This window comes from Chiloscyllium plagiosum, unplaced genomic scaffold, assembly GCF_037043375.1.
Source record: "Chiloscyllium plagiosum isolate Xiang-an unplaced genomic scaffold, Cpla_swu_hap1 HiC_scaffold_40, whole genome shotgun sequence".
Taxonomy (NCBI): domain Eukaryota; kingdom Metazoa; phylum Chordata; class Chondrichthyes; order Orectolobiformes; family Hemiscylliidae; genus Chiloscyllium; species Chiloscyllium plagiosum.
This window is the reverse complement of record NW_028270178.1, coordinates 1,858,301-2,001,802: the sequence shown is the minus strand read 5'-3', so window position 1 is coordinate 2,001,802 and position 143,502 is coordinate 1,858,301. Positions and strand designations below refer to the sequence as shown.

The following is a 143,502-nucleotide window of genomic DNA, read 5'->3' as shown; positions in this document are numbered from 1 at the left end:
CGGCCCGGTGTAACTCCCTCCCTGCCCGGTGTAACTCCCTCTCGGCCCGGTGTAACTCCCTCCCTGCCCGGTGTAACTCCCTCCCTGCCCGGTGTAACTCCCTCCCTGCCCGGTGTAACTCCCTCCCTGCCCGGTGTAACTCCCTCCCGGCCCGGTGTAACTCCCTCCCGGCCCGGTGTAACTCCCTCCCTGCCCGGTGTAACTCCCTCCCGGCCCGGTGTAACTCCCTCCCGGCCCGGTGTAACTCCCTCCCGGCCCGGTGTAACACCCTCCCTGTCCGGTGTAACTCCCTCCCTGTCCGGTGTAACTCCCTCCCGGCCCGGTGTAACACCCTCCCTGTCCGGTGTAACTCCCTCCCTGTCCGGTGTAACTCCCTCCCGGCCCGGTGTAACTCCCTCCCTGCCCGGTGTAACACCCTCCCGGCCCGGTGTAACTCACTCCCTGCCCGGTGTAACTCCCTCCCTGCCCGGTGTAACTCCCTCCCGGCCCGGTGTAACTCCCTCCCTGCCCGGTGTAACTCCCTCCCTGTCCGGTGTAACTCCCTCCCGGCCCGGTGTAACTCCCTCCCTGCCCGGTGTAACTCCCTCCCGGCCCGGTGTAACTCCCTCCCGGCCCGGTGTAACTCCCTCCCGGCCCGGTGTAACTCCCTCCCTGCCCGGTGTAACTCACTCCCTGCCCGGTGTAACTCCCTCCCGGCCCGGTGTAACTCCCTCCCTGCCCGGTGTAACTCCCTCCCTGCCCGGTGTAACACCCTCCCTGCCCGGTGTAACACCCTCCCTGCCCGGTGTAACACCCTCCCTGCCCGGTGTAACACCCTCCCGGCCCGGTGTAACTCCCTCCCTGCCCGGTGTAACTCCCTCCCGGCCCGGTGTAACTCCCTCCCTGTCCGGTGTAACTCCCTCCCGGCCCGGTGTAACTCCCTCCCTGCCCGGTGTAACTCCCTCCCTGCCCGGTGTAACTCCCTCCCTGCCCGGTGTAACTCCCTCCCTGCCCGGTGTAACTCCCTCCCTGCCCGGTGTAACTCCCTCCCGGCCCAGTGTAACTCACTCCCGGCCCGGTGTAACACCCTCCCGGCCCGGTGTAACTCCCTCCCGGCCCGGTGTAACTCCCTCCCTGCCCGGTGTAACTCCCTCCCGGCCCGGTGTAACTCCCTCCCGGCCCGGTGTAACAACCTCCCTGCCCGGTGTAACTCCCTCCCTGCCCGGTGTAACTCCCTCCCGGCCCGGTGTAACTCCCTCCCTGTCCGGTGTAACTCCCTCCCTGCCCGGTGTAACTCCCTCCCTGCCCGGTGTAACTCCCTCCCGGCCCGGTGTAACTCCCTCCCGGCCCGGTGTAACTCCCTCCCGGCCCGGTGTAACTCCCTCCCTGTCCGGTGTAACTCCCTCCCTGCCCGGTGTAACTCCCTCCCTGCCCGGTGTAACTCCCTCCCGGCCCGGTGTAACTCCCTCCGGGCCCGGTGTAACTCCCTCCCTGCCCGGTGTAACTCCCTCCCTGCCCGGTGTAACTCCCTCCCTGCCCGGTGTAACTCCCTCCCTGTCCGGTGTAACTCCCTCCCTGCCCGGTGTAACTCCCTCCCTGCCCGGTGTAACTCTATCCCTGTCCGGTGTAACACCCTCCCGGCCCGGTGTAACTCCCTCCCGGCCCAGTGTAACACCCTCCCTGTCCGGTGTAACTCCCTCCCTGCCCGGTGTAACTCCCTCCCGGCCCGGTGTAACTCCCTCCCTGCCCGGTGTAACACCCTCCCTGCCCGGTGTAACTCTATCCCTGTCCGGTGTAACACCCTCCCTGTCCGGTGTAACACCCTCCCGGCCCGGTGTAACTCCCTCCCTGCCCGGTGTAACTCCCTCCCTGCCCGGTGTAACACCCTCCCTGTCCAGTGTAACTCCCTCCCGGCCCGGTGTAACTCCCTCCCTGCCCGGTGTAACTCCCTCCCTGCCCGGTGTAACTCTATCCCTGTCCGGTGTAACTCCCTCCCTGTCCGGTGTAACTCCCTCCCTGTCCGGTGTAACACCCTCCCTGCCCGGTGTAACTCCCTCCCTGCCCGGTGTAACTCCCTCCCTGTCCGGTGTAACTCCCTCCCTGCCCGGTGTAACTCCCTCCCTGTCCGGTGTAACTCCCTCCCTGCCCGGTGTAACTCCCTCCCTGCCCGGTGTAACTCCCTCCCTGCCCGGTGTAACTCCCTCCCGGCCCGGTGAAACTCCCTCCCGGCCCGGTGTAACTCCCTCCCTGCCCGGTGTAACACCCTCCCTGCCCGGTGTAACTCCCTCCCTGCCCGGTGTAACACCCTCCCTGTCCGGTGTAACTCCCTCCCTGCCCGGTGTAACTCCCTCCCGGCCCGGTGTAACTCCCTCCCGGCCCGGTGTAACTCCCTCCCGGCCCGGTGTAACACCCTCCCTGCCCGGTGTAACTCCCTCCCGGCCCGGTGTAACTCCCTCCCGGCCCGGTGTAACACCCTCCCGGCCCGGTGTAACTCCCTCCCGGCCCGGTGTAACTCCCTCCCGACCCGGTGTAACTCCCTCCCGGCCCGGTGTAACTCCCTCCCTGCCCGGTGTAACACCCTCCCGGCCCGGTGTAACTCCCTCCCTGTCCGGTGTAACTCCCTCCCTGCCCGGTGTAACAACCTCCCGGCCCGGTGTAACTCCCTCCCTGCCCGGTGTAACTCCCTCCCTGCCCGGTGTAACTCCCTCCCGGCCCGGTGTAACTCCCTCCCTGTCCGGTGTAACTCCCTCCCTGCCCGGTGTAACACCCTCCCGGCCCGGTGTAACTCCCTCCCTGCCCGGTGTAACTCCCTCCCTGCCCGGTGTAACACCCTCCCGGCCCGGTGTAACTCCCTCCCTGCCCGGTGTAACTCCCTCCCTGTCCGGTGTAACTCCCTCCCTGCCCGGTGTAACTCCCTCCCGGCCCGGTGTAAGTCACTCCCTGCCCGGTGTAACTCCCTCCCTGCCCGGTGTAACACCCTCCCAACCCGGTGTAACTCCCTCCCTGCCCGGTGTAACTCCCTCCCTGCCCGGTGTATCTCCCTCCCGGCCCGGTGTAAGTCCCTCCCGACCCGGTGTAACTCCCTCCCTGCCCGGTGTTACTCCCTCCCGGCCCGGTGTAACTCCCTCCCGGCCCGGTGTAACTCCCTCCCTGCCCGGTGTAACTCCCTCCCTGTCCGGTGTAACTCCCTCCCGGCCCGGTGTAACTCCCTCCCTGCCCGGTGTAACTCCCTCCCTGTCCGGTGTAACTCCCTCCCTGTCCGGTGTAACTGCCTCCCGGCCCGGTGTAACTGCCTCCCTGCCCGGTGTAACTCCCTCCCTGCCCGGTGTAACTCCCTCCCTGTCCGGTGTAACTCCCTCCCGGCCCGGTGTAACTCCCTCCCGGCCCGGTGTAACTCCCTCCCGGCCCGGTGTAACTCCCTCCCTGTCCGGTGTAACTCCCTCCCGTCCCGGTGTAACACCCTCCCTGCCCGGTGTAACTCCCTCCCTGTCCGGTGTAACTCCCTCCCGGCCCGGTGTAACTCCCTCCCTGCCCGGTGTAACTCCCTCTCTGTCCGGTGTAACTCCCTCCCTGCCCGGTGTAACTCCCTCCCTGCCCGGTGTAACACCCTCCCGGCCCGGTGTAACTCCCTCTCGGCCCGGTGTAACTCCCTCCCTGCCCGGTGTAACTCCCTCCCTGTCCGGTGTAACTCCCTCCCTGCCCGGTGTAACACCCTCCCTGTCCGGTGTAACTCCCTCCCTGCCCGGTGTAACTCCCTCCCTGCCCGGTGTAACTCCCTCTCTGTCCGGTGTAACTCCCTCCCTGCCCGGTGTAACTCCCTCCCTGCCCGGTGTAACACCCTCCCGGCCCGGTGTAACTCCCTCTCGGCCCGGTGTAACTCCCTCCCTGCCCGGTGTAACTCCCTCCCTGTCCGGTGTAACTCCCTCCCTGCCCGGTGTAACACCCTCCCTGTCCGGTGTAACTCCCTCCCTGCCCGGTGTAACTCCCTCCCTGCCCGGTGTAACACCCTCCCTGCCCGGTGTAACTCCCTCCCTGCCCGGTGTAACTCCCTCTCTGTCCGGTGTAACTCCCTCCCTGCCCGGTGTAACTCCCTCTCTGTCCGGTGTAACTCCCTCCCTGCCCGGTGTAACTCCCTCCCTGCCCGGTGTAACTCCCTCCCTGCCCGGTGTAACTCCCTCCCTGCCCGGTGTAACTCCCTCTCGGCCCGGTGTAACTCCCTCCCTGCCCGGTGTAACTCCCTCCCTGTCCGGTGTAACTCCCTCCCTGCCCGGTGTAACATCCTCCCTGCCCGGTGTAACTCCCTCCCGGCCCGGTGTAACTCCCTCCCGGCCCGGTGTAACTCCCTCCCTGTCCGGTGTAACTCCCTCCCGTCCCGGTGTAACACCCTCCCTGCCCGGTGTAACTCCCTCCCTGCCCGGTGTAACTCCCTCCCGGCCCGGTGTAACTCCCTCCCTGCCCGGTGTAACACCCTCCCTGCCCGGTGTAACTCCCTCCCTGTCCGGTGTAACTCCCTCCCTGTCCGGTGTAACTCCCTCTCGGCCCGGTGTAACTCCCTCCCTGCCCGGTGTAACTCCCTCCCGGCCCGGTGTAACTCCCTCCCTGTCCGGTGTAACTCCCTCCCTGCCCGGTGTAACTCCCTCCCTGCCCGGTGTAACACCCTCCCTGCCCGGTGTAACTCCCTCCCTGTCCGGTGTAACTCCCTCCCGGCCCGGTGTAACTCCCTCCCTGCCCGGTGTAACTCCCTCTCTGTCCGGTGTAACTCCCTCCCTGCCCGGTGTAACTACCTCCCTGCCCGGTGTAACTCCCTCCCTGCCCGGTGTAACTCCCTCCCTGCCCGGTGTAACTCCCTCCCTGCCCGGTGTAACTCCCTCCCGGCCCGGTGTAACTCCCTCTCGGCCCGGTGTAACTCCCTCCCGGCCCGGTGTAACACCCTCCCGGCCCGGTGTAACTCCCTCCCTGCCCGGTGTAACTCCCTCCCTGCCCGGTGTAACTCCCTCCCTGTCCGGTGTAACTCCCTCCCTGCCCGGTGTAACACCCTCCCTGTCCGGTGTAACTCCCTCCCTGCCCGGTGTAACACCCTCCCTGCCCGGTGTAACTCCCTCCCTGCCCGGTGTAACTCCCTCCCTGTCCGGTGTAACTCCCTCCCTGCCCGGTGTAACACCCTCCCTGTCCGGTGTAACTCCCTCCCTGCCCGGTGTAACACCCTCACTGCCCGGTGTAACTCCCTCTCGGCCCGGTGTAACTCCCTCCCGGCCCGGTGTAACTCCCTCCCTGTCCGGTGTAACTCCCTCCCTGCCCGGTGTAACTCCCTCCCGGCCCGGTGTAACTCCCTCCCGGCCCGGTGTAACTCCCTCCCTGTCCGGTGTAACTCCCTCCCTGCCCGGTGTAACTCCCTCCCTGCCCGGTGTAACACCCTCCCTGTCCGGTGTAACACCCTCCCGGCCCGGTGTAACTCCCTCCCTGTCCGGTGTAACTCCCTCCCTGCCCGGTGTAACACCCTCCCGGCCCGGTGTAACTCCCTCCCTGTCCGGTGTAACTCCCTCCCTGCCCGGTGTAACTCCCTCCCTGCCCGGTGTAACACCCTCCCTGTCCGGTGTAACACCCTCCCGGCCCGGTGTAACTCCCTCCCTGCCCGGTGTAACTCCCTCCCTGTCCGGTGTAACTCCCTCCCTGTCCGGTGTAACTCCCTCCCTGTCCGGTGTAACTCCCTCCCTGCCCGGTGTAACACCCTCCCGGCCCGGTGTAACTCCCTCCCTGCCCGGTGTAACTCCCTCCCTGTCCGGTGTAACTCCCTCCCTGCCCGGTGTAACACCCTCCCGGCCCGGTGTAACTCCCTCCCTGCCCGTTGTAACTCCCTCCCGGCCCGGTGTAACCCCCTCCCTGCCCGGTGTAACTCCCTCCCTGCCCGGTGTAACTCCCTCCCTGCCCGGTGTAACTCCCTCCCTGTCCGGTGTAACTCCCTCCCTGTCCGGTGTAACTCCCTCCCTGCCCGGTGTAACTCCCTCCCGGCCCGGTGTAACTCCCTCCCTGCCCGGTGTAACTCCCTCCCGGCCCGGTGTAACTCCCTCCCGGCCCGGTGTAACCCCCTCCCTGCCCGGTGTAACTCCCTCCCTGTCCGGTGTAACTCCCTCCCTGCCCGGTGTAACTCCCTCCCTGTCCGGTGTAACTCCCTCCCGGCCCGGTGTAACTCCCTCCCTGTCCGGTGTAACTCCCTCCCTGTCCGGTGTAACTCCCTCCCGGCCCGGTGTAACTCCCTCCCGGCCCGGTGTAACTCCCTCCCGGCCCGGTGTAACTCCCTCCCGGCCCGGTGTAACTCCCTCCCTGCCCGGTGTAACTCCCTCCCGACCCGGTGTAACTCCCTCCCTGCCCGGTGTAACTCCCTCCCTGCCCGGTGTAACTCCCTCCCTGTCCGGTGTAACTCTCTCCCGGCCCGGTGTAACTCCCTCCCGGCCCGGTGTAACACCCTCCCTGCCCGGTGTAACTCCCTCCCTGCCCGGTGTAACTCCCTCCCTGCCCGGTGTAACTCCCTCCCTGCCCGGTGTAACATCCTCCCTGCCTGGTGTAACTCCCTCCCTGTCCGGTATAACACCCTCCCGGCCCGGTGTAACTCCCTCCCGGCCCGGTGTATCTCCCTCCCGGCCCGGTGTAACTCCCTCCCTGCCCGGTATAACACCCTCCCTGCCCGGTGTAACTCCCTCCCTGTCCCAGTGTAACACCCTCCCTGTCCGGTGTAACACCCTCCCTGCCCGGTGTAACTCCCTCCCTGCCCGGTGTAACTCCCTCCCTGCCCGGTGTAACTCCCTCCCGGCCCGGTGTAACTCCCTCCCTGTCCGGTGTAACTCCCTCCCTGCCCGGTGTAACTCCCTCCCGGCCCGGTGTAACTCCCTCCCGGCCCGGTGTAACTCCCTCCCGGCCCGGTGTAACACCCTCCCTGCCCGGTGTAACTCCCTCCCGGCCCGGTGTAACTCCCTCCCTGCCCGGTGTAACTCCCTCCCTGCCCGGTGTAACTCCCTCCATGCCCGGTGTAACTCCCTCCCTGTCCGGTGTAACTCCCTCCCTGCCCGGTGTAACTCCCTCCCTGCCCGGTGTATCTCCCTCCCGGCCCGGTGTAACTCCCTCCTGTCTCGGCCTCACCGTCTGGCGTGGCATCAGCCCGGTGTCCCTGCCTTGAGGCGATACTGGAGTGATCTCTCGGCCTCGCTCTCCTCAGGGTGGTGCCCACTGGGGCCTGGACTGGAGGCCATCTTGACGTGTGTTGACGCCCTTCGATTCTGGACGTTTGATTTCACTATTTTTTTTTAACGTCATGGAACCGAAGAACGTGATGAAACCGACTTTGTGTCCCCTGCCACTCACCACCTTCCCAGCCGAGTCAGTAACCTGCCCGGAGTTCCGCGTGCTTCTGCCTTAGTTTATCCTCCTGTCGCCAATCCGGGCTGGCTCTCTGAGAAATTGCAAGGTTTTCAGCCACCCAGTCCTTGGTAACAGACTCCAACGATCCCCCCCCAACAGATGTGAGGCTGACTGGTCTGTAATTCATTGGTTTCCCCCTCTTGCCCCTCTCAAACAGAGCGACCTGTGCAATTTTCCAATCCAGAGAGACAGCTCCTGTACCTCAGCAATGCAAAGATGACAGTTAAAGTGCCTATGTCCTTTAACACCCTCGGGTAGGAACGGTCAGAACCCAGAGATTGGTCATTCTTTAATTCCATTACTTTCCTCAGTAATAATTTTTTACTGACACCATTTCATTCCGTCCCCATCCCCAATCCACTAATTTCCTTGAGACCTCTGACAAGTTAATCGTCCTTTCCGGCTGACAGGGAAATAATTGTGTGACATGTCTACTATTTGCCCCTAGACATTGATAATACCCCCACTTTCAGTCTTTACTGAGCCAACACTGCTCCTGCCTGTCTCCTGCCCCTTTATGGATCTATAAATATTGTTGCTCTCGAAAACCGCCTTCCAGCTGGTCATTCAGCTGGCTCTGTGCTGGTCTTTGGAAACCTCTCCTTTTCAATTTACATTCTTTTTAATTTCCCACGGCTGTGTTCTCTGAGGTGAAGATTGTCCCCCCTCAGGGGTAGAAAGCGCTTTTGTATTGTGTTAAACGTATCTTCATTTGCTTTACCCATTAACGGATTTTTTATCTTGTTCAAGCTGTCCTTACCTAAATCTAAAACTCTCGGAATGGATTTGTTTACAAACGCTACATCGAACACGATCTCGTTATGATCACTATTTGAGAAATGCTCACACACAATGAGATTACAAATTTAATCCAGCTCCTGCCTAAATCCAGTATGCTTGTCCCCCTGTAACACCCTGGGAACCACTCCAGAAATTCCCTATCTTTCTGACAGGTGCCCCTCTGCCTCTCCCAATCTACATTCAAGTTAAAAAGCCCCCATTAACACTCATCTGGTTATACCCTCACACGTGTGTAATTTCTGCATTTATATGACCCTAGCAGCTCAGAGCTGCTAACGGGGAGGTCAGTACACAACAGTTCTAGACCCTTAGCTGTTCCACAGTTCCATCCACACGGCCTCCAGTGAATCCTTTCCCCCTATTATACCCTCCCTCACTGTTGAAGTCAGCACCACTGCTGGTGTTTTCCCCACTCTGGCCTGTAAACCCGATAACGTGGTACATTTAATTCCCAATCCCAACCATCCTACAGCTGTAACGGCCATATTTCACATTCAAATCTCCAATCTGAAGTGGTGCCTGCAGCTGATTTAATGTCTCCCCTTCCACTCTATACAGACCTCACTCTGACCTGTCCCACAGCCAATGAAGTATCATTCATCATTGCACATCTCTCTCCATGTTTGACTAATACCCATCTTATCGCTGTAACGATCTGCCTCACCTGAAATGGAATTCCTGCTGGTTTCTTCACTGGGTTAGTTCCTGATGAAATTGTACTGACTTTTCCCAAGACCTCCCTAACATTTACTGGTTTAAAGTCCCAGGAATGATCCTGTTGAGCCATCCGAGACTGAAACAGTCCCAGACCACTTTCAGGTGCGGCTGATCTTGGTTCAATACAGAGAGGTAGGTCGGAGGGAAAATGGCTTCAATCTGATCTTTGACCCTTTTTAATCTGTCACTCCTCATCACTGAAAGCAATCTGCTGTGACTCTCTTTACAACTGAACAACTGACCAAGACAAACCGCATTTAGCACAGTGTGTAACAGCTGGAACTGCAGTTCAGAGACTGTGACAAGGGAGCCTTACTCTGTATCTCACCCCGCGCTGTCCCTGTCCTGGGAGGGTTTGATGGGGGACAGTGTAGAGGGAGCCTTACTCTGTATCTAACCCCGCGCTGTCCCTGTCCTGGGAGTGTGTGATGGGGGGACAGTGTAGAGGGAGCTTTACTCTGTATCTAACCCCATGCTGTCCCTGTCCTGGGAGGGTTTGATGGGGGACAGTGTAGAGTGAGCTTTACTCTGTATCTAACCCCATGCTGTCCCTGTCCGGGGAGTGTTTGATGGGGGACAGTGTAGAGGGAGCTTTACTCTGTATCTAACCCCGTGCTGTCCCTGTCCTGGGAATGTTTGATGGGGGACAGTGTAGAGGGAGCTTTACTCTGTATCTAACCCCGTGCTGTCCCTGTCCTGGGAGTGATTGATGGGGGGACAGTGTAGAGGGGGCTTTACTCTGTATCTAACCCCGCGCTGTCCCTGTCCTGGGAGGGTTTGATGGGGGACAGTGTAGAGGGAGCTTTACTCTGTATCTAACCCCGCGCTGTCCCCGTCCTGGGAGTGTTTGATGGGGGGACAGTGTAGAGGGAGCTTTACTCTGTATCTAACCCCGCGCTGTCCCTGTCCTGGGAGTGTTTGATGGGGGACAGTGTAGAGGGATCTTTACTCTGTATCTAACCCCGCGCTGTCCCTGTCCTGGGAGGGTTTGATGGGGGACAGTGTAGAGGGAGCTTTACTCTGTATCTAACACCGTGCTGTCCCTGTCCTGGGAGTGTTTGATGGGGAAAGTGTAGAGGGAGCTTTACTCTGTATCTAACCCTGTGCCGTCCCTCTCCTGGGAGTGTTTGATGGGGGACAGTGTAGAGGGAGCTTTACTCTGTATCTAACCCCGTGCTGTCCCTGTCCTGGGAGTGTTTGATGGGGGACAGTGTAGAGGGAGCTTTACTCTGTATCTAACCCCGTGCTGTCCCTGTCCTGGGAGTGTTTGATGGGGGACAGTGTAGAGGGAGCTTTACTCTGTATCTAACCCCGTGCTGTCCCTGTCCTGGGAATGTGTGATGGGGGGACAGTGTAGAGGGAGCTTTACTCTCTATCTAACCCCGTGCTGTCCCTGTCCTGGGAGTGTTTGATGGGGGACAGTGTAGAGGGAGCTTTCCTCTGTATCTAACGCCGTGCTGTCCCTGTCCTGGGACTGTTTGATGGGGGGACAGTGTAGAGGGAGCTTTACTCTGTATCTCACCCCGCGCTGTCCCTGTCCTGGGAGGGTTTGATGGGGGACAGTGTAGAGGGAGCTTTACTCTGTATCTAACCCCATGCTGTCCCTGTCCTGGGCGTGTTTGATGGGGGACAGTGTAGAGTGAGCTTTACTCTGTATCTAACCCCATGCTGTCCCTGTCCTGGGAGTGTTTGATGGGGGACAGTGTAGAGGGAGCTTTACTCTGTATCTAACCCCATGCTGTCCCTGTCCTGGGAGTGTTTGATGGGGGACAGTGTAGAGGGAGCTTTACTCTGTATCTAACCCCGTGCTGTCCCTGTCCTGGGAGTGTTTGATGGGGGACTGTGTGCAGGGAGCTTTACTCTGTATCTAACCCTGTGCTATCCCTGTCCTGGGAGTGTTTGATGAGGGACAGTGTAGAGGGAGCTTTACTCTGTATCTAACCCCGTGCTTTCCCTGTCCCTGGGAGTGTTTGATTGGGGACAGTGTAGAGGGAGCTTTCCTCTGTATCTAACCCCGTGCTGTCCCTGTCCCTGGGAGTGTTTGATGGGGGACAGTGTAGAGGGAGCTTTCCTCTGTATCTAACCCCGTGCTGTCCCAGTCCTGGGAGTGTTTGATGGGGGGACAGTGTAGAGGGAGCTTTCCTCTGTATCTAACCCCGTGCTGTCCCAGTCCTGGGAGTGTTTGATGGGGGGGACAGTGTAGAGGGAGCTTTGCTCTGTATCTAACTCCGTGCTGTCCCAGTCCTGGGAGTGTTTAATGGGGGACAGTGTAGAGGGAGCTTTACTCTGTATCTAACCCCGTGCTGTCCCTGTCCCTGGGAGTGTTTGATGGGGGACAGTGTAGAGGGAGCTTTACTCTGTATCTAACCCCGTGCTGTCCCTGTCCCTGTCCCTGTCAGATGCTGAGGTGACGATTATGGGGATGAAGTTGGTTTCTATTCTGGGGCCTGTTGCCGGAGGCTGTCTCCTGGTTTTGCTCAGTCTCTTCTGTTGCATGATCTCCCTTCAAAGACGAAAGACACCAGCCCAGGGTGAGTCACATCGCGGTCTGATATCTGATTTCAAACGCACAGCTCTCGCTGTGACACCTCGGTGTTAGATTCAGAGTAACGTGTGCTGCTGGAGTTGACCGTTATCTGCTCAGTAAGATATTGGGTGGAGAGTGATCTGATTGGTTTGTGTCTGTTTACCCTCTAGATGCTGAGCTTCAGAGTCAGTCAATGACCCTTTATGCTGCCATTAGCCCCAGAATCCCACGGCCACAGGTAAAAACCCACTCAATCTCTGCATCTCCCCCCCCCCCCCGCCCCCCGTCCGACTCACAGCTCCATTCTCGAGAGTATTACCCTCTCATTCCCCTCACTCTCCCTCCATCCCTCTCTCCCTCCATCCCTACCTCCCTCAATCTCTCCCTCTCTGTCCATTGCGCTCAATTTATCCCTCTCTCTTTGCAGTAACACGCTCCCAGGTTTTGTCTTTGCCTCTCTCTCTCCTTCTTTTATCTCTTTCACTCTGTCCCCCTCCCTCTCTCTCCCTCGCTCTCACTCTCTCTCTTGCTCTCTCTGTCTCCCTCTCTGTCTCCCTCTCTCTCCCTCGCTCTCTCTCTCTTGCTCTCTCTCTCTCATGTCTCACTCACTTTTTGTCTCTCTCTCTCCCTCTCTCACACGCTCCCTCTCTCTTTCACTCCCTCTCTCTCCCTCGCTTTCTCTCCCTCTCTATCTCTCTCTCTCGCTCTCTCTCTTTCACTCTCTCCCCCTCCCTCTCTCTCCCTCGCTCACTCTCCCTCGCTCTCACTCTCTCTCTTGCTCTCTCTGTCTCCCTCTCTCTATCCTTCTCTCTCTCCCTCTCTGTCTCTCCCTCGCTCTCTCCCCCACTCTCTCTCACTCCCACCCCATCGCTCTCTTTTACACTGTCTGACACTGTCTCTCTGTCTCATTCTCTCTCTTCCCTCAACTCTCTCAATTTGTCTAATGCTCAATCTCTATCACAATCTCTCTTCAGCTCTCGATCCCTCTCTCTGGGATCTGTCTCTCTCTGTCTCTCTCTCTCTCTCTCTGTCTCTCTCTCTCTCTCTCCCCCGTCTCTCTCTCTCTGTCTATCTATCACTCTCTCTCCCTCTCACTCTCTCTCTCTCACTTTCTCTCCTTCTGCCCCACACTGTTTCCCTCTCTCTCTCTCTCTCTCCCCGTCCCTCTCTATCCCGTTCTGTTTCCCTCTGTCTCTATCTCTCTACGTCCCTCTCTCTCCCGTTCGGTTTCCCTCTCTCCCCCTCCCTCCCTCACTATCTCTCCCCATCCCTCTCTCTCCCGCTCGGTTTCCCTCTCTCACCCTCCCTCCCTCTCTATCTCTCCCCATCCCTCTCTCTCCTGTTCTGTTTCCCTCTCTCCCTCTCGATCTCTCCCCATCCCTCTCTCTCCCGTTCTGTTTCCCTCTCTCCCTCTCTCTCCCTCTCTATCTCTCCCCATCCCTCTCTCTCCCGTTCTGTTTCCCTCTCTCCCTCTCTCTCCCTCTCTATCTCTCCCCATCCCTCTCTCTCCCATTTTGTTTCCCTCTCTCCCTCTCTCTCCCTCTCTATCTCTCCCCATCCCTCTCTCTCCCGATCTGCTTCCCTCTCTCCCTCTCCCACTCTCTCTATCTCTCCCGTCCCTTTCTCTCCCATTCTGTTTCCCTCTCTCCCTCTCCCTCCCTCTCTATCTCTCCCCGTCCCTCTCTCTCCCATTCTGTTTCCCTCTCTCCCTCTCCCTCTCTCTCTATCTCTCCCTATCCCTCTCTCTCCTGTTATGTTTCCCTCTCTCCCTCTCCCTCTCTCTCTATCTCTCCCTGTCCCCCTCTCTCCCGTTTTGTTTCCCTCTCTCCCTCTCTCTATCTCTCCCTATCCCTCTCTCGCCCGTTTTGTTTCCCTCTCTCCCTCTCCCTCTCTCTCCATCTCTCCCTCTCCCTCTCTCTCCCGTTCTGTTTCCCTCTCTCCCTTTCCCACTCTCTCTATCTCTCCCCATCCCTTTCTCTCCCATTCTGTTTCCCTCTCTCCCTCTCCCTCTCTCTCTATCTCTCCCCATCCCTCTCTCTCCCATTTTGTTTCCCTCCCTCCCTCTCCCTCTCTCTCCATCTCTCCCTATCCCTCTCTCTCCCATTCTGTTTCCCTCTCTCCCTCTCCCTCTCTCTATCTCTCCCCGTCCCTCTCTCTCCCATTCTGTTTCCCTCTCTCCCTCTCCCTCTCTCTCTATCTCTCCCTGTCCCCCTCTCTCCCGTTTTGTTTCCCTCTCTCTCTCTCCCTCTCTCTCTATCTCTCCCCGTCCCTCTCTCTCTTGTTCTGTTTCCCTCTCTCCCTCTCCCTCTCCCACTCTCTCTATCTCTCCCCGTCCCTTTCTCTCCCATTTTGTTTCCCTCCCTCCCTCTCCCTCTCTCTCTATCTCTCCCCATCCCTCTCTCTCCCATTCTGTTTCCCTCTCTCCCTCTCCCTCACTCTCTTTACAACTGAAAGCTTTACTCTGTATCTAACCCCGTGCTGTCCCTGTCCTGGGAGTGTTTGATGGGGGACAGTATAGAGGGAGCTTTACTCTGTATCTAACCCCGTGCTGTCCCTGTCCTGGGAGTGTTTGATGGGGGACAGTGTAGAGGGAGCCTTACTCTGTATCTCACCCCGTGCTGTCCCTGTCCTGGGAGTGTTTGATGAGGGACAGTGTAGAGGGAGCTTTACTCTGTATCTAACCCCGTGCTGTCCCTGTCCTGGGAGTGTTTGATGAGGGACAGTGTAGAGGGAGCTTTACTCTGTATCTAACCCCGTGCTGTCCCTGTCCTGGGCGTGTTTGATGGGGGACAGTGTAGAGTGAGCTTTACTCTGTATCTAACCCCATGCTGTCCCTGTCCTGGGAGTGTTTGATGAGGGACAGTGTAGAGGGAGCTTTACTCTGTATCTAACCCCGTGCTGTCCCTGTCCTGGGAGTGTTTGATGAGGGACAGTGTAGAGGGAGCTTTACTCTGTATCTAACCCTGTGCTGTCCCTGTCCTGGGCGTGTTTGATGGGGGACAGTGTAGAGTGAGCTTTACTCTGTATCTAACCCCATGCTGTCCCTGTCCTGGGAGTGTTTGATGGGGGACAGTGTAGAGGGAGCTTTACTCTGTATCTAACCCCATGCTGTCCCTGTCCTGGGAGGGTTTGATGGGGGACAGTGTAGAGTGAGCTTTACTCTGTATCTAACCCCATGCTGTCCCTGTCCTGGGAGTGATTGATGGGGGGACAGTGTAGAGGGGGCTTTACTCTGTATCTAACCCCGCGCTGTCCCTGTCCTGGGCGTGTTTGATGGGGGACAGTGTAGAGGGAGCTTTACTCTGTATCTAACCCCGCGCTGTCCCCGTCCTGGGAGTGTTTGATGGGGGGACAGTGTAGAGGGAGCTTTACTCTGTATCTAACCCCGTGCTGTCCCTGTCCCTGTCAGATGCTGAGGTGACGATTATGGGGATGAAGTTGGTTTCTATTCTGGGGCCTGTTGCCGGAGGCTGTCTCCTGGTTTTGCTCAGTCTCTTCTGTTGCATGATCTCCCTTCAAAGACGAAAGACACCAGCCCAGGGTGAGTCACATCGCGGTCTGATATCTGATTTCAAACGCACAGCTCTCGCTGTGACACCTCGGTGTGAGATTCAGAGTAACGTGTGCTGCTGGAGTTGACCGTTATCTGCTCAGTAAGATATTGGGTGGAGATTGATCTGATTGGTTTGTGTCTGTTTACCCTCTAGATGCTGAGCTTCAGAGTCAGTCAATGACCCTTTATGCTGCCATTAGCCCCAGAATCCCACGGCCACAGGTAAAAACCCACTCAATCTCTGCATCTCCCCCCCCGTCCGACTCACAGCTCCATTCTCGAGAGTATTACCCTCTCATTCCCCTCACTCCCCCTCCATCCCTCTCTCCCTCCATCCCTACCTCCCTCAATCTCTCCCTCTCTGTCCATTGCGCTCAATTTATCCCTCTCTCTTTGCAGTAACACGCTCCCAGGTTTTGTCTTTGCCTCTCTCTCTCCTTCTTTTATCTCTTTCACTCTGTCCCCCTACCTCTCTCTCTCTCTCCTTCTTTTATCTCTTTCACTCTGTCCCCCTCCCTCTCTCTCCCTCGCTCTCACTCTCTCTCTTGCTCTCTCTGTCTCCCTCTCTGTCTCCCTCTCTCTCCCTCGCTCTCTCTCTCTTGCTCTCTCTCTCTCATGTCTCACTCACTTTTTGTCTCTCTCTCTCCCTCTGTCTCTCTCCCTCTCTCTCACGCTCCCTCTCTCTCTCACTCCCTCTCTCTCTCCCTCGCTTTCTCTCCCTCTCTATCTCTCTCTCGCTCTCTCTCTTTCACTCTCTCCCCCTCCCTCTCTCTCCCTCGCTCACTCTCCCTCGCTCTCACTCTCTCTCTTGCTCTCTCTGTCTCCCTCTCTCTATCCTTCTCTCTCTCCCTCTCTGTCTCTCCCTCGCTCTCTCCCCCACTCTCTCTCACTCCCACCCCATCGCTCTCTTTTACATCCTGCTAGTCTGTTTCTCTGTCTGACACTGTCTCTCTGTCTCATTCTCTCTCTTCCCTCAACTCTCTCAATTTGTCTAATGCTCAATCTCTATCACAATCTCTCTTCAGCTCTCGATCCCTCTCTCTGGGATCTGTCTCTCTCTGTCTCTCTCTCTCTCTCTCACTCTCTCTCTCTCTCTCCCCCATCTCTCTCTCTCTGTCTATCTATCACTCTCTCTCCCTCTCACTCTCTCTCTCACTTTCTCTCCTTCTGCCCCACACTGTTTCCCTCTCTCTCTCTCTCTCTCTCTCTCCCCGTCCCTCTCTATCCCGTTCTGTTTCCCTCTGTCTCTATCTCTCTACGTCCCTCTCTCTCCCGTTCGGTTTCCCTCTCTCCCCCTCCCTCCCTCACTATCTCTCCCCATCCCTCTCTCTCCCGCTCGGTTTCCCTCTCTCACCCTCCCTCCCTCTCTATCTCTCCCCATCCCTCTCTCTCCTGTTCTGTTTCCCTCTCTCCCTCTCGATCTCTCCCCATCCCTCTCTCTCCCGATCTGCTTCCCTCTCTCCCTCTCCCACTCTCTCTATCCCTCCCGTCCCTTTCTCTCCCATTCTGTTTCCCTCTCTCCCTCTCCCTCCCTCTCTATCTCTCCCCGTCCCTCTCTCTCCCATTCTGTTTCCCTCTCTCCCTCTCCCTCTCTCTCTATCTCTCCCTATCCCTCTCTCTCCTGTTATGTTTCCCTCTCTCCCTCTCCCTCTCTCTCTATCTCTCCCTGTCCCCCTCTCTCCCGTTTTGTTTCCCTCTCTCCCTCTCTCTATCTCTCCCTATCCCTCTCTCTCCCGTTTTGTTTCCCTCTCTCCCTCTCCCTCTCTCTCCATCTCTCCCTCTCCCTCTCTCTCCCGTTCTGTTTCCCTCTCTCCCTTTCCCACTCTCTCTATCTCTCCCCATCCCTTTCTCTCCCATTCTGTTTCCCTCTCTCCCTCTCCCTCTCTCTCTATCTCTCCCCATCCCTCTCTCTCCCATTTTGTTTCCCTCCCTCCCTCTCCCTCTCTCTCCATCTCTCCCTATCCCTCTCTCTCCCATTCTGTTTCCCTCTCTCCCTCTCCCTCTCTCTATCTCTCCCCGTCCCTCTCTCTCCCATTCTGTTTCCCTCTCTCCCTCTCCCTCTCTCTCTATCTCTCCCTGTCCCCCTCTCTCCCGTTTTGTTTCCCTCTCTCTCTCTCCCTCTCTCTCTATCTCTCCCCGTCGCTCTCTCTCTTGTTCTGTTTCCCTCTCTCCCTCTCCCTCTCCCACTCTCTCTATCTCTCCCCGTCCCTTTCTCTCCCATTTTGTTTCCCTCCCTCCCTCTCCCTCTCTCTCTATCTCTCCCCATCCCTCTCTCTCCCATTCTGTTTCCCTCTCTCCCTCTCCCTCTCTCTCTATCTCTCCCCGTCCCTCTCTCTCCCATTCTGTTTCCCTCTCTCCCTCTCCCTCACTCTATCTCTCCCTGTCCCCCTCTCTCCCGTTTTGTTTCCCTCTCTCTCTCTCCCTCTCTCTCTATCTCTCCCCGTCCCTCTCTCTCCCGTTCTGTTTCCCTCTCTCCCTCTCCCTCTCCCACTCTCTCTATCTCTCCCCGTCCCTTTCTCTCCCATTTTGTTTCCCTCCCTCCCTCTCCCTCTCTCTCCATCTCTCCCTCTCCCTCTCTCTCTATCTCTCCCCATCCCTCTCTCTCCCATTCCGTTTCCCTCTCTCCCTCTCCCTCTCTCTCTATCTCTCCCAGTCCCCCTCTCTCTCATTTTGTTTCCCTCTCTCCCTCTCCCTCTCTCTCCATCTCTCCCTATCCCTCTCTCTCCCGTTCTGTTTCCCTCTCTCTCTCTCCCTCTCTCTCTATCTCTCCCGTCCCTCTCTCTCCCATTCTGTTTCCCTCTCTCCCTCTCCCTCTCTCTATCTCTCTCCATCCCTCTCTCTCCCGTTCTGTTTCCATCTCTCTCCATCTCTCCCTATTCCTCTCTCTCCCGTTCTGTATGTGTATCCGTGTATGTGTGTGTGTCTATGTGTACGTGTGTCTGTGTGTGTGTATCCGTGTATGTGTGTGTGTGTGTCTATGTGTATGTGTGTCTGTGTGTGTGTGTCTGTGTGTGTGTGTCCGTGTATGTGTGTGTGTGTCTGTGCCTGTGTGTGTATGTCCATGTGTATGTGTGTCTGTGTGTGTATGTCTGTGTGTGTGTCCGTGTGTGTGTGTGTGTCTGTGTGTGTATCCATGTGTGTGTCTGTGCGTGTGCGCACACATGTGTGTGTCTATGTGTGTGTCTGTGTGTGTGTGCCTGTATGTGTGTGTATGTGTGTGTGTGTGTATGTGTGTGTGTCCATGTGTGTGAGTGGCTGTATGTGTGTGTATGTGTGTGTGTGTGTATGTGTGTGTGTCCATGTGTGTGAGTGGCTGTATGTGTGTGTCCATGTGTCTGTCTTTATGTGTTCGTGTGTCTATGTGTATGTGTGTGTGTCTGTGTATGTGTGTGTCCGTGTGTGTGTATCTGTGTGTGTGTGTGACTGTGTGTCTGTGTGTGTGTCTATGTGTGTGTGTGTGTCTGTGTCCGTGTGTGTGTGTGCCTGTGTATGTGTCCATGTGTGTGTCTGTGCATGCGTGTTCTTGTGTGTGTCTGTGTGTGTGTCCATGTGTGTGTCTGTATGTGTGTGTATGTCTGTGTGTGTGTATGTATGTGTGTGTGTCCATGTGTGTGTGTGTGTGTGGCTGTATTTGTGTGTCCATGCGTGGGTGTGTTGTGTGTCTGTGTGTGTGTCTATATGTGTGTGCCTGTGTGTGTCTGTATGTGTGTGTCCATGTGTCTGTCTGTATGTTGTGTGTGTGTGTGTGTGTGTGTGGCTGTATGTGTGTGTCTGTGTGTGTCTGTGTGTATGGCTGTGCGTGAGTGTCCGTGTGCGTGTGTGTTTGTGTGTGTGTGTGTATGTGTGTGTGTGTATGTCTATGTGTCTGTGTGTATGTCTGTATGTGTGTCTGTGTGTGTGTCCATGTGTGTGTCTCTGTGTGTGTGTGTGTGTGTCTGTGTGTGTCTGTGTGTGTGTGTCTGTGTCTGTGTGTGTGTGTGTGTGTCTGTGTGTGTGTGTCTGTGTCTGTCTGTGTGTGTCTGTGTGTGTCTGTGTGTGTGTGGCTGTATGTGCGTGTCCATGTGTCTTTCTGTATGTGTGTCTCTGTGTGTGTGCATGTATGTATGTGTGTCTGTGTGTGTGTGTGTGTCCGTGTCCGTGTGTGTCTGTGTGTCTGTGTGTGTGCATGTGTGTGTATTCGTGTGTCTGTATGTGTGTGAGTGTGTCAGAACGTGTCTGTGTGTGTGAATGTGTCTGTAAGTGTTTGTCTTTGTGTGTGTGTGTGAGTGTGCGTCTGTGTGTGTCTGTATGTGTGTGAATGTGTGAATATGTGTGTGAGTGTGTGTGAGTGTGTGTCTGTGTGTGTGTGTGTGTGTGTGAAATTGTGTGTGCGCGCACGTGTGTGTATCTGTGTGTCTATGAGTATATGTCTGTGTATCTGTGTGCGTGTGAGTGTGTTTGAATATATCAATGGGTGTGATGCCTGAGTGTGTGTGTGTCTGTGCGTGTGTCTCAGTGTGAGTGTGTGTCTGTGTGTCCGTGAGATCTTGTGTGTCTGTATTAATGTGTGTATATCTGAGTGTGTGTCTGTGTTAGTGTGTGTGTGTTTGTGTGTGAGTGTGTGTCTGTAAGTATATCGATGTTTGTGTGAATACGAGTGTGTGTGCGTATATGAGTGGGGGGACAGCAAGGTGGGGAGAGAGAGAGGCAGTGGGATTAGTTTGGGGATTGATACAGGGATAAGGGGAGAGAGCGGGGAACAGTGGGATTAGTTTGGGGATTGATACAGGGATATGGGGAGAGAGCGGGGCAGTGGGATTAGTTTGTGGATTGATACAGGGATATGGGGAGAGAGCAGGGCAGTGGGATTAGTTTGTGGATTGATACAGGGATATGGGGAGAGAGCGGGGCAGTGGGATTAGTTTGTGGATTGATACAGGGATACAGGGAGAGAGAGGGGCAGTGGGATTAGTTTGTGGATTGATACAGGGATACGGGGAGAGAGCGGGGCAGTGGGATTAGTTTGGGGATTGATACAGGGATACGGGGAGAGAGCGGGGCAGTGGGATTAGTTTGGGGATTGATACAGGGATATGGGGAGAGAGTGGGGCAGTGGGATTAGTTTGGGGATTGATACAGGGATACGGGGAGAGAGTGGGGCAGTGGGATTAGTTTGGGGATTGATACAGGAATATGGGGAGAGACCGGGGCAGTGGGATTAGTTTGGGGATTGATACAGGGATATGGGGAGAGAGTGGGGCAGTGGGATTAGTTTGGGGATTGATACAGGGATACAGGGGAAGGGTGGGGCAGTGGGATTAGTTTGGGGATTGATACAGGGACACGGGGAGAGAGTGGGGGAGTGGGATTAGTCTGGGGATTGATACAGGGATACGGGGAGAGAGCGGGGCAGTGGGATTAGTTTGGGGATTGATACAGGGATACGGAGACAGAGCGGCTGAGGGATTAGTTTGGGGATTGATACAGGGATACGGGGAGAGAGTGGGGCAGTGGGATTAGTTTGTGGATTGATACAGGGATACGGGGAGAGAGCGGGGCAGTGGGATTAGTTTGGGGATTGATACGGGGAAACGGGGAGAGCGCGGGGCAGTGGGATTAGTTTGGTGATTGATACAGGGATACGGGGAGAGAGCGGGGCAGTGGGATTAGTTTGGGGATTGATACAGGGATACGGGGAGAGAGTGGGGCAGTGGGATTAGTTTGGTGATTGATACAGGGATACGGGGAGAGAGCGGGGCAGTGGGATTAGTTTGGTGATTGATACAGGGATACGGGGAGAGAGCGGGGCAGTGGGATTAGTTTGGGGATTGATACAGGGATACGGGGAGAGAGTGGGGCAGTGGGATTAGTTTGGTGATTGATACAGGGATACGGGGAGAGAGCGGGGCAGTGGGATTAGTTTGGGGATTGATACAGGGATACGGGGAGAGAGTGGGGCAGTGGGATTACTTTGGGGATTGATACAGGGATATGGGGAGATAGTGGGGCAGTGGGATTAGTTTGGGGATTGATACAGGAATACGGGGAGAGAGCGGGGCAGTGGGATTAGTTTGTGGATTGATACAGGGATATGGGGAGATAGTGGGGCAGTGGGATTAGTTTGGGGATTGATACAGGGATACGGGGAGAGAGCGGGGCAGTGGGATTAGTTTGGGGATTGATACAGGGATACGGGGAGAGAGTGGGGCAGTGGGATTAGTTTGGGGATTGATACAGGGATATGGGGAGAGTGCGGGGCAGTGGGATTAGTTTGGGGATTGATACAGGGATACGGGGGGAGAGTGGGGCAGTGGGATTAGTTTGGGGATTGATACAGGGATATGGGGAGATAGTGGGGCAGTGGGATTAGTTTGGGGATTGATACAGGGATACGGGGAGAGAGCGGGGCAGTGGGATTAGTTTGTGGATTGATACAGGGATATGGGGAGATAGTGGGGCAGTGGGATTAGTTTGGGGATTGATACAGGGATACGGGGAGAGAGCGGGGCAGTGGGATTAGTTTGGGGATTGATACAATGATAAGGGGAGAGAGCGGGGAACAGTGGGATTAGTTTGGGGATTGATACAGGGATACGGGGAGAGAGCGGGGCAGTGGGATTAGTTTGGGGATTGATACAGGGATACGGGGAGAGAGCGGGGCAGTGGGATTAGTTTGGGGATTGATACAGGGATACGGGGAGAGAGCGGGGCAGTGGGATTAGTTTGGGGATTGATACAGGGATACGGGGAGAGAGCGGGGCAGTGGGATTAGTTTGGGGATTGATACAGGGATATGGGGAGAGAGCGGGGCAATGGGATTAGTTTGGGGATTGATACAGGGATACGGGGAGAGAGCGGGGCAGTGGGATTAGTTTGGGGATTGATACAGGGATACGGGGAGAGAGCGGGGCAGTGGGATTAGTTTGGGGATTGATACAGGGATACGGGGAGAGAGCGGGCCAGTGGGATTAGTTTGGGGATTGATACAGGGATACGGGGAGAGAGTGGGGAAGTGGGATTAGTTTGTGGATTGATACAGGGATACGGGGAGAGAGTGGGGCAGTGGGATTAGTTTGGGGATTGATACAGGGATATGGGGAGAGCGCGGGGCTGTGGGATTAGTTTGGGGATTGATACAGGGATACGGGGAGAGAGCGGGGCAGTGGGATTAGTTTGGGGATTGATACAGGGATACGGGGAGAGAGCAGCTGAGGGATTAGTTTGGGGATTGATACAGGGATATGGGGAGTGTGCGGGGCAGTGGGATTAGTTTGGGGATTGATACAGGGATATGGGGAGAGAGCAGGGCAGTGGGATTAGTTTGCGGATTGATACAGGGATATGGGGGGAGAGCGGGGCAGTGGGATTAGTTTGGGGATTGATACAGGGATACGGGGAGAGAGAGGGGCAGTGGGATTAGTTTGGGGATTGATACAGGGATATGGGGAGAGAGCGGGTCAGTGGGATTAGTTTGGGGATTGATACAGGGATATGGGGAGAGAGTGGGGCAGTGGGATTAGATTGGGGATTGATACAGGGATACAGGGAGAGAGTGGGGCAGTGGGATTAGTTTGGGGATTGATACAGGGATACGGAGAGAGAGAGGGGCAGTGGGATTAGTTTGGGGATTGATACAGGGATATGGGGAGAGAGCGGGTCAGTGGGATTAGTTTGGGGATTGATACAGGGATACGGGTAGAGAGCGGGGCAGTGGGATTAGTTTGGGGATTGATTCAGGGATATGGGGAGAGAGTGGGGCAGTGGGATTAGTTTGGGGATTGATACAGGGATACAGGGAGAGAGCGGGGCAGTGGGATTAGTTTGGGGATTGATACAGGGATACGGGGAGAGAGCGGGGCAGTGGGATTAGTTTGGGGATTGATACAGGGATATGGGGAGAGAGCGGGGCAGTGGGATTAGTTTGGGGATTGATACAGGGATATGGGGAGAGAGTGGGGCAGTGGGATTAGTTTGGGGATTGATACAGGGATACGGGGAAAGAGCAGGTCAGTGGGATTAGTTTGGGGATTGAGACAGGGATGTGGGGAGATAGTGGGGCAGTGGGATTAGTTTGGGGATTGATACAGGGATACGGGGAAAGAGCAGGTCAGTGGGATTAGTTTGGGGATTGATACAGGGATATGGGGAGATAGTGGGGCAGTGGGATTAGTTTGAAATTGATACAGGGATATGGGGAGATAGTGGGGCAGTGGGATTAGTTTGGGGATTGATACAGGGATACGGGGAGAGAACGGGGCAGTGGGATTGGTTTGGGGATTGATACATGGATATGGGGAGATAGTGGGGCAGTGGGAATAGTTTGGGGATTGTTACAGGGATACGAGGAGAGAGTGGGGCAGTGGGATTAGTTTGGGGATTGATACAGGGATATGGGGAGAGAGCGGGGAAGTGGGAATAGTTTGGGGATTGATACAGGGATATGGGGAGAGAGCGGGGCAGTGGGATTAGTTTGGGGATTGATACAGGGATAAGGGGAGAGAGCGGGGCAGTGGGATTAGTTTGGGGATTGATACAGGGATATGGGGAGAGAGTGGGGCAGTGGGATTAGTTTGGGGATTGATACAGGGATACGGGGAGAGAGCGGGGCAGTGGGATTAGTTTGGGGATTGACACAAGGATATGGGGACATAGTGGGGCAGTGGGATTAGTTTGGGGATAGATACAGGGATACGGGGAGAGAGCAGGTCAGTGGGATTAGTTTGGGGATTGATACAGGGATACGGGGAGAGAGTGGGGCAGTGGGATTAGTTTGGGGATTGATACAGCGTTACGGGGAGAGAGCAGGGCAGTGGAATTAGTTTGGGGATTGATACAGGGATACAGGGAGAGAGTGGGGCAGTGGGATTAGTTTGGGGATTGATACAGGGATATGGGGAGAGAGCGGGTCAGTGGGATTAGTTTGGGGATTGATACAGGGATACGGGGAGAGAGTGGGGCAGTGGGATTAGTTTGGGGATTGATACAGGGATATGGGGAGAGAGCAGGTCAGTGGGATTAGTTTGGGGATTGATACAGGGATACGGGGAGAGAGTGGGGCAGTGGGATTAGTTTGGGGATTGATACAGCGTTACGGGGAGAGAGCAGGGCAGTGGAATTAGTTTGGGGATTGATACAGGGATACAGGGAGAGAGTGGGGCAGTGGGATTAGTTTGGGGATTGATACAGGGATATGGGGAGAGAGCGGGTCAGTGGGATTAGTTTGGGGATTGATACAGGAGTACGGGGAGGGAGCGGGGCAGTGGGATTAGTTTGGGGATTGATACAGGGATATGGGGAGAGAGCGGGGCAGTGGGATTAGTTTAGGGATTGATATAGGAATACGGGGAGGGAGCGGGGCAGTGGGATTAGTTTGTGGATTGATACAGGGATACGGGGAAAGACTGGGGCAGTGGGATTAGTTTGGGGATTGATGCAGGAATACGGGGAGAGAGCGGGGCACTGGGATTAGTTTGTGGATGGATACAGGGATATGGGGAGAGAGTGTGGCATTGGGATTAGTTTGTGGATGGATACAGGGATATGGGGAGAGAGCAGGGCAGTGGGATTAGTTTGGGAATTGATACAGGGATACGGGGAGAGAGCGGGGCAGTGGGATTAGTTTGGGGATTGATACAGAGATACGGGGAGAGAGTGGGGCAGTGGGATTAGTTTGTGGATGGATACAGGGATATGGGGAGAGAGTGTGGCATTGGGATTAGTTTGTGGATGGATACAGGGATATGGGGAGAGAGCAGGGCAGTGGGATTAGTTTGGGAATTGATACAGGGATACGGGGAGAGAGCGGGGCAGTGGGATTAGTTTGGGGATTGATACAGAGATACGGGGAGAGAGTGGGGCAGTGGGATTAGTTTGGGGATAGATACAGGGATATGCGGAGAGAGCGTGGCATTGGGATTAGTTTGTGGATGGATACAGGTATATGGGGAGAGAGCAGGGCAGTGGGATTAGTTTGGGAATTGATACAGGGATATGGGGAGATAGTGGGGCAGTGGGATTAGTTTGGGGATTGATACAGGGATACGGGGAGAGAGCGGGGTGCAGTGGAATTAGTTTGGGGATTGATACAGGGATACGGGGGGAGAGCGGGGCTGAGGGATTAGTTTGGGGATTGATACGGGGAGAGAGCGAGGCAGTGGGATTAGCTTGGGGATTGATACAGGGATACGGGGAGAGAGTGGGGCAGTGGGATTAGTGTGGGGTTTGATACAGGGATATGGGGATAGTGCGGAGCAGTGGGATTAGTTTCGGGATTGATACGGGGATATGGGGTGAGAGCGGGGCAATGGGATTAGTTTGGGAATTGATACAGGGATATGGGGAGAGAGTGGGGCAGTGGGATTAGTTTGTGAATTGATACAGGGATACGGGGAGAGAGAGCGGGGCATTGGAATTGGTTTGGGGATTGAGACAGAGATATCGGGAGAGAGAGGGACAGTGGGATTAGTTTGGGGATTGATACAGTGATATGGGGAGATAGTGGGGCAGTGGGATTAGTTTGGGGATTGATACAGGGATATGGGGAGAGCGCGGGGCAGTGGGATTAGTTTGGGAATTGATACAGGGATATGGGGAGAGAGCGGGGCAGTGGGATTAGTTTGGGGATTGATACAGGGATATGGTGAGAGTGCGGGGCAGTGGGATTAGTTTGTGGATTGATACAGGTATACGGGGAGAGAGTGGGGCAGTGGGATTAGTTTGTGGATTGATACAGGGATATGGGGAGAGACTGGAGCAGTGGGATTAGTTTGGGAATTGATATAGGGATATGGGGAGAGAGCGGGGCAGTGGGATTAGTTTGGGGATTGATACAGGGATACGGGGAGAGAGCGAGGGGCAGTGGGATTAGTTTGGGGATTGATACAGGGATACGGGGAGAGAGTGGGGCAGTGGGATTAGTTTGTGGATTGATACAGGGATATGGGGAGAGAGTGGGGCAGTGGGATTAGTTTGGGGATTGATACAGGGATACAGGGAGAGAGTGGGGCAGTGGGATTAGTTTGGGGATTGATACAGGGATACAGGGAGAGAGTGGGGCAGTGGGATTAGTTTTTGGATTGATACAGGGATACGGGGAGAGTGCGGGGCAGTGGGATTAGTTTGGGGATTGATACAGGGATATGGGGAGAGAGCGGGGCAGTTCGATTAGTTTGGGGATTGATACAGGGCTATGGGGAGAGAGAGTGGGGCAGTGGGATTAGTTTGGGGATTGATACAGGGATATGGGGAGAGAGCGGGGCAGTGGGATTAGTTTGGGGATTGATACAGGGATACGGGGTGAGAGCGGGGGGCAGTTCGATTAGTTTGGGGATTGATACAGGGCTATGGGGAGAGAGAGTGGGGCAGTGGGATTAGTTTGGGGATTGATACAGGGATACGGGGAGAGAGCGGGGGACAGTGGGATTAATTTCGGGATTGATACAGGGATATGGGGAGAGCGCGGGGCAGTGGCATTAGTTTGGGGATTGATACAGGGCTATGGGGAGAGAGAGTGGGGCAGTTGGATTAGTTTGGGGATTGATACAGGGATATGGGGAGAGAGCGGGGGACAGTGGGATTAATTTGGGGATTGATACAGGGATATGGGGAGAGCGCGGGGCTGTGGGATTAGTTTGGGGATTGATACAGGGATACGGGGAGAGAGCAGGGAACAGTGGGATTAGATTGGGGATTGATACAGGGATATGGTGAGAGAGGGCGGGGCAGTTGGATTAGTTTGGGGATTGATACAGGGATACGGGGAGAGAGACCGGGGCAGTGGGATTAGTTTGGGGATTGATACAGGGATACAGGGAGAGAGTGGGGCAGTGGGATTAGTTTGGGGATTGATACAGGGATACAGGGAGAGAGTGGGGCAGTGGGATTAGTTTGTGGATTGATACAGGGATACGGGGAGAGAGCGGGGCAGTGGGATTAGTTTGTGGATTGATACAGGGATATGGGGAGAGAGTGGGGCAGTGGGATTAGTTTGTGGATTGATACAGGGATATGGGGAGAGAGTGGGGGAGTGGGATTAGTTAGAGTATTGATACAGGACTATGGGGAGAGAGTGGGGCAGTGGGATTAGATTGGGGATTGATACAGGGATATGGGGAGAGCGCGGGGCAGTGGGATTAGTTTGGGGATTGATACAGGGATATGGGGAGAGAGCGGGGCAGTGGGATTAGTTTGGGGATTGATACAGGGATATGGGGAGAGAGAGCGGGGCAGTTGGATTTGTTTGGGGTTTGATACAGGGATACGGGGAGAGACTGGGGCAGTGGGATTAGTTTGTGGATTGATACAGGTATACGGGGAGAGAGCGGGGCAGTGGGATTAGTTTGGGGATTGATACAGTGAGACGGGGAGAGAGCGGGGCAGTGGGATTAGTTTGGGGATTGATACAGGACTATGGGGAGAGAGCGGGGCAGTGGGATTAGTTTGGGGATTGATACAGGGATACGGGGAGAGAGTGGGGCAGTGGGATTACTTTGGGGATTGATACAGGGATACGGGAATAGAGTGGGGCAGTGGGATTAGTTTGGGGATTGATACAGTGAGACGGGGAGAGAGCGGGGCAGTGGGATTAGTTTGGGGATTGATACAGGGATATGGGGAGAGAGAGTGGGGCAGTGGGATTAGTTTGGGGATTGATACAGGGATACGGGGAGAGAGCGGGGCAGTGGGATTAGTTTGGGGATTGATACAGGGATACGGGGAGAGAGCGGGGCAGTGGGATTAGTTTGGGGATTGATACAGGGATATGGGGAGAGAGCGGGGCAGTGGGATTAGTTTGGGGATTGATACAGGGATACGGGGAGAGAGCGGGGGGCAGTTCGATTAGTTTGGGGATTGATACAGGGCTATGGGGAGAGAGAGTGGGGCAGTGGGATTAGTTTGGGGATTGATACAGGGATACGGGGAGAGAGCGGGGGACAGTGGGATTAATTTGGGGATTGATACAGGGATATGGGGAGAGCGCGGGGCAATGGGATTAGTTTGGGGATTGATACAGGGCTATGGGGAGAGAGAGTGGGGAGGTTGGATTAGTTTGGGGATTGATACAGGGATATGGGGAGAGAGCGGGGGACAGTGGGATTAATTTGGGGATTGATACAGGGATATGGGGAGAGCGCGGGGCAGTGGGATTAGTTTGGGGATTGATACAGGGATATAGGGAGAGCGCGGGGCAGTGGGATTAGTTTGGGGATTGATTCAGGGATACGGGGAGAGAGCAGGGAACAGTGGGATTAGATTGGGGATTGATACAGGGATATGGTGAGAGAGGGCGGGGCAGTTGGATTAGTTTGGGGATTGATACAGGGATACGGGTAGAGAGCGGGGAACAGTGGGATTAGTTTGGGGATTGATACAGGGATACGGGGAGAGAGACCGGGGCAGTTGGATTAGTTTGGGGATTGATACAGGGATATAGGGAGAGAGCGGGGCAGTGGGATTTGTTTGGGGATTGATACAGGGATACGGGGAGAGACTGGGGCAGGGGGATTAGTTTGGGGATTGATACAGGGATACGGGGAGAGAGCAGGGCAGTGGGATTAGTTTGGGGATTGATACAGGGATACGGGGAGAGAACGGGGCAGTGGGATTGGTTTGGGGATTGATACAGGGATACGGGGGGAGAGCGGGGCAGTGGGAATAGTTTGAGGATTGATACAGGGATATGGGGAGAGAGCGGGGAAGTGGGATTAGTTTGGGGATTGATACAGGGATATGGGGAGAGAGCGGGGCAGTGGGATTAGTTTGGGGATTGATACAGGGATAAGGGGAGAGAGCGGGGCAGTGGGATTAGTTTGGGGATTGATACAGGGATATGGGGAGAGAGCGGGGCAGTGGGAATAGTTTGGGGTTTGATACAGGGATATGGGGAGAGAGCGGGGAAGTGGGATTAGTTTGGGGATTGATACAGGGATATGGGGAGAGAGCGGGGCAGTGGGAATAGTTTGGGGATTGATACAGGGATATGGGGAGAGAGCGGGGCAGTGGGATTAGTTTGTGGATTGATACAGGGATTTGGGGAGAGAGCGGGGCATTGGGAATAGTTTGGGGATTGATACAGGGCTATGGGGAGAGAGCGGGGAAGTGGGATTAGTTTGGGGATTGATACAGGGATAAGGGGAGAGAGCGGGGCAGTGGGATTAGTTTGTGGATTGATACAGGGATTTGGGGAGAGAGTGGGGCAGTGGGATTAGTTTGTGGATTGATACAGGGATATGGGGAGAGAGTGGGGGAGTGGGATTAGTTAGAGTATTGATACAGGGATATGGGGAGAGAGCGGGGCAGTGGGATTAGATTGGGGAATGATACAGGGATACGGGGAGAGTGCGGGGCAGTGGGATTAGTTTGCGGATTGATACAGGGATACGGGGAGAGAGCGGGGCAGTGGGATTAGTTTGGGGATTGATACAGGGATACGGGGAGAGAGCGGGGCAGTGGGATTAGTTTGGGGATTGATACAAGGCTATGGGGAGAGATCGGGGGTCAGTGGGACTAGTTTGGGAATTGATACAGGGATACGGGGAGAGAGCGGGGCAGTGGGATTAGTTTGGGGATTGATACAGGGATACGGGGAGAGAGCGGGGCAGTGGGATTAGTTTGGGGATTGATACAGGGATACGGGGAGAGAGCGGGGCAGTGGGATTAGTTTGGGGATTGATACAGGGATACGGGGAGAGAGCGGGGCAGTGTGATTAGTTTGGGGATTGATACAGGACTATGGGGAGAGAGCGGGGCAGTGGGATTAGTTTGGGGATTGACACAGGGATACGGGGAGAGAGCGGGGCAGTGGGATTAGTTTGGGGATTGATACAGGGATACGGGGAGAGTGCGGGGCAGTGGGATTAGTTTGGGGATTGATACAGGGATACGGGGAGAGAGCGGGGCAGTGGGATTAGTTTGGGGATTGATACAGGGATACGGGGAGAGAGCGGGGCAGTGGGATTAGTTTGGGGATTGATACAGGGCTATGGGGAGAGAGTGGGGGAGTGGGAATAGTTTGGGGATTGACACAGGGATACGGGGAGAGAGCGGGGCAGTGGGATTAGTTTGGGGATTGATACAGGGATACGGGGAGAGTGCGGGGCAGTGGGATTAGTTTGGGGATTGATACAGGGATACGGGGAGAGTGCGGGGCAGTGGGATTAGTTTGGAGATTGATTCAGGGATACGGGGAGAGAGCAGGGAACAGTGGGATTAGATTGGGGATTGATACAGGGATACGGGGAGAGAGCGGGGAACAGTGGGATTAGTTTGGGGATTGATACAGGGATACGGGGAGAGAGAGGGGCAGTGGGATTAGTTTGGGGATTGATACAGGGACACGGGGAGAGAGAGCGGGGGACAGTGGGATTAATTTGGGGATTGATACAGGGATATGGGGAGAGCGCGGGGCAGTGGGATTAGTTTGGGGATTGATACAGGGATATAGGGAGAGAGCGGGGCAGTGGGATTAGTTTGGGGATTGATACAGGGATACGGGGAGAGACTGGGGCAGGGGGATTAGTTTGGGGATTGATACAGGGATACGGGGAGAGAGCAGGGCAGTGGGATTAGTTTGGGGATTGATACAGGGATATGGGGAGATAGTGGGGCAGTGGGATTAGTTTGGGGATTGATACAGGGATACGGGGAGAGAACGGGGCAGTGGGATTGGTTTGGGGATTGATACAGGGATACGGGGGGAGAGCGGGGCAGTGGGAATAGTTTGAGGATTGATACAGGGATATGGGGAGAGAGCGGGGAAGTGGGATTAGTTTGGGGATTGATACAGGGATATGGGGAGAGAGCGGGGCAGTGGGATTAGTTTGGGGATTGATACAGGGATAAGGGGAGAGAGCGGGGCAGTGGGATTAGTTTGGGGATTGATACAGGGATATGGGGAGAGTGCGGGGCAGTGGGATTAGTTTGGGGATTGATACTGGGATATGGGGAGAGAGCGGGGCAGTGGGAATAGTTTGGGGATTGATACAGGGATATGGGGAGAGAGCGGGGAAGTGGGATTAGTTTGGGGATTGATACAGGGATATGGGGAGAGAGCGGGGCAGTGGGATTAGTTTGGGGATTGATACAGGGATAAGGGGAGAGAGCGGGGCAGTGGGATTAGTTTGTGGATTGATACAGGGATTTGGGGAGAGAGTGGGGCAGTGGGATTAGTTTGTGGATTGATACAGGGATATGGGGAGAGAGTGGGGGAGTGGGATTAGTTAGAGTATTGATACAGGGATACGGGGAGAGAGCGGGGCAGTGGGATTAGATTGGGGATTGATACAGGGATATGGGGAGAGCGCGGGGCAGTGGGATTAGTTTGGTGATTGATGCAAGGCTATGGGGAGAGATCGGGGGTCAGTGGGACTAGTTTGGGAATTGATAAAGGGATACGGGGAGAGAGTGGGGCAGTGGGATTAGTTTGGGGATTGATACAGGGATACGGGGAGAGTGCGGGGCAGTGGGATTAGTTTGGGGATTGATACAGGGATACGGGGAGAGAGCGGGGCAGTGGGATTAGTTTGGGGATTGATACAGGGATACGGGGAGAGAGCGGGGCAGTGGGATTAGTTTGGGGATTGATACAAGGCTATGGGGAGAGATCGGGGGTCAGTGGGACTAGTTTGGGAATTGATAAAGGGATACGGGGAGAGAGTGGGGCAGTGGGATTAGTTTGGGGATTGATACAGGACTATGGGGAGAGAGCGGGGCAGTGGGATTAGTTTGGGGATTGATACAGGGATACGGGGAGAGAGCGGGGCAGTGGGATTAGTTTGGGGGTTGATACAGGGATACGGGGAGAGAGCGGGGCAGTTGGATTAGTTTGGGGATTGATACAGGGATACGGGGAGAGAGTGGGGCAGTGGGATTAGTTTGGGGATTGATACAGGTATACCGGGAGAGAGTGGGGCAGTGGGATTAGTTTGGGGATTGATACAAGGCTATGGGGAGAGATCGGAGGTCAGTGGGACTAGTTTGGGAATTGATAAAGGGATACGGGGAGAGAGTGGGGCAGTGGGATTAGTTTGGGGATTGATACAGGACTATGGGGAGAGAGCGGGGCAGTGGGATTAGTTTGGGGATTGACACAGGGATACGGGGAGAGTGCGGGGCAGTGGGATTAGTTTGGGGATTGATACAGGGATACGGGGAGAGTGCGGGGCAGTGGGATTAGTTTGGGAATTGATACAGGGATACGGGGAGAGAGCGGGGCAGTAGGATTAGTTTGGGGATTGATACAGGGATACGGGGAGAGAGCGGGGCAGTGGGATTAGTTTGGGGATTGATACAGGGATACGGGGGGAGAGCGGGGCAGTGGGAATAGTTTGAGGATTGATACAGGGATATGGGGAGAGAGCGGGGAAGTGGGATTAGTTTGGGGATTGATACAGGGATATGGGGAGAGAGCGGGGCAGTGGGATTAGTTTGGGGATTGATACAGGGATAAGGGGAGAGAGCGGGGCAGTGGGATTAGTTTGGGGATTGATACAGGGATATGGGGAGAGAGTGGGGCAGTGTGAATAGTTTGGGGATTGATACAGGGATATGGGGAGAGAGCGGGGAAGTGGGATTAGTTTGGGGATTGATACAGGGATATGGGGAGAGAGCGGGGCAGTGGGATTAGTTTGGGGATTGATACAGGGATAAGGGGAGAGAGAGGGGCAGTGGGATTAGTTTGGGGACTGATACAGGGATATGGGGAGAGAGCGGGGAAGTGGGATTAGTTTGGGGATTGATACAGGGATACGGGGAGAGAGCGGGGCAGTGGGATTAGTTTGGGGATTGATACAGGGATATGGGGAGAGAGCGGGGAAGTGGGATTAGTTTGGGGATTGATACAGGGATATGGGGAGAGAGCGGGGCAGTGGGATTAGTTTGGGGATTGATACAGGGATACGGGGAGAGAGCGGGGCAGTGGGATTAGTTTGGGGATTGATACAGGGATATGGGGAGAGAGTGGAGGGCAGTGGGATTAGTTTGGGGATTGATACAGGGATAAGGGGAGAGAGCGGGGCAGTGGGATTAGTTTGGGGATTGATACAGGGATATGGGGAGAGAGTGGAGGGCAGTGGGATTAGTTTGGGGATTGATACAGGGATACGGGGAGAGAGTGGGGCAGTGGGATTAGTTTGGGGATTGATACAGGGATATGGGGAGAACGCGGGGCAGTGGGATTAGTTTGGGGATAGATACAGGGATACGGGGAGAGAGCGGGGCAGTGGGATTAGTTTGTGGATTGATACAGGGATATGGGGAGATAGTTGGGCAGTGGGATTAGTTTGGGGATTGATACAGGGATACGGGGAGAGAGCGGGGCAGTGGGATTAGTTTGGGGATTGATACAGGGATATGGGGAGAGTGCGGGGCAGTGGGATTAGTTTGGGGATTGATACAGGGATATGGGGAGAGAGAGCGGGGCAGTGGGATTAGTTTGGGGATTGATACAGGGATATGGGGAGAGAGAGCGGGGCGGTGGGATTAGTTTGGGGATTGATACAGGGATATGGGGAGGGAGCGGGGCAGTGGGATTAGTTTGGGGATTGATACAGGGATATGGGGAGAGAGAGCGGGGCAGTGGGATTAGTTTGGGGATTGATACAGGGATATGGGGAGAGAGAGCGGGGCGGTGGGATTAGTTTGGGGATTGATACAGGGATATGGGGAGGCAGCGGGGCAGTGGGATTAGTTTGGGGATTGATACAGGGATACGGGGAGAGAGCGGGGTAGTGGGATTAGTTTGGGGATTGATACAGGGATACGGGGAGAGAGCGGGGCAGTGGGATTAGTTTGGGGATTGATACAGGGATATGGGGAGAGAGAGCGGGGCGGTGGGATTAGTTTGGGGATTGATACAGGGATATGGGGAGGGAGCGGGGCAGTGGGATTAGTTTGGGGATTGATACAGGGATATGGGGAGAGAGAGCGGGGCGGTGGGATTAGTTTGGGGATTGATACAGCGATACGGGGAGAGAGCGGGGCAGTGGGATTAGTTTGGGGATTGATACAGGGATACGGGGAGAGCGCGGGGCAGTGGGATTAGTTTGGGGATTGATACAGGGATACGGGGAGAGAGTGGGGCAGTGGGATTAGTTTGGGGATTGAGACAGGGATATGGGGAGGGAGCGGGGCAGTGGGATTAGTTTGGGGATTGATACAGGGATATGGGGAGAGAGCAGGGCAGTGGGATTAGTTTGCGGATTGATACAGGGATATGGGGGGAGAGTGGGGCAGTGGGATTAGTGTGGGGATTGATACAGGGATATGGGGAGAGAGTGGGGCTGTGGGATTAGTTTGGGGATAGATACAGGGATACGGGGAGAGAGCGGGGCAGTGGGATTAGTTTGTGGATTGATACAGGGATATGGGGAGATAGTGGGGCAGTGGGATTAGTTTGGGGATTGATACAGGGATACGGGGAGAGAGCGGGGCAGTGGGATTAGTTTGGGGATTGATACAGGGATACGGGGAGAGAGCGGGGCAGTGGGATTAGTTTGGGGATTGATACTGGGATATGGGGAGAGAGCGGGCAGTGGGATTAGTTTGGGGATTGATACAGGGATACGGGGAGAGAGCGGGGCAGTGGGATTAGTTTGGGGATTGATACAGGAATACGGGGAGAGAGCGGGGCAGTGGGATTAGTTTGGGGATTGATACAGGGATATGGGGAGTGTGCGGGGCAGTGGGATTAGTTTGGGGATTGATACAGGGATATGGGGAGAGAGCGGGGCAGTGGGATTAGTTTGGGGATTGATACAGGGATACGGGGAGAGAGCGGGGCAGTGGGATTAGTTTGCGGATTGATACAGGGATACGGGGAGAGAGTGGGGCAGTGGGATTAGTTTGGGGATTGATACAGGGATATGGGGAGAGAGAGCGGGGCGGTGGGATTAGTTTGGGGATTGATACAGGGATATGGGGAGGGAGCGGGGCAGTGGGATTAGTTTGGGGATTGATACAGGGATATGGGGAGAGAGAGCGGGGCGGTGGGATTAGTTTGGGGATTGATACAGGGATATGGGGAGAGAGAGCGGGGCAGTGGGATTAGTTTGGGGATTGATACAGGGATATGGGGAGAGAGAGCGGGGCGGTGGGATTAGTTTGGGGATTGATACAGGGATACGGGGAGAGAGCGGGGCAGCGGGATTAGTTTGGGGATTGATACAGGGATACGGGGAGAGAGCGGGGCAGTGGGATTAGTTTGGGGATTGATACAGGGATATGGGGAAATAGTGGGGCAGTGGGATTAGTTTGGGGATTGATACAGGGATATGGGGAGGGAGCGGGGCAGTGGGATTAGTTTGGGGATTGATACAGGGATATGGGGAGGGAGCGGGGCAGTGGGATTAGTTTGGGGATTGATACAGGGATACGGGGAGAGAGCGGGGCAGTGGGATTAGTTTGGGGATTGATACAGCGATACGGGGAGAGAGCGGGGCAGTGGGATTAGTTTGAGGATTGATACAGGGATAGGGGGAGAGAGCGGGGCAGTGGGATTAGTTTGGGGATTGGTACAGGGATACCGGGAGAGAGTGGGGCAGTGGGATTAGTTTGGGGATTGATACAGGGATACGGGGAGAGAGCGGGGCAGTGGGATTAGTTTGGGGATTGATACAGGGATACGGGGAGAGAGCGGGGCAGCGGGATTAGTTTGGGGATTGATACAGGGATACGGGGAGAGAGCGGGGCAGTGGGATTAGTTTGGGGATTGATACAGGGATATGGGGAAATAGTGGGGCAGTGGGATTAGTTTGTGGATTGAGACAGGGATATGGGGAGGGAGCGGGGCAGTGGGATTAGTTTGGGGATTGATACAGGGATATGGGGAGTGTGCGGGGCAGTGGGATTAGTTTGGGGATTGAGACAGGGATATGGGGAGGGAGCGGGGCAGTGGGATTAGTTTGGGGATTGATACAGGGATATGGGGAGAGAGCAGGGCAGTGGGATTAGTTTGCGGATTGATACAGGGATATGGGGAGTGTGCGGGGCAGTGGGATTAGTTTGGGGATTGAGACAGGGATATGGGGAGAGAGCGGGGCAGTGGGATTAGTTTGGGGATTGATACAGGGATACGGGGAGAGAGTGGGGCAGTGGGATTAGTCTGGGGATTGATACAGGGATATGGGGAGAGAGTGCGGGGCAGTGGGATTGGTTTGGGGATTGATACAGGGATATGGGGAGAGAGTGGGGCAGTGGGATTAGTTTGGGGATAGATACAGGGTTATGGGGAGAGAGCGGGGGACAGTGGGATTAGTTTGGGGATTGATACAGGGATATGGGGAGAGAGTGGGGCAGTGGGATTAGTTTGGGGATAGATACAGGGATACGGGGAGAGAGCGGGGCAGTGGGATTAGTTTGTGGATTGATACAGGGATATGGGGAGATAGTGGGGTAGTGGGATTAGTTTGGGGATTGATACAGGGATACGGGGAGAGAGCGGGGCAGTGGGATTAGTTTGGGGATTGATACTGGGATATGGGGAGAGAGCGGGCAGTGGGATTAGTTTGGGGATTGATACAGGGATACGGGGAGAGAGCGGGGCAGTGGGATTAGTTTGGGGATTGATACAGGAATACGGGGAGAGAGCGGGGCAGTGGGATTAGTTTGGGGATTGATACAGGGATACGGGGGGAGAGTGGGGCAGTGGGATTAGTTTGGGGATTGATACAGGGATACGGGGAGAGAGCGGGGCAGTGGGATTAGTTTGGGGATTGATACAGGGATACGGGGAGAGAGCGGGGCAGTGGGATTAGTTTGGGGATTGATACAGGGATACGGGGAGAGAGCGGGGCAGTGGGATTAGTTTGCGGATTGATACAGGGATATGGGGGGAGCGGGGCAGTGGGATTAGTTTGGGGATTGATACAGGGATATGGGGAGAGAGTGGGGCAGTGGGATTAGTTTGGGGATTGATACAGGGATACGGGGAGAGAGAGGGGCAGTGGGATTAGTTTGGGGATTGATACAGGGATATGGGGAGAGAGCAGGGCAGTGGGATTAGTTTGGGGATTGATACAGGGATATGGGGAGAGAGTGGGGCAGTGGGATTAGTTTGGGGATTGATACAGGGATACGGGGAGAGAGAGGGGCAGTGGGATTAGTTTGGGGATTGATACAGGGATACGGGGAGAGAGCGGGGCAGTGGGATTAGTTTGGGGATTGATACAGGGATACGGGGAGAGAGCGGGGCAGTGGGATTAGTTTGGGGATTGATACAGGGATATGGGGAGAGAGTGGGGCAGTGGGATTAGTTTGGGGATTGATACAGGGCTATGGGGAGAGAGCGGGGCAGTGGGATTAGTTTGGGGATTGATACAGGGATATGGGGAGAGAGCAGGGCAGTGGGATTAGTTTGGGGATTGATACAGGGATACGGGGAGAGAGAGGGGCAGTGGGATTAGTTTGGGGATTGATACAGGGATATGGGGAGAGAGCGGGTCAGTGGGATTAGTTTGCGGATTGATACAGGGATACGGGGAGAGAGAGGGCCAGTGGGATTAGTTTGTGGATTGATACAGGTATACGGGGAGAGAGCGGGGCAGTGGGATTAGTTTGTGGATTGATACAGGGATACGGGGAGAGAGTGGGGCAGTGGGATTAGTTTGGGGATTGATACAGGGCTACGGGGAGAGAGTGGGGCAGTGGGATTAGTTTGGGGATTGATACAGGGATATGGGGAGATAGTGGGGCAGTGGGATTAGTTTGGGGATTGATACAGGGATACGGGGAGAGAGCGGGGCAGTGGGATTGGTTTGGGGATTGATACATGGATATGGGGAGATAGTGGGGCAGTGGGATTAGTTTGGGGATTGATACGGCGATACGGGGAGAGAACGGGGCAGTGGGATTGGTTTGGGGATTGATACATGGATATGGGGAGATAGTGGGGCAGTGGGATTAGTTTGGGGATTGGTACAGGGATATGGGGAGAGAGCGGGTCAGTGGGATTAGTTTGGGGATTGATACAGGGATATGGGGAGAGCGGGGCAGTGGGATTAGTTTAGGGATTGATACAGGAATTTGGGGAGGGAGCGGGGCAGTGGGATTAGTTTGTGGATTGATACAGGGATACGGGGAAAGACTGGGGCAGTGGGATTAGTTTGGGGGTTGATACAGGGATACGGGGAGAGAGCGGGGCACTGGGATTAGTTTGTGAATGGATACAGGGATATGGGGAGAGAGCGTGGCATTGGGATTAGTTTTTGGATGGATACAGGGATATGGGGAGAGATCGGGGCAGTGGGATTAGTTTGGGGATTGATACAGAGATACGGGGAGAGAGTGGGGCAGTGGGATTAGTTTGGGGATTGATACAGGGATATGGGGAGAGAGCGTGGCATTGGGATTAGTTTGTGGATGGATACAGGGATATGGGGAGAGAGCGGGGCATTGGGATTAGTTTGGGGATTGATACAGGGATACGGGGAGAGAGCGAGGCAGTGGGATTAGTTTGGGGATTGATACAGGGATATGTGGAGAGAGTGAGGCAGTGGGATTAGTTTAGGGATTGATACAGGGATATGGGGAGCGAGCGGGGCAGTGGGATTAGTTTGGGGATTGATACAGGGATATGGGGAGCGAGCGGGGCAGTGGGATTAGATTGGGGATTGATACAGGGATACGGGGAGAGAGCGGGGCAGTGGGATTAGTTTGGGGATTGATACAGGGATATGGGGAGAGAGCGGGGCAGTGGGATTAGTTTGGGGATTGATTCAGGGATACGGGGGGAGAGCGGTTCTGAGGGATTAGTTTGGGGATTGATACAGGGATATAGGGAGAGAGCGGGGCTGAGGGATTAGTTTGGGGATTGATACGGGGAGAGAGCGGGGTGCAGTGGGATTGGTTTGGGAATTGATAGAGGGATATGGGGAGCGAGCGGGGCAGTGGAATTAGTGTGGGGTTTGATACAGGGATATGGGGAGAGTGCGGAGCAGTGGGATTAGTTTCGGGATTGATACAGGGATACGGGGAGAGAGCGAGGGGCAGTGGGATTAGTTTGGGGATTGATACAGGGATACGACGAGAGAGTGGGGCAGTGGGATTAGTTTGGGGATTGATACAGGGATACGGGGAGAGAGTGGGGCAGTGGGATTAGTTTGTGGATTGATACAGGGATATGGGGAGAGAGTGGGGCAGTGGGATTAGTTTGTGGATTGATACAGGGATAGGGGGAGATAGCAGGGCAGTGGGATTAGTTTGGGGATTGATACAGGGATACGGGGAGAGAGTGGGGCAGTGGGATTAGTTTGTGGATTGATACAGGGATACGGGGAGAGAACGGGGCATTGGAATTGGTTTGGGGATTGATACAGGGATACGGGGAGAGAGTGGGGCAGTGGGATTAGTTTGGGGATTGATACAGGGATATGGGGAGAGAGCGGGGCAGTGGGATTAGTTTGGGGATTGATACAGGGATACGACGAGAGAGTGGGGCAGTGGGATTAGTTTCGGGATTGATACAGGGATACGGGGAGAGAGTGGGGCAGTGGGATTAGTTTGTGGATTGATACAGGGATATGGGGAGAGAGTGGGGCAGTGGGATTAGTTTGTGGATTGATACAGGGATAGGGGGAGATAGCAGGGCAGTGGGATTAGTTTGGGGATTGATACAGGGATACGGGGAGAGAGTGGGGCAGTGGGATTAGTTTGTGGATTGATACAGGGATATGGGGAGAGAGTGGGGCAGTGGGATTAGTTTGTGGATTGATACAGGGATATGGGGAGAGAGTGGGGCAGTGGGATTAGTTTGTGGATTGATACAGGGATACGGGGAGAGAGCGGGGCAGTGGGATTAGTTTGGGGATTGGTACAGGGATACGGGGAGAGAGTGGGGCAGTGGGATTAGTTTGGGGATTGATACAGGGATACGGGGAGAGAGCGGGGCAGTGGGATTAGTTTGTGGATTGATACAGGGATACGGGGAGAGAGCGGGGCAGTGGGATTAGTTTGTGGATTGATACAGGGATATGGGGAGAGAGCGGGGCAGTGGGATTAGTTTGGGGATTGATACAGGGATATGGTGAGACTGCGGGTCAGTGGGATTAGTTTGTGGATTGATACTGGGATTTGGGGAGAGAGTGGGGCATTGGGATTAGTTTGTGGATTGATACAGGGTTATGGGGAGAGACTGGGGCAGTGGGATTAGTTTGGGAATTGATATAGGGATATGGGGAGAGAGCGGGGCAGTGGGATTAGTTTGGGGATTGATACAGGGATACAGGGAGAGAGCGAGGGGCAGTGGGATTAGTTTGGGGATTGATACAGGGATACGGGGAGAGAGTGGGGCAGTGGGATTAGTTTGGGGATTGATACAGGGATACGGGGAGAGAGCGGGGCAGTGGGATTAGTTTGGGGATTGATACAGGGATACGGGGGGAGAGCGGGGCAGTGGGAATAGTTTGAGGATTGATACAGGGATATGGGGAGAGAGCGGGGAAGTGGGAATAGTTTGAGGATTGATACAGGGATATGGGGAGAGAGTGGGGCAGTGTGAATAGTTTGGGGATTGATACAGGGATATGGGGAGAGAGCGGGGAAGTGGGATTAGTTTGGGGATTGATACAGGGATATGGGGAGAGAGCGGGGCAGTGGGATTAGTTTGGGGATTGATACAGGGATAAGGGGAGAGAGCCGGGCAGTGGGATTAGTTTGGGGACTGATACAGGGATATGGGGAGAGAGCGGGGAAGTGGGATTAGTTTGGGGATTGATACAGGGATACGGGGAGAGAGCGGGGCAGTGGGATTAGTTTGGGGATTGATACAGGGATATGGGGAGAGAGCGGGGAAGTGGGATTAGTCTGGGGATTGATACAGGGATATGGGGAGAGAGCGGGGCAGTGGGATTAGTTTGGGGATTGATACAGGGATACGGGGAGAGAGCGGGGCAGTGGGATTAGTTTGGGGATTGATACAGGGATATGGGGAGAGAGTGGAGGGCAGTGGGATTAGTTTGGGGATTGATACAGGGATACGGGGAGAGAGTGGGGCAGTGGGATTAGTTTGGGGATTGATACAGGGATACGGGGAGAGAGCGGGGCAGTGGGATTAGTTTGGGGATTGATACAGGGATACGGGGAGAGAGCGGGGCAGTGGGATTAGTTTGGGGATTGATACAGGGATACGGGGAGAGAGCGGGGCAGTGGGATTAGTTTGGGGATTGATACAGGGATATGGGGAGAGAGCGGGGCAGTGGGATTAGTTTGGGGATTGATACAGGGATATGGGGAGAGAGAGCGGGGCAGTGGGATTAGTTTGGGGATTGATACAGGGATATGGGGAGAGAGAGGGGCGGTGGGATTAGTTTGGGGATTGATACAGGGATATGGGGAGAGAGAGCGGGGCGGTGGGATTAGTTTGGGGATTGATACAGGGATATGGGGAGAGAGAGCGGGGCAGTGGGATTAGTTTGGGGATTGATACAGGGATACGGGGAGAGAGCGGGGCAGTGGGATTAGTTTGGGGATTGATACAGGGATACGGGGAGAGAGCGGGGCAGTGGGATTAGTTTGGGGATTGATACAGGGATATGGGGAGAGAGCGGGGCAGTGGGATTAGTTTGGGGATTGATACAGGGATATGGGGAGAGAGAGCGGGGCAGTGGGATTAGTTTGGGGATTGATACAGGGATACGGGGAGAGAGCGGGGCGGTGGGATTAGTTTGGGGATTGATACAGGGATATGGGGAGGGAGCGGGGCAGTGGGATTAGTTTGGGGATTGATACAGGGATATGGGGAGAGAGAGCGGGGCAGTGGGATTAGTTTGAGGATTGATACAGGGATATGGGGAGAGAGAGCGGGGCGGTGGGATTAGTTTGGGGATTGATACAGGGATATGGGGAGGGAGCGGGGCAGTGGGATTAGTTTGGGGATTGATACAGCGATACGGGGAGAGAGCGGGGCAGTGGGATTAGTTTGGGGATTGATACAGGGATGTGGGGAGAGAGCGGGGCAGTGGGATTAGTTTGGGGATTGATACAGGGATATGGGGAGGGAGCGGGGCAGTGGGATTAGTTTGGGGATTGATACAGGGATACGGGGAGAGAGCGGGGCAGTGGGATTAGTTTGGGGATTGATACAGCGATACGGGGAGAGAGCGGGGCAGTGGGATTAGTTTGGGGACTGATACAGGGATACGGGGAGAGAGCGGGGCAGCGGGATTAGTTTGGGGATTGATACAGGGATACGGGGAGAGAGCGGGGCAGTGGGATTAGTTTGGGGATTGATACAGGGATATGGGGAAATAGTGGGGCAGTGGGATTAGTTTGTGGATTGAGACAGGGATATGGGGAGGGAGCGGGGCAGTGGGATTAGTTTGGGGATTGATACAGGGATACGAGGAGAGAGCGGGGCAGTGGGATTAGTTTGGGGATTGATACAGGGATATGGGGAGTGTGCGGGGCAGTGGGATTAGTTTGGGGATTGAGACAGGGATATGGGGAGGGAGCGGGGCAGTGGGATTAGTTTGGGGATTGATACAGGGATATGGGGGGAGAGTGGGGCAGTGGGATTAGTTTGGGGATAGATACAGGGATACGGGGAGAGAGCGGGGCAGTGGGATTAGTTTGGGGATTGATAGAGGAATACGGGGAGAGAGCGGGGCAGTGGGATTAGTTTGCGGATTGATACAGGGATATGGGGAGAGAGCGGGGCAGTGGGATTAGTTTGGGGATTGATACAGGGATATGGGGAGAGAGTGGGGCAGTGGGATTAGTTTGGGGATTGATGCAGGGATATGGGGAGAGAGAGCGGGGCGGTGGGATTAGTTTGGGGATTGATACAGGGATATGGGGAGGGAGCGGGGCAGTGGGATTAGTTTGGGGATTGATACAGGGATATGGGGAGAGAGAGCGGGGCAGTGGGATTAGTTTGGGGATTGATACAGGGATATGGGGAGAGAGAGCGGGGCGGTGGGATTAGTTTGGGGATTGATACAGGGATATGGGGAGGGAGCGGGGCAGTGGGATTAGTTTGGGGATTGATACAGGGATATGGGGAGGGAGCGGGGCAGTGGGATTAGTTTGGGGATTGATACAGGGATACGGGGAGAGAGCGGGGCAGTGGGATTAGTTTGGGGATTGATACAGCGATACGGGGAGAGAGCGGGGCAGTGGGATTTGTTTGAGGATTGATACAGGGATAGGGGGAGAGAGCGGGGCAGTGGGATTAGTTTGGGGATTGATACAGGGATACGGGGAGAGAGCGGGGCAGCGGGATTAGTTTGGGGATTGATACAGGGATACGGGGAGAGAGCGGGGCAGTGGGATTAGTTTGGGGATTGATACAGGGATATGGGGAGAGAGTGGGGCAGTGGGATTAGTTTGGGGATTGATACAGGGAAACGGGGAGAGAGCGGGGCAGTGGGATTAGTTTGTGGATTGAGACAGGGATATGGGGAGGGAGCGGGGCAGTGGGATTAGTTTGGGGATTGATACAGGGATATGGGGAGTGTGCGGGGCAGTGGGATTAGTTTGGGGATTGAGACAGGGATATGGGGAGGGAGCGGGGCAGTGGGATTAGTTTGGGGATTGATACAGGGATATGGGGAGAGAGAGTGGGGCAGTGGGATTAGTTTGGGGATTGATACAGGGATACGGGGAGAGAGTGGGGCAGTGGGATTAGTGTGGGGATTGATACAGGGATATGGGGAGAGAGTGGGGCAGTGGGATTAGTTTGGGGATAGATACAGGGATACGGGGAGAGAGCGGGGCAGTGGGATTAGTTTGTGGATTGATACAGGGATATGGGGAGATAGTGGGGTAGTGGGATTAGTTTGGGGATTGATACAGGGATACGGGGAGAGAGCGGGGCAGTGGGATTAGTTTGGGGATTGATACTGGGATATGGGGAGAGAGCGGGCAGTGGGATTAGTTTGGGGATTGATACAGGGATACGGGGAGAGAGCGGGGCAGTGGGATTAGTTTGGGGATTGATACAGGGATACGGGGAGAGAGCGGGGCAGCGGGATTAGTTTGGGGATTGATACAGGGATACGGGGAGAGAGCGGGGCAGTGGGATTAGTTTGGGGATTGATACAGGGATACGGGGAGAGAGCGGGGCAGTGGGATTAGTTTGGGGATTGATACAGGGATACGGGGAGAGAGCGGGGCAGTGGGATTAGTTTGGGGATTGATACAGGGATACGGGGAGAGAGCGGGGCAGTGGGATTAGTTTGCGGATTGATACAGGGATATGGGGGGAGCGGGGCAGTGGGATTAGTTTGGGGATTGATACAGGGATATGGGGAGAGAGTGGGGCAGTGGGATTAGTTTGGGGATTGATACAGGGATACGGGGAGAGAGAGGGGCAGTGGGATTAGTTTGGGGATTGATACAGGGATACGGGGAGAGAGAGGGGCAGTGGGATTAGTTTGGGGATTGATACAGGGATATGGGGAGAGAGCGGGTCAGTGGGATTAGTTTGCGGATTGATACAGGGATACGGGGAGAGAGAGGGCCTGTGGGATTAGTTTGTGGATTGATACAGGTATACGGGGAGAGAGCGGGGCAGTGGGATTAGTTTGTGGATTGATACAGGGATACGGGGAGAGAGTGGGGCAGTGGGATTAGTTTGGGGATTGATACAGGGCTACGGGGAGAGAGTGGGGCAGTGGGATTAGTTTGGGGATTGATACAGGGATATGGGGAGATAGTGGGGCAGTGGGATTAGTTTGGGGATTGATACAGGGATACGGGGAGAGAGCGGGGCAGTGGGATTGGTTTGGGGATTGATACATGGATATGGGGAGATAGTGGGGCAGTGGGATTAGTTTGGGGATTGATACGGCGATACGGGGAGAGAACGGGGCAGTGGGATTGGTTTGGGGATTGATACATGGATATGGGGAGATAGTGGGGCAGTGGGATTAGTTTGGGGATTGGTACAGGGATATGGGGAGAGAGCGGGTCAGTGGGATTAGTTTGGGGATTGATACAGGGATATGGGGAGAGCGGGGCAGTGGGATTAGTTTAGGGATTGATACAGGAATTTGGGGAGGGAGCGGGGCAGTGGGATTAGTTTGTGGATTGATACAGGGATACGGGGAAAGACTGGGGCAGTGGGATTAGTTTGGGGGTTGATACAGGGATATGGGGAGAGAGCGGGGCATTGGGATTAGTTTTTGGATGGATACAGGGATATGGGGAGAGATCGGGGCAGTGGGATTAGTTTGGGGATTGATACAGAGATACGGGGAGAGAGTGGGGCAGTGGGATTAGTTTGGGGATTGATACAGGGATATGGGGAGAGAGCGTGGCATTGGGATTAGTTTGTGGATGGATACAGGGATATGGGGAGAGAGCGGGGCATTGGGATTAGTTTGGGGATTGATACAGGGATACGGGGAGAGAGCGAGGCAGTGGGATTAGTTTGGGGATTGATACAGGGATATGTGGAGAGAGTGAGGCAGTGGGATTAGTTTAGGGATTGATACAGGGATATGGGGAGCGAGCGGGGCAGTGGGATTAGTTTGGGGATTGATACAGGGATATGGGGAGCGAGCGGGGCAGTGGGATTAGATTGGGGATTGATACAGGGATATGGGGAGAGAGCGGGGCAGTGGGATTAGTTTGGGGATTGATACAGGGATACGGGGAGAGAGCGGGGCAGTGGGATTTGTTTGGGGATTGATACAGGGATATGGGGAGAGAGCGGGGCAGTGGGATTAGTTTGGGGATTGATACAGGGATATGGGGAGAGAGCGGGGCAGTGGGATTAGTTTGGGGATTGATTCAGGGATACGGGGGGAGAGCAGGGCAGTGGGATTAGTTTGGTGATTGATTCAGGGATACGGGGGGAGAGCGGTTCTGAGGGATTAGTTTGGGGATTGATACAGGGATATAGGGAGAGAGCGGGGCTGAGGGATTAGTTTGGGGATTGATACGGGGAGAGAGCGGGGTGCAGTGGGATTGGTTTGGGAATTGATAGAGGGATATGGGGAGCGAGCGGAGCAGTGGGATTAGTTTTGGGATTGATACAGGGATACGGGGAGAGAGCGAGGGGCAGTGGGATTAGTTTGGGGATTGATACAGGGATACGACGAGAGAGTGGGGCAGTGGGATTAGTTTGGGGATTGATACAGGGATACGGGGAGAGGGCGGGGCAGTGGGATTAGTTTGGGGATTGATACAGGGATACGGGGAGAGAGTGGGGCAGTGGGATTAGTTTGTGGATTGATACAGGGATAGTGGGAGATAGCAGGGCAGTGGGATTAGTTTGGGGATTGATACAGGGATACGGGGAGAGAGTGGGGCAGTGGGATTAGTTTGTGGATTGATACAGGGATATGGGGAGAGAGTGGGGCAGTGGGATTAGTTTGTGGATTGATACAGGGATAGGGGGAGATAGCAGGGCAGTGGGATTAGTTTGGGGATTGGTACAGGGATACGGGGAGAGAACGGGGCATTGGAATTGGTTTGGGGATTGATACAGGGATACGGGGAGAGAGCGGGGCAGTGGGATTAGTTTGTGGATTGATACAGGGATATGGGGAGAGAGCGGGGCAGTGGGATTAGTTTGGGGATCGATACAGGGATATGGTGAGAGTGCGGGTCAGTGGGATTAGTTTGTGGATTGATACTGGGATTTGGGGAGAGAGTGGGGCATTGGGATTAGTTTGTGGATTGATACAGGGATATGGGGAGAGACTGGGGCAGTGGGATTAGTTTGGGAATTGATATAGGGATATGGGGAGAGAGCGGGGCAGTGGGATTAGTTTGGGGATTGATACAGGGATACAGGGAGAGAGCGAGGGGCAGTGGGATTAGTTTGGGGATTGATACAGGGATACGGGGAGAGAGTGGGGCAGTGGGATTAGTTTGTGGATTGATACAGGGATTTGGGGAGAGAGCGGGGCAGTGGGATTAGTTTGTGGATTGATACAGGGATATGGGGAGAGAGCGGGGCAGTGGGATTAGTTTGGGGATTGATACAGGGATACGGGGAGAGAGCGGGGGGCAGTGGGATTAGTTTGGGGATTGATACAGGGATACGGGGAGAGAGCGGGGCAGTGGGATTAGTTTGGGGATTGATACAGGGATACGGGGAGAGAGTGGGGCAGTGGGATTAGTTTGGGGATTGATACAGGACTATGGGGAGAGAGTGGGGCAGTTCGATTAGTTTGGGGATTGATACAGGGCTATGGGGAGAGAGAGTGGGGCAGTGGGATTAGTTTGGGGATAGATACAGGGAGATGGGGAGAGAGCGGGGCAGTGGGATTAGTTTGGGGATTGATACAGGACTATGGGGAGAGAGCGGGGCAGTTCGATTAGTTTGGGGATTGATACAGGGATATGGGGAGAGAGCGGGGCAGTGGGATTAGTTTGGGGATTGATACAGGACTATGGGGAGAGAGCGGGGCAGTTCGATTAGTTTGGGGATTGATACAGGGCTATGGGGAGAGAGAGTGGGGCAGTGGGATTAGTTTGGGGATTGATACAGGGATACAGGGAGAGAGCGGGGCAGTGGGATTAGTTTGTGGATTGATACAGGGATACGGGGAGAGAGAGCGGGGCAGTGGGATTAGTTTGGGGATTGATACAGGGATATGGGGAGAGAGCGGGGCAGTGGGATTAGTTTGGGGATTGATACAGGGATACGGGGAGAGAGTGGAGCAGTGGGATTAGTTTGGGGATTGATACAGGGATATGGGGAGAGTGCGGGACAGTGGGATTAGTTTGGGGATTGATACAGGGATACGGGGAGAGAGCGGGGCAGTGGGATTAGTTTGTGGATTGATACAGGGATACGGGGAGAGAGAGCGGGGCAGTGGGATTAGTTTGGGGATTGATACAGGGATACGGGGAGAGAGTGGAGCAGTGGGATTAGTTTGGGGATTGATACAGGGATACGGGGTGAGAGCGGGGCAGTGGGATTAGTTTGGGGATTGATACAGGGATGTGGGGAGAGAGAGTGGGGCAGTGGGATTAGTTTGGGGATTGATACAGGGATGTGGGGAGAGAGAGTGGGGCAGTGGGATTAGTTTGGGGATTGATACAGGGATACGGGGAGGGAGCGGGGCAGTGGGATTAGTTTGGGGATTGATACATGGATATGGGGAGAGCGCGGGGCAGTGGGATTAGTTTGTGGATTGATACAGGGATACGGGGAGAGAGAGCGGGGCAGTGGGATTAGTTTGGGGATTGATACAGGGATATGGGGAGAGAGCGGGGCAGTGGGATTAGTTTGGGGATTGATACAGGGATACGGGGAGAGAGTGGAGCAGTGGGATTAGTTTGGGGATTGATACAGGGATATGGGGAGAGTGCGGGACAGTGGGATTAGTTTGGGGATTGATACAGGGATACGGGGAGAGAGCGGGGCAGTGGGATTAGTTTGTGGATTGATACAGGGATACGGGGAGAGAGAGCGGGGCAGTGGGATTAGTTTGGGGATTGATACAGGGATACGGGGAGAGAGTGGAGCAGTGGGATTAGTTTGGGGATTGATACAGGGATACGGGGTGAGAGCGGGGCAGTGGGATTAGTTTGGGGATTGATACAGGGATGTGGGGAGAGAGAGTGGGGCAGTGGGATTAGTTTGGGGATTGATACAGGGATGTGGGGAGAGAGAGTGGGGCAGTGGGATTAGTTTGGGGATTGATACAGGGATACGGGGAGGGAGCGGGGCAGTGGGATTAGTTTGGGGATTGATACATGGATATGGGGAGAGCGCGGGGCAGTGGGATTAGTTTGGGGATTGATACAGGGATATGGGGAGAGAGAGCGGGGCAATGGGATTAGTTTGGGGATTGATACAGTGATACGGGGAGAGAGTGGGGCAGTGGGATTAGTTTGGGGATTGATACAGGGATACGGGGAGAGAGCGGGGCAGTGGGATTAGTTTGGGGATTGATACAGGGATATGGTGAGAGAGCGGGGGAGAGTGGGATTAGTTTGGGGATTGATACTGGGATATGGGGAGAGAGCGGGGCAGTGGGATTAGTTTGGGGATTGATACATGGATATGGGGAGAGCGGGGCAGTGGGATTAGTTTGGGGATTGATACAGGGATATGGGGAGAGTGCGGGACAGTGGGATTGGTTTGGGGATTGATACAGGGATATGGGGAGAGAGCGGGGCAATGGGATTAGTTTGGGGATTGATACAGGGATATGTGGAGATAATGGGGCAGTGGGATTAGTTTGGGGATTGATACAGGGACATGGGGAGAGAGCGGGGCAGTGGGATTAGTTTGGGGATTGATACAGGGATATGGGGAGAGAGTGGGGCAGTGGGATTAGTTTGGGGATTGATACAGGGATACGGGGAGAGAGCGGGGCAGTGGGATTAGTTTGGGGATTGATACATGGATATGGGGAGAGAGCGGGGCAGTGGGATTAGTTTGGGGATTGATACAGGGATATGGGGAGAGAGCGGGGCAGTGGGATTAGTTTGGGGATTGATACAGGGACACGGGGAGAGAGTGGGGCAGTGGGATTAGTTTGGGGATTGATACAGGGATACGGGGAGAGAGAGGGGCAGTGGGATTAGTTTGGGGATTGATACAGGGATACGGGGAGAGAGAGCGGGGCAGTGGGATTAGTTTGGGGATTGATACAGGGATACGGGGAGAGAGAGCGGGGCAGTGGGATTAGTTTGGGGATTGATACAGGGATACGGGGAGAGAGAGGGGCAGTGGGATTAGTTTGGGTATTGATACAGGGATATAGGGAGAGAGCGGGGCAGTGGGATTAGTTTGGGGATTGATACAGGGATAGGGGGAGAGAGCGGGGCAGTGGGATTAGCTTGGGGATTGATACAGGGATAGGGGGAGAGAGCGGGGCAGTGGGATTAGTTTGGGGATTGATACAGGGATATGGGGAGAGAGCGGGGCAGTGGGATTAGTTTGGGGATTGATACAGGGATACGGGGAGAGAGTGGGGCAGTGGGATTAGTTTGGGGATTGATACAGGGACACGGGGAGAGAGTGGCGCAGTGGGATTAGTTTGGGGATTGATACAGGGATACGGGGAGAGAGCAGGTCAGTGGAATTAGTTTGGGGATTGATACAGGGATATGGGGAGAGAGCGGGACAGTGGGATTAGTTTGGGGATTGATACAGGGATATGGGGAGAGAGCGGGGCAGTGGGATTAGTTTGGGGATTGAAATACAGCTGCAATATCATGAAGACAATTTCAGTCCGACATTAATCACCGTATTTTACTTGAATTCGTGTCTTCCATCCACTCTCCGTCCCCTCCCATCCTCCTTCCCCCCCTCAAACTGGGGGTGCTTTGCCGAACTGTATCCGGAGCGTTATTGCAGATTCCCAGTTTGAGGTGGAGGTGGATCCGTACCATCGGCATTCCCGGTTCCCGCGGGTTTCGGAAGGAGGGTGGGTCACTCCGCCCACTGCTCGCCTTGCTGTATCCCTTCACCCAACCACCAGCTCCGCTCCCCTCCTGCGTTACCAGCCTCGTCCCATCTGCCCGCTACACCTCGGTCTCGATTGCGCTGGTCGGAGCGGGAGCAGAGACCTGGATTTCGCAGTATTCCGTTGTCACGTCGTCGCGGGGAGAGGGAGAGTCCGGAGGAACCGTAGGGTCAGTCCCTCGAGTCACCACCTGAAATTTCAGGCAGAATCGAAATGAGCGTTTGAAGAGAGAATGGGTGGCAGCTCTGACACACCAAGCAGAGAGAGATGGTACTGAATAATCCCCTGTGTTCACTCAAGGAAATGGGGTTGAACTTGAGATAGAGAGTTCCAGACTGCAATCTAATCGAGGGGTTCAGGGTGGGTTATATACAGAATAGCAGATACCCGGGAGTGAGTTACAGACTGGAATCTAATCGAGGGGTTCAGGGTGGGTTATATACAGAATAATAGATACCCCAGGAGTGAGTTACAGACTGGAATCTAATCGAAGGGTTCAGGGTGGGTTATATACAGAATAACAGATACCCCGGGAGGGAGTTACAGACTGGAATCTAATCGAGGGGTTCAGGGTGGGTTATATACAGAATAACAGATACCCCGGGAGTGAGTTACAGACTGGAATCTAATCGAGGGGTTCAGGGTGGGTTATATACAGAATAACAGATGCTCAGGAGTGAGTTACAGAGTGGAATCTAATCGAGGGTTTCAGGGTGGGTTATATACAGAATAACAGATACTCCGGGAGGGAGTTGCAGAGTGGAATCTCATCGAGGGGTTCAGGGTGGGTTATATACAGAATAACAGATACCTGGGAGTGAGTTACAGACTGGAATCTAATCGAGGGGTTCAGGGTGCGTTATATACAGAATAACAGATACCTGGGAGTGAGTTACAGACTGGAATCTAATTGAGGGGTTCAGGGTGGGTTATACACAGAATAACAGATACCCCGGGAGGGAGTTACAGACTGGAATCTAATCGAGGGGTTCAGGGTGGGATATATACAGAATAAAAGATACCCCGGGAGTGAGTTACAGACTGGAATCTAATCGAGTGGTTCAGGGTGGGTTATATACAGAATAACAGATACCCCGGGAGTGAGTTACAGACTGGAATCTAATCGAGGGGTTCAGGGTGGGTTATATGCAGAATAACAGATACCCCGGGAGTGAGTTACAGACTGGAATCAAATCGAGGTGTTCAGGGTGGGTTATATACAGAATAACAGATACCCCGGGAGTGAGTTACAGACTGGAATCTAATCGAGGGGTTCAGGGTGTGGTTTATATACAGAATAACAGATACCCCGGGAGTGATATACAGACTGGAATCTAATCGAGGGGTTCAGCGTGGGTTATATACAGAATTGCAGATATCCGGGAGGGAGTTACAGACTGGAATCTAGTCAAGGGGTTCAGGGTGAGTTATATACAGAATAACAGATACCTGGGAGTGAGTTACAGACTGGAATCTAATCGAGGGGTTCAGGGTGGGTTATATACAGAATAACAGATACCCCGGGAGTCAGTTACAGACTGGAATCTAATCGAGGGGTTCAGGGTGGGTTATATACAGAATAACAGATACGCCGGGAGTGAGTTACAGACTGGAATCTAATCGAGGTGTTCAGGGTGGGTTATATACAGAATAACAGATACCCCGGGAGTGAGTTACAGACTGGAATCTAATCGAGGGGTTCAGGGTGGTTTATATACAGAATAACAGATACCCCGGGAGTGAGTTACAGACTGGAATCTAATCGAGGGGTTCAGGGTGGGTTATATACAGAATAACAGATACCCCGGGAGTGAGTTACAGACTGGAATCTAATCGAGGGGTTCAGGGTGGGTTATGTACAGAATAACAGATACCCCGGGAGTGAGATACAGACTGGAATCTAATCGAGGGGTTCAGGGTGGGTTATGTACAGAATAACAGATACCCCGGGAGTGAGTTACAGACTGGAATCGAATCGAGGGGTTCAGGGTGGGTTATATACAGAATAACAGATACCCCGGGAGTGAGTTACAGACTGGAATCTAATCGAGGGGTTCAGGGCGGGTTATATACAGAATAACAGATCCCCGGGAGTGAGTTACAGACTGGAATCTAATCGAGGGGTTCAGGGTGGGTTATATACAGAATAACAGATACTCTGGGAGTGAGTTACAGACTGGAATCGAATCGAGGGGTTCAGGGTGGGTTACATACAGAATAGCAGATATCCGGGAGTGAGTTACAGACTGGAATCTAATCGAGGGGTTCAGGGTGGGTTATATACAGAATAAAAGATACCCCGGGAGTGAGTTACAGACTGGAATCTAATCGAGGGGTTCAGGGTGGGTTATATGCAGAATAACAGATACTCAGGAGTGATTTACAGACTGGAATCTAATCGAGGGGTTCAGGGTGGGTTATATACAGAATAACAGATACCCCGGGAGTGAGTCACCGACTGGAATCAAATCGAGGGGTTCAGGGTGGGTTATATACAGAATAACAGATACCCCGGGAGTGAGTTACAGACTGGAATCTAATCGGGGAGTTCAGTGTGGGTTATGTACAGACAAACAGAGACACCGGTAGTGAGTTACAGGCTGGAATCTAATCGAGGTGTTCAGGGTGGGTTATATACAGAATAACAGATACCCCGGGAGTGAGTTACAGACTGGAATCGAATCGAGGGGTTCAGGGTGCGTTATATACAGAATAACAGATACCCTGGGAGTAAGTTTCAGACTGGAATCTAATCGAGGGGTTCAGGGTGGGTTATATACAGAATAACAGATACCCTGGGAGTGAGTTACAGACTGGAATCTAATCGAGGGGTTCAGGGTGGGTTATATACAGAATAACATCTACCCCGGGAGTGAGTTACAGACTGGAATCTAATCGAGGGGTTCAGGGTGGGTTATATAACAGAATAACAGATACCCCGGGAGTGAGGAACAGACTGGAATCTAATTGAGGGGTTCAGGGTGGGTTATATACAGAATAACAGATACCCCGGGAGTGAGTTACAGACTGGAATCTAATGTAGGGGTTCAGGGTGGGTTATATACAGAATTGCAGATATCCGGGAGTGAGTTACAGACTGGAATCTAATCAAGGGGTTCAGGGTGGGTAAGATACAGAATAAAAGATACCCGGGAGTGAGTTACAGACTGGAATCTAATCGAGGGATTCAGGGTGTGTTAAATACAGAATAACAGACACCACGGGAGTGTGTTACAGACTGGAATCTAATCGAGGGGTTCAGGGTGGGTTATATACAGAATAACAGATACCCCGGGAGTGAGTTACAGACTGGAAGCTAATCGAGGGGTTCAGGGTGGGTTATATACAGAATAACAGAGACACCGAGAGTGAGTTACAGACTGGAATCTAATCGAGGGATTCAGGGTGGGTTATATACAGAATACCAGATATCCGGGAGTGAGTTACAGACTGGAATCTAATCGTGGGATTCAGGGTGGGTTATATACAGAATAACAGATACCCGGGAGTGAGTTACAGACTGGAATCTAATCGAGGGGTTCAGGGTGGGTTATATACAGAATAACAGATACCCAGGAGTGAGTTACAGACTGGAATCTAATCGAGGGGTTCAGGGTGGGTTATATACAGAATTGCAGGTATCCGGGAGTGAGTTACAGACTGGAATCTAATCGAGGGGTTCAGGGTGGGTTATATACAGAATAACAGATACTCTGGGAGTGAGTTACAGACTGGAATCGAATCGAGGGGTTCAGCGTGGGTTATATACAGAATAACAGATACCCCGGGAGTGAGTTACAGACTGGAATCTAATTGAGGGGTTCAGGGTGGGTTATATACAGAATAACAGATACCCCGGGAGTCAGTTACATACTGGAATCTAATCGAGGGGTTCAGGGTGGGTTATATACAGAATAACAGATACCCCGGGAGTGAGTTACAGACTGGAATTCAATCGAGGGGTTGAGGGTGGGTTATATACAGAATAACAGATACCCCGGGAGTGAGTTACAGACTGGAATCTAATCGAGGGGTTCAGGGTGGGTTATATACAGAATAACAGATACCCCGGGAGTGAGTTACAGACTGGAATCTAATCGAGGGGTTCAGGGTGGGTTTTCTACAGAATAACAGATAACCCGGGAGTGAGTTACAGACTGGAATCTAATCGAGGGGTTGAGGGTGGGTTATATACAGAATAACAGATACCTCGGGAGTGAGTTACAGACTGGAATCTAATCAAGGGGTTCAGGGTGGGTATTATACAGAATAACAGAGACACCGAGAGTGAGTTACAGACTGGAATCTAATCGAGGGGTTCAGGGTGGGTTATATACAGAATAACAGATATCCGGGAGTGAGTTGCAGACTGGAATCTAATCGAGGGGTTCAGGGTGGGTTATATACAGAATAACAGATACCCCAGGAGTGAGTTACAGACTGGAATCTAATCGAGGGGTTCAGGGTGGGTTATATACAGAATAACAGATACCCGGGAGTGAGTTACAGACTGGAATCTAATCGAGGGGTTCAGGGTGGGTTATATACAGAATAACAGATACCCGGGAGTGAGTTACAGACTGGAATCTAATCGAGGGGTTCAGGGTGGGTTATATACAGAATTGCAGATATCCAGGAGTGAGTTACAGACTGGAATCTAATCTAGGGGTTTAGGGTGGGTTATATACAGAATAACAGATACCCCGGGAGTGAGTTACAGACTGGAATCTAATTGAGGGGTTCAGGGTGGGTTATATACAGAATAACAGATACCCCGGGAGTGAGTCACAGACTGGAATCTAATCGAGGGGTTCAGGGTGGGTTATGTACAGACAAACAGAGACACCGGAAGTGAGTTACAGACTGGAATCTAATCGAGGGCTTCATGGTGGGTTATATACAGAATAACAGATACCCCAGAGTGAGTTACAGACTGGAATCTAATCGAGGGGTTCAGGGTGGGTTATGTACAGAATAACAGATACCCGGGAGGTAGTTACAGACTGGAATATAATCAAGGGACTCAGGGTGGGTTATATACAGAATAACAGATACCCCGGGAGTGAGTTACAGACTGGAATCTAATCGAGGGGTTCAGGGTGGGTTATATACAGAATAACAGATACCCCGGGAGTGAGTTACAGACTGGAATCTAATCGAGGGGTTCAGCGTGGGTTATATACAGAATAACAGATACCCCGGGAGTGAGTTACAGACTGGAATCTAATCGAGGGGTTCAGGGTGGGTTATATACAGAATAACAGATATCCGGGAGTGAGTTACAGACTGGAATCTAATCGAGGGGTTCAGGGTGGGTTATATACAGAATTGCAGATATCCGGGAGTGAATAACAGACTGGAATCTAATCTAGGGGTTTAGGGTGGGTTATATACAGAATAACAGATACCCAGGAGTGAGTTACAGACTGGAATCTAATCGAGGGGTTCAGGGTGGGTTATATACAGAATAGCAGATACCCCGGGAGTGAGTTACAGACTGGAATCTAATCGAGGGGTTCAGGGTGGGTTATATGCAGAATAACAGATACTCAGGAGTGATTTACAGACTGGAATCTAATCGAGGGGTTCAGGGTGGGTTATATACAGAATAACAGATACCCCGGGAGTGAGTTACAGACTGGAATCGAATCGAGGGGTTCAGGGTGGGTTATATACAGAATAACAGATTCCCCGGGAGTGAGTTCCAGACTGGAATCTAATCGAGGGGTTCAGGGTGTGTTATATACAGAATAACAGATACCCCGGGAGTGAGACACAGACTGGAATCTAATCGAGGGGTTCAGGGTGGGTTATATACAGAATAACAGATACCCGGGAGGTAGTTACAGACTGGAATCTAATAAAGGGGTTCAGGGTGAGTTATATACAGAATAACAGATACCCGGGACTGAGTTACAGACTGGAATCTAATCGAGGGGTTCAGGGTGGGTTATATACAGAATAACAGATACCCCGGGAGTGAGTTACAGACTGGAATCTAATCGAGGGGTTCAGGGTGGGTTATATACAGAATAACAGATACCCCGGGAGTGAGTTACAGACTGGAATCTAATCGTGGGGTTCACGGTGGGTTATATACAGAATAACAGATACCCCGGGAGTGAGTTACAGACTGGAATCTAATCGAGGGGTTCAGGGTGGGTTATATACAGAATAACAGATACCCTGGGAGAGAGTTACAGACTGGAATCTAATCGAGGGGTTCAGGGTGGGTTATATACAGAATAACAGATACCCCGGGAGTGAGTTACAGACTGGAATCTAATCGTGGGGTTCACGGTGGGTTATATACAGAATAACAGATACCCCGGGAGTGAGTTACAGACTGGAATCTAATCAAGGGGTTCAGGGTGGGTTATATACAGAATAACAGATACTCCGGGAGTGAGTTACAGACTGGAATCGAATCGACGGGTTCAGGGTGGGTTATATACAGAATAGCAGATACCCCGGGAGTCAGTTACAGACTGGAATCTAATCGAGGGGTTCAGGGTGGGTTATATACAGAATAACAGATACCCCGGAAGTGAGTTACAGACTGGAATCTAATCGAGGGGTTCAGGGTGGGTTATATACAGAATAACAGATACCCCGGGAGTGAGTTACAGACTGGAATCTAATCAAAAGGTTCAGGGTGGGTTATATACAGAATAACAGATACCCCAGGAGTGAGTTACAGACTGGAATCTAATCGAGGGGTTCAGGGTGGGTTATATACAGAATAACAGATGCCCCAGGAGTGAGTTACAGACTGGAATCTAATCGAGGGGTTCAGGGTGGGTTATATACAGAATAACAGATACCCGGGAGTGAGTTACAGTCTGGAATATAATCGAGGGGTTCAGGATGGGTTATATACAGAATAACAGATACCCCGGGAGTGAGTTACAGACTGGAATCTAATCGAGGGGTTCATGGTGGGTTATATACAGAATAACAGATACCCGGGAGGGAGTTACAGATTGGAATCTAATCGAGGGGTTCATGGTGGGTTATATACAGAATAACAGATACCCCGGGAGTGAATCACAGATTGGAATCTAATCGAGGGATTCAGGGTGGGTTATATACAGAATAACAGATACCCCGGGAGTGAGTTACAGACTGGAATCTAATCGAGGGGTTCATGGTGGGTTATATACAGAATAACAGATACCCCGGGAGTGAGTTACAGATTGAAATCTAATCGAGGGGTTCATGGTGGGTTATATACAGAATAACAGATACCCCGGGAGTGAGTTACAGACTGGAATCTAATCGAGGGGTTCAGGGTGGGTTATATACAGAATAACAGAGACACCGAGAGTGAGTTACAGACTGGAATCTAATCGAGGGTTTCAAGGTGGGTTATATACAGAATAACAGATACCCCGGGAGTGAGTTACAGACTGGAATCTAATCGAGGGGTTCAGGGTGGGTTATACACAGAATAACAGATACCCCGGGAGTGAGTTACAGACTGGAATCTAATTGAGGGGTTCAGGGTGGGTTATATACAGAATAACAGATACCTCCGGAGGGAGTTACAGACTGGAATCTAATCGAGGGGATCAGGGTGGGTTATATACAGAATAACAGATACCCCAGGAGTGAGTTACAGAGTGGAATCTAATCGAGGGGTTCAGGGTGGGTTATATACAGAATAACAGATACCCCGGGAGTGAGTTACAGACTGGAATCGAATCGACGGGTTCAGGGTGGGTTATATACAGAATAGCAGATACCCCGGGAGTCAGTTACAGACTGGAATCTAATCGAGGGGTTCAGGGTGGGTTATATACAGAATAACAGATACCCCGGAAGTGAGTTACAGACTGGAATCTAATCGAGGGGTTCAGGGTGGGTTATATACAGAATAACAGATACCCCGGGAGTGAGTTACAGACTGGAATCTAATCAAAAGGTTCAGGGTGCGTTATATACAGAATAACAGATACCCCAGGAGTGAATTACAGACTGGAATCTAATCGAGGGGTTCAGGGTGGGTTATATACAGAATAACAGATACCCCAGGAGTGAGTTACAGACTGGAATCTAATCGAGGGGTTCAGGGTGGGTTATATACAGAATAACAGATGCCCCAGGAGTGAGTTACAGACTGGAATCTAATCGAGGGGTTCAGGGTGGGTTATATACAGAATAACAGATACCCGGGAGGGAGTTACAGACTGGAATATAATCGAGGGGTTCAGGATGGGTTATATACAGAATAACAGATACCCCGGGAGTGAGTTACAGACTGGAATCTAATCGAGGGGTTCATGGTGGGTTATATACAGAATAACAGATACCCGGGAGGGAGTTACAGATTGGAATCTAATCGAGGGGTTCATGGTGGGTTATATACAGAATAACAGATACCCCGGGAGTGAATCACAGATTGGAATCTAATCGAGGGATTCAGGGTGGGTTATATACAGAATAACAGATACCCCGGGAGTGAGTTACAGACTGGAATCTAATCGAGGGGTTCATGGTGGGTTATATACAGAATAACAGATACCCCGGGAGTGAGTTACAGATTGAAATCTAATCGAGGGGTTCAGGGTGGGTTATATACAGAATAACAGATACCCCGGGAGTGAGTTACAGACTGGAATCTAATCGAGGGGTTCAGGGTGGGTTATATACAGAATAACAGAGACACCGAGAGTGAGTTACAGACTGGAATCTAATCGAGGGGTTCAGGGTGGGTTATACACAGAATAACAGATACCCCGGGAGTGAGTTACAGACTGGAATCTAATTGAGGGGTTCAGGGTGGGTTATATACAGAATAACAGATACCTCCGGAGGGAGTTACAGACTGGAATCTAATCGAGGGGTTCAGGGTCGGTTATATACAGAATAACAGATACCCGGGAGTGAGTTACAGACTGGAATCTAATCGAGTGGTTCAGGGTGTGTTATATACAGAATAGCAGATACCCGGGAGTGAGTTACAGACTGGAATCTAATCGAGGGGTTCAGGGTGGGTTATATACAGAATAACAGATACCTCCGGAGGGAGTTACAGACTGGAATCTAATCGAGGGGTTCAGGGTGGGTTATATACAGAATAACAGATACCCCGGGAGTGAGTTACAGACTGGAATCTAATCGAGGGGTTCAGGGTGGGTTATATACAGAATAACAGATACCCCGGGAGGGAGTTACAGACTGGAATCTAATCGAGGGGTTCAGGGTGGGTTATATCCAGAATAGCAGATACCCGGGAGTGAGTTACAGACTGGAATCTAATCGGGGGGTTCAGGGTGGGTTATATACAGAATAACAGATACCCCAGGAGTGAGTTACAGAGTGGAATCTAATCGAGGGGTTCACGGTGGGTTATATACAGAATAACAGATACCCCGGGAGTGAGTTACAGACTGGAATCTAATCGAGGGGTTCAGGGTGGGTTATATACAGAATAGCAGATATCCGGGAGTGAGTTACAGACTGGAATCTAATCGTGGGATTCAGGGTGGGTTATATACAGAATAACAGATACCCGGGAGTGAGTTACAGACTGGAATCTAATCGAGGGGTTCAGGGTGGGTTATATACAGAATAACAGATACCCAGGAGTGAGTTACAGACTGGAATCTAATCGAGGGGTTCAGGGTGGGTTATATACAGAATTGCAGGTATCCGGGAGTGAGTTACAGACTGGAATCTAATCGAGGGGTTCAGGGTGGGTTATATACAGAATAACAGATACTCTGGGAGTGAGTTACAGACTGGAATCGAATCGAGGGGTTCAGCGTGGGTTATATACAGAATAACAGATACCCCGGGAGTGAGTTACAGACTGGAATCTAATTGAGGGGTTCAGGGTGGGTTATATACAGAATAACAGATACCCCGGGAGTCAGTTACATACTGGAATCTAATCGAGGGGTTCAGGGTGGGTTATATACAGAATAACAGATACCCCGGGAGTGAGTTACAGACTGGAATTCAATCGAGGGGTTGAGGGTGGGTTATATACAGAATAACAGATACCCCGGGAGTGAGTTACAGACTGGAATCTAATCGAGGGGTTCAGGGTGGGTTATATACAGAATAACAGATACCCCGGGAGTGAGTTACAGACTGGAATCTAATCGAGGGGTTCAGGGTGGGTTTTCTACAGAATAACAGATAACCCGGGAGTGAGTTACAGACTGGAATCTAATCGAGGGGTTGAGGGTGGGTTATATACAGAATAACAGATACCTCGGGAGTGAGTTACAGACTGGAATCTAATCAAGGGGTTCAGGGTGGGTATTATACAGAATAACAGAGACACCGAGAGTGAGTTACAGACTGGAATCTAATCGAGGGGTTCAGGGTGGGTTATATACAGAATAACAGATATCCGGGAGTGAGTTGCAGACTGGAATCTAATCGAGGGGTTCAGGGTGGGTTATATACAGAATAACAGATACCCCAGGAGTGAGTTACAGACTGGAATCTAATCGAGGGGTTCAGGGTGGGTTATATACAGAATAACAGATACCCGGGAGTGAGTTACAGACTGGAATCTAATCGAGGGGTTCAGGGTGGGTTATATACAGAATAACAGATACCCGGGAGTGAGTTACAGACTGGAATCTAATCGAGGGGTTCAGGGTGGGTTATATGCAGAATTGCAGATATCCAGGAGTGAGTTACAGACTGGAATCTAATCTAGGGGTTTAGGGTGGGTTATATACAGAATAACAGATACCCCGGGAGTGAGTTACAGACTGGAATCTAATTGAGGGGTTCAGGGTGGGTTATATACAGAATAACAGATACCCCGGGAGTGAGTCACAGACTGGAATCTAATCGAGGGGTTCAGGGTGGGTTATGTACAGACAAACAGAGACACCGGAAGTGAGTTACAGACTGGAATCTAATCGAGGGCTTCATGGTGGGTTATATACAGAATAACAGATACCCCAGAGTGAGTTACAGACTGGAATCTAATCGAGGGGTTCAGGGTGGGTTATGTACAGAATAACAGATACCCGGGAGGTAGTTACAGACTGGAATATAATCAAGGGACTCAGGGTGGGTTATATACAGAATAACAGATACCCCGGGAGTGAGTTACAGACTGGAATCTAATCGAGGGGTTCAGGGTGGGTTATATACAGAATAACAGATACCCCGGGAGTGAGTTACAGACTGGAATCTAATCGAGGGGTTCAGCGTGGGTTATATACAGAATAACAGATACCCCGGGAGTGAGTTACAGACTGGAATCTAATCGAGGGGTTCAGGGTGGGTTATATACAGAATAACAGATATCCGGGAGTGAGTTACAGACTGGAATCTAATCGAGGGGTTCAGGGTGGGTTATATACAGAATTGCAGATATCCGGGAGTGAGTAACAGACTGGAATCTAATCTAGGGGTTTAGGGTGGGTTATATACAGAATAACAGATACCCAGGAGTGAGTTACAGACTGGAATCTAATCGAGGGGCTCAGGGTGGGTTATATACAGAATAGCAGATACCCCGGGAGTGAGTTACAGACTGGAATCTAATCGAGGGGTTCAGGGTGGGTTATATGCAGAATAACAGATACTCAGGAGTGATTTACAGACTGGAATCTAATCGAGGGGTTCAGGGTGGGTTATATACAGAATAACAGATACCCCGGGAGTGAGTTACAGACTGGAATCGAATCGAGGGGTTCAGGGTGGGTTATATACAGAATAACAGATTCCCCGGGAGTGAGTTCCAGACTGGAATCTAATCGAGGGGTTCAGGGTGTGTTATATACAGAATAACAGATACCCCGGGAGTGAGACACAGACTGGAATCTAATCGAGGGGTTCAGGGTGGGTTATATACAGAATAACAGATACCCGGGAGGTAGTTACAGACTGGAATCTAATAAAGGGGTTCAGGGTGAGTTATATACAGAATAACAGATACCCGGGACTGAGTTACAGACTGGAATCTAATCGAGGGGTTCAGGGTGGGTTATATACAGAATAACAGATACCTCGGGAGTGAGTTACAGACTGGAATCTAATCGAGGGGTTCAGGGTGGGTTATATACAGAATAGCAGATACCCCGGGAGTGAGTTACAGACTGGAATCTAATCGAGGGGTTCAGGGTGGGTTATATACAGAATAACAGATACCCGGGAGTGAGTTACAGACTGGAATCTAATCGAGGGGTTCAGGGTGGGTTATATACAGAATAACAGATACCCCGGGAGTGAGTTACAGACTGGAATCTAATCGGGGGATTCAGGGTTGGTTATATACAGAATAACAGATACCCCGGGAGTGAGTTACAGACTGGAATCTAATCGTGGGGTTCAGGGTGGGTTATATACAGAATAACAGATACCCCGGGAGTGAGTTACAGACTGGAATCTAATCAAGGGGTTCAGGGTGGGTTATATACAGAATAACAGATACTCCGGGAGTGAGTTACAGACTGGAATCGAATCGACGGGTTCAGGGTGGGTTATATACAGAATAACAGATACCCAGGAGGTAGTTCCAGACTGGAATCTAATTGAGGGGTTCAGGGTGCGTTATATACAGAATAGCAGATATCCGGGAATGAGTTACAGACTGGAATCTAATCGGGGGGTTCAGGGTGGGTTATATACAGAATAACAGATACCCCGGGAGTGAGTTACAGACTGGAATCTAATCGAGGGGTTCAGGGTGGGTTATATACAGAATAACAGAGACACCGAGAGTGAGTTACAGACTGGAATCTAATCGAGGGATTCAGGGTGGGTTATATACAGAATAACAGATACCCGGGAGTGAGTTACAGACGGGAATCTAATCGAGGGGTTCAGGGTGGGTTATATACAGAATAACAGATACCCCGGGAGTGAGTTACAGACGGGAATCTAATCGAGGTGTTCAGGATGGGTTATATACAGAATAACAGATACCCGGGAGTGAGTTACAGACTGGAATCTAATCGAGGGGTTCAGGGTGGGTTATATACAGAATAACAGATACCCGGGAGTGAGTTACAGACTGGAATCTAATCAAGGGGTTCAGGGTGGTTTATATCCAGAATAGCAGATACCCCGGGAGTCTGTTACAGACTGGAATCTAATCGAGGGGTTCAGGGTGGGCTATATACAGCATAACAGATACCCAGGAGTGAGTTACAGAATCGAATCTAATCGAGGGGTTCAGGGTGGGTTATATACAGAATTACAGATACCCGGGAGTGAGTTACAGACTGGAATCTAATCGAGGGCTTCATGGTGGGTTATATACAGAATAACAGATACCCCAGAGTGAGTTACAGACTGGAATCTAATCCAGGGGTTCAGGGTGGGTTATATACAGAATAACAGATACCCCGGGAGGTAGTTCCAGACTGGAATCTAATTGAGGGGTTCAGGGTGCGTTATATACAGAATAACAGATACCCCGGGAGTGAGTTACAGACTGGAATCTAATCGAGGGGTTCAGGGTGAGTTATATACAGCATAACAGATACCCCGGGAGTGAGTTACAGACTGGAATCTAATCGAGGGGTTGAGGGTGGGTTATATACAGAATAACAGATACCCCGGGAGTGAGTTACAGACTGGAATCTAATCGAGGGGTTGAGGGTGGGTTATATACAGAATAACAGATACCCCGGGACTGAGTTACAGACTGGAATCGAATCAAGGGGTTCAGGGTGCATTATATACAGAATAACAGATACCCTGGGAGTGAGTTACAGACTGGAATCTAATCGAGGGGTTCAGGGTGCGTTATATACAGAATAACAGATACCCTGGGAGTGAGTTACAGACTGGAATCTAATCGAGGGGTTCAGGGTGGGTTATATACAGAATAACAGGTACCCCGGGAGTGAGTTACAGACTGGAATCTAATCGAGGGGTTCAGGGTGGGTTATATACAGAATAACAGATAACACGGGAGTGAGTTACAGACTGGAATCTAATTGAGGGGTTCAGGGTGGGTTATATACAGAATAACAGATATCCCGGGAATGAGATACAGACTGGAATCTAATCTACGGGTTCAGGGTGGGTTATATACAGAATTGCAGATATCTGGGAGTGAGTTACAGACTGGAATCTAATCAAGGGGTTCAGGGTGGGTTATATACAGAATAACAGGTACCCCGGGAGTGAGTTACAGACTGGAATCTAATCGAGGGGTTCAGGGTGGGTTATATACAGAATAACAGACACCACGGGAGTGTGTTACAGACTGGAATCTAATCGAGGGGTTCAGGGTGGGTTATATACAGAGTAACAGATACCCCGGGAGTGAGTTACAGACTGGAATCTAATCGAGGGGTTCAGGGTGGGTTATATACAGAATAACAGACACCCCGGGAGTGAGTTACAGACTGGAATCTAATCGAGGGGTTCAGGGTGGGTTATATACAGAGTAACAGATACTCCGGGAGTGAGTTACAGACTGGAATCTAATCAAGGCGTTCAGGGTGGGTTATATACAGAATAACAGATACTCCGGGAGTGCGTTACAGACTGGAATCTAATCGAGGGGTTCAGGGTGGGTTATATACAGAATAACAGATACTCCGGGAGTGCGTTACAGACTGGAATCTAATCGAGGGGTTCAGGGTGGGTTATATACAGAATAGCAGATACCCCGGGAGTGAGTTACAGACTGGAATCTAATCGAGGGGTTCAGGGTGGGTTATATACAGAATAACAGATACCCCGGGAGTGAGTTACAGACTGGAATCGAATCAAGGGGTTCAGGGTGCATTATATACAGAATAACAGATACCCTGGGAGTGAGTTACAGACTGGAATCTAATCGAGGGGTTCAGGGTGCGTTATATACAGAATAACAGATACCCTGGGAGTGAGTTACAGACTGGAATCTAATCGAGGGGTTCAGGGTGGGTTATATACAGAATAACAGATACCCCGGGAGTGAGTTACAGACTGGAATCTAATCGAGGGGTTCAGGGTGGGTTATATACAGAATAACAGATAACACGGGAGTGAGTTACAGACTGGAATCTAATTGAGGGGTTCAGGGTGGGTTATATACAGAATAACAGATATCCCGGGAATGAGATACAGACTGGAATCTAATCGAGGGGTTCAGGGTGGGTTATATACAGAATTGCAGATATCTGGGAGTGAGTTACAGACTGGAATCTAATCAAGGGGTTCAGGGTGGGTTATATACAGAATAACAGATACCCCGGGAGTGAGTTACAGACTGGAATCTAATCGAGGGGTTCAGGGTGGGTTATATACAGAATAACAGACACCACGGGAGTGTGTTACAGACTGGAATCTAATCGAGGGGTTCAGGGTGGGTTATATACAGAGTAACAGATACCCCGGGAGTGAGTTACAGACTGGAATCTAATCGAGGGGTTCAGGGTGGGTTATATACAGAATAACAGATATCCCGGGAGTGAGTTACAGACTGGAATCTAATCGAGGGGTTCAGGGTGGGTTATACAGAATAGCAGATACCCCGGGAGTGAGTTACAGACTGGAATCTAATCGAGGGGCTCAGGGTGGGTTATATACAGAATAACAGAGACACCGTGAGTGAGTTACAGACTAGAATCTAATCGAGGGATTCAGGGTGGGTTATATACAGAATAACAGATACCCGGGAGTGAGTTACAGACGGGAATCTAATCGAGGGGTTCAGGGTGGGTTATATACAGAATAACAGATACCCCGGGAGTGAGTAACAGACGGGAATCTAATCGAGGTGTTCAGGATGGGTTATATACAGAATAACAGATACCCGGGAGTGAGTTACAGACTGGAATCTAATCGAGGGGTTCAGGGTGGGTTATATACAGAATAACAGATACCCCGGGAGTGAGTTACAGACTGGAATCTAATCAAGGGGTTCAGGGTGGGTTATATACAGCATAACAGGTACCCAGGAGTGAGTTACAGACTCGAATCTAATCGAGGGGTTCAGGGTGGGTTATATACAGAATAGCAGATACCCCGGGAGTCTGTAACAGACTGGAATCTAATCGAGGGGTTCAGCGTGGGTTATATACACATTAACAGAGCAGCAGGTCAGGCAGCATCCAGGGAACAGGAGAATCGACGTTTCGGGCACAGGCCCTTCTTCATTCCTGAATAAGGGCCTGTGCCCGAAACGTCGAATCTCCTGTTCCCTGGATGCTGCCTGACCTGCTGCGCTGTTCCAGCAATAAAGTTTCAACTTTGATCTCCAGCATCTGCAGACCTCACTTTCTCCTTATATACACAATAACAATTACCCCGGGAGTGAGTTACAGACTGGAATCTAATCGAGGGGTTCAGCGTGGGTTATATACAGAATAACAGATACCCGGGAGTGAGTTACAGACTGGAATCTAATCGAGGGGGTTCAGGGTGTGTTATATACAGAATAACAGATACCCCGGGAGTGAGTTACAGACTGGAATCTAATCGAGGGGTTCAGGGTGGGTTATATACAGAATAACAGATACCCCGGGAGTGAGTTACAGACTGGAATCTAATCGAGGGGTTCAGGGTGGGTTATATACAGAATAACAGATACCCCGGGAGTGAGTTACAGACTGGAATCTAATCGAGGGGTTCAGGGTGGGTTATATACAGAAAAACAGCTACTCCGGGCGTGAGTTACAGACTGGAATCGAATCGAGGGGTTCAGGGTGGGTTATATACAGAATAGCAGATACCCCGGGAGTGAGTTACAGACTGGAATCTAATCGAGTGGTTCAGGGTGGGTTATATACAGAATAACAGATACCCCGGGAGTGAGTTACAGACTGGAATCTAATCGAGGGGTTCAGGGTGGGTTATATACAGAATAACAGATACCCCGGGAGTCAGTTACAGACTGGAATCTAATCGAGGGGTTCAGTATGATTTAAATTTAGAATAACAGATACCCCGGGAGTCAGTTACAGACTGGAATCTAATCGAGGGGTTCAGGGTGGGTTATATACAGAATTACAGATACCCCGGGAGTGAGTTACAGACTGGAATCTAATCGAGGGGTTCAGGGTGGGTTATATACAAAATAACAGATACCCCGAGAGTGAGTTACAGACTGGAATCTAATTGAGGGGTTCAGGGTGGGTTATATCCAGAATAACAGATACCCCGGGAGTGAGTTACAGACTGGAATCTAATCGAGGGGTTCAGGGTGGGTTATATACAGAATAACAGATACCCCGGGAGTGAGTTACAGACTGGAATCGAATCGAGGGGTTCAGGGTGGGTTATATACAGAATAACAGATACCCCGGGAGTGAGTTACAGACTGGAATCTAATCGAGGGGTTCAGGGTGGGTTATATACAGAATAACAGATACCCCGGGAGTGAGTAACTGACTGGAATCTAATCGAGGGGTTCAGGGTGGTTTATATACAGAATAACAGATACCCCGGGAGTGAGTTACAGACTGGAATCTAATCGAGGGGTTCAGGGTGGGTTATATACAGAATAACAGATACCCCGGGAGTGAGTTACAGACTGGAATCTAATCGAGGGGTTCAGGGTGGTTTATGTACAGAATAACAGATACCGCGGGAGTGAGTTACAGACTGGAATCTAATCGAGGGGTTCAGGGTGTGTTATATACAGAATAACAGATACCCCGGGAGTGAGATACAGACTGGAATCTAATCGAGGGGTTCAGCGTGGGTTATATACAGAATTGCAGATATCCGGGAGGGAGTTACAGACTGGAATCTAATCAAGGGGTTCAGGGTGAGTTATATACAGAATAACAGATACCCGGGAGTGAGTTACAGACTGGAATCTAATCGAGGGGGTTCAGGGTGGGTTATATACAGAATAACAGATACCCCGGGAGTCAGTTACAGACTGGAATCTAATCGAGGGGTTCAGGGTGGGTTATATACAGAATAACAGATACCCCGGGAGTGAGTTACAGACTGGAATCTAATCGAGGGGTTCAGGGTGGGTTATATACAGAATAACAGATACACCGGGAGTGAGTTACAGACTGGAATCGAATCGAGGGGTTCAGGGTGTGTTATATACAGAATAACAGATACCCCGGGAGTGAGATACAGACTGGAATCTAATCGAGGGGTTCAGCGTGGGTTATATACAGAATAACAGATATCCGGGAGGGAGTTACAGATTGGAATCTAATCGAGGGGTTCAGGGTGGGTTATATACAGAATAACAGATACCCCGGGAGTGAGTTACAGACTGGAATCTAATCGAGGGGTTCAGGGTGGGTTATATACAGAATAACAGAGACACCGAGAGTGAGTTACAGACTGGAATCTAATCGAGGGTTTCAAGGTGGGCTATATACAGAATAACAGATACCCGGGAGTGAGTTACAGACTGGAATCTAATCGAGGGGATCAGGGTGGGTTATATACAGAATAACAGATACCCCGGGAGTGAGTTACAGACTGGAATCTAATCGAGGGGTTCAGGGTGGGTTATATACAGAATAATAGATACCCCGGGAGGGAGTTACAGACTGGAATCTAATCGAGGGGTTCAGGGTGGGTTATATACAGAATAGCAGATACCTCCGGAGGGAGTTACAGACTGGAATCTAATCGAGGGGTTCAGGGTGGGTTATATACAGAATAACAGATACCCCGGGAGTGAGTTACAGACTGGAATCTAATCGAGGGGTTCAGGGTGGGTTATATACAGAATAACAGATACCTCCGGAGGGAGTTACAGACTGGAATCTAATCGAGGGGTTCAGGGTGGGTTATATACAGAATAACAGATACCCCGGGAGTGAGTTACAGACTGGAATCTAATCGGGGGGTTCAGGGTGGGTTATATACAGAATAACAGATACCCCAGGAGTGAGTTACAGAGTGGAATCTAATCGAGGGGTTCACGGTGGGTTATATACAGAATAACAGATACCCCGGGAGTGAGTTACAGACTGGAATCTAATCGAGGGGTTCAGGGTGGGTTATATACAGAATAACAGATACCCCAGGAGTGAGTTACAGAGTGGAATCTAATCGAGGGGTTCAGGGTGGGTTATATACAGAATATCAGATACCCCGGGAGTGAGTTACAGACTGGAATCTAATCGAGGGGTTCAGGGTGCGTTATATACAGAATAACAGATACCCCGGGAGTGAGTTACAGACTGGAATCTAATCGAGGTGTTCAGGGTGGGTTATATACAGAATAACAGATACCCCGGGAGTGAGTTACAGACTGGAATCTAATCGAGGGGTTCAGGGTGGGTTATATACAGAATAATAGATACCCCGGGAGTGAGTTACAGACTGGAATCTAATCGAGGTGTTCAGGGTGGGTTATATACAGAATAACAGATACCTCCGGAGGGAGTTACAGACTGGAATCTAATCGAGGGGATCTGGGTGGGTTATATACAGAATAACAGATACCCGGGAGTGAGTTACAGACTGGAATCTAATCGAGGGGTTCAGGGTGGGTTATATACATAATAACAGATACCCCGGGAGTGAGTTACAGACTGGAATCTAATCGAGGTGTTCAGGGTGGGTTATATACAGAATAACAGATACCCCGGGAGTGAGTTACAGACTGGAATCTAATCGAGGGGTTCAGGGTGGGTTATATACAGAATAATAGATACCCCGGGAGTGAGTTACAGACTGGAATCTAATCGAGGTGTTCAGGGTGGGTTATATACAGAATAACAGATACCTCCGGAGGGAGTTACAGACTGGAATCTAATCGAGGGGATCTGGGTGGGTTATATACAGAATAACAGATACCCGGGAGTGAGTTACAGAGTGGAATCTAATCGAGGGGTTCACGGTGGGTTATATACATAATAACAGATACCCCGGGAGTGAGTTACAGACTGGAATCTAATCGAGGGGTTCAGGGTGGGTTATATACAGAATAACAGATACCCCAGGAGTGAGTTACAGAGTGGAATCTAATCGAGGGGTTCAGGGTGGGTTATATACAGAATATCAGATACCCCGGGAGTGAGTTACAGACTGGAATCTAATCGAGGGGTTCAGGGTGGGTTACATACAGAATAACAGATACCCCGGGAGTGAGTTACAGACTGGAATCGAATCGAGGGGTTCAGGGTGGGTTACATACAGAATAGCAGATATCCGGGAATGAGTTACAGACTGGAATCGAATCGAGGGGTTCAGGGTGGGTTACATACAGAATAACAGATACCCTGGGAGTGAGTTACAGACTGGAATCTAATCGAGGGGTTCAGGGTGGGTTATATACAGAATAACAGATACCCCCGGAGTGAGTTACAGACTGGAACCTAATCGAGGTGTTCAGGGTGGGTTATATACAGAATAACAGATACCCCGGGAGTGAGTTACAGACTGGAATCTAATCGAGGGGTTCAGGGTGGGTTATATACAGAATAACAGATACCCCGGGAGTGAGTTACAGACTGGAATCTAATCGAGGGGTTCAGGGTGGGTTATATACAGAATAACAGATACCCGGGAGTGAGTTACAGACTGGAATCTAATCGGGGGGTTCAGGGTGGTTTATATACAGAATAACAGATACCCCGGGAGTGAGTTACAGACTGGAATCTAACCGAGGGGTTCAGGGTGGGTTATATACAGGATAACAGATACCCGGGAGGGAGTTACAGACTGGAATCTAATCGAGGGGTTCAGGGTGGGTTATATACAGAATAACAGATACCCGGGAGTGAGTTACAGACTGGAATCTAATTGAGGGGTTCAGGGTGTGTTATATACAGAATAACAGATACCCCGGGAGTGAGTGACAGACTGGAATCTAATCGAGGGGTTCAGGGTGGGTTATATACAGAATAACAGATACCCGGGAGTGATTTACAGACTGGAATCTAATCGTGGGGTTCAGGGTGGGTTATATACAGAATAACAGATACCCCGGGAGTGAGTTACAGACTGGAATCTGATCGAGGGGTTCAGGGTGGGTTATATACAGGATAACAGATACCCTGGGAGTGAGTTACAGACTGGAATCTGATCGAGGGGTTCAGGGTGTGTTATATACAGAATAACAGATACCCCGGGAGTGAGTTACAGACTGGAATCTAATCGAGGGGTTCAGGGTGGGTTATATACAGAATAACAGATACCCCGGGAGTGAGTTACAGACTGGAATCTAATCGGGGGTTTCGGGGTGGGTTATATACAGAATAACAGATACACCGGGAGTGAGTTACAGACTGGAATCTAATCGAGGGGTTCAGGCTGGGTTATATACAGAATAACAGATACCCCGGGAGTGAGTTACAGACTGGAATCTAATCGAGGGGTTCAGGGTGGGTTATATGCAGAATAACAGATACCCCGGGAGTGTGTTACAGACTGGAATCTAATCGAGGGGTTCAGGGTGGGTTATATACAGAATAACAGATACCCCGGGAGTGAGTTACAGACTGGAATCTAATCGAGGGGCTCAGGGTGGGTTATATACAGAATAACAGATACCCCGGGAGTGAGTTACAGACTGGAATCTAATCGAGGGGTTCAGGCTGGGTTATATACAGAATAACAGATACCCCGGGAGTGAGTTACAGACTGGAATCTAATCGAGGGGTTCAGGGTGGGTTATATACAGAATAACAGATACCCCGGGAGTGTGTTACAGACTGGAATCTAATCGAGGGGTTCAGGGTGGGTTATATACAGAATAACAGATACCCCGGGAGTGAGTTACAGACTGGAATCTAATCGAGGGGCTCAGGGTGGGTTATATACAGAATAACAGATACCCCGGGAGTGAGTTACAGACTGGAATCTAATCGAGGGGTTCAGGGTGGGTTATATACAGAATAACAGATATCCGGGAGTGAGTTACAGACTGGAATCTAATCGAGGGGTTCAGGGTGGGTTATATACAGAATAACAGATACCCCGGGAGTGAGTTACAGACTGGAATCTAATCGGGGGGTTCGGGCAGCACTGACAGTCGTTCTGAAAATCACATTTCCGCGGAATGGAGCAGGTCGGGAGGACTTATTCTGCGACAGTGAACAACAGCACAACAGCGAGAAGTGCAGAGATTTAAAGTGATGTGATCGCAGGGTGTATGAATACAATGTCTGATGAAGACTGTGAATCCGATCTCAAATTGTCAGTGACCCCCCGTCTGGAAAGCTCCCTGTGCGGTAACAGGTCATTCGGCCCACACTGCCTCTCCCACGCAGTGGTACTCATGGCTAACCCTCCTGTTGTGAACACAGTGGGGCAGTTTGGGGTGGCCGATCCAGCCTCACCTGCGCCGCTCTCGTCTCTGGGAGGACACGGGCCCACCAGCATCTGAGACAAGGTTCCTCCGTGCAGACGGTCGCCCGAGGGTGAGATCGAACCCAGGTCCCTGGCGCTGGGATGCAGCAGTTGTAGTTTGCGCAAGGACGTCAGGGAAAGTAAACCTGACCCCTAACCCGGTCTGGACTACACATCCGTCCAGGCCCACAGCAATGTAGGGTGACTCTTAACTACACCCGCACACCGTGGGCAATTCTGGATGGTGCAAGAGAAGGTGGATTGGCCATGCTAAATTACCCATAGTGCTCAGGGATGTGTAGGTTAGGGTGGATTGGCCATGCTAAATTACCCATAGTGTTCAGGGATGTGCAGGTTAGGGTGGATTGGCCATGCTAAATTACCCCATAGTGTTCAGGGATGTGTAGGTGAGGGTGGATTGGCCATGCTAAATTACCCATAATGTTCAGTGATGTGTAGGTTAGGGTGGATTGGCCATGCTAAATTACCCCATAGTGTTCAGGGATGTGTAGGTTAGGGTGGATTGGCCATGCTAAATTACCCCATAGTGTTCAGTGATGTGCAGGTTAGGGTGGATTGGCCATGCTAAATTACCCCATAGTGTTCAGGGATGTGTAGGTTAGGGTGGAGTGGCCATGCTAAATTACCCCATCGTGTTCAGGGATGTGCAGGTTAGGGTGGATTGGCCATGCTAAATTACCCCATAGTGTTCAGGGTTGTGTAGGTCAGGGTGGATTGGCCATGCTAAATTACCCCATAGTGTTCAGGGATGTGCAGGTTAGGGTGGATTGGCCATGCTAAATTACCCCATAGTGTTCAGGGATGTGCAGGTTAGAGTGGTTTGGCCATGCTAAATTACCCCATAGAGTTCAGGGATGTGTAGGTTAGGGTGGATTGGCCATGCTAAATTACCCCATAGTGTTCAGGGATGTGTAGGTTAGGGTGGATTGGCCATGCTAAATTACCCCATAGTGTTCAGGGATATGCAGGTTAGGGTGGATTGGCCATGCTAAATTACCCATAGTGCTCAGGGATGTGCGGGTTAGGGTGGATTGGCTATGCTAAATTACCCCATAGTGTTCAGGGATGTGCAGGTTAGGGTGGATTGGCCATGCTAAATTACCCCATAGTGTTCAGGGATGTGTAGGTTAGGGTGGATTGGCCATGCTAAATTACCCATAGTGTTCAGGGGTGTGTAGGTTAGGGTGGATTGGCTATGCTAAATTACCCCATAGTGTTCAGGGATGTGTAGGTTAGGGTGGATTGGCCATGCTAAATTACCCCATAGTGCCCAGGGATGTGTAGGTTAGGGTGGATAGGCCATGCTAAATTACCCATAGTGTTCAAGGATGTGCAGGTTAGGGTGGATTGGCCATGCAAAATTACCCCATAGTGCCCAGGGATGTGTAGGTTAGGGTGGATAGGCCATGCTAAATTACCCATAGTGTTCAGGGATGTGCAGGTTAGGGTGGATTGGCCATGCAAAATTACCCCATAGTGCTCAGGGATGTGTAGGTTAGGGTGGATTGGCCATGCTAAATTACCCATAGTGCCCAGGGATGTGCAGGTTAGGGTGGATTGGCCATGCTAAATTACCCATAGTGTTCAGGGGTGTGTAGGTTAGGGTGGATTGGCTATGCTAAATTACCCACAGTGTTCAGGGTTGTGCAGGTTAGGGTGGATTGGCCATGCTAAATTATCCCATAGTGCCCAGGGATGTGTAGGTTAGGGTGGATAGGCCATGCTAAATTACCCATAGTGTTCAGGGATGTGCAGGTTAGGGTGGATTGGCCATGCTAAATTACCCCATAGTGCTCAGGGATGTGTAGGTTAGGGTGGATTGGCCATGCTAAATTACCCATAGTGCCCAGGGATGTGCAGGTTAGGGTGGATTGGCCATGCTAAATTACCCATAGTGTTCAGGGATGTGCAGGTTCAGGTGGATTGGCCATGCTAAATTACCCCATAGTGCTCAGGGATGTGTAGGTTAGGGTGGATTGGCCATGCTAAATTACCCATAGTGCCCAGGGATGTGCAGGTTAGGGTGGATTGGCCATGCTAAATTACCCATAGTGCTCAGGGATGTGTAGGTTAGGGTGGATTGGCCATGCTAAATTACCCTGTAGTGTTCAGGGATGTGTAGGTTAGGGTGGATTGGCCATGCTAAATTACCCCATAGTGCTCAGGGATGTGCAGGTTAGGGTGGATTGGCCAGGCTAAATTACCCCATAGTGTTCAGGGATGTGTAGGTTAGGGTGGATTGGCCATGCTAAATTACCCCATAGTGTTCAGGGATGTGTAGGTTAGGGTGGATTGGCCAGGCTAAATTACCCCATAGTGTTCAGGGATGTGCAGGTTAGGGTGGATTGGCCATGCTAAATTACCCCATAGTGCTCAGGGATGTGCAGGTTAGGGTGGATTGGCCAGGCTAAATTACCCCATAGTGTTCAGGGATGTGTAGGTTAGGGTGGATTGGCCATGCTAAATTACCCCGTAGTGTTCAGGGATGTGCTAGTTAGGGTGGATTGACCATGCTAAATTACCCATAGTGCTCAGGGATGTGCAGGTTAGGGTGGATTGGCCATGTTAAATTACCCATAGTGTTCAGGGATGTGTAGGTTAGGGTGGATTGGCCATGCTAAATTACCCATCGTGCTCAGGGATGTGTAGGTTAGGGTGGATTGGCCATGCTAAATTACCCATAGTGCTCAGGGATGTGTAGGTTAGGGTGGATTGGCCATGCTAAAGTACCCATCGTGCTCAGGGATGTGCAGGTTATGGTGGATTGGCCAAGCTAAATTACCCCATAGTGTTCAGGGATGTGTAGGTTAGCGTGGATTGGCCATGCTAAATTACCCATAGTGTTCAGGGATGTGCAGGTTAGGGTGGATTGACCATGCTAAATTACCCATAGTGCTCAGGGATGTGCAGGTTAGGGTGGATTGACCATGCTAAATTACCCCATAGTGTTCAGGGATGTGCAGGTTAGGGTGGATTGGCCATGCTAAATTACCCCATAGTGTTCAGGGATGTGCAGGTTAGGGTGGATTGGCCATGCTAAATTACCATAGTGTTCACGGATGTGCAAGGTAGGGTGGATTGGCCATGCTAAATTACCCATAGTGTTCAGGGATGTGCAGGTTAGGGTGGATTGGCCATGCCAAATTACCCCATAGTGTTCAGGGATGTGTAGGTTAGGGTGGATTGGCCATGCTAAATTACCCCATAGTGTTCAGCCATGTGTGGGTTAGGGTGGGTTGGCCATGCTAAATTACCCATAGTGTTCAGGGATGTGCAGGTTAGGGTGGATTGGCCATGCTAAATTACCCATAGTGTTCAGGGTGGGTTATATACAGAATAACAGATACCCCGGGAGTGAGTTACAGACTGGAATCTAATCGAGGGGTTCAGGGTGGGTTATATACAGAATAACAGATACCCCGGGAGTGAGTTACAGACTGGAATCTAATCGAGGGGTTCAGGGTGGGTTATATACAGAATAACAGATACCCGGGAGTGAGTTACAGACTGGAATCTAATCGGGGGGTTCAGGGTGGTTTATATACAGAATAACAGATACCCCGGGAGTGAGTTACAGACTGGAATCTAACCGAGGGGTTCAGGGTGGGTTATATACAGGATAACAGATACCCGGGAGGGAGTTACAGACTGGAATCTAATCGAGGGGTTCAGGGTGGGTTATATACAGAATAACAGATACCCGGGAGTGAGTTACAGACTGGAATCTAATTGAGGGGTTCAGGGTGTGTTATATACAGAATAACAGATACCCCGGGAGTGAGTGACAGACTGGAATCTAATCGAGGGGTTCAGGGTGGGTTATATACAGAATAACAGATACCCGGGAGTGATTTACAGACTGGAATCTAATCGTGGGGTTCAGGGTGGGTTATATACAGAATAACAGATACCCCGGGAGTGAGTTACAGACTGGAATCTGATCGAGGGGTTCAGGGTGGGTTATATACAGGATAACAGATACCCTGGGAGTGAGTTACAGACTGGAATCTGATCGAGGGGTTCAGGGTGTGTTATATACAGAATAACAGATACCCCGGGAGTGAGTTACAGACTGGAATCTAATCGAGGGGTTCAGGGTGGGTTATATACAGAATAACAGATACCCCGGGAGTGAGTTACAGACTGGAATCTAATCGGGGGTTTCGGGGTGGGTTATATACAGAATAACAGATACACCGGGAGTGAGTTACAGACTGGAATCTAATCGAGGGGTTCAGGCTGGGTTATATACAGAATAACAGATACCCCGGGAGTGAGTTACAGACTGGAATCTAATCGAGGGGTTCAGGGTGGGTTATATGCAGAATAACAGATACCCCGGGAGTGTGTTACAGACTGGAATCTAATCGAGGGGTTCAGGGTGGGTTATATACAGAATAACAGATACCCCGGGAGTGAGTTACAGACTGGAATCTAATCGAGGGGCTCAGGGTGGGTTATATACAGAATAACAGATACCCCGGGAGTGAGTTACAGACTGGAATCTAATCGAGGGGTTCAGGCTGGGTTATATACAGAATAACAGATACCCCGGGAGTGAGTTACAGACTGGAATCTAATCGAGGGGTTCAGGGTGGGTTATATACAGAATAACAGATACCCCGGGAGTGTGTTACAGACTGGAATCTAATCGAGGGGTTCAGGGTGGGTTATATACAGAATAACAGATACCCCGGGAGTGAGTTACAGACTGGAATCTAATCGAGGGGCTCAGGGTGGGTTATATACAGAATAACAGATACCCCGGGAGTGAGTTACAGACTGGAATCTAATCGAGGGGTTCAGGGTGGGTTATATACAGAATAACAGATATCCGGGAGTGAGTTACAGACTGGAATCTAATCGAGGGGTTCAGGGTGGGTTATATACAGAATAACAGATACCCCGGGAGTGAGTTACAGACTGGAATCTAATCGGGGGGTTCGGGCAGCACTGACAGTCGTTCTGAAAATCACATTTCCGCGGAATGGAGCAGGTCGGGAGGACTTATTCTGCGACAGTGAACAACAGCACAACAGCGAGAAGTGCAGAGATTTAAAGTGATGTGATCGCAGGGTGTATGAATACAATGTCTGATGAAGACTGTGAATCCGATCTCAAATTGTCAGTGACCCCCCGTCTGGAAAGCTCCCTGTGCGGTAACAGGTCATTCGGCCCACACTGCCTCTCCCACGCAGTGGTACTCATGGCTAACCCTCCTGTTGTGAACACAGTGGGGCAGTTTGGGGTGGCCGATCCAGCCTCACCTGCGCCGCTCTCGTCTCTGGGAGGACACGGGCCCACCAGCATCTGAGACAAGGTTCCTCCGTGCAGACGGTCGCCCGAGGGTGAGATCGAACCCAGGTCCCTGGCGCTGGGATGCAGCAGTTGTAGTTTGCGCAAGGACGTCAGGGAAAGTAAACCTGACCCCTAACCCGGTCTGGACTACACATCCGTCCAGGCCCACAGCAATGTAGGGTGACTCTTAACTACACCCGCACACCGTGGGCAATTCTGGATGGTGCAAGAGAAGGTGGATTGGCCATGCTAAATTACCCATAGTGCTCAGGGATGTGTAGGTTAGGGTGGATTGGCCATGCTAAATTACCCATAGTGTTCAGGGATGTGCAGGTTAGGGTGGATTGGCCATGCTAAATTACCCCATAGTGTTCAGGGATGTGTAGGTGAGGGTGGATTGGCCATGCTAAATTACCCATAATGTTCAGTGATGTGTAGGTTAGGGTGGATTGGCCATGCTAAATTACCCCATAGTGTTCAGGGATGTGTAGGTTAGGGTGGATTGGCCATGCTAAATTACCCCATAGTGTTCAGTGATGTGCAGGTTAGGGTGGATTGGCCATGCTAAATTACCCCATAGTGTTCAGGGATGTGTAGGTTAGGGTGGAGTGGCCATGCTAAATTACCCCATCGTGTTCAGGGATGTGCAGGTTAGGGTGGATTGGCCATGCTAAATTACCCCATAGTGTTCAGGGTTGTGTAGGTCAGGGTGGATTGGCCATGCTAAATTACCCCATAGTGTTCAGGGATGTGCAGGTTAGGGTGGATTGGCCATGCTAAATTACCCCATAGTGTTCAGGGATGTGCAGGTTAGAGTGGTTTGGCCATGCTAAATTACCCCATAGAGTTCAGGGATGTGTAGGTTAGGGTGGATTGGCCATGCTAAATTACCCCATAGTGTTCAGGGATGTGTAGGTTAGGGTGGATTGGCCATGCTAAATTACCCCATAGTGTTCAGGGATATGCAGGTTAGGGTGGATTGGCCATGCTAAATTACCCATAGTGCTCAGGGATGTGCGGGTTAGGGTGGATTGGCTATGCTAAATTACCCCATAGTGTTCAGGGATGTGCAGGTTAGGGTGGATTGGCCATGCTAAATTACCCCATAGTGTTCAGGGATGTGTAGGTTAGGGTGGATTGGCCATGCTAAATTACCCATAGTGTTCAGGGGTGTGTAGGTTAGGGTGGATTGGCTATGCTAAATTACCCCATAGTGTTCAGGGATGTGTAGGTTAGGGTGGATTGGCCATGCTAAATTACCCCATAGTGCCCAGGGATGTGTAGGTTAGGGTGGATAGGCCATGCTAAATTACCCATAGTGTTCAAGGATGTGCAGGTTAGGGTGGATTGGCCATGCAAAATTACCCCATAGTGCCCAGGGATGTGTAGGTTAGGGTGGATAGGCCATGCTAAATTACCCATAGTGTTCAGGGATGTGCAGGTTAGGGTGGATTGGCCATGCAAAATTACCCCATAGTGCTCAGGGATGTGTAGGTTAGGGTGGATTGGCCATGCTAAATTACCCATAGTGCCCAGGGATGTGCAGGTTAGGGTGGATTGGCCATGCTAAATTACCCATAGTGTTCAGGGGTGTGTAGGTTAGGGTGGATTGGCTATGCTAAATTACCCACAGTGTTCAGGGTTGTGCAGGTTAGGGTGGATTGGCCATGCTAAATTATCCCATAGTGCCCAGGGATGTGTAGGTTAGGGTGGATAGGCCATGCTAAATTACCCATAGTGTTCAGGGATGTGCAGGTTAGGGTGGATTGGCCATGCTAAATTACCCCATAGTGCTCAGGGATGTGTAGGTTAGGGTGGATTGGCCATGCTAAATTACCCATAGTGCCCAGGGATGTGCAGGTTAGGGTGGATTGGCCATGCTAAATTACCCATAGTGTTCAGGGATGTGCAGGTTCAGGTGGATTGGCCATGCTAAATTACCCCATAGTGCTCAGGGATGTGTAGGTTAGGGTGGATTGGCCATGCTAAATTACCCATAGTGCCCAGGGATGTGCAGGTTAGGGTGGATTGGCCATGCTAAATTACCCATAGTGCTCAGGGATGTGTAGGTTAGGGTGGATTGGCCATGCTAAATTACCCTGTAGTGTTCAGGGATGTGTAGGTTAGGGTGGATTGGCCATGCTAAATTACCCCATAGTGCTCAGGGATGTGCAGGTTAGGGTGGATTGGCCAGGCTAAATTACCCCATAGTGTTCAGGGATGTGTAGGTTAGGGTGGATTGGCCATGCTAAATTACCCCATAGTGTTCAGGGATGTGTAGGTTAGGGTGGATTGGCCAGGCTAAATTACCCCATAGTGTTCAGGGATGTGCAGGTTAGGGTGGATTGGCCATGCTAAATTACCCCATAGTGCTCAGGGATGTGCAGGTTAGGGTGGATTGGCCAGGCTAAATTACCCCATAGTGTTCAGGGATGTGTAGGTTAGGGTGGATTGGCCATGCTAAATTACCCCGTAGTGTTCAGGGATGTGCTAGTTAGGGTGGATTGACCATGCTAAATTACCCATAGTGCTCAGGGATGTGCAGGTTAGGGTGGATTGGCCATGTTAAATTACCCATAGTGTTCAGGGATGTGTAGGTTAGGGTGGATTGGCCATGCTAAATTACCCATCGTGCTCAGGGATGTGTAGGTTAGGGTGGATTGGCCATGCTAAATTACCCATAGTGCTCAGGGATGTGTAGGTTAGGGTGGATTGGCCATGCTAAAGTACCCATCGTGCTCAGGGATGTGCAGGTTATGGTGGATTGGCCAAGCTAAATTACCCCATAGTGTTCAGGGATGTGTAGGTTAGCGTGGATTGGCCATGCTAAATTACCCATAGTGTTCAGGGATGTGCAGGTTAGGGTGGATTGACCATGCTAAATTACCCATAGTGCTCAGGGATGTGCAGGTTAGGGTGGATTGACCATGCTAAATTACCCCATAGTGTTCAGGGATGTGCAGGTTAGGGTGGATTGGCCATGCTAAATTACCCCATAGTGTTCAGGGATGTGCAGGTTAGGGTGGATTGGCCATGCTAAATTACCATAGTGTTCACGGATGTGCAAGGTAGGGTGGATTGGCCATGCTAAATTACCCATAGTGTTCAGGGATGTGCAGGTTAGGGTGGATTGGCCATGCCAAATTACCCCATAGTGTTCAGGGATGTGTAGGTTAGGGTGGATTGGCCATGCTAAATTACCCCATAGTGTTCAGCCATGTGTGGGTTAGGGTGGGTTGGCCATGCTAAATTACCCATAGTGTTCAGGGATGTGCAGGTTAGGGTGGATTGGCCATGCTAAATTACCCATAGTGTTCAGGGATGTGTAGGTTAGGGTGGATTGGCCATGCTAAATTACCCCATAGTATTCAGGGATGTGCAGGTTAGGGTGGATTGGCCATGCTAAATTACCCCATAGTGTTCAGGGATGGGCAGTTTTGGGTGGATTGGCCATGCTAAATTACCCATAGTGTTCAGGGATGTGCAGGTTAGTGTGGATTGGCCATGCTAAATTACCCCATAGTGTTCAGGGATGTGTAGGTCAGAGTGGTTTGGCCATGCTAAATTACCCCATAGTGTTCAGGGATGTGCAGGTTAGGGTGGATTGGCCATGCTAAATTACCCCATAGTGTTCAGGGATGTGCAGGTTAGGGTGGATTGGCCATGCTAAATTACCCCATAGTGTCCAGGGATGTACAGGTTAGGGTGGATTGGACATGCTATTTTACCCCATAGTGTCCAGGGATGTACAGGTTAGGGTGGATTGGACATGCTATTTTACCCCATAGTGTCCAGGGATGTGCAGGTTAGGGTGGATTGGCCATGCTAAATTACCCCATAGTGTTCAGGGATGTGTAGGTCAGAGTGGTTTGGCCATGCTAAATTACCCCATAGTGTTCAGGGATGTGCAGGTTAGGGTGGATTGGCCATGCTAAATTACCCATAGTGTTCAGGGATGTGCAGGTTAGGGTGGATTGGCCATGCTAAATTACCCCATAGTGTTCAGGGATGTGTAGGTTAGGGTGGATTGGCCATGCTAAATTACCCCATAGTGTTCAGCCATGTGTGGGTTAGGGTGGGTTGGCCATGCTAAATTACCCCATAGTGTTCAGTGATGTGTAGGCTAGGGTGGATTGGCCATGCTAAATTACCCATAGTGTTCAGGGATGTGCAGGTTAGGGTGGATTGGCCATGCTAAATTACCCATAGTGTTCAGGGATGTGTAGGTTAGGGTCGATTGGCCATGCTAAATTACCCCATAGTGTTCAGGGATGTGCAGGTTAGGGTCGATTGGCCATGCTAAATTACCCCACAGTGTTCAGGGATGTGCAGTTTTGGGTGGATTGGCCATGCTAAATTACCCATAGTGTTCAGGGATGTGCAGGTTAGTGTGGATTGGCCATGCTAAATTACCCCATAGTGTTCAGGGATGTGTAGGTCAGAGTGGTTTGGCCATGCTAAATTATCCCATAGTGTTCAGGGATGTGTAGATTAGGGTGGATTGGCCATGCTAAATTACACATAGTGTTCAGAGATTTGTAGGTTAGGGTGGATTGGCCATACTAAATTACCCCATAGTGTTCTGGGATGTGTAGGTTAGGTTGGATTGGCCATGCTAAATACCCCATAGTGTTCAGGGATGTGCAGGTTCGGGTGGATTGGCCATCCTAAATTACACATAGTGTTCAGAGATTTGTAGGTTAGGGTGGATTGGCCATACTAAATTACCCATAGTGTTCTGGGATGTGTAGGTTAGGTTGGATTGGCCATGCTAAATACCCCATAGTGTTCAGGGATGTGTAGGTCAGGGTGGATTGGCCATGCTAAATTACCCCATAGTGTTCAGTGATGTGTCGGTTAGGGTGGGTTGGCCATGCCAAATTACCCCATAGTGTTCAGGGATGTATAGATTAGGGTGGATTGGCCATGCTAAATTACCCCATAGTGTCCAGGGATGTACAGGTCAGGGTGGATTGGCCATGCTGAATTACCCCATAGTGTTCAGTGATGTGTCGGTTAGGGTGGGTTGGCCATGCTAAATTACCCCATAGTGTTCAGGGATGTGCAGGTTAGGGTGGTTTGGCCATGCTAAATTACCATAGTGTTCAGGGATGTGCAGGTTAGGGTGGATTGGCCATGCTAAATTACCCCATAGTGTCCAGGGATGTACAGGTTAGGGTGGATTGGACATGCTATTTTACCCCATAGTGTCCAGGGATGTGCAGGTTAGGGTGGATTGGCCATGCTAAATTACCCATAGCGCTCAGTGATATGCAGGTTAGGGTGGATTGGCCATGCTAAATTACCCATAGTGTTCGGGGATGTGCAGGTTAGGGTGGTTTGGCCATGCTAAATTACCATAGTGTTCAGGGATGTGCAGGTTAGGGTGGATTGGCCATGCTAAATTACCCATAGTGCTCAGTGATGTGCAGGTTAGGGTGGATTAGCCATGCTAAATTACCACATAGTGTTCAGGGATGTGCAGGTTAGGGTGGATTGGCCATGCTAAATTACCCATAGTGCTCAGTGATGTGCAGGTTAGGGTGGATTAGCCATGCTAAATTACCACATAGTGTTCAGGGATGTGCAGGTTAGGGTGGATTGGCCATGCTAAATTACCCATAGTGCTCAGTGATGTGCAGGTTAGGGTGGATTAGCCATGCTAAATTACCCATAGTGCTCAGTGATGTGTAGGTTAGGGTGGATTGGCCATGCTAAATTACCCCATAGTTTTCAGGGATGTGTAGGTTAGGTTCATTAACCAGGGATAAATGCAGAGCAATGGAGAGTGGGTTTCGGGGGGCTCCTCTTCACTGGATTGGTGAGGACGTGTTGGGCCGAAGGGCCATTTCTGACACCGTCTGGGGATTCTGCTTTTTTGGCGCTATCACTTTAGGAGAGATGTCCCTTTAAGAAACCGGGGTGTTATCTAATCTCGTTGGCAGTGCATTTAAGGTGGGGGCGGCAACTTCAAGGGAGATGTGAGGGGCGATTTTTTTTTTCCTCAGAGAGTGATGGGAACATGCTGCCAGGGGGTGGTGGGGACGTGTATAATCGGGGTGTTTAAGGGGTTGTAAGACAAATAGATGCACGTGCGAGGGATGGAGGGGTCGGGATATGGAGCAGGCAGAGGGGATTGGTTTAATGTGGGCCAAAGGGCCTGTTCCTGAGCTGTCCAGCCTGTGTTCAATGTGTGGTTTGTTGAAAGAGATGCATGACAGGAGGCATTAATTCACCAACAAGGCATTGTTTGGTGGTGGTGGTGGTGGAACGCCTTACGATCGGTATTTGTTTCAGTCGGCTCTCTCTGGCCCGAGTTTCTGGCTGACATTTTGGCGTTTGTAGCTTGGCGGTTGGTCAAGGACGTCCTGGTTCGGAGCAGACCCCCCCCTTTCAAAATGTTTGAAGAAGGTGGGCGATAGACCCCAACGTCCTCTCACTTTAAAACCAGATGTGAGGCCGCCTCGTGGGCTGAAGGGCCCCGTTCCTGCGCTGTAGTGTTCCACTTCTCACGATGCTGAAGTCGGTGGAATGGTGGCTGTTGCAGGTTGCAGGGGGGAACTTGGATAAACTGCAGGATTGGGCTGAGAGGTGGCAAATGGAGTTCAATGCAGCTAAATGTGAGGTGGTGCACTTTGGGAAGACTAACAGGAAGGCAGGGTACTGGGTCAGTGGAAAGACTCTTGGTAGTGTGGATGTGCAGAGGGATCTTGGAGTCCATGTACATAGATCCCTGAAATTTGCCACCCAGGTGGATAGTGCTGTTAAGAAGGTATACGGTGTGTTAGGTTTCGTTGGGAGAGGGATTGAGTTCCGGAGCCGCAATATCACGCTGCAACGATACAAAACGCTGGTGCGGCCGCACTTGGAATATCGTGTCCAGTTCAGGAAGGATGTGTAACATTGGAAAAGGTGCAGAGGAGATTTCCCAGGATGTTGCCTGGTCTGGAGGGAAGGTCTTACGAGGAAAGGCTGAGAGACTTGGGTCTGTTCTCATTGGAAAGAAGGCGGCTAAGAGGGGGATTTGATAGAGACATACAAGATGATCAGAGGATGAGATAGGGTCAACAGTGACTGTCTTTTTCCTAGGATGGTGACGTCAGCTTGTACGGTGGGGGGGGGGGGGGGCATAACTACAAACTGAGGGGGTGATAGATTTAAGACAGATGTCAGAGGCAGGGTTCTCTACTCAGAGAGTGGTAAGGGCGTGGAATATCCTACCTGCTAATGTAGTCAACTCAGCCGCATTAGGGAGATTTAATCCACGGATAAGCACGCGGTTGATTTTGGGAAAGTGTAGGGGGAATGGGCTGAGAATAGTTCACAGGTCGGCACAACATCGAGGGCCGAAGGGCCTGTTCTGCGCTGGATTGTTCTGTGTTCTATGTCCCACACTGGGACGGAAACTGAGATTTCTGAAGGTTCAGGGTAGCTTGCAGCCAGTGGTGTAGTTGATCCAGACGTTCAGAAGGGGTTAGATCAGGTCCCAGACGATTCCCACGTGCTGGGCCCGGGAGTACTGTACTGAGGTGGAGAGAGAGAACTGACTGGGTACACCAAGCAGGAACAGACGGGGGGCTTTATCCGAACGGCAGCCAGTGACTTGTGGGATACGGGAGGGATCCGTGCTGGGATTCCTGAGCTACACGTTCAATGAGGAAGCTGAATGTGACCTCTCCAAATGTGCGGAAGCTGGGCGGGAGGGTGAGCTGTGAGGGGGTGGGTGGGGGGGGGGGAGGACGCGGAGATGTTACAGCGTGATTGGAACAGGCCGGGTGAGTGAGCAGATGCCTGGCCCATGCACTGCGGGCGAATGTGAGGTGATCCACTTCAGGAGCCGACACAGGAAGGCGGATTGTGGCCGGAATAGTTTGGGAAACTGGGAGATCCAGGCGCTGCAGGGGGCAGCAGGCCGTGACGAAGGGGAAATGTTACCTTGGCCTCCTGGGCGAGAGGATTGGACGACAGGAGCAGGGATGTCTGGCTGCAGTTGGACGGGGGGGGGGGGGGGGGAGGGTCTTGGGGAGAGACTGTGTGTGCAGTTTGTTGAGTGGGGGGGGGTCTCCGTATCTGAGGAAGGATGTGCTGGAGATGGAGGGAGAGCAGCGATGGTTTCCCAGACTGAATCCTGGGATGGACGGACTGAGAGACGGGATCGTTTAGGATTAGATTCGCTGGGGCTTTCGAAGACGGGGATGGAGGTGGGGGGAGGGAGATCTCATAAAAATCCCAACAGGACTCAACACAGGAAGTTTGTTCGTGGGGAACCCAGAACGAGGGGGGAATCACAGGCTAAGGGGACAGGGTCGGCCATTTTGGACTGAGATGGGGAGACGTGTCTTCATCCACAGAGGGGGAAGCCGACGGAATTCTCTATCCCAGAAAGTAGGTGAGGCCCAAGTATGGACTGCAGCAGGTTAAGAAGGGAGCTCACCCCCACCTTCTCAAGGGGGGGGGGGGCAACTAGGGACAGGGCAAGGAATACTGGGCCCAGCCAGTGAGACCCAGAACAGATGAAACTAAGACCACATTCCCTTGCACACGATCACACACAGGGTCACTCCCACACTCACCTGTGGACTGGGACCTTTGCTCTCTGTGAACCGTCCTGCTACGCTCTTGCTCGGACTGCTCACCGACTCTGTCAGATCAAGGGGAACGATCAGATTTCAACCGGATTCCTGTCTGTGTCCACTTACCCATCCTCTGTGATATCGACGCAGAGAGCTGATGGTGCCATCAGGTACCTCTCTGTCTCTATCTCCAACTCTCTCTCTCCCCCCCTCTCTCTCTCTGTCTCTCAGTCCCTTTCTCTCTCTGTCTCTATATCTCTCTCTCTCCTTCTCACTTTCCTTCTGTCTGTCTCCCTCTCTTTCTCTCACTCGTTCTGTCTGTTTCTATCTGTTTCTCTGTTTTTCTCTCTCCCTTTATCTCTCTCTGTCTCTCTCCTCCTCCTCACTCTCTCCCTGTCTCCCTCCCTCTCTGTATTTCTGTCAGTCTCTGTCTCTCTCTTTCTCTCTCCTCTCTGCCTCCCTCTCTGTCTCAGTTTCTCTCTCTCTCTGTATCTCTCCCCATCGCTATCTCTCTCTCTCTCACTACCTCTCCCTTCCTCTTTCTCTCCATCTCTCTCTGTCCATCTCTCTCTTTGCCTCTCTCTATCGCTCTCTCTCTGCCTCTGTCTTTCTCTCTATCTCTCCCTCCCTCACTCCCTCCATCTCCCTCTCTCTCTTCCCCTCTCTCTATCTCTCTCTCGCTCTCTCTAGATCTCTCTGTCTCTGTCTCTCTCCCTCTCCATCTCTGGCTTTCTATCGTTCTCTCTGTATCTCTCTTTCCCTCTGTCTCTCTCCATCTCTGTCTCTCTCTCTCTCTCTCTCTCTCTCACTCACTCTCTGTCTCTCTCTCTCTCCATCTCTTTGTCTCTCTCTCTGTCCCTCTCTCTCTATCTCCAACTCTCTGTCCCTATCTCTCTCTCTCTACGTATCTCTCTCTCTCTCTCTCTCTCTTTCTGTATCTCTCTCTCTCTCTGTCTCTCTCTCACTCTCTGGATCTCTCTGTCTGTCTTCCTCTCCATCTCTTGTCTCTCTATCTTTCTCTCTGCCTCTTTCCCTCTCTGTATCTCTCCGTCCCTCCCTGTCTCTCTCCATCTCTGTCTCTCTGTCCCTCTCTCTTTCTGCATATATGTATCTCTCCCTCCCTCTCTCCCTCTATCTCCATCCCTGTCTCTCCGTCTCTCTCTCTCTCTATCTCTATCTCGCTTTCTGGTGTAAAGAAACAGGATGATGTGTTGCTGGAGGGGACTTGCCAAGGGGACGGGACAGACCTCCATGAATGAATATGAAGACATGGCATTGTCCTCACCTGATGCCCATCTGGTGTGTGAGGGTGGATGGCAATCCTTGACAGCTCACTCTTTCTGAATTGTCTCCCAAATTGTCATTCTGAAACACAATGTGAGGGAATCCTCCCCACTTGCCCCTGGATGGGGGCAGCTCCAACAACACAGTGGCACAGTGGTTAGCACTGCTGGGCGGCACGGTGGCACAGTGGGCGGCACGGTGGCACAGTGGTTAGCACTGCTGCCTCGCAGCGCCAGAGACCTGGGTTCAATTCCCGCATCAGGCAACTGTGTGGAGTTTGCACGTTCTCCCCGTGTCTGCGTGGGTTTCCTCCGGGGGCTCCGGTTTCCTCCCACAGTCCAAAGATGTGCAGGTCAGGTGAATTGGCCATGCTAAATTGCCCGTAGTGTTAGGTAAGGGGTAAATGTAGGGGTATGGGTGGGTTACGCTTCGGCGGGTCGGTGTGGACTTGTTGGGCCGAAGGGCCTGCTTCCACACTGTAACGTAATCTAATCTAATCTAACACTCAAGGAGCTCGACCCCATCCAGGGAAAAAGCAGCCCCCCCCCCCCACCGGGGGATTGGCCCCGCACCCACAAACACCCCCTCCCTCCCTCCCCCCCACCCACCGACGCTCAGTAGCAGCGGTGTGGACCATCTACAAGATGCCCTGCAGAAATTCCCCAAAGACCCTCAGGCAGCACCTTCCAAACCCCACGGCCACTTCCATCCAGAAGGACAAGGGGCAGCAGGTACATGGGAACACCAGCCCCCTGCGAGTTCCCGTCTAATTCTCTCAGAAAGTGAGATAGGGAGAGAATGTGAGAGACAGGTCAAGAGTAAAAAACAGAGATACAGTCGGAAACGATGAGTGAGAGGCAGAGATGATGGAGACAGCGCAAGAAGGGAGAGACAGAGTGAGGGGGAGTGAGATGGAGAAGGAGACGGAGAACGACAAAGGGTCACAAAGATGTACAGCACAGAAACAGACCCTTCGGCCCAACCCGTCCATGCCGACCAGATATCCCAACCCAATCTAGTCCCACCTGCCAGCACCCGGCCCATATCCCTCCAAACCCTTCCTCTTCATATACCCATCCAAATGCCTCTTAAATGCTGTAATTGTACCAGCCTCCACCACATCCTCTGGCAGCTCATTCCATACACGTACCACCCTCTGGGTGAAAACGTTGCCCCTTAGGTCCCTTTTATATCTTTCCCCTCTCACCCTAAACCTATGCCCCTCTAGTTCTGGACTCCCCCACCCCAGGGGAAAATACTTTGCCTATTTACCCTATCCAAGCCCCTCATGATTTTATAAACCTCTATAAGGTCACCCCTCAGCCTCCGACGCTCCAGGGAAAACGGCCCCAGCCTGTTCAGTCTCTCCCATGAGCTCAGACCCTCCAACCCTGGCAACATCCTTGTAAATCTTTTCTGAACCCTGTCAAGTTTCCCAACATCTTTCCGATAGGAAGGAGACCAGAATTGCACACAATATTCCAACAGTGGCCTAACCAATGTCCTGTACAGCCGCAACATGACCTCCCAACTCCTGTACTCAATACTCTGACCAATAAAGGAAAGCATACCAAACGCCGCCTTCACTATCCTATCTGCCTGCGACTCCACTTTCAAGGAGCTATGAACCTGCACTCCAAGGTCTCTTTGTTCAGCAACACTCCCTCGGACCTTACCATTAAGTGTATAAGTTCTGCTTACAAAATACAATGAGAGAGTGAGAGATGGAGACAGTTTGACAGAGACAGCTTCATCTCAAAAATAAACAGACAATGACAGACAGAGTGAGAGAGAGAGAGAGAGAGAGGGAGAGACAGAGAGAGACAGAGAGAGAGAGAGAGAGAGGGAGAGACAGAGAGAGAGAGAGGAAATCTGACAGAAGGCAAGAGAGAGATGGAGGTTGGAAGAGTGAGGGAAAGGGAGAGCGAGAGAGAGCAAGTAAGGAGCAAAAAGACTAACAACAGGGTGTGAGAGACGGAGAGAGTGAGGGAGACGGAGGGTTAGAGACAGTGAGAGGGAGAGAAAGGGAGGGTGGGAGAGAGAGAGACAGAAAGAGAGTGAGAGGGAGAGAGGGAAAGACTGACAGTGGGCGATAGAGGGAGTGAGGGAAAGAGAGAGAGAGGGAGCGACAAAGGGAGAGAGGGAAAGACTGACAGTGGGCGATAGAGGGAGTGAGGGAAAAGGAGAGAGAGGGAGAGACAGAGGGAGAGAGGGAAAGACTGACAGTGGGCGATAGAGGGAGTGAGGGAAAAGGAGAGAGAGGGAGAGACAGAGGGAGAGAGGGAAAGACTGACAGTGGGCGATAGAGGGAGTGAGGGAAAAGGAGAGAGAGGGAGAGACAGAGGGAGAGAGGGAAAGACTGACAGTGGGCGATAGAGGGAGTGAGGGAAAGAGAGAGAGAGGGAGAGACAGAGGGAGAGAGGGAAAGACTGACAGTGGGCGATAGAGGGAGTGAGGGAAAGAGAGAGAGGGAGAGACAGAGGGAGAGAGGGAAAGACTGACAGTGGGCGATAGAGGGAGTGAGGGAAAGAGAGAGAGAGGGAGAGACAGAGGGAGAGAGGGAAAGACTGACAGTGGGCGATAGAGGGAGTGAGGGAAAGAGAGAGAGGGAGAGACAGAGGGAGAGAGGGAAAGACTGACAGTGGGTGATAGAGGGAGTGAGGGAAAGGGAGAGAGAGGGAGAGACAGAGGGAGAGAGGGAAAGACTGACAGTGGCGATAGAGGGAGTGAGGGAAAGGGAGAGAGAGGGAGAGACAGAGGGAGAGAGGGAAAGACTGACAGTGGGCGATAGAGGGAGTGAGGGAAAGGGAGAGAGAGAGGGAGAGACAGAGGGAGAGAGGGAAAGACTGACAGTGGGCTATAGCGGGAGTGAGGGAAAGGGAGAGGGAAAGAGAGAGTGAGAGGGAAATGGAAAGTCAGGGAGTGTAGGAGAGAGAGGGATTGAAAGGGAACGATGGGGAGATGGAGAGTGTGAGAGTGAGAAGCTGAAGGAGAGAGAGTGATTGAGTTGGGCAGGCTGCTGGCGGTTGGTGTAATGACGTGAAGAATCCCTCCCTCCCTCACCGGCCACTCTGTTCATCCAGTTCCCACTCCTGCTCCGATGTGTCCAGTAGATAATGCCAGCAGCTAACAAGAGGAAGAAAATTCCTCCGCAGCTCAAAACCGAGATGGGAAACGGTCCTGAGCTCAACGGGGCAGTCCCTGAAAGACAAGAGCGAGAGAAATGCAGAGAGAGAGAGAGAAAAAAATAAGGTCACTGTCTCTCACACACACGAAGAAATCTCGGCAGGAACGGGATCGAATGTTTGCAAAACACCCCAGTTCACCCACACATGGGATACTGGGTGTGAGTCAGGTCCCCACACCATCAGGATGATGGGTTCAGACTGGAACGGGGTGGGTGTGGGCAGGAGTCACAGAGTCACAGAGACGTACAGCACGGAAGCAGACCCTTCGGCCCAACCCGTCCATGCCGACCAGATATCCCAACCCAATCTAGTCCCACCTGCCAGCACCCGGCCCATATCCCTCCAAACCCTTCCTATTCATATACCCATCCAGATGCCTCTTAAATGCTGTAATTGTACCGGCCTCCACCACATCCTCTGGCAGCTCATTCCATACACGTACCACCCTCTGGGTGAAAAAGTTGCCCCTTAGGTCCCTTTTATATCTTTCCCCTCTCCCCCTAAACCTATGCCCCTCTAGTTCTGGACACCCCCACCCCAGGGGAAAAGACTTTGTCTATTTATCCTATCCATGCCCCGCATGATTTTGTAAACCCCTATAAGGTTGACTCACCTGAATGAACTCTGATCTCCCAATGTGGACTCTTCCAAAATGTCTGCTCACTCCCTATCCTCCCGGTTAAAGTATTGTTGCGTTTGATTTTTTTTTTTAAAAGTAAATACTGATTAAACACTGTGATTGCTGCTCCAGGAAATCAGCTCCAGCACTGAAAACTAATCCTCAGCTCTCAGAGCCAGGAATCTCTCTCTGTCCACCATTTGTCCCAGGTAGATAGGATAGTGAAGGTGTTTGGTATGCTTTCCTTTATTGGTCAGAGTATTGAGTACAGGAGTTGGGAGGTCATGTTGCGGCTGTACAGGACATTGGTTAGGCCACTGTTGGAATATTGCGTGCAATTCTGGTCTCCTTCCTATTGGAAAGATGTTGTGAAACTTGAAAGGGTTCAGAAAAGATTTACAAGGATGTTGCCAGGGTTGGAGGGTCTGAGCTACAGGGAGAGGCTGAACAGGCTGGGGCTGTTTTCCCTGGAGCGTCGGAGGCTGAGGGGTGACCTTATAGAGGTTTACAAAATCATGAGGGGCATGGATAGGGTAAATAGGCAAAGTCTTTTTCCTGGGGTGGGGGAGTCCAGAACTAGAGGGGCATAGGTTTAGGGTGAGAGGGGAAAGATATAAAAGGGACCTAAGGGGCAACTTTTTCACCCAGAGGGTGGTACGTGTGTGGAATGAGCTGCCAGAGGATGTGGTGGGGGCTGGTACAATTACAGCATTTAAGAGGCATCTGGATGGGTATATGGATAGGAAGGGTTCAGACTTTATGGAGATAGGGAGGGGATGTAAGGACTGGAGGGGGTTACAGAGACAGGGAGAGGGTGTAGGGGCTGGAGGGGGTTACAGAGACAGGGATGGGGGGGTAGGTGCGAGAGGAGGTTACAGAGATAGAGAGGGGTGTAGGGGCTGGAGGGGGTTACAGAGATAGGGAGGGGGTGTAGGGGCTGGAGGGGGTTACAGAGATAGGGAGCGGGTGTAGGGGCTGGAGGAGGTTACAGAGATAGGGAGGGGGTGTAGGGGCTGGAGGGGGTTACAGAGATAGGGAGGGGGTGTAGGGGCTGGAGGGGGTTACAGAGATAGGGAGCGGGTGTAGGGGCTGGAGGGGGTTACAGAGATAGGGAGGGGATGTAGGGGCTGGAGGAGGTTACAGAGATAGGGAGGGGGTGTAGGGGCTGCAGGGGGTTACAGAGATAGGGAGGGGGTGTAGGGGCTGGAGTTGTATACAGAGATAGGGAAGGGGTGTATGGGCTGGAGGGAGGTTACAGAGATAGGGAGGGGGTGTAGGGGCTGGAGGAGAGTTACAGAGATAGGGAGGGGGTGTAAGGGCTGGAGGGGGTTACAGAGATAGGGAGGGGTGTAAGGGCTGGAGGGGATTACAGAGAGAGGGAGAGGGTGTAGGGGCTGGAGGGGGTGACAGAGATAGGGAGGGGTGTAGGGGCTGGAGGGGATTACAGAGATAGGGAGGGGGTGTAGGGGCTGGAGGGAGGTTACAGATAGAGGGAGGGGTGTAGGGGCTGGACGAGGTTACAGGGATAGGGAGGGGGTGTAGGGGCTGGAGGGAGGTTACAGAGATAGGGAGGGGGTGTAGGGGCTGGAGGGGGTTGCAGAGATAGGGAGGGGGTGTAGGGGCTGGAGGGGAGTTACAGAGATAGGGAGGGGGTGTAGGGGCTGGAGGTAGGTTACAGAGATAGGGAGGGGGTGTAGGGGCTGGAGAGAGTTACAGAGATAGGGAGGGGAGTGTAGGGGCTGGAGGGGATTACAGAGATAGGGAGGGGGTGTAGAGGCTGGAGGGGGTTACAGAGATAGGGAGGGGGTGTAGGGGCTGGAGGGGGTTACAGAGATAGGGAGGGGGTGTAGAGGCTGGAGGGGGTTACAGAGATAGGGAGAGGGTGTAAGGGGCTGGAGGGAGATACTGAGATAGAGAGGGGGTGTAGCAGCTGGAGGGGATTACAGAGATAGGGAAAGTTGTAAGGGCGGGACGGGGTTACAGAGATAGGGAGGGGGTGTAGGGGCGGGACGGGGTTACAGAGATAGGGAGGGGGTGTAGGGGCTGGAGGGGGTTACAGAGATAGGGAGGGGGTGTAGTGGCTGGAGGGGGTTACAGAGATAGGGAGGGGGTGTAGGGGCTGGAGGGGGTTACAGAGATAGGGAGGGGGTGTAGTGGCTGGAGGGGGTTACAGAGATAGGGAGGGGGTGTAGGGGCTGGACGGGGTTACAGAGATAGGGAGGGGGTGTAGGGGCTGGAGGGGGTTACAGAGATAGGGAGGGGGTGTAGGGGCGGGAGGGGGTTACAGAGATAGGGAGGGGGTGTAGGGGCTGGAGGGGGTTACAGAGATAGGGAGGGGGTGTAGGGGCTGGATGGGGTTACAGAGATAGGGAGGGGGTGTAGGGGCTGGAGGGGGTTACAGAGATAGGGAGGGGGTGTAAGGGCTGGAGGGGGTTAAAGAGATAGGGATGGCGTGTAGGGGCAGGAGGGAGGTTCCAGAGAGAGGGAGGGGGTGTAGGGGCTGGAGGAGGTTACAGGGATCGGGAGGGGGTGTAGGGGCTGGAGGGGGTTACAGAGATAGGGAGGGGGTGTAGGGGCTGGAGGGAGGTTACAGAGATAGGGAGGGGGTGTAGGGGCTGGAGGGAGTTACAGAGCTAGGGAGGGGGTGTAGGGGCTGGAGGGGGTTACAGAGATAGGGAGGGGGTGTAGGGGCTGGAGGGAGGTTACAGAGATAGGGAGGGGGTGTAGGGGCTGGAGGGAGTTACAGAGCTAGGGAGGGGGTGTAGGGGCTGGAGGGGGTTACAGAGATAGGGAGGGGGTGTAGGGGCTGGAGGGGGTTACAGAGATAGGGAGGGGTGTCGGGGCTGGAGGGGGTTACAGAGATAGGGAGGGGCTGGAGGGGGTTACAGTGGGGGGGGGGGTTTAGGGGCTGGAGGGGGTGACCGAGATAGGGAGGGGGTGTAGGGGCTGGAGGGGGATTACAGAGATAGGGAGGGGGTGTAGGGGCTGGAGGGGATTACAGAGATAGGGAGGGGGTGTAGGCGCTGGAGGGTGTTACAGAGCTAGGGAGGGGGTGTAGGGGCTGGAGGGGGTTACAGAGATAGGGAGGGGGTGTAGGGGTTGGAGGGGGTTACAGAGATAGGGAGGGGGTGTCGGAGCTGGAGAGGGTTACAGAGATAGGGAGGGGGTGCAGGGGCTGGAGGGGGTTACAGAGATAGGGAGGGGGTGTAGGGGCTGGAGGGGGTTACAGAGATAGGGAGGGGGTGTAGGAGCTGGAGGGGGTTACAGAGATAGGGAGGGGGTGTAGGGGCTGGAGGGGGTTACAGAGATAGGGAGGGGTGTAGGGGCTGGAGGGGGTTACAGAGGTAGGGAGGGGGTGTAGGGGCTGGAGGGGGTTACAGAGATAGGGAGGGGGTGTAGGGGCTGGAGGGGGTTACAGAGATAGGGAGGGGGTGTAGGGGCTGGAGGGGGTTACAGAGATAGGGAGGGGGTGTAGGGGCTGGAGGGGGTTACAGAGATAGGGAGGGGGTGTAGGGGCTGGAGGAGGTTACAGAGATAGGGAGGGGGTGTAGGGTCGGGAGGGGGTTACAGAGATAGGGAGGGGGTGTAGGGGCTGGAGGGGGTTACAGAGATAGGGAGGGGGTGTAGGGGCTGGAGGGGGTTACAGAGATAGGGAGGGGGTGTAGGGGCTGGAGGGGGTTACAGAGATAGGGAGGGGGTGTAGCGGCTGGAGGGGGTTACAGAGATAGGGAGGGAGTGTAGGGGCTGGAGGGGGTGACAGAGATAGGGAGGGGGTGTAGGGGCTGGAGGGAGCTTACAGAGATAGGGAGGGGGTGTAGGGGCTGGAGGGAGCTTACAGAGATAGGGAGGGGGTGTAGGGGTTGGAGGAGGTTACAGAGATATGGAGGGGGTGTAGGGGCTGGAGGGGGTTACAGAGATAGGGAGGGGGTGTAGGGGCTGGAGGGGGTTACAGAGATAGGGAGGGGGTGTAGGGGCTGGAGGGGGTGACAGAGATAGGGAGGGGGTGTAGAGTCTGGAGGGGGTTACAGAGATAGGGAGGGGGTGTAGCGGCTGGAGGGGGTTACAGAGATAGGGAGGGGGTGTAGGGGCTGGAGGGGGTGACAGAGATAGGGATGGCGTGTAGGGGCAGGAGGGAGGTTCCAGAGGGAGGGAGGGGGTGTAGGGGCTGGAGGAGGTTACAGGGATCGGGAGGGGGTGTAGGGGCTGGAGGGGGTTACAGAGATAGGGAGGGGCTTGAGGTGGTGACAGAGATAGGGAGGGGGTGTAAGGGCTGGAGGGGGTTACAGAGATAGGGAGGGGTGTAGGGGCTGGAGGGGGTTACAGAGATAGGGAGGGGGTGTAGGGGCTGGACGGGGTTACAGAGATAGGGAGGGGGTGTAGGGGCTGGACGGGGTTACAGAGATAGGGAGGGGGTGTAGGGGCTGGAGGGGGTTACAGAGATAGGGAGGGGGTGTAGGGGCGGGAGGGGTTTACAGAGATAGGGAGGGGGTGTAGGGGCTGGAGGGGGTTACAGAGATAGGGAGGGGGTGTAGGGGCTGGACGGGGTTACAGAGATAGGGAGGGGGTGTAGGGGCTGGAGGGGGTTACAGAGATAGGGAGGGGGTGTAAGGGCTGGAGGGGGTTAAAGAGATAGGGATGGCGTGTAGGGGCAGGAGGGAGGTTCCAGAGAGAGGGAGGGGGTGTAGGGGCTGGAGGAGGTTACAGGGATCGGGAGGGGGTGTAGGGGCTGGAGGGGGTTACAGAGATAGGGAGGGGGTGTAGGTGCTAGAGGAGGTTACAGAGATAGGGAGGGGGTGTAGGGGCTGGAGGGAGGTTATAGAGATAGGGAGGGGGTGTAGGGGCTGGAGGGAGGTTACAGAGATAGGGAGGGGGTGTAGGGGCTGGAGGGAGTTACAGAGCTAGGGAGGGGGTGTAGGGGCTGGAGGGGGTTACAGAGATAGGGAGGGGGTGCAGGGGCTGGAGGGGGTTACAGAGATAGGGAGGGGTGTCGGGGCTGGAGGGGGTTACAGAGATAGGGAGGGGCTGGAGGGGGTTACAGTGGGGGGGGGGGGGTTTAGGGGCTGGAGGGGGTGACCGAGATAGGGAGGGGGTGTAGGGGCTGGAGGGGGATTACAGAGATAGGGAGGGGGTGTAGGGGCTGGAGGGGATTACAGAGATAGGGAGGGGGTGTAGGCGCTGGAGGGGGTTACAGAGCTAGGGAGGGGGTGTAGGGGCAGGAGGGGTTTACAGAGATAGGGAGGGGGTGTAGGGGTTGGAGGGGGTTACAGAGATAGGGAGGGGGTGTCGGAGCTGGAGGGGGTTACAGAGATAGGGAGGGGGTGTAGGGGCTGGAGGGGGTTACAGAGATAGGGAGGGGGTGTAGGGGCTGGAGGGGGTTACAGAGATAGGGAGGGGGTGTAGGTGCTGGAGGGGGTTACAGAGATAGGGAGGGGGTGTAGTGGCTGGAGGGGGTTACAGAGATAGGGAGGGGTGTAGGGGCTGGATGGGGTTACAGAGGTAGGGAGGGGGTGTAGGGGCTGGAGGGGGTTACAGAGATAGGGAGGGGGTGTAGGGGCTGGAGGGGGTTACAGAGATAGGGAGGGGGTGTAGGGGCTGGAGGGGGTTACAGAGATAGGGAGGGGGTGTAGGGGCTGGAGGGGGTTACAGAGATAGGGAGGGGGTGTAGGGGCTGGAGGAGGTTACAGAGATAGGGAGGGGGTGTAGCGGCTGGAGGGGGTTACAGAGATAGGGAGGGGGTGTAGGGGCTGGAGGGGGTTACAGAGATAGGGAGGGGGTGTAGGGGCTGGAGGGGGTTACAGAGATAGGGAGGGGGTGTAGCGGCTGGAGGGGGTTACAGAGATAGGGAGGGAGTGTAGGGGCTGGAGGGGGTGACAGAGATAGGGAGGGGGTGTAGGGGCTGGAGGGGGTTACAGAGATAGGGAGGGGGTGTAGGGGCTGGAGGGGGTTACAGAGATAGGGAGGGGGTGTAGGGGCTGGAGGGGGTTACAGAGATAGGGAGGGGGTGTAGGGGCTGGAGGGGGTTACAGAGATAGGGAGGGGGTGTAGGGGCTGGAGGGGGTTACAGAGATAGGGAGGGGGTGTAGCGGCTGGAGGGGGTTACAGAGATAGGGAGGGAGTGTAGGGGCTGGAGGGGGTGACAGAGATAGGGAGGGTGTGTAGGGGCTGGAGGGAGCTTACAGAGATAGGGAGGGGGTGTAGGGGCTGGAGGGAGCTTACAGAGATAGGGAGGGGGTGTAGGGGTTGCAGGAGGTTACAGAGATATGGAGGGGGTGTAGGGGCTGGAGGGGGTTACAGAGATAGGGAGGGGGTGTAGGGGCTGGAGGGGGTTACAGAGATAGGGAGGGGGTGTAGGGGCTGGAGGGGGTGACAGAGATAGGGAGGGGGTGTAGGGTCTGGAGGGGGTTACAGAGATAGGGAGGGGGTGTAGCGGCTGGAGGGGGTTACAGAGATAGGGAGGGGGTGTAGGGGCTGGAGGGGGTGACAGAGATAGGGAGGGGGTGTAGGGTCTGGAGGGGGTTACAGAGACAGGGAGGGGGTGTAGGGGCTGGAGGAGGTTACAGAGAAAGAGAGGGGGTGTACGGGATGGAGGGGGTTACAGAGATAGGGAGGGGGTGTAGGGGCTGGAGGGGGTTACAGAGATAGGGAGGGGGTGTAGGGGCTGGAGGGGGTTACAGAGATAGGGAGGGGGTGTAGGGGCTGGAGGGGGTTACAGTGATAGGGAGGGGGTGTAGGGGCTGGAGGGGGTTACAGAGATAGGGAGGGGGTGTAGGGGCTGGAGTGGGTTACAGAGATAGGGAGGGGGTGTAGGGGCTGGATGGGGTGACAGAGATAGGGAGGGGGTGTAGGGGCTGGAGGGGGTTACAGAGATAGGGAGGGGGTGTAGGGGCTGGAGGGGGTTACAGAGATAGGGAGGGGCTGTAGGAGCTGGAGGGAGTTACACAGATAGGGAGGGGTGTAAGGGATGGAGGGAGTTTACAGAGATAGGAAGGGACTTAGGGGTTGGAGGGGGTTACAGAGATAGGGAGGGGGTGTAGGGGCTGGAGGGGATTACAGAGATAGGGAGGGGGTGTAGGGGCTGGAGGGGGTTACAGAGATAGGGAACAGGTGTAAGGGCTGGAGGGGGTTACAGAGATAGGGAGGGGGTGTAGGGGCTGGAGGGGATTACAGAGATAGGGAGGGGGTGTAGGGGCTGGAGGGGGTTACAGAGATAGGGAACAGGTGTAAGGGCTGGAGGGGGTTACAGAGATAGGGAGGGGGTGTAGGGGCTGGAGGGGGTTACAGTGATAGGGAGGGGGTGTAGGGGCTGGAGGGGGTTACAGTGATAGGGAGGGGTGCAGGGGCTGGAGTGGATTACAGAGATAGGGAGGGGGTGTAGGGGCTGGAGGGGGTTACAGAGATAGGGAGGGGGTGTAGGGGCTGGAGGGGGTTACAGAGATAGGGAGGGGGTGTAGGGGCTGGAGGGGGTTACAGAGATAGGGAACAGGTGTAAGGGCAGGAGGGGGTTACAGAGATAGGGAGGGGGTGTAGGGGCTGGAGGGGGTTACAGTGATAGGGAGGGGGTGTAGGGACTGGAGGGGGTTACAGAGATAGGGAGGGGGTGTAGGGGCTGGAGGGAGTTACAGTGATAGGGAGGGGGTGTAGGGGCTGGAGGGGGTTACAGAGATAGGGAACAGGTGTAAGGGCAGGAGGGGGTTACAGAGATAGGGAGGGGGTGTAGGGGCTGGAGGGGATTACAGAGATAGGGCGGGGATGTAGGGGCTGGAGGGGGTGACAGAGATAGGGAGGGGGTGTAAGGGCTGGAGGGGGTTACAGAGATAGGGAGGGGATGTAGGTGCTAGAGGTCGTTACAGAGATAGGGAGGGGTGTAGGGGCTGGAGGAGGTTACAGAGATAGGGAGGGGGTGTAGGGGCTGGAGGGAGCTTACAGAGATAGGGAGGGGGTATAGGGGCTGGAGGAGGTTACAGAGATAGGGAGGGGGTGTAGGGGCTGGAGGGGGTGACAGAGATAGGGAGGGGGTGTAGGGGCTGAAGGGGGGTTACAGAGATAGGGAGGGGGTGCACGGGCTGGAGAGGGTTACAGAGATAGGGAGGGGGTGTAGAGGCTGGAGGGGGTTACCGAGATAGGGAGGGGGTGTAGGGGCTGGAGGGGGTTACAGAGATAGGGAGGGGATGTAGGGGCTGGAGAGGGTTACAGAGATAGGGAGGGGGTGTAGAGGCTGGAGGGGGTTACAGAGATAGGGAGGGGGTGTAAAGGCTGGAGAGGGTTACAGAGATAGGGAGGGGGTGTAGGGGCTGGACGGGCGTTACAGAGATAGGGAGGGTGTGTAGGGGCAGGAGGGAGGTTATAGAGATAGGGAGGGGGTGTAGGGGCTGGAGGGAGGTTACAGAGATAGGGAGGGGGTGTAGGGGCTGGAGGGGGTTACAGAGATAGGGAGGGGTGTCGGGGCTGGAGGGGGTTACAGAGATAGGGAGGGGCTGGAGGGGGTGTAGGGGCTGGAGGGGGTTACAGAGATAGGGAGGGGGTGTAGGGGCTGGAGGGGGTTACAGAGATAGGGAGGGGCTGTAGGAGCTGGAGGGAGTTACACAGATAGGGAGGGGTGTAAGGGATGGAGGGAGTTTACAGAGATAGGAAGGGACTTAGGGGTTGGAGGGGGTTACAGAGATAGGGAGGGGGTGTAGGGGCTGGAGGGGATTACAGAGATAGGGAGGGGGTGTAGGGGCTGGAGGGGGTTACAGAGATAGGGAACAGGTGTAAGGGCTGGAGGGGGTTACAGAGATAGGGAGGGGGTGTAGGGGCTGGAGGGGATTACAGAGATAGGGAGGGGGTGTAGGGGCTGGAGGGGGTTACAGAGATAGGGAACAGGTGTAAGGGCTGGAGGGGGTTACAGAGATAGGGAGGGGGTGTAGGGGCTGGAGGGGGTTACAGTGATAGGGAGGGGGTGTAGGGGCTGGAGGGGGTTACAGTGATAGGGAGGGGTGCAGGGGCTGGAGTGGATTACAGAGATAGGGAGGGGGTGTAGGGGCTGGAGGGGGTTACAGAGATAGGGAGGGGGTGTAGGGGCTGGAGGGGGTTACAGAGATAGGGAGGGGGTGTAGGGGCTGGAGGGGGTTACAGAGATAGGGAACAGGTGTAAGGGCAGGAGGGGGTTACAGAGATAGGGAGGGGGTGTAGGGGCTGGAGGGGGTTACAGTGATAGGGAGGGGGTGTAGGGACTGGAGGGGGTTACAGAGATAGGGAGGGGGTGTAGGGGCTGGAGGGAGTTACAGTGATAGGGAGGGGGTGTAGGGGCTGGAGGGGGTTACAGAGATAGGGAACAGGTGTAAGGGCAGGAGGGGGTTACAGAGATAGGGAGGGGGTGTAGGGACTGGAGGGGGTTACAGAGATAGGGAGAGGGTGTAGGGGCAGGAGGGGGTTACAGAGATAGGGAGGGGGTGTAGGGACTGGAGGGGGTTACAGAGATAGGGAGGGGGTGTAGCGGCTGGAGGGGGTTACAGAGATAGGGAGGGGCTGGAGGGGGTTACAGAGACAGGGAGGGGGTGTAGGGGCTGGAGGGGGTGACAGAGATAGGGAGGGGGTGTAGGGGCTGGAGGGGATTACAGAGATAGGGCGGGGATGTAGGGGCTGGAGGGGGTGACAGAGATAGGGAGGGGGTGTAGCGGCTGGAGGGGGTTACAGAGATAGGGAGAGGGTGTAGGGGCTGGAGGGGGTGACAGAGATAGGGAGGGGGTGTAGGGGCTGGAGGGGATTACAGAGATAGGGCGGGGATGTAGGGGCTGGAGGGGGTGACAGAGATAGGGAGGGGGTGTAAGGGCTGGAGGGGGTTACAGAGATAGGGAGGGGATGTAGGTGCTAGAGGTCGTTACAGAGATAGGGAGGGGTGTAGGGGCTGGAGGAGGTTACAGAGATAGGGAGGGGGTGTAGGGGCTGGAGGGAGCTTACAGAGATAGGGAGGGGGTATAGGGGCTGGAGGAGGTTACAGAGATAGGGAGGGGGTGTAGGGGCTGGAGGGGGTGACAGAGATAGGGAGGGGGTGTAGGGGCTGAAGGGGGGTTACAGAGATAGGGAGGGGGTGCACGGGCTGGAGAGGGTTACAGAGATAGGGAGGGGGTGTAGAGGCTGGAGGGGGTTACCGAGATAGGGAGGGGGTGTAGGGGCTGGAGGGGGTTACAGAGATAGGGAGGGGATGTAGGGGCTGGAGAGGGTTACAGAGATAGGGAGGGGGTGTAGAGGCTGGAGGGGGTTACAGAGATAGGGAGGGGGTGTAAAGGCTGGAGAGGGTTACAGAGATAGGGAGGGGGTGCAGGGGCTGGAGAGGGTTACAGAGATAGGGAGGGGTGTAGGGGCTGGACGGGCGTTACAGAGATAGGGAGGGTGTGTAGGGGCAGGAGGGAGGTTATAGAGATAGGGAGGGGGTGTAGGGGCTAGAGGGAGGTTACAGAGATAGGGAGGGGGTGTAGGGGCTGGAGGGGGTTACAGAGATAGGGAGGGGGTGTAGGGGCTGGAGTGGGTTACAGAGATAGGGAGGGGTGTCGGGGCTGGAGGGGGTTACAGAGATAGGGAGGGGCTGGAGGGGGTTTAGGGGCTGGAGGGGGTGACCGAGATAGGGAGGGGGTGTAGGGTCTGGAGGGGGTGACAGAGATAGGGAGGGGTTGTAAGGGCTGGAGGGGGTTACAGAGATAGGGAAGGGGTGTATTGGCTGGAGGGGTTTACAGAGATAGGGAGGGGGTGTAGGGGCTGGAGGGTGTTACAGAGATAGGGAGGGGTTGTAAGGGCTGGAGGGGGTTACAGAGATAGGGAAGGGGTGTATTGGCTGGAGGGGTTTACAGAGATAGGGAGGGGGTGTAGGGGCTGGAGGGAGTTTACAGAGATAGGAAGGGGTGTAGGGGTTGGAGGGGGTTACAGAGATAGGGCGGGGGTGTAGGAGCTGGAGGGGGTTACAGAGATAGGGAGGGGAATAGGGGCTGGAGGGTGTTACAGAGATAGGGAGGGGGTGTAGGGGCTGGAGGGGGTTACAGAGATAGGGAGGGGAATAGGGGCTGGAGGAGGTTACAGAGATAGGGAGGGGGTGTAGGGGCTGGAGGGGGTTACAGAGATATGGAGGGGGTATAGGGGCTGGAGGGGATTACAGAGATAGGGCGGGGATGTAGGGGCTGGACGGGGTTACAGAGATATGGAGGGGGTGTAGGGTCTGAGGGGGTTACAGAGATAGGGAGGGGGTGTAGGGGCTGGAGGGGGTTACAGAGATAGGGAGGGGGTGTAGGGGCTGGAGGTGGTTACAGAGATAGGGAGGGGGTGTAGGGGCTGGAGGGGGTTACCGAGATAGGGAGGGGGTGTAGGGGCTGTAGGGGGTTACAGAGATAGGGAGGGGGTGTAGGGGCTGGAGGAGGTTACAGAGATAGGGAGGGGGTGTAGGGGCTGGAGGCGGTTACAGAGATAGGGAGGGGGTGTAGGGGCTGGAGGGAGCTTACAGAGATAGGGAGGGGGTATAGGGGCTGGAGGAGGTTACAGAGATAGGGAGGGGGTGTAGGGGCTGGAGGGGGTTACAGAGATAGGGAGGGGGTGTAGGGGCTGGAGGGGTTACAGAGATAGGGAGGGGGTGTAGGGGCTGGAGGGGGTTACAGAGATAGGGAGGGGGTGTAGGGGCTGGAGGGGGTTACAGAGATAGGGAGGGGGTGTAGGGGCTGGAGGGGGTTACAGAGATACGGAGGGGGTGTAGGGGCTGGAGGGGGTTACAGAGATAGGGAGGGGGTGTAGGGGCTGGAGGGGGTTACAGAGATAGGGTGGGGGTGTAGGGGCTGGAGGGGGTTACAGAGATAGGGAGGGGGTGTATGGGCTGGAGGAGGTTACAGAGATAGGGAGGGGGTATAGGGGCTGGAGGAGGTTACAGAGATATGGAGGGGGTGTAGGGGCTGAAGGGGGGTTACAGAGATATGGAGGGGGTGTAGGGGCTGGAGGGGATTACAGAGATAGGGAGGGGGTGTAGGGGCTAGAGGGGGTTACAGAGATAGGGAGGGGGTGTAGGGACTGGAGGGGGTTACAGAGATAGGGAGGGGCTGTAGGAGCTGGAGGGAGTTACACAGATAGGGAAGGGTGTAGGGGATGGAGGGAGTTTACAGAGATAGGAAGGGGTTTAGGGGCTGGAGGGGGTTACAGAGATAGGGAGGGGGTGTAGGGGCTGGAGGAGATTACAGAGATAGGGAGGGGGTGTAGGAGCTGGAGGGGGTTACAGAGATAGGGAGGGGGTGTAGGGGCTGGAGGAGGTTACAGAGATAGGGAGGGGTGTAGGGGTTGGAGGAGGTTACAGAGATAGGGAGGGGTGTAGGGGCTGGAGGGGGTTACAGAGATAGGGAGGGGGTGTTGGGGCTGGAGGGGGTGACAGAGATAGGGAGGGGGTGTAGGGGCTGGAGGAGATTACAGAGATAGGGAGGGGGTGTAGGAGCTGGAGGGGGTTACAGAGATAGGGAGGGGGTGTAGTGGCTGGAGGAGGTTACAGAGATAGGGAGGGGTGTATGGGCTGGAGGAGGTTACAGAGATAGGGAGGGGTGTAGGGGCTGGAGGGGGTTACAGAGATACGGAGGGGTGTAGGGGCTGGAGGGGGTTACAGAGATAGGGAGGGGTGTAGGGGCTGGAGGAGGTTACAGAGATAGGGAGGGGGTGTAGGGGCTGGAGGGGGTTACAGAGATAGGGAGGGGGTGTAGGGGCTGGAGGGGGTTACAGAGATAGGGAGGGGGTGTAGGGGCTGGAGGGGGTTACAGAGATAGGGAGGGGGTGTAGGGGCTGGAGGGGGTTACAGAGATAGGGAGGGGTGTAGGGGCTGGAGGGGGTTACAGAGATAGGGAGGGGTGTAGGGGCTGGAGGAGGTTACAGAGATAGGGAGGGGGTGTAGGGGCTGGAGGGTGTTACAGAGATAGGGAGGGGGTGTAGGGGCTGGAGGGGGTTACAGAGATAGGGAGGGGTGTAGGGGCTGGAGGGGATTACAGAGATAGGGAGGGGATGTAGGTGCTTGAGGGGATGACAGAGATAGGGAGGGAGTGTAGGGGCTGGAGGGGGTGACAGAGATAGGGAGGGGGTGTATTGACTGTAGGGGGTTACAGTGATAGGGAGGGGGTGTAGGGGCTGGAGGGTGTTACAGAGATAGGGAGGGGTTGTGGGGGCTGGAGGGGATTACAGAGATAGGGAGGGGGTGTAGGGGCTGGAGGGTGTTGCAGAGATTGGGAGGGGGTGTAGGGGCTGGAGGGGGTGACAGAGATAGGGAGGGGGTGTAGGGGCTGGAGGGGGTTCCAGAGATAGTGAGGGGGTGTAGGGGCTGGAGGGGGTTACAGAGATAGGGAGGGGGTGTAGGGGCTGGAGGGGGTGACAGAGATAGGGAGGGGGTGTAGGGGCTGGAGGGGGTTACAGTGATAGGGAGGGGGTGTAGGGGCTGGAGGGGGTTACAGAGATAGGGAGGGGGTGTAGGGGCTGGAGGGGGTTACAGAGATAGGGAGGGGTTGTAAGGGCTGGAGGGGGTTACAGAGATAGGGAGGGGTGTAGGGGTTGGAGGAGGTTACAGAGATAGGGAGGGGTGTAGGGGCTGGAGGGGGTTACAGAGATAGGGAGGGGGTGTTGGGGCTGGAGGTGGTGACAGAGATAGGGAGGGGTGTAGGGGCTGGAGGAGATTACAGAGATAGGGAGGGGGTGTAGGAGCTGGAGGGGGTTACAGAGATAGGGAGGGGGTGTAGTGGCTGGAGGAGGTTACAGAGATAGGGAGGGGTGTATGGGCTGGAGGAGGTTACAGAGATAGGGAGGGGTGTAGGGGCTGGAGGGGGTTACAGAGATACGGAGGGGTGTAGGGGCTGGAGGGGGTTACAGAGATAGGGAGGGGTGTAGGGGCTGGAGGAGGTTACAGAGATAGGGAGGGGGTGTAGGGGCTGGAGGGGGTTACAGAGATAGGGAGGGGGTGTAGGGGCTGGAGGGGGTTACAGAGATAGGGAGGGGGTGTAGGGGCTGGAGGGGGTTACAGAGATAGGGAGGGGTGTAGGGGCTGGAGGGGGTTACAGAGATAGGGAGGGGTGTAGGGGCTGGAGGAGGTTACAGAGATAGGGAGGGGGTGTAGGGGCTGGAGGGTGTTACAGAGATAGGGAGGGGGTGTAGGGGCTGGAGGGGGTTACAGAGATAGGGAGGGGGTGTAGGGTCTGGAGGGGGTTACAGAGATAGGGAAGGGAATAGGGGCTGGAAAAGGTTACAGGGATATGGAGGGGGTGTAGGGGCTGGAGGGGATTACAGAGATAGGGAGGGGATGTAGGTGCTTGAGGGGGTGACAGAGATAGGGAGGGAGTGTAGGGGCTGGAGGGGGTGACAGAGATAGGGAGGGGGTGTATTGACTGTAGGGGGTTACAGTGATAGGGAGGGGGTGAAGGGCCTGGAGGGGGTGACAGAGATAGGGAGGGGTTGTAAGGTCTGGAGGGGATTACAGAGATAGGGAGGGGGTGTAGGGGCTGGAGGGTGTTACAGAGATAGGGAGGGGTTGTGGGGGCTGGAGGGGATTACAGAGATGGGGAGGGGGTGTAGGGGCTGGAGGGTGTTGCAGAGATTGGGAGGGGGTGTAGGGGCTGGAGGGGGTGACAGAGATAGGGAGGGGGTGTAGGGGCTGGAGGGGGTTCCAGAGATAGTGAGGGGGTGTAGGGGCTGGAGGGGGTTACAGAGATAGGGAGGGGGTGTAGGGGCTGGAGGGGGTGACAGAGATAGGGAGGGGGTGTAGGGGCTGGAGGGGGTTACAGTGATAGGGAGGGGGTGTAGGGGCTGGAGGGGGTTACAGAGATAGGGAGGGGGTGTAGGGGCTGGAGGGGGTTACAGAGATAGGGAGGGGTTGTAAGGGCTGGAGGGGGTTACAGAGATAGGGAAGGGGTGTATTGGCTGGAGGGGTTTACAGAGATAGGGAGGGGGTGTAGGGGCTGGAGGGGGTTCCAGAGATAGGGAGGGGTGTAGGGGCTGGAGGGGGTTACAGAGATAGGGAGGAGGTGTAGGGGCTGGCGGGGGTTACAGAGATAGGGAGGGGGTGTAGGGGCTGGAGGGGGGGACAGAGATAGGGAGGGGGTGTAGGGGCTGGCGGGGGTTACAGAGGTAGGGAGGGGGTGTAGGGGCTGGAGGGGGTTACAGAGATAGGGAGGGGGTGTAGGGGCTGGAGGGGGTTACAGAGATATGGAGGGGGTGTAGGGGCTGGAGGGGGTGACAGAGATAGGGAGGGGGTGTAGGGGCTGGCGGGGGTTACAGAGGTAGGGAGGGGGTGTAGGGGCTGGAGGGGGTTACAGAGATAGGGAGGGGGTGTAGGGGCTGGAGGGGGTTACAGAGCGAGTGAGGGGATGTAGGGGCTGGAGGGGGTGACAGAGATAGGGAGGGGGTGTAGGGGCTGGAGGGGGTTACAGAGATAGGGAGGGGGTGTAGGGGCTGGAGGGGGTGACAGAGATAGGGAGGGGGTGTAGGGGCTGGAGGGGGTTACAGAGATAGGGAGGGGGTGTAGGGGCTGGAGGGGGTGACAGAGATAGGGAGGGGGTGTAGGGGCTGGAGGGGGTTACAGTGATAGGGAGGGGGTGTAGGGGCTGGAGGGGGTTACAGAGATAGGGAGGGGGTGTAGGGGCTGGAGGGGGTTACAGAGATAGGGAGGGGTTGTAAGGGCTGGAGGGGGTTACAGAGATAGGGAAGGGGTGTATTGGCTGGAGGGGTTTACAGAGATAGGGAGGGGGTGTAGGGGCTGGAGGGGGTTCCAGAGATAGGGAGGGGTGTAGGGGCTGGAGGGGGTTACAGAGATAGGGAGGAGGTGTAGGGGCTGGCGGGGGTTACAGAGATAGGGAGGGGGTGTAGGGGCTGGAGGGGGGGACAGAGATAGGGAGGGGGTGTAGGGGCTGGCGGGGGTTACAGAGGTAGGGAGGGGGTGTAGGGGCTGGAGGGGGTTACAGAGATAGGGAGGGGTTGTAAGGGCTGGAGGGGGTTACAGAGATAGGGAAGGGGTGTATTGGCTGGAGGGGTTTACAGAGATAGGGAGGGGGTGTAGGGGCTGGAGGGGGTTCCAGAGATAGGGAGGGGTGTAGGGGCTGGAGGGGGTTACAGAGATAGGGAGGAGGTGTAGGGGCTGGCGGGGGTTACAGAGATAGGGAGGGGGTGTAGGGGCTGGAGGGGGGGACAGAGATAGGGAGGGGGTGTAGGGGCTGGCGGGGGTTACAGAGGTAGGGAGGGGGTGTAGGGGCTGGAGGGGGTTACAGAGATAGGGAGGGGGTGTAGGGGCTGGAGGGGGTTACAGAGATATGGAGGGGGTGTAGGGGCTGGAGGGGGTGACAGAGATAGGGAGGGGGTGTAGGGGCTGGCGGGGGTTACAGAGGTAGGGAGGGGGTGTAGGGGCTGGAGGGGGTTACAGAGATAGGGAGGGGGTGTAGGGGCTGGAGGGGGTTACAGAGCGAGTGAGGGGATGTAGGGGCTGGAGGGGGTGACAGAGATAGGGAGGGGGTGTAGGGGCTGGAGGGGGTTACAGAGATAGGGAGGGGGTGTAGGGGCTGGAGGGGGTGACAGAGATAGGGAGGGGGTGGAGGGGCTGGAGGGGGTGACAGAGATAGGGAGGGGGTGTAGGGGCTGGAGGGGGTTACAGAGATAGGGAGGGGGTGTAGGGGCTGGAGGGGGTTACAGCGATGGGGAGGGGTGTAGGGGCTGGAGGGGGTTACAGAGATAGGGAGAATTAATTTCCTGTTGTTGCTGCTGTGTGTTAATGGTGAGTCCAGTTGTGTTTGTGGTCACTGGTAACCCCCCAGTTGACAGTGGGGGGAGGGGGTGGGGGGTATTCAGTGATGTTAGCACCATCGAATGTCAAAGGGCGGTGGTTAGATTGTCACCGATTGGAGATGGTCATTGCCCGGCCCTTGCGTGGGCATTGTCCAGATCTTGCTGCATGTGGACACCAACTGCCTCAGGACGTGAGGAGCTGTAAATGCTGAGGGACGCTCTCCCCATCTCCCTCTCTCTCGGACAACTGAATGAATTCTGGCCTTCGATCAGATTCCGGGGGTGGGGGGGGGGGGGGGCACCGGGAACTGTGTGGAAGGGGGTTGGAGGAGAGGGAGAGGAGGCATAAACATTGGGAGGTGGTAAATCCGCCTCTAGAGCCGCCCGTCACAGGCAATGGGTGTGGTTTGGGATGTGACTGGGTTGGACAGCAGGTCCGCCTGCCGAAGGGCGACCAGCTCCTGGTCCTCCTGGGTTTGTTTGTACCTGGATATTCGACCACACAAGCCTTCATCAGGTTGAAGGTATCGTTCGCCCTGCTGACGGGGTTCCAGGCGACGCACACCAGGGTGGACAGGTCCGAGCTCCCGTTCAGGGTCAGCTGCAGCCGCTTCTGGAATCCCAACACCGACTCCTGCTGTGCCCCGGCTCGCCAGCTGTACCTCACCGCGCTGCCCCCCTCGGTCGAGCAGCTGAAGGTGGCGACGCAGCTCTGGTTGGTGGAGCTGACGTTGGCGATGGCGATCACAGTCCGTCCGATTGGCTCTGAGGGTGGGAGGGAATAACAGAGGCGGTCACGACATCCAGTCAGTGCTGACCCTCCGACAGGGCGGCCCTCCCTCAGTACTGACCCTCCGACAGTGCGGCCCTCCCTCAGTACTGACCCTCCGATAGTGCGGCACTCCCTCAGTACTGTCCCTCCGACAGGGCGGCACTCCCTCAGTACTGACCCTCCGACAGTGCAGCACTCCCTCAGTACTGTCCCTCCGACAGGGCGGCACTCCCTCAGCACTGACCCTCTGACAGTGCGGCACTCCCTCAGTACTGACCCTCCGATAGTGCGGCACTCCCTCAGTACTGACCCTCCGATAGTGCGGCACTCCCTCAGTACTGTCCCTCCGACAGGGCGGCTCTCCCTCAGTACTGACCCTCCGATAGTGCGGCACTCCCTCAGTACTGACCCTCCGATAGTGCGGCACTCCCTCAGTACTGTCCCTCCGACAGGGCGGCACTCCCTCAGTACTGACCCTCCGACAGTGCGGCACTCCCTCAGTACTGACCCTCCGACAGTGCGGCACTCCCTCAGTACTGACCCTCCGACAGGGCGGCCCTCCCTCAGTACTGACCCTCCGATAGTGCGGCACTCCCTCAGTACTGACCCTCCGACAGTGCGGCACTCCCTCAGTACTGACCCGCCAACAGTGCGGCACTCCCTCAGTACTGACCCTCCGACAGTGCGGCACTCCCTCAGTACTGACCCTCCGACAGTGCGGCCCTCCCTCAGTGCTGACCATCAGACAGTGCGGCACTCCCTCAGTACTGACCCGCCGACAGTGTGGCTCTCCCTCATTACTGACACTGACAGAGCGGCACTCCCTCAGTACTGACCCTCCGACAGTGCGGCACTCCCTCAGTACTGACCCTCCGACAGTGCGGCACTCCCTCAGTACTGACCCTCCGACAGTGCGACACTCCCTCAGTACTGACCCGCCGACAGTGTGGCTCTCCCTCATTACTGACCCTCCGACAGGGCGGCCCTCCCTCAGTACTGACCCTCCGATAGTGCGGCACTCCCTCAGTACTGTCCCTCCGACAGGGCGGCACTCCCTCAGTACTGACCCTCCGACAGGGCGGCCCTCCCTCAGTACTGACCCTCCGATAGTGCGGCACTCCCTCAGTACTGACCCTCCGATAGTGCGGCACTCCCTCAGTACTGTCCCTCCGACAGGGCGGCTCTCCCTCAGTACTGACCCTCCGATAGTGCGGCACTCCCTCAGTACTGACCCTCCGATAGTGCGGCACTCCCTCAGTACTGTCCCTCCGACAGGGCGGCACTCCCTCAGTACTGACCCTCCGACAGTGCGGCACTCCCTCAGTACTGACCCTCCGACAGTGCGGCACTCCCTCAGTACTGACCCTCCGATAGTGCGGCACTCCCTCAGTACTGACCCTCCGATAGTGCGGCACTCCCTCAGTACTGACCCTCCGATAGTGCGGCACTCCCTCAGTACTGACCCTCCGATAGTGCGGCACTCCCTCAGTACTGACGCTCCGATAGTGCGGCACTCCCTCAGTACTGACCCTCCGACAGTGCGGCACTCCCTCAGTACTGACCCTCTGACAGTGCGGCACTACCTCAGTACTGACCCTCCGACAGTGCGGCGCTCCCTCAGTACTGACCCTCCGACAGTGCGGCGCTCCCTCAGTACTGACCCTCCGACAGTGCGGCACTCCCTCAGTACTGACCCTCCGACAGTGCGGCCCTCCCTCAGTACTGACCCTCCGACAGTGCGGCCCTCCCTCAGTACTGACCCTCCGACAGTGCGGCACTCCCTCAGTACTGACCCTCCGACAGTGCGGCACTCCCTCAGTACTGACCCGCCAACAGTGCGGCACTCCCTCAGTACTGACCCTCCGACAGTGCGGCACTCCCTCAGTACTGACCCTCCGACAGTGCGGCACTCCCTCAGTACTGACCCTCCGACAGTGCGGCACTCCCTCAGTACTGACCCTCCGACAGTGCGGCGCTCCCTCAGTACTGACCCTCCGACAGTGCGGCACTCCCTCAGTACTGACCCTCCGACAGTGCGGCCCTCCCTCAGTACTGACCCTCCGACAGTGCGGCCCTCCCTCAGTACTGACCCTCCGACAGTGCGGCACTCCCTCAGTACTGACCCTCCGACAGTGCGGCCCTCCCTCAGCACTGACCCTCCGACAGTGCGGCGCTCCCTCAGTACTGACCCTCCGACAGTGCGGCACTCCCTCAGTACTGACCCTCCGACAGTGCGGCCCTCCCTCAGTACTGAACCTCCGACAGTGCGGCCCTCCCTCAGTACTGACCCTCCGACAGTGCGGCCCTCCCTCAGTACTGACCCTGCGACAGCGCGGCACTCCCTCAGTACTGACCCTCCGACAGTGCGGCACTCCCTCAGTACTGACCCTCCGACAGTGCGGCACTCCCTCAGTACTGACCCGCCAACAGTGCGGCACTCCCTCAGTACTGACCCTCCGACAGTGCGGCACTCCCTCAGTGCTGACCATCAGACAGAGCGGCCCTCCCTCAGTACTGACCCGCCGACAGTGTGGCTCTCCCTCATTACTGACACTGACAGAGCGGCACTCCCTCAGTACTGACCCTCCGACAGTGCGGCACTCCCTCAGTACTGACCCTCCGACAGTGCGGCACTCCCTCAGTACTGACCCTCCGACAGTGCGACACTCCCTCAGTACTGACCCGCCGACAGTGTGGCTCTCCCTCATTACTGACCCTACGACAGTGCGGCACTCCCTCAGTACTGACACTCCCACAGTGCGTCCCTCCCTCAGTACAGACCCTCCCACAGTGCGGCGCTCCCTCAGTACTGACCCTCCGATAGTGCGGCACTCCCTCTGTACTGACCCTCCGACAGTGCGGCACTCCCTCAGCACTGACCCTTCGACAGTGCGGCACTCCCTCAGTACTGACCCACCGACAGTGCGGATCTCCATCAGTACTGACCCTCCGACAGTGCGGCGCTCCCTCAGTACTGACCCTCCGACAGTGCGGCACTCCCTCAGTACTGACCCTCCGACAGTGCGGCACTCCCTCAGTACTGACCCTCTGACAGTGCGGCCCTCCCTCAGTACTGACCCTCCGACAGTGCGGCCCTCCCTCAGTACTGACCCTCCGACAGTGCGGCGCTCCCTCAGCACTGACCCTCCGACAGTGCGGCTCTCCCTCAGTACTGACCCTTCGACAGTGCGGCACTCCCTCAGTACTGACCCGCCAACAGTGCGGCACTCCCTCAGTACTGACCCTCCGACAGTGCGGCACTACCTCAGTACTGACCCTCCGACAGTGCGGCGCTCCCTCAGTACTGACCCTCCGACAGTGCGGCACTCCCTCAGTACTGACCCTCCGACAGTGCGGCACTCCCTCAGTACTGACCCTCTGACAGTGCGGCCCTCCCTCAGTACTGACCCTCCGACAGTGCGGCACTCCCTCAGTACTGACCCTCCGACAGTACAGCCCTCCCTCAGTACTGACCCTCCGACAGTGCGGCACTCCCTCAGTACTGACCCTCCGACAGTGCGGCACTCCCTCAGGACAGACCCTCCGACAGTGCGGCACTCCCTCAGTACTGACCCGCCAACAGTGCGGCACTCCCTCAGCACTGACCCTCCGATAGTGCGGCCCTCCCTCAGTACTGACCCTCCGACAGTGCGGCACTCCCTCATTACTGACCCTCTGACAGTGCGGCACTCCCTCAGTACTGACCCTCCGACAGTGTGGCTCTCCCTCATTACTGACGCTGACAGAGCGGCACTCCCTCAGTACTGACCATCCGACAGTGCGGCACTCCCTCAGTACTGACCCTCCGACAGTGCGGCCCTCCCTCAGTACTGACCCTCCGACAGTGCGGCACTCCCTCATTACTGACCCTCTGACAGTGCGGCACTCCCTCAGTACTGACCCTCCGACAGTGTGGCTCTCCCTCATTACTGACGCTGACAGAGCGGCACTCCCTCAGTACTGACCATCCGACAGTGCGGCACTCCCTCAGTACTGACCCGCCGACAGTGCGGCACTCCCTCAGTACTGACCCTCCGACAGTGCGGCTCTCCCTCAGTACTGACCCTCCGACATTGCGGCACTCCCTCTGTACTGACCCTCCGACAGTGCGGCACTCCCTCAGCACTGACCCTCCGACAGTGCGGCACTCCCTCAGTACTGACCCTCCGATAGTGCGGCACTCCCTCTGTACTGACCCTCCGACAGTGCGGCACTCCCTCAGCACTGACCCTTCGACAGTGCGGCACTCCCTCAGTACTGACCCACCGACAGTGCGGATCTCCATCAGTACTGACCCACCGACAGTGCGGCACTACCTCAGTACTGACCCTCCGACAGTGCGGCGCTCCCTCAGTACTGACCCTCCAACAGTGCGGCACTCCCTCAGTACTGACCCTCCGACAGTGCGGCACTCCCTCAGTACTGACCCTCTGACAGTGCGGCCCTCCCTCAGTACTGACCCTCCGACAGTGCGGCACTCCCTCAGTACTGACCCTACGACAGTACAGCCCTCCCTCAGTACTGACCCTCCGACAGTGTGGCACTCCCTCAGTACTGACCCTCCGACAGTGCGGCACTCCCTCAGTACTGACCCTCCGACAGTGCGGCACTCCCTCAGTACTGACCCTCCGACAGTGCAGCACTCCCTCAGTACTGACCCTCCGACAGTGCGGCACTCCCTCAGTACTGACCCGCCAACAGTGCGGCACTCCCTCAGCACTGACCCTCCGATAGTGCGGCCCTCCCTCAGTACTGACCCTCCGACAGTGCGGCTCTCCCTCAGTACTGACCCTCCGACAGTGCGGCACTCCCTCAGTACTGACCCTCTGACAGTGCGGCACTCCCTCAGTACTGACCCTCCGACAGTGCGGCACTCCCTCAGTACTGACCCTCCGACAGTGCGGCACTCCCTCAGCACTGACCCTCCGACAGTGCGGCACTCCCTCAGTACTGACCCTCCGACAGTGCGGCACTCCCTCAGTACTGACCCTCCGACAGTGCGGCACTCCCTCAGCACTGACCCTCCGATAGTGCGGCCCTCCCTCAGTACTGACCCGCCGACAGTGCGGCCCTCCCTCAGTACTGACCCGCCGACAGTGCGGCTCTCCCTCAGTACTGACCCTCCGACAGTGCGGCACTCCCTCATTACTGACCCTCTGACAGTGCGGCACTCCCTCAGTACTGACCCTCCGACAGTGTGGCTCTCCCTCATTACTGACACTGACAGAGCGGCACTCCCTCAGTACTGACCCTCCGACAGTGCGGCACTCCCTCAGTACTGACCCTCCGACAGTGCGGCCCTCCCTCAGTACTGACCCTCCGATAGTGCAGCACTCCCTCAGTACTGACCCGCCGACAGTGCGGCACTCCCTCAGTACTGACCCTCCGACAGTGCGGCTCTCCCTCAGTACTGACCCTCTGACAGTGCGGCACTCCCTCAGTACTGACCCTACGACAGTGCGTCCCTCCCTCAGTACTGACCCTCCGACAGTGTGGCTCTCCCTCAGTACTGACCCTACGACAGTGCGTCCCTCCCTCAGTACTGACCCTCCGACAGTGTGTCCCTCCCTCAGTACTGACCCTACGACAGTGCGGCACTCCCTCATTACTGACCCTCTGACAGTGCGGCACTCCCTCAGTACTGACCCGCCGACAGTGTGGCACTCCCTCAGTACTGACCCTCCGACAGTGCGGCACTCCCTCAGTACTGACCCTCCGACAGTGCGGCTCTCCCTCATTACTGACACTGACAGTGCGGCACTCCCTCAGTACTGTCCCTCCGACAGTGCGGCACTCCCTCAGCACTGACCCTCCGACAGTGCGGCATTCCCTCTGTCCTGACCCTACGACAGCGCGGCGCTCCCTCAGTACTGACCCTCCGACAGTGCGGCACTCCCTCAGCACTGACCCTCCGACAGTGCGGCACTCCCTCAGTACTGACCCTCCGACAGTGCGGCACTCCCTCAGCACTGACCCTCGGACAGTGCGGCACTCCCTCAGCACTGACCCTTCGACAGTGCGGCACTCCCTCAGTACTGACCCTCCGACAGTGCGGCACTCTCTCAGTACTGACCCTCCGACAGTGCGGCCCTCCCTCAGTACTGACCCTTCGACAGTGCCCACTCCCTCAGCACTGACCCTCCGACAGTGCGGCACTCCCTCAGTACTGACCCTCCGACAGTGCGGCACTCCCTCTGTACTGACCCTCCGACAGTGCGGCACTCCCTCTGTACTGACCCTCCGACAGTGTGGCACTCCCGCAGTACTGACCCTCCGACAGTGCGGCACTCCCTCAGTACTGACCCTCCGACAGTGCGGCAGTCCCTCAGTACTGACCCTCCGACAGTGCGGCACTCCCTCAGTACTCACCCTCCGACAGTGCGGCACACCCTCAGCACTGACCCTCCGACAGTGCGGCACTCCCTCAGTACTAATCCTCCGACAGTGCGGCGCTCCCTCAGTACTGACCCTCCGACAGTGCGGCACTCTCTCAGTACTGACCCTCCGACAGTGCGGCCCTCCCTCAGTACTGACCCTGCGACAGCGCGGCACTCCCTCAGTACTGACCCTCCGACAGTGTGGCACTCCCTCAGTACTGACCCTCCGACATGCGGCACTCCCTCAGCACTGACCCTCCGACAGTGCGGCACTCCCTCAGTACTGACCCTACGACAGTGCGTCCCTCCCTCAGTACTGACCCTCCCACAGTGCGGCCCTCCCTCAGTACTGACCCTACGACAGTGCAGCACTCCCTCAGTACTGACCCTACGACAGTGCGTCCCTCCCTCAGTTCTGACCCTCCCACACTGCGGCACTCCCTCAGCACTGACTTTCCGACAGTGCGGCACTCCCTCAGCACTGACCCTACGACAGTGCAGCACTCCCTCAGCACTGACCCTACGACCGTGCGTCCCTCCCTCAGTTCTTACCCTCCCACAGTGCGGCACTCCCTCAGCACTGACTTTCCGACAGTGCGGCACTCCCTCAGTACTGACCCTCCGACAGTGCGGCACTCCCTCAGCACTGACCCTCCCACAGTGCGGCACTCCCTCAGCACTGACTTTCCGACAGTGCGGCCCTCCCTCAGCACTGACCCTCCGACAGCGCGGCACTCCCTCAGCACTGACCCTCTGACAGTGCAGTGCTCCCTCAGCACTGACCCTCCGACAGTGCAGCACTCCCTCAGCACTGACCCTCCGACAGTGCGGTGCTATTTACACCATGTGAGGTGCCTTGCTGTGATGTCACCACACCGGCGCTCCGGGCTTTGGAGCTCTTCGGTGGCGAGTGTGATGTGTGAATCGGCCCCTCGCTCCTCATCGCTCCTCTGCCTCTGTTCACCCCTGTCGCCCGTAATGCGGTGCGATGCCATGAACTCACCAAAGATGTGGAGGTGAACGGAGTCGGTTGGCTCCCAAGGCCCTACGCTGAGGGTCACCGCGTATTCACCCCTGTCCTCCCAGGTCAAGTTGCCGATCTCCAGGCTGGCGTCTGCGGAGATGTGACTCCTTCCCGCGTACGGTGTGGCCAGGTGGACCCGCGAGGTGTTGGTCTGCAGCGTGAACTCCGCAATCTTCACCGGCACCAGGCCCCGGTGCCGCCAGATGACGGTGCCGCTGGTCGGCACCGGCTCCATCCTGACCGCCAGCCGCACGCTCCCCCCAAGCCTCACGTCCTGTTGCTTCTGCACGATCGTCACATTCACCATCTCCTCGACGGCTGCATGTGAGAGAGAGAGAGGGAGAACGAGAGAGGGTGTGTGAGAGAGAGAGAGAGAGGGAGAACGCGAGAGGGTGTGTGAGAGAGAGAGAGGGAGAACAAGAGAGGGTGTGAGAGAGAGAGAGAGAGGGAGAACGCGAGAGGGTGTGAGAGAGAGAGAGAGGGAGAACGAGAGAGGGTGTGAGAGAGAGAGAGAGAGAGGGAGAACGAGAGAGAGTGTGAGAGAGAGAGAGAGGGAGAACCACAGAATGTGTGTGAGAGAGAGAGAGAGGGAGAACGAGAGAGGGTGTGAGAGAGAGAGAGAGGGAGAACGAGAGAGAGTGTGAGAGAGAGAGAGAGGGAGAACGAGAGAGGGTGTGAGAGAGAGAGAGAGGGAGAACCACAGAATGTGTGTGAGAGAGAGAGAGGGAGAACGAGAGAGGGTGTGAGAGAGAGAGAGAGGGAGAACGAGAGAGAGTGTGAGAGAGAGAGAGAGGGAGAACGAGAGAGGGTGTGAGAGAGAGAGAGAGGGAGAACCACAGAATGTGTGTGAGAGAGAGAGAGAGGGAGAACGAGAGAGGGTGTGAGAGAGAGAGAGAGGGAGAACGAGAGAGAGTGTGAGAGAGAGAGAGAGGGAGAACCACAGAATGTGTGTGAGAGAGAGAGAGAGGGAGAACGAGAGAGGGTGTGAGAGAGAGAGAGAGGGAGAACGAGAGAGAGTGTGAGAGAGAGAGAGAGGGAGAACGAGAGAGGGTGTGTGAGAGAGAGAGAGGGAGAACGAGAGAGAGTGTGAGAGAGAGAGAGAGGGAGAACGAGAGAGGGTGTGAGAGAGAGAGAGAGGGGGAACGAGAGAGGGTGTGTGTGTGTGAGAGAGAGAGAGGGAGAACGAGAGAGGGTGTGTGAGAGAGAGAGAGAGAGGGAGAACGCGAGAGGGTGTGAGAGAGAGAGAGAGGGAGAACGAGAGAGAGTGTGAGAGAGAGAGAGAGGGAGAACCACAGAATGTGTGTGAGAGAGAGAGAGAGGGAGAACGAGAGAGAGTGTGAGAGAGAGAGAGGGAGAACGAGAGAGGGTGTGAGAGAGAGAGAGAGGGAGAACCACAGAATGTGTGTGAGAGAGAGAGAGAGGGAGAACGAGAGAGGGTGTGAGAGAGAGAGAGAGGGGGAACGAGAGAGGGTGTGTGTGTGTGAGAGAGAGAGAGGGAGAACGAGAGAGGGTGTGTGAGAGAGAGAGAGAGAGGGAGAACGCGAGAGGGTGTGAGAGAGAGAGAGAGGGAGAACGAGAGAGAGTGTGAGAGAGAGAGAGAGGGAGAACCACAGAATGTGTGTGAGAGAGAGAGAGAGGGAGAACGAGAGAGAGTGTGAGAGAGAGAGAGGGAGAACGAGAGAGGGTGTGAGAGAGAGAGAGAGGGAGAACCACAGAATGTGTGTGAGAGAGAGAGAGAGGGAGAACGAGAGAGGGTGTGAGAGAGAGAGAGAGGGAGAACGAGAGAGAGTGTGAGAGAGAGAGAGAGGGAGAACCACAGAATGTGTGTGAGAGAGAGAGAGAGGGAGAACGAGAGAGGGTGTGAGAGAGAGAGAGAGGGAGAACGAGAGAGAGTGTGAGAGAGAGAGAGAGGGAGAACGAGAGAGGGTGTGAGAGAGAGAGAGAGGGAGAACCACAGAATGTGTGTGAGAGAGAGAGAGAGGGAGAACGAGAGAGGGTGTGAGAGAGAGAGAGAGGGAGAACGAGAGAGGGTGTGAGTGTGAGAGAGAGAGAGAGGGAGAACGAGAGAGGGTGTGAGTGTGAGAGAGAGAGGGAGAACGAGAGAGGGTGTGAGAGAGAGAGAGGGAGAACGAGAGAGGGTGTGTGTGAGAGAGAGAGGGAGAACGAGAGGGTGTGTGAGAGAGAGAGAGAGGGAGAACGAGAGAGGGTGTGTGAGAGAGAGAGGGAGAACGAGAGAGGGTGTGAGAGAGAGAGAGAGGGAGAACGAGAGAGGGTGTGAGTGTGAGAGAGAGAGGGAGAACGAGAGGGTGTGTGAGAGAGAGAGAGAGGGAAAACGAGAGAGGGTGTGTGTGAGAGAGAGAGAGAGGGAGAACGAGAGAGGGTGTGAGAGAGAGAGAGAGGGAGAATGAGAGAAGGTGTGTGAGAGAGAGAGAGAGGGAGAACGAGAGAGGATGTGTGAGAGAGAGAGAGAGGGAGAACGAGAGAGGGTGTGTGTGAGAGAGAGAGAGGGAGAACGAGAGAGGGTGTGAGTGTGAGAGAGAGAGAGAGGGAGAACGAGAGAGGGTGTGAGTGTGAGAGAGAGAGGGAGAACGAGAGAGGGTGTGTGAGAGAGAGAGGGAGAACGAGAGAGGGTGTGAGAGAGAGAGAGAGATAGCAAACGAGAGAGGGTGTGAGAGAGAGAGGGGGAGAACGAGAGAGGGTGTGTGAGAGAGAGAGAGGGAGAACGAGAGAGGGTGTGAGAGAGAGAGAGGGAGAATGAGAGAGGGTGTGAGAGAGAGAGAGAGGGAGAACAAGAGAGGGTGTGAGAGAGAGAGGGAGAACGAGAGCGGGTGTGTGAGAGAGAGAGGGAGAACGAGAGAGGGTGTGTGATAGAGAGAAGGAGAACAAGAGAGGGTGTGTGATAGTGAGACAGAGGGAGATCGAGAGAGGGTGTGAGAAAGAGAGAGAGGGAGAACGAGAGAGGGTGTGAGAGAGAGAGAGAAAACGAGAGAGGGTGTGTGAGAGAGAGAGGGAGAACGAGAGAGGGTGTGTGATAGAGAGAAGGAGAACGAGAGAGGGTGTGTGAGAGTGAGACAGAGGGAGATCGAGAGAGGGTGTGAGAGAGATAGGGAGAGGGGGAACGAGAGAGGGTGTGTGTGTGTGTGAGAGAGAGAGAGAGAGAACGAGAGAGGGTGTGTGAGAGAGAGAGAGGGAGAACGAGAGAGGGTGTGAGAGAGAGAGGGAGAGGGGGAACGAGAGAGGGTGTGAGAGAAGAGAGAGGGAGAACGAGAGATGGTGTGAGAGAGAGAGAGGGGGAACAAGAGAGGGTGTGAGTGAGAGAGAGAGAGAGAGAGGGAGAATGAGAGAGGGTATGAGAGAGAGAGGGAGAACGAGAGAGGGTGTGAGAGAGAGAAAGAGGGAGAATGAGAGAGGGTGTGAGAGAGAGAGAGAGAGAGGGAGAACGAGAGAGGGTGTGTGAGAGAGAGAGAGGGAGAACGAGAGAGGGTTTGAGAGGGAGAGAGGGAGAACGAGAGAGGGTGTGAGTGTGAGAGAGAGAGGGAGAACGAGAGAGGGTGTGAGAGAGAGAGGGAGAACGAGAGAGGGTGTGAGAGAGAGAGGGAGAACGAGAGAAGGTGTGTGAGAGAGAGAGGGAGAACGAGAGAAGGTGTGAGAGAGAGAGAGAGAGGGAGAACGAGAGAGGGTGTGAGAGAGAGAGGGAGAACGAGAGAGGGTGTGTGAGAGAGAGAGAGGGAGAACGAGAGAAGGTGTGAGAGAGAGAGAGGGAGAGAGGGAGAACGAGAGAGGGTGTGAGTGTGAGAGAGTGAGAGGGAGAATGAGAGAGGGTGTGAGAGAGAGAGAGGGAGAACAGAAGAGGGTGTGAGAGAGAGAGGGAGAGAGGGAGAACGAGAGAGGGTGTGAGTGAGAGAGAGAGAGAGAGAGAGGGAGAATGAGAGAGGGTATGAGAGAGAGAGGGAGAACGAGAGAGGGTGTGAGAGAGAGAAAGAGGGAGAATGAGAGAGGGTGTGAGAGAGAGAGAGAGAGAGGGAGAACGAGAGAGGGTGTGTGAGAGAGAGAGAGGGAGAACGAGAGAGGGTTTGAGAGGGAGAGAGGGAGAACGAGAGAGGGTGTGAGTGTGAGAGAGAGAGGGAGAACGAGAGAGGGTGTGAGAGAGAGAGGGAGAACGAGAGAGGGTGTGAGAGAGAGGGAGAACGAGAGAAGGTGTGTGAGAGAGAGAGGGAGAACGAGAGAAGGTGTGAGAGAGAGAGAGAGAGGGAGAACGAGAGAGGGTGTGAGAGAGAGAGGGAGAACGAGAGAGGGTGTGTGAGAGAGAGAGAGGGAGAACGAGAGAAGGTGTGAGAGAGAGAGAGGGAGAGAGGGAGAACGAGAGAGGGTGTGAGTGTGAGAGAGTGAGAGGGAGAATGAGAGAGGGTGTGAGAGAGAGAGAGGGAGAACAGAAGAGGGTGTGAGAGAGAGAGGGAGAGAGGGAGAACGAGAGAGGGTGTGAGTGTGAGAGAGATAGAGGGAGAACGAGAGAGGGTGTGAGAGAGAGAGAGAGGGAGAACGAGAGAGGGTGAGAGAGAGAGAGAGGGAGAACGGGAGAGGATGTGTGTGAGAGAGAGAGGGAGAATGAGAGAGGGTGTGTGAGAGAGAGAGAGAGGGAGAACAAGAGAGGGTGTGAGAGAGAGAGAGGGAGAACGAGAGAGGGTGTGTGAGAGTGAGAGAGAGGGAGATCGAGAGAGGGTGTGAGAGAGAGAGAGAAAACGAGAGAGGGTGTGTGAGAGAGAGAGGGAGAACGAGAGAGGGTGTGTGAGAGAGAGAGGGAGAACGAGAGAGAGGGTGTGTGAGAGAGAGAGGGAGAACGAGAGAGGGTGTGTGATAGAGAGAAGGAGAACGAGAGAGGGTGTGTGAGAGTGAGACAGAGGGAGATCGAGAGAGGGTGTGAGAAAGAGAGAGAGGGAGAACGAGAGAGGGTGTGAGAGAGATAGGGAGAGGGGGAACGAGAGAGGGTGTGTGTGTGTGAGAGAGAGAGAGAGAACGAGAGAGGGTGTGTGAGAGAGAGAGAGAGGGAGAACGAGAGAGGGTGTGAGAGAGAGAGGGAGAGGGGGAACGAGAGAGGGTGTGAGAGAAGAGAGAGGGAGAACGAGAGATGGTGTGAGAGAGAGAGGGAGAACAAGAGAGGGTGTGTGAGAGAGAGGGGAAAGAGAGATGGAGAATGAGTGAGTGTGTGTGAGAGAAGGAGAATGAGTGAGTGTGTGAGAGAGAGAGAGAGGGAGAACAAGAGAGGGTGTGTGAGAGAGAGAGGGAGAACGAGAGAGGGTATGAGAGAGAGAAAGAGGGAGAATGAGAGAGGGTGTGTGAGAGAGAGAGAGGGAGAACGAGAGAGGGTGTGTGAGAGAGAGAGAGAGAACGAGAGAGGGTGTGAGAGAGAGAGAGAGGGGGAACGAGAGAGGGTGTGAGAGAGAGAGAGGGAGAACGAGAGAGGGTGTGTGAGAGACAGAGAGGGAGAATGAGAGAGAGTGTGAGAGAGAGAGTGGCAGAACGGGAGAGGGTGTGAGAGAGAGAGAGAGGGGGAACGAGATAGGGTGTGAGAGAGGGAGGAGAAAGAGAGAGGGTGAGAGAGAGATGGAGAATGAGTGAGTGTGTGTGAGAGAAGGAGAACGAGTGAGTGTGTTTGAGAGAGAGAGAGGGAGAACGAGAGAGGGTGTGTGAGAGAGAGAGAGGGAGAACGAGAGAGGGTGTGAGAGTGAGAAAGAGGGAGAATGAGAGAGGGTGTGAGAGAGAGAGAGGGAGAACGAGAGAGGGTGTGAGAGAGAGAGGGAGAACGAGAGAGGGTGTGAGAGAGAGGGAGAGAGGGAGAACGAGAGAGGGTGTGTGAGAGAGAGAGAGAGAGAGGGAGAACGAGAGAGGGTGTGTGAGAGAGAGGAGAGAGAGAGAGGATGAGAGAGAGATGGAGAATGAGTGAGTGTGTGTGAGAGAAGGAGAACGAGTGAGTGTGTGAGAGAGAGAGAGAGGGAGAACGAGAGAGGGTGTGAGAGAGAGAGAGAGGGAGGGAGAACGAGAGAGGGTGTGAGAGAGAGAGAGAGGGAGAACGAGAGAGGGTGTGAGAGACAGAGAGCAATAGAGAACAATTGAGTGTGTGAGAAAGTGACAGAGGGTGAATGAGTGTGTAAGAGAGAATGTGACAGAGGGAGAGTGAGTGAGTGTAAGAGAGAGTGACAGAGGGAGAGTGAGTGTGTGTAAGAGAGAGAGTGACAGCGGGAGAGTGAGTGTGTGTAAGAGAGAGTGACAGAGAGAGAGTGTGTGTAAGAGAGAGTGACAGAGGGAGAGTGAGTGTGAGTAAGAGAGAGTGACAGACAGAGAGTGAGTGTGTGTAAGAGAGAGTGACAGAGGGAGAGTGAGTGTGTGTAAGAGAGAGTGACAGAAGGAGAGTGAGTGTGTGTAAGAGAAAGTGACAGAGAGAGAGTGAGTGTGTGTAAGAGAGAGTGACAGAGGGAGAGTGAGTGTGTGTAAGAGAGAGTGACAGAGGGAGAGTGAGTGTGAGTAAGAGAGAGTGACAGACAGAGAGTGAGTGTGTGTAAGAGAGAGTGACAGAGGGAGAGTGAGTGTGTGTAAGAGAGAGTGACAGAAGGAGAGTGAGTGTGTGTAAGAGAAAGTGACAGAGAGAGAGTGAGTGTGTGTAAGAGAGAGTGACAGAGGGAGAGTGAGTGTGAGTAAGAGAGAGTGACAGACAGAGAGTGAGTGTGTGTAAGAGAGAGTGACAGAGGGAGAGTGAGTGAGTGTAAGAGAGAGTGACAGAGGGAGAGGGAGTGTGTGTAAGAGAGAGTGACAGAGAGAGAGTGAGTGTGTGTAAGAGAGAGTGACAGAGGGAGAGTGTGTGTGTAAGAGAGAGTGACAGAGGGAGGGTGAGTGTGTAAGAGAGAGTGACAGAGGGAGGGTGAGTGAGTGTAAGAGAGAGTGACAGAGGGAGAGGGAGTGTGTGTAAGAGAGAGTGACAGAGGCAGAGTGTGTGTAGGAGAGTGTGACAGAGGGAGTGTGAGTGAGTGTAAGAGAGAGTGACAGAGGGAGAGTGAGTGAGTGTAAGAGAGAGTGACAGAGGGAGAGGGAGTTTGTGTAGGAGAGTGTGACAGAGGGAGTGTGAGTGAGTGTAAGAGAGAGTGACAGAGAGAGAGTGAGTGAGTGTTAGAGAGAGTGACAGAGGGAGAGTGAGTGTGTGTAAGAGAGAGTGACAGAGGGAGAGTGAGTGAGTGTAAAAGAGAGTGACAGAGGGAGAGTGAGTGTGTGTAAGAGAGAGTGACGGAGGGAGAGTGAGTGTGTGTAAGAGAGAGTGACAGAGGGAGAGTGTGTGTGCGTAAGAGAGAGTGTCGGAGGGAGAGGGAGTGTGTGTAAAAGAGAGTGACAGAGGGAGAGTGAGTGTGTGTAAGAGAGAGTGACAGAGGGAGAGGGAGTGTGTGTAAGAGAGAGTGACGGAGGGAGAGGGAGTGTGTGCAAGAGAGAGTGTGACAGAGGGAGAGTGAGTGAGTGTAAGAGAGAGTGTGACAGAGGGAGAGTGAGTGAGTGTAAGAGAGAGTGACAGAGAGAGAGTGAGTGAGTGTAAGAGAGAGTGACAGAGGGAGAGTGAGTGAGTGTAAGAGAGAGTGACAGAGAGAGAGTGAGTGAGTGTAAGAGAGAGTGTGACAGAGGGAGAGTGAGTGAGTATAAGAGAGAGTGACAGAGAGAGAGTGAGTGAATGTAAGAGAGAGTGACAGAGGGAGAGTGAGTGAGTGTAAGAGAGAGTGATGGAGGGAGAGTGAGTGAGTGTAAGAGAGAGTGACATAGGGAGAGTGAGTGAGTGTAAGAGAGAGTGATGGAGGGAGAGTGAGTGAGTGTAAGAGAGAGTGACATAGGGAGAGTGAGTGAGTGTAAGAGAGAGTGATGGAGGGAGAGTGAGTGTGTGTAAGAGAGAGTGACATAGGGAGAGTGAGTGAGTGTAAGAGAGAGTGACATAGGGAGAGTGAGTGAGTGTAAGAGAGAGTGATGGAGGGAGAGTGAGTGTGTGTGAGAGTGACATAGGGAGAGTGAGTGAGTGTAAGAGAGAGTGACAGAGGGAGAGTGAGTGAGTGTAAGAGAGAGTGATGGAGGGAGAGTGAGTGTGTGTAAGAGAGAGTGATGGAGGGAGAGTGAGTGAGTGTAAGAGAGAGTGACATAGGGAGAGTGAGTGAGTGTAAGAGAGAGTGACAGAGGGAGAGTGAGTGTGTAAAAGAGAGAGACGGGGGGAGAGTGAGTGTGTCTGAGAGAGCGAATGTGAGTGAGTGAGAAAGTGAGAGAGGGGTGTGTGCGAGTGATCGAGTGATGGATGTGCAGGCTCGATGGGTCAGCCATGGGGAAGATGGAGATTGGGTGGTGTGCCCTTCAGAGGGTCAGTGCAGACTCAATGGGCTGAAAGATCCCTCTCTATGCTCTTCCCATTAAAGCTGGGGAATTCCCTGGTTAGGGATGGATCTTCAGACTGACTGTATGCTGTCGTAACACCGCGTTTCGTTAGCGTGAATTCACTGTAACGCGATTGACAAATTGCAGACACAGTTTCTGAAGCCTGCAGTTGGGAAGTGTGTCGTGGTTATAAGGCGATAATTTAAATGGCGCTGCTTTCTCTTATAGCACGGGATTGCGTGGGAACGGAACTAACAATGTCTGTCCATTCCCTACAGCACGACTTGGTCTGTATACGTCCTCAGTACAACCTCTAGGGGATTGTAATACATTATGACTCAGCTGTGTGTATTGCGCATTGAGGAATGTATGGAAATGTCCTGGTTTCCAGCTCTGTCATTACTGGTTTGTCATTCACTAAAGGAGTCTTTACCCCATCTAAACATTCCTCATTGTCGGTTTTCTGCCTACTCTTCAGCTTCTGTAGATTTCCGTGTGTCTTCCTCATACGCGCCTGTTTTCGGCCGACTAATTACCGCATAAGAGCATTTCCCTCAGCCAGCGAATGATGAGGAGGGGCAGATGGAGTTTAATTTGGCTAAATGTCAGGCTTTGCATTTCGGTAAAACAAAGACAAGACTTACACCATTAAAATTAAGACCCTGGGGGAGTGTTGGAGAACAGAGGGACCTAAGGGTTCAGGGATATAATTCTCTGAAGTTTGTGTCACATGTAGACAGGGGGGGGTTAAGAATGGGTTTAGCACACTCGCCTTCATTGCTCAGCCCTTTGAGTGTAGGAGTTGGGGAATGTCACGTTGGGGTTGTACAGGACATTGGTGAGGTCCCGCCTGGAGCACTGTGTCCAGTTATTGCTCAGCCCTTTGAGTGTAGGAGTTGGGGAATGTCATGTTGGGGTTGTACAGGACATTGGTGAGGCCCCGTCTGGAGCACTGTGTCCAGTTATTGCTCAGCCCTTTGAGTGTAGGAGTTGGGGAAAGTCATGTTGGGGTTGTACAGGACATTGGTGAGGTCCCGCCTGGAGCACTGTGTCCAGTTATTGCTCAGCCCTTTGAGTGTAGGAGTTGGGGAATGTCATGTTGGGGTTGTACAGGACATTGGTGAGGCCCCGTCTGGAGCACTGTGTCCAGTTCTGGTCGCCCTGTTACAGGAAGGAGATTATTAACCCGGAGAGGGTTCAGAAGGGATTTACCAGGAGGTTGCCGGGAACAGAGGTGTTTGAGATGTAAGGAGATGCTGGGAACGTTTTCAGTAGAGAGCAGAAGGGTGACCTGATAGAGGTTTATGAAATCATCTGGGACATAAATACGTTAGCAGGTGTCTGTTCTCTCAGGTGGTAGATTTAGAGTCATAAGGTCATAGAGACGTACAGCATGGAAACAGACCCTTCGGCCCAACCCGTCCATGCCGACCAGATATCCCAACCCAATCTAGTCCCACCTGCCAGCACCCGGCCCATATCCCTCCAAACCCTTCCTATTCATATACCCATCCAGATGTCTCTTAAATGCTGTAATTGTACCAGCCTCCACCACATCCTCTGGCAGCTCATTCCATACACGTACCACCCTCTGGGTGAAAAAGTTGCCCCTTAGGTCCTTTTTATATCTTTCGCCTCTCACCCTAAACCTATGCCCCTCTAGTTCTGGACTCCCCCACCCCAGGGGAAAAGACTTTGCCTATTTACCCTATCCATGCCCCTCATGACTTTATAAACCTCTATAAGGTCACCCCTCAGCCTCCGACGCTCCAGGGAAAACGGCCCCAGCCTGTTCAGCCTCTCCCTGTAGCTCAAACCCTCCAACCTCTGGCAACTGCCCGAGGGTGGAATCGAACCTGGGCCCCTCGTGCTGTAAGGCATCCCTGAGCCATTGTACCATCTCTGCGTGGGCTCATCCCACACTGTGGGAGCACTTAGCATCATCTCCTTTACTTATCTCTCACCTCGAATGAGTTTGTTGATCTCAAACCAAGTCTTATTGATGTTGCCCAGATTTCTTGTTGCCCCAGAGTGTAGGAGGCTGAGGAGTGACGTTATAGAGGTTTATAAGAACACAAGGGGTGCAGATAAGGCAAATGAAGAAGGCTTCTATGTCCTTCTCAACAAACCGTGGTAACACTTACACGTTTTTACACAGATCCCCACCAGGCTTTCGATGAGCTGTCATTTCCCTAGGGCGGGGGATTTCAAGACTAGTGGGGGGTTATTTTTAAGGTGTGAGGGGAGGGATTTTAAAACGACACGAGGGACAATTTTCTTTTTTATGTAGGGAGTGGTTCCTGTGTAGAACAAACTTCCAGAGGAAGTGGTGGATGTGGACACAGTTGTAATGTTTAAATGACACTTAGATAAGTACACTTGAGGAACGAGACCAAAGGGGCAACCTTTTCACCCAGAGGGTGGTACGTATATGGAATGAGCTGCCAGAGGATGTGGTGGGGGCTGGTACAATTACAGCATTTAAGAGGCATCTGGATGGGTATATGAATAGGAAGGGTTTGGAGGGATATGGGCCGGGTGCTGGCAGGTGGGACCAGATTGGGTTGGGATATCTGGACGAGATAGAGTCATAGAGATGTACAGCACGGAAACAGACCCTTCGGCCCAACCCGTCCATGCCGACCAGATATCCCAACCCAATCTAGTCCCACCTGCCAGCACCCGGCCCATATCCCTCCAAACCCTTCCTATTCATATACCCATCCAGATGCCTTTTAAATGTTGTAATTGTGCCAGCCTCAGACGTCAAGGAGTCGTGATGGTGACAGTGATGGCGGTCAAACCCATTGCAGCCAATTGGGGATCTGTTTAAAAATTCCCAAACGTTATCAAAGCTCGATGAGAAGGACCTTTTTCATTTCCTGTGAGAAAGTGGCTAAACAAATGAACTGGCTGGAGTCTACGTGGGGATTGTGGTTTCAAACAAAACTTGTAGGGAAAGCTGGTGAGGTATTTGTCAGAGAAGGTAGCTGGGGTGTATGACGAGGGGAAGGTAGTCATTTTAAGTGCATATGAGTGCCTGAGGCTGACACACAGCACTTCAGGAATCTAAGGAGTGACCCTGGTCAAACTTACATCGGGTTTGAAAGAATCAATCAAAACAATTTCGATAAGCTTTGACAATAGGTCAAAGACGTGAAGGTCTCAGAGAGACTGGTATTCTGCGGGAGTTCAGAGGTTTCTGAATGTAGTGAGGTCTCACGTGGGAGAGCGGAGCGTTAAAACGGCAAGATCAGCGTCAGGCGGTGAGGAATTCGTTCATTAACCAAAGTCTGCCTTCCGAACATCGACTTCAATCTGCGAGGGACAGGAACCGGAGCCAGGGGGGGTGTGGAAGGGAGATCCTCAGGTGGTAAGGGAAAAATGGAATCTCATTGAAGATAGTTTAAGAGGTCAAGATTGGTTACCACAGGGTTAAAAAGGAAACCCATGAAGGGGAAAGAGAAAAGCTCAGATGTTTTCACTGTAATAAAGTCGGACACATGAAATCGTGGCGTTGGTGGTTTAAGAAAAGAGTAGGACTTTTCTAAACTTAAGAATTTGACCCCTGGTCTGATTGTATTTCAGTGGGCAGTCCATATCTCATAAACATTTTGAGGAACTCCCCCACAATCCTTTTAGCTGTGATGTTGTGTAATGGAGTGGACTCTGGACATTTTGTGGACACATCTATTATTGCGAACGAATACTGATTCCCACTTTTTGTTTGAGGTAGGGGTCCCACACAAACAATTAAGACCCTTGCATACGTTCCTCAAGTGCAGGAATAGGTATCAAAGGTGCGAGTTTTATCACTGCCTGTGGTTGCCCTGTGACCTGACATGGATGACACGCCTTGCTAAATTCCCCTACGTCCTTATGCAGTCCAGGCCAGCAAAGATGAACTTTGGTTTGAGTCATCCTTCCTCCCAACTGACCGCTTACTGGTAACTCATGTACGACCCGTAACACGTCCTTTCTACAACCCACCCAGGAGCACAACTTGATGAACTGCCCATTTCTAACCCTCCTGAATACGTGATGGTCTCCACTTCCTCATCAAGTTGTCATTTTGTAAAGATAGTAGCATTCTGGGAACGTACTCAAATTCGTCTTCTGCTTTTAAATCCAACTGCTTTAGTTAATCATCTTTCTCTTGGAACTGAGCTGGTTTCTTTGAACTAAAAATGTCCACTTCCAGTTCATAATATTTCTACACTATTCGACCAAACATAGTTTCTGAGAATTGAAGTTCAACTTGCTGATCTTTATTCTTTGACTACGCCTCCTATTTCAATCTGTGTCTTTGTTGCCACGCAGTCAGGAAAACGCCCAGGATATACTTGCCGTAAGACCTCAGTTGCCTGATTTTCAACCACAGTAGACACCACCCCTACCCATGATCCAGCTATGTCATGCCTGAGGATAAACTGGATACCTGCAACAGAGAATTTCTCTCCTCCTCCTAGCACCAGTACATCCCGTTTCACTGGCCTCTCCAACATCACCATATACAATAGAACACTGCGCCTCTCACCATCAATTCCACATATTGCCCACCGAACCTGGCAATATTCCTTCCAAGTTATGCCTCCTTATCGCTCACCATCAAAAACCGACTTGCTCCTGTACCTTTTATACCTTTAATCTCTTGACCTTCTCCTCCTGGTACACATGACTAATCCCTACCCACACAGGCATATTCATAGACTCCCTAGTGGAAACAGGCCCTTCAGCCCAACAGGTCCACACTGACCCTCCGAAGACAAACCCACCCAGACACATTACGCTACGATTCTACATTTACCTCTGACTAAAGCATCTCACCTGCACATCTGTGAGCACTATGGGGTAATTTAGCATGGCCAATCCACCCTAACCTACACATCCCTGAACACTATGGGTAATTTAGCATGGCCAATCCACCCTAACCTACACATCCCTGAACACTGTGGGGTAATTTAGCATGGCCAATCCACCCTAACCTGCACATCCCTGAACACTATGGGTAATTTAGCATGGCCAATCCACCCTAACCTACACATCCCTGAACACTGTGGGGTAATTTAGCATGGCCAATCCACCCTAACCTGCACATCCCTGAACACTATGGGTAATTTAGCATGGCCAATCCACCCTAACCTACTCATCCCTGAACACTATGGGGTAATTTAGCATGGCCAATCCACCCTAACCTACACATCCCTGAACACTATGGGGTAATTTAGCATGGCCAATCCACCCTAACCTACACATCCCTGAACACTATGGGGTAATTTAGCATGGCCAATCCACCCTAACCTGCACATCCCTGAACACTATGGGGTAATTTAGCATGGCCAATCCACCCTAACCTACACATCCCTGAACACTATGGGGTAATTTAGCATGGCCAATCCACCCTAACCTGCACATCCCTGAACACTATGGGTAATTTAGCATGGCCAATCCACCCTAACCTACACATCCCTGAGCAATATGGGTAAATTACCCATAGTGTTCAGGGATGTGTAGGTTAGGGTGGATTGGCCATGCTAAATTACCCCATAGTGTTCAGGGATGTATAGGTGTGGTGAAAGGGTTAAAATTGTGTCCCAATACATGTGTGAATCTAACCGAAAATGGAAGGTGTCGCTTAGTCCCGTGTGAATCTTGTTATACACCTTCCCGTGTGAATCTTCTTATCTGTATGTAACCAGAATGGAATGTGTTTTTTAGCCTTGCTCTGCTGTTCACATGAATGTTTATATCTGGAAAAGAGTATATCAGCTGGAGAAGTCTCCAGTTCGGTAGAGTCTGCTCCGGGGTTACGTTTAACCGCCGAGCGTGGGTTGTTGGCAACCGCTCTACGAGAACTGATGGCTCCCAGTTTTGGTAACATGTAGAGTGAGTATAAGCCAGACCCGTTGTAAGTACGAGACTGGTTGTGGCGACGCTGCGGGGAATAAAACACTTATATTCTAGCAGACTCGCCTCTTGGCTGTTTGTTCTGTGTCAGACTACTTTCCTGCGAGCCTGGTCCTTGACCTTGAGAATTTTTTAAAAACATTTTGGCGTAGTCGGCAGGATCAATCGCAATTGAGGAAAGATTTTGATACAGAACAATGTTTTGGAAAAAGGCTAAGAAACCAGAGGAACAAACTGTGGAGGTCCCGACCGTCCCGGGATGGCATGGACCGTGGCATGGCGTGGCAGTTTGTTTGAGAAATGGTGGGGGGCGACCGGAGAACTGGGAGGCCGAGGGCGTAGGGACCCCAGGGTCGCTGCTGTCCACCCTTGAGAGGATCCCAGTCCTGCCGAAGAACCCATTGCCTGGGGTACAGCGGAGGATGTGGGCCTGTGCGGCGGCTTGTAGACAACAGTCAGACAAGCGCCAAAAAGCTGAAGCAGAATTAGCCCTCCTGAAACATGAGCAGGGACTCAGTTCGGGAGATGCCTCTATGTTGAGGCAGGAAATTATGAAGTTAAAAGCTGAATTGACAGCATTAACTGAACTAGCAGGACGAACTATTATGTATCTGTCTGCTAAGAAACGGAAAGAGAAAAGGAAGGTCCCTCGAACCCCGGACCCGGTACAAGTACGGGCGTTTGTAGCCCAGTTAAATAACGGGGATCGGTGGGATATCGATCATTGGGATGGGAACATTTGGGGAGATTTAGATGATCAGTACGAAGAGGACCCACCCGTACTCCAAGCTAAACCAGTGGTTAGGAGAAAGCAGGTTCAGAGACGTCTCCCAGTGCAACGGGAGGTAATGTTAGATGAGAAAGGAAACCCTATACGGAATGAACAAGGGGAGGCAATTATGCATGAATTACCGCGGGCTCAGTCTCCCGCAGAATTCTCTGAATTAACGGAAGATTTCACTACCGATGAGGTGCTGTTTATCACCCAGAAAACCCGACGTAATCCTGGGGAGCCGTTAGAGCTATGGCTAATTCGGCTCCTCGAGGAAGGGGGGCAACAAGTGCAGGTAGACTATCAGGATGCTCCCAAGTTTGGTGGATTAGCAAAGGATGCTGCCATAGACCTGGGGTACCGCAACCAAGCCAAGGATATGGTAATAGATCGCAGTATGGGGACCCTATTTGGGATGCATGCCAGGGCAGTGGCCGAACAGTATCCCTTCCCGTCCGATTGGCCCCCCTTGGAAGGAACTTGGACAACGATTAAGGAAGGGGTTCAGAGGCTAACCCGTTTGTGTGTGCGGGATGCCCTGTTGCTGGGAGTGCTGGACGAGGTAGATAACACAAATGTTAGTAGACAGACTAGAGACCACCTAGTGAAGACTGCCCCCCCCCCATTATAAACCACTGTTATTAACCATAATGTTGAGTGGACGGGGAGAAACCCTAGGAGATGCCCGTAGTATGATGAGGGAGATGGGTGGTTTGGGGGATTGGGGACCCACAACCCGTGCTTCTCAGGGGGGCACGGAGGGGCGTCGCCCTGAGGCTCGGGCAGGGGGAAAAGTAAACCCTAATCAAGGAAGTAACCAAGGCCCCTCACGGCGTGCTTTGTGGCAAGCTTTGATACGGGCGCAGGTCCCAGCATCGGAGATTGATGGCCTACCTACACCGGAATTAAAAGACTTATGCAGATGAAAGGGACTGAAGGTGTCCCGGGTAGAGACGGAGTCCGACCCACTATGGAAGACCTAGTGGAATTACTAACACAAAAATGTCAGACAGGGGGTCCGGTTGTTAATGAGCCTCGAAGGGGTAGAACTTCCACTTCCCAGCGGTGGGAATCCTCGGAGGACGAGGAGGAGGAGGAGGAGGTACGGCCTCCCCTCCGAGAGTGTTATAAAGTGGATAGGCGTGGCCGGAAACCTAGTAAGAAAGGCAAGAACAAAGAAGGGCGAGGCAAACGTCTTTACCCAGTGCTGTCTGGGGAAGATGAATGGGAGGAACAATAGGAATCGGGCCAAGCCCCAAGGGTTTGCCCACGAACGAGCCAATGGTCAGCAGACGACATTCGACCTCATGTATCATTGACTATCTATTGGCGCAAATCCGTCCAAACCGTTATGGCTCTAGTGGACACAGGGGCGGAGGCCACCTTAATCTATGGGACGCCCCATAAGTTTAAAGGAACCCCAGTCACGCTGGTTGGGCTGGGAGGTAATCTGATTGAAGGAAAAACAGTACAATTGCCCCTAAAGATAGGTACAATGCCCATTAAAACTTATTCAATTATCATTACACCGGTTAGAGAATGGATCCTGGGAATGGACATTCTGGCCGGTTTAACACTTCACCTCCAACAAGGGAAGTTTGAATTTGGAATCACGAAAATGGCTTTGCGCTGTAGGACGGTGTTAGTGGGAAAGGTTAAAATGGACCCCTTCCCCATCCCGATCGCCGATCGCGTAATAAGTCTTAGACAGTATAGGATTCCCGGCGGACATAAAGAAATATCCGCCACAATTAAGGATTATTTGGAAGCGGGAGTGCTTAGGACATGCACCACGGCGTGGAATAACCCCTTATGGCCCGTACATAAAGCCGATGGGTCATGGCGGATGACGGTAGATTATCGGCAACTAAACCGTCACACTCCGGCCTTGACGGCAGCGGTCCCGGATGCCGTCACTATTATAGGACGAATCCAACATCATCCAGGGGTGTGGTACGGAGTAATTGATTTGGCTAATGCCTTCTTCACAATTCCTATTCCCGAAGATAGGCAGGAACAGTTCGCATTCACTTGGGAGGGTAGACAATTCACGTTCACGCGATTGCCCCAAGGATATCTGCATAGCCCTACTATCTGCCACCGGATAGTTGCAGAACACTTGGCTGCCTTTAAAGTGCCTGACGAAGTGATGATCTCGCACTATATTGACGATATGATGATACAGGGGACAAGTCAGAAGCAGGTTCAGGAATTGCTGGACCAACTGGTCCAACATATGCGAGGATATGGGTGGGAGATCAACCCAGCCAAAATCCAGGGTCCCTCACAAACGGTAAAATTCTTAGGAATCGTGTGGAACAAGGGGGAAAGGGAAATCACTGCGAAAGCTAAAAATAAGATTCAGGTCTTTGCCGTCCCTCACACCCAGAAGGACGTGCAGCAATTTATTGGGTTATTCGGATTCTGGAGACAGCATATTCCCCATTTAGGACAAATTTTAAAACCTTTGTATCGAGTTACGAGGAAAAAGGCAGCGTTCGAATGGACGGAGGTCCATCAAACTGCATTTGAAATGGCCAAGCAAGCGATACAGCAAGCTGTATCCTTGGGAAAGATACAGTCAGGACCTGTAGAACTGCAAGTCTCAGCACAGGGGGATTATGCCAATTGGAGCTTATGGCAAAAACAGGGAAGAACCCGTAAGCCATTGGGATTTTGGTCCCGAAAATTACCCCCGGCAGGGGAACGGTATACCCCCTTTGAGAAACAGTTATTAGCATGCTACTGGGGCTTGGTGGAAACCGAAGCCCTGACCATTGGACATGAAGTGATCATGAGAACAGCTATCCCTATTCTTCCGTGGGTACTTAGTGACCCCACTACCCACCGAATAGGAACTGCCCAAGAGAGCAGCATCATTAAATGGAAATGGTATGTGTCGGAGAGAGTGCGGACTGGACAGAAAGGAGTGTCAGTCCTACATGAGCAAGTGGCGGAGGCCCCTGAGGAAGGGGAAAAGCGGTTTGAGGTGATTGAATACAAGGAATCACCCGTTAAGATGGGAAAACGGTATGATGAACTGACCCCGGATGAACAAGCCACGGCTTGGTTCGTAGATGGGTCAGCCCAATGGAAAGCGGGACAGCGTAGATGGAAAGCTGCCGCCTTTAACCCAAAACAAGGCACTACCCTAGAAGAATTAGGGGAGGGAAAAAGTAGTCAGTGGGCAGAATTAAAAGCAGTGCATATGGTAGTCATGCAAGCAGGGGTCATGGGAGTTTGTTTGTTCTCTGACTCGTGGTCAGTGGTTAACGGCATGACACAATGGATGCCAACTTGGCAGGCCAATCAGTGGATGATCCAGAATAGGGAAGTGTGGGGTAAACAGTTATGGGAAGATATATGGGAGAAAGCTCAATACCTGGTCATATACATCACCCACGTAGATGCCCATACCTCTCGAAATGATGTGGAAGCTCTACATAACCGATATGTGGATGGTATCGTCCGAACCATGATGGTGCAAAGGGGCATCTCAGTGGACCTAGCTAGATGGGCACACCTTAAGGCTGGGCACTGGGGAGTGCAAGGAACCTTGCACTGGGCTCGAGACCGGGGAATAGATCTTATGGTAGATGATGTTAAGACTGCAGTAAACCAGTGTGAGCAGTGTCAACATCAGCGGCAGGGAGTGCCCCAACACATGATGGGACATATCCATCGGGGGGATGGTCCGGGACAGAGCTGGCAAATGGACTTTGTGGGTCCCTTACCCTCCTCACAAGGATGTAACCACATATGTACAGCTGTGGACACTATGTCTGGGGTTTTGGTAGCCCATCCCTGTCGTCACAACAATCAACAGGCTACCTTGCAATGTTTCGATTTGATTGAACAATTTTATGGATTGCCCATACAGGTCCAGAGTGACAATGGCTCCCATTTCACAGGAAGGGTGGTAAAGCAGTGGTGTCACGATAACCACGTGGAATGGGTTTATCATGTATCCTATCACCCACAAGCTGCGGGACTTATAGAACGAATGAATGGGCTTCTGAAGTCCTCACTACGAAAAGCAGGAGGTTGCAATGACTTAACGGGTTGGAGGAAGCAACTAATTCGGGTGGTGAAACAAATTAATAACCGCCCATTAGGAAATGGGGTAACACCCTTGAATAGGATGATACGAGTATGTGATACCCCAAAGACTCAGCCTATTAAAATGTGGAAAGTGCTGAGGAATCCCTGGAACATTTCCCTGGATCGGTTTAAGCGAGCATTGGACCGATCCGAGGAGCTTAAGCAGATATTACGAAAGCATCAAACCAATGTCACCAAGGTTACGGTGTCTACCTTTATACATGGACAGGAGGTAGTACATGCTGCCCGTGTAGTGGACGTGGAGTCAGCTCATCATTGGTGGGACATATTGAGTGGTATGTCCTCCACTGCGGGGACATTCCTGTTCCCACCCTTGTCGGTCCTGGTAGCGGTCCTGGTGATTTTAACATGCTGTAATGTCCTGACTTGCTTGTATATTTGGCGTGTACGTAGGCGCTTGTTAGAAAGAATACATATGGGCATAATGTAACACATGTATTGGGTCAAGCAGTGGAATGTGGTGAAAGGGTTAAAATTGTGTCCCAATACATGTGTGAATCTAACCGAAAATGGAAGGTGTCGCTTAGTCCCGTGTGAATCTTGTTATACACCTTCCCGTGTGAATCTTCTTATCTGTATGTAACCAGAATGGAATGTGTCTTTTAGCCTTGCTCTGCTGTTCACATGAATGTTTATATCTGGAAAAGAGTATATCAGCTGGAAAAGTCTCCAGTTCGGTGAGTCTGCTCCGGGGTTACGTTTAACCGCCGAGCGTGGGTTGTTGGCAACCGCTCTACGAGAACTGACGGCTCCCAGTTCCGGTAACATGTAGAGTGAGTATAAGCCAGACCCGTTGTAAGTACGAGACTGGTTGTGGTGACACTGCGGGGAATAAAACACTTATATTCTAGCAGACTCGCCTCTTGGCTGTTTGTTCTGTGTCAGACTACTTTCCTGCGAGCCTGGTCCTTGACCTTGAGAATTTTTTAAAAACAATAGGTTAGGGTGGATTGGCCATGCTAAATTCCCCCATAGTGTTCAGGGATGTGCAGGTTAGGGTGGATTGGCCATGCTAAATTACCCATAGTGTTCAGGGATGTGCAGGTTAGGGTGGATTGGCCATGCTAAATTTCCCATAGTGCTCAGGGATGTGTAAGTTCGGGTGGAATGGCCATGCTAAATTACCCATAGTGCCCAGGGATGTGTAGGTTAGGGTGGGTTAGCCATGCTAAATTACCCATAGTGTTCAGAGATGTGTAGGTTAGGGTGAATTGGCCATGCTAAATTACCCATAGTGTTCAGAGATGTGTAGGTTAGGGTGAATTGGCCATGCTAAATTACCCCATAGTGTTCAGGGATGTGTAGGTTAGGGTGAATTGGCCATACTAAATTACCCATAGTGTTCAGGGATGTGTAGGTTCGGGTGGATTGGCCATGCTAAATTACCCATAGTGCTCAGGGATGTGTAGGTTAGGGTGGATTGGCCATGCTAAATTACCCCATAGTGCTCAGGGATGTGTAGGGGAGGTGACTTAGACAGGAGTAAATAGGGGGCATGTGTCTGGTTGGGTTACTCTGGATGGTTGGTGTGGACTTGTTAGGCTGAAGGGTCTGTTTTGACACTGTCGAGATTCTATAACTTGGATGACACATGTTCAAATCCCACTGTCGCCGATGTTTGAAATTTGAATGCAAAAAAAATATTGTCATGACATCCCTGTTACTACAACAATGGCCATAAATCTGATCTGGTTCACTAAGGTCCTGTAAGGAATTAAATCTTTACCTGATCTGGCCTTCACGTGACCACAGATGCACAGCAATGAGGTTGGCTCTTAACTGCTTGTTCAGGCCAATAAATTGGGCGATAAATGTGGGTCTACCTCCTAACGTCCCCACTTAATGAATATTTAATTTTAAAAATCCATGTCTATGTCCGTTGGACCCATATTCCCTTCGGTCTTTCCCTGTACCTGAGGGAAGACAGACTGATGTCGGAGTGCAGTCCCAGGGAGCGTTCACTCGGCCGATCCTGGGGACAATGGGACTCCCTGTTGGAGGGGAGCTTGAGTCAGCTGGGCCCGCACTCATTGGAGTTGAGAGGAATCTGGGGGCGTCCTTATTGAAACGTACGTGAAGGGGACAGGACAGGGGGGAGATGGGGAGAGGTCGTTTCCCCCTGGTGCTGGGGGGAGTCTCAGAATAAGGGGTCTCCCATCGGAGGCAGAGACGGGGAGGGATCCCTTCTCCCTCCCTCTCCGAGGGGAGGGTATCTGGGGTATTCATTCCCGCAGAGGGCTGTCGAGGGGAGGGATTTTTAGTCAGGAAGGGGGATTCTGGGAAAAGGCGGATTGAGGATCGTCAGCTCCTATTGAGATGCAGAGCAGACTTCGATGGGCTGAATGACGGGCTCATACGTGAAACATCGACTCTCCTGCTCCTCGGATGCTGCCTGACCTGCTGTTCTTTTCCAGCAACACACTCTCCACTCGATGGGCCGAGCAGCCACCTTCCGTTCTTATACCTTATAGAATGTGGCCTTATCCTTTAATAACATTTCCCAACCTATCTGGAACTAAGTACCTTTGCGACTTGAGTTTGAGACTTTGACCTGGAATCGCACACCCAGGTCAGTGCAAAATTGTCCCATATTATGATCACTCTTCCCGCCCCCCCCCCTCCCGCAGAGAGTCCTTTACCACGAGGTTATGAATTAACCTTTTCTAAACTCATCTTATCCTTTCTGCTGTTGGTTTCTCAGCCTACTGATCTCGCAAGTGTCCAATCCCTGCACTGGTCCTCGACAGCGTTATGACAGATTTGCTCTGAATGAAAATAAACTGAGTCCCCTCGATTATCAAAGTCCCATCGGTACAATCACCACCGGCTTCCTGGTTTATTTTCCCACCCCTTCTCTACAGCAATCGCTTTGGATGTGACAACACCCACAATATTTTCTGTCCCCTGCTAATAATGCCAGACTTCTGCAAACTGAGTTCAGGACCTAACTCACTCTTATCTCCGTCCTTATTGGTGTTCTCCTTTGTCCTGTTTTGTCTCTCTCTTTAAAGACTTTTGTGCCCTGAAATACTCAGTTCCAAACCTTGGTCACCTTGCAACCACGTCCTGTGACAATGATAACTCCAACCTCTCACTCATTGAAAGAATTAATTCTATGGATGCCTCACGCTCAGTGAAAGGGGACAGGTATTTGACTTGCCCTGCTGTCATGTTACCGTGGTAACACTTTCAGTCTCGGTCAGCTCCACTCTACATCATTTTAACCCTTTTGATCTTAATCTTTCAACATTTCCTTTTGTTAAAATGACTCTTTCTGTTCCACCACAACTGGCATCCCTCCTCCTGACTCTTCCCTTTATGATGTGAATGTCGGTCTATTTCCTGATCTCTCTGCCTCCTTCTCAATTTCTCACACTGTCTCTCTACCTCTCACCCTAAATCTCTCTTGATGTCTCATTCTCCTTTTTTGTCTCTCACTCTCTCTCTCTCTCTCTCTCTGTCTGTGGGTCTCCTTCTCTCTCTCTCTCAATCTCTCTCTGGTCTCTCCTCATTCCCCTCTCTCACTTACACTCAGTATCTCACCCTTTCTGTTTTTCAATCTTACTTTCTCTCTGTGTCTCCATGTCTCTCACTCTGTCTCTCTTCCTTTCTCATTGCCTCTCACTGCCTCACTCTCTGTCTACTCTTCATCCACTCACTCTCTCTCACACGGTCTCATATCCCCTTTGTCTCCCACACTGTCTCTCTCTTTCCCTCTCACACACTCTCATATCTCTCTCATGTGCCATACTATCTCTCTGTATGTCTCTCACACCTCTCTCATCTCTCACACTGTCTCTCTCCTCTCTCAAACCTCACTTGTCTGACTCTATCTGTCTGTCTGTCTCTCTCTCTGTCTCTCTCTCTCTCTCACACACACTCTCGCACTTCACTTGTCTCATAGAGTCATAGAGATGTACAGCATGGTCCAAGCCGTCCATGCCGACCAGATATCCCAACCCAATCTAGTCCACCTGCCAGCACCCGGCCCATATCCCTCCAAACCTTCCTATTCATATACCCATCCAGATGCCTCTTAAATGCTGTAATTGTACCAGCCCCCACCACTTCCTCTGGCAGGCTCATTCCATACACATACCACCCTCTGGGTGAAAACGTTGCCCCTTAGGTCCCTTTTATATCTTTCCCCTCTCACCCTAAACCTACGCCCCTCTAATTCTGGACTCCCCACCCCAGGGGAAAAGACTTTGTCTATTTACCCTATCCATGACCCTCATAATTTTATAAACCTCTATAAGGTCACCCCTCAGCCTCCGACGCTCCAGGGAAAACAGCCCCAGCCTGTTCAGCCTCTCCCTGTAGCTCAGACCCTCCAACCCTGGTAACGCACTCCACACCTCTCTCTTCTCTCTCTCTCTCTCTCACACACTCTCACATCTCTCGTCTCTCTCTCTCACACACACACACACACACACACACACTCTCACACCTCTCGTCTCTCTCTCTCTCTCTCTTGCTCTCTCTCTAAAACATCTGGGAAATAGACCTTTACCTTGAATGCAGTTGATGAATAGAAGCAGCAGAGAAGCTCGCAGACTTGCCTGTGTGAGACTTGGGTTCCATATCTGCCCCAGTTCCAGTGAGAGAGAGAGAGAGAGAGCTGCAATTGAGACCAGATAGCTGTACAAACCAATAAACAGGATATCAGCATCGCCTACACACATAAATTAGATGTCAGAATGAGGGCTGAATGGAAGACTTTAATATCACAAGGCCACATCTTGATGACAGCAGTCTGAGTTTAATCCCAGCCATTGTGTTCTCTTTGAGCACTATCTTATCTCTGCTTTAATCACTCAGCGTGGTTAGATTCATAGAGACGTACAGCATGGAAACAGACCCTTCGGTCCAACCTGTCCATGCCGACCCAGATATCCCAACCCAATCTCGTCCCACCTGCCAGCACCCGGCCCATATCCCTCCAAACCCTTCCTATTCATACACCCATCCAGATGCCTCTTAAATGCTGTAATTGTACCAGCCTCCACCACATCCTCTGGCAGCTCATTCCATACACGTACCACCCTCTGGTGAAAAGAATGCCCCTTATGTCCCTTTTATATCTTTCCCCTCTCACCCTAAACCTATGCCCCTCTAGTTCTGGATTCCCGACCCCAGGGGAAAAGACTTTGCCTATTTACCCTATCCATGCCCCTCATGATTTTAAAAACCTCTATAAGGTCACCCCTCAGCCTCCGACGCTCCAGGGAAATCAGCCCCAGCCTGTTCAGCCTCTCCCTGTAGCTCAAACCCTCCAACCCTGGCACATCCTTGTAAATCTTTTCTGAACCCTTTCAAGTTTCACAACATCTTTCCGATAGGAAGGAGACCAGAATTACACGCAATATTCCAACAGTGGCCTAACCAATGTCCTGTACAGCCGCAACATGACCTCCCAACTCCTGTACTCAATACTCTGACCAATAAAGGAAAGCATACCAAACGCTGCCTTCACTATCCTATCTACCTGGGGACTCCACTTTCAGGAGCTATGAACCTGCACTCCAAGGTCTCTTTGTTCAGCAACACTCCCTAGGACCTTACCATTAAGTATATAAGTCCTGCTAAGATTTGCCTTCCCAAAAATGCAGCACCTCGCATTTATCTGAATTAAACTCCATCTGCCACTTCTCAGCCCATTGGCCCATTTGATCAAGATCCTGTTGTAATCTGAGGTAACCCTCTTCGCTGTCCACTACACCTCCAATTTTGGTGTCATCATTAATATACAAATCCCATATCTTCTTTTAAGTCACTTCTCGAGATAACTTAAGGTTTTATTTTAAAGAAAGCTGACATCTCAGCTCAGGTAATGCATTAAAGGTGTGAGGTTAGAGTCTGCCTGTATCCCAATCTTGAGTCAGACTGGTTCTGTTACCAAAGTAGGAGTTTATAAAATGTTACATGGATTTACCGTCTGCAGATTGCTTTTGCTGTAAATTCTGTGTCTTATGATCCTGTTCCACAACCACCTGATGAAGGGGCAGCGCTCCGAAAGCTAGTGCTTCCAAATAAACCTGTTGGGACGATACCTGGGGTTGTGTGATTTTTAAATGAACCGGTTCGTGGGCCACCCCTTCCACTCATTAGTGAGCTGTTCCCTCACACTGTCTTACAGTTCTGATCAGAGGCGAGAGTGTGGGGGCTCTGGAGAAGCACGACAGGTCAGGGAGCATCCGAGGGAGCGGGACAATCCCTTCGTCACCTTACGCCCGAAACGTCGGTTCTCTGCTCCTCGGATGCTGCCTGACCTGCTGTGCTTCTCCAGAGCCCCCACACTCTCGACTCTGATCTCCAGTCCCACTATCTCCTGGCTCGGATCAGAGGTTTGCTGTTCAGCCTGTTCACGCTCCACTTACATTATTTGCACGTACGTGTTGACACCCTGCCTGGAATTAATCTTGCTGTTACCTCTCCACCTATGTATGCTGTCCCTGTGCACCACCCTCCACTTCACCCAAGGCAGGGCCAGAGCTCCCAAAGCCTGTGGTTTCAAATAACCGGTTGCGAGCAGGACCCAGTGTGGCGTGACTTCTGAGCCCTGACGTGTTTGCAGGGACGGTCAGCTCTCGGAGATGGAGCAGAGGAGATCGAGAGACGACCCACGCCTGGGACTTTTGTTGGGGGGGGGGGGGGGGGGGGTGGGGGGGGGGGTTGCTGGGGAATGGAGAATGGGATTGCTGTCCAATAGCTCCAACCCCACCCCCTCCAAGTCACAGAGGGGGGTTACAGGAGGCTGAATCAGGAGGGGCAAAGACAAACTGAACTGTCTACAGCTGCAGGAAGAGGGATACAGATCGGTGGTGGGGGGGGGGAAGAGGGGGGGAATATTTTAACGCAAGGTAGCGACTGGGACACGCTGTCTGAGAGGGCACGGGGGAACCCGATTCAGGAGGAACTTTCGAAAAGTTGGTGGGAGACAGGGAATGGAGAAATTTGCTGAGGCACGGGACAAGGGCGGGGGAGGTGGGTGGCAGGGGATGAGTGGGATTAATTAGAACACAGAACTCTGTCAGAGCTAGTATAGCTACGATGGGCTGAATAGACTTTTAAAGTTGTGTGTTTCCATGACTCAGTGAAATTTTACTCTGCTCTGTTTAAAAAACAGGATGTGGGCTTGAACAAAGTTCACAAGCATTGAGCAACTGGATGTTTTGCATTCACATTCTCTCTCTCTCTCTCCCTCTGCGCCCCCCCGCCAACCCCCGATAATTGGTTTCTCTCTTTAAATCTGTCTGTTACTCTCTATCTCTGCCTCGACATTTCTCTCTCTCGCCCTCATTATCACACTTTCTGTCTTTCACACCATTCTATATCTCCATCTCAGCCTGACTCTCTCTCTCTCTCTCTCTCTGTCCCCCTCACTATCACACTATCTCCATCTCAGCCTGACTCTCTCTCTCTCTCTCTGTCCCCCTCACTATCACACTATCTCCATCTCAGCCTGACTCTCTCTCATCTCTCTCTGTCCCCCTCACTATCACACTATCTCCATCTCAGCCTGACTCTCTCTCTCGCTGTCTCCCTCACTATCACACTATCTATCTCTACTCCATTGTATACTTGGGACGTCGTGGTGGCTCAGTGGTTAGCACTGCTACTGCACAGCACCAGGGTCCCCGGTTTGATTCCAGCCTTAGGTGACTGTCTGTGTGGAGTTTACACCTTCTCGTCATGTCTGTGTGGGTTTCCTGCCACACTCCAAAGATGCGCAGATCAGGTAAATTGGCTGTGCTAAATTGCCCATAGTGTTAGGTGCATCATTTTGGGGGGAGTGGATACTCTTCGGAGAGTCAGGGTGACCTGTTGGGCCGAAGGGCCTGTTTCCACACTGTAAGGAATCTAATCTTTCACCTCA

General features: G+C 53.2%; 1 protein-coding gene across 1 annotated transcript; it reads right to left on the bottom strand.

The window, feature by feature from the left end:
* Positions 1 to 50,100: 50,100 nt before the first annotated feature.
* Positions 50,101 to 140,259, bottom strand: LOC148138281 (SLAM family member 8-like). The gene is made up of 6 exons (XM_087981590.1): positions 140,137 to 140,259; positions 116,414 to 116,752; positions 108,748 to 109,026; positions 90,772 to 90,909; positions 86,425 to 86,492; positions 50,101 to 50,525 (listed from the first exon to the last, which is right to left on the bottom strand). Exons 2-6 carry the CDS (start codon positions 116,739 to 116,741, stop codon positions 50,394 to 50,396), a joined length of 945 nt encoding a protein of 314 aa, XP_087837716.1. The 5' UTR covers positions 116,742 to 116,752; positions 140,137 to 140,259; the 3' UTR covers positions 50,101 to 50,393.
* Between the last annotated feature and the right edge of the window lie 3,243 nt (positions 140,260 to 143,502).

Coding starts and splice junctions, on each gene's coding strand:
- LOC148138281 (XM_087981590.1), bottom strand. CDS start 116,741: ATGGTGAATGTGACGATCGTGCAGAAGCAACAGGACGTGAGGCTTGGG. Junction 109,027..116,413: donor CGTTCACCTCCACATCTTTG/GTGAGTTCATGG, acceptor TCCCACCCTCAG/AGCCAATCGGACGGACTGTG. Junction 50,526..86,424: donor GCAAAGGTCCCAGTCCACAG/GTGAGTGTGGGA, acceptor CTGAAATTTCAG/GTGGTGACTCGAGGGACTGA.